Here is a 132298-nt window from a genome sequence, read left to right as displayed (position 1 = left end):
TGTGTCCATGTGCAAGTGTGTTTTAGAGAGTGTTTTGTGCGTGTTTATGCCTGCGTGTTTGTGGTGTGTGAGAGAGGCAATCTCCAGTTCACAGTCTATTATAATTCAGCTCACCCTTGTCTGCACACACCTATCTCCCATTCCAGATGGTTAGCTCTTTTGTTGGAAATGAAAGTGCATTTGTTGTGCAGTGGATATGGGATACATTCTCACACTACAGCCATGCGCCATTTTAATCATCAGTCATGAATGCAGACAACAGTGCCATCATTTGTTGAAGATGTAGTACATATTGATGAGTGAAGAGATTATGTGGTGAACGGTACATTTAGTTGCGCCTCATTTTAGTTTAATACTGTATTCATTTCCCTTCCCAGAGACAGTTATTTGAGACCTAGTTCCATCCATCTGCATTTTCTGAGCTCAAGGAAGGGAGGTAAGGGAGGGAAGAGGGGAGTAAGGGAGGGGGTGAGAGAGAGAGAGAGGAGAGGGGGGGGGGGCTATCTTTGTTCACACCCTGCAAAGCTACATAGTTGCCATGGTGATGGCATTCTATCTCCCGTGCAAAAAATCACCAGCTCTGCTGCATACACGAGGCGAATATATCAAATGAAACCGTCTTTCACCCCCCCCCCCCCCCCCCCCCCAAATAATTCCAATATTTGCATTAGAGACACTGATTCCTGAAAGACATTTGCATACTCGACATATTCAATATATTTAAAATATGATAATTATGGCTTTTTAATAGTGTCTCCATGGAATTTCTGTAGAGGAGTCTTCCACAGTCATTTTTAACAACATAGCAAGCCACCACCTCAGTGAACTGGTATTTCATATGATTTATTTAAAGTTTTTTTTTAAATTTTATCTCTCCATTTATCAAAATATGGTTGTGATGGTGTGATCTTCTCTGGCCTATAGCTAAACAGGCTTCCCGTTGAGGTCCATGCGGTTTAGATGCTGTGCCACACTGGTCTGAGGTGTCACTGACTCTGTCACACTCCAGATGGCTAAAGGAAAGAGCAGACGTGTGTGTGTGTGTGTGTGTCTTCACACTTCCAGTGACATTCAAATCCTCTCACAGTTAGCCATGGCTCAAGTCCAGATTAACCAATGACAATCTTTTAATTTCTTTGTCACTCATTCTCTCTCTCTCTCTCTTTCTTTCTCTCTCTCTCTCTTTCTCACTTGTACTGCTCTATTTTTCCTCACTACCTTTCTATTGATTGACTTATCTGCCAGTCTATCTGTCTGTCTCTATCTCCTGACACTGAGTGTGTGCGGACGTGTGGAGTAGGAGATGCAGTGTCATGCGTGTCGATGGCTGACTCGAGCTGCCGCAGCACTGCGTCAGGGCAGCCAATCAGCAGCTAGACGCCGTCTGAGCAGATGCAGCCGCCGCCAGATCCCCCCCACCCCACCCCACCCCCTTTCCCCCCAACCCTGCCTTAACTCACCCCACACACCTCGCCGCATCAGCCAATCAGGCTGCAGCGATGTGGGCCGGCCGAGACCCAGGAAAGCAGAGGCGGCCCTCGCCACCACTCCAGCGCTTCAGCAGCAGCAACAGCAGCAGCAGCAACAGCGGCAGCGGCGGCGGCAGTGAGAACAATCCCAGGGCTTGTCTTCATGGCAGAGCCATGACTAATGCTTCATAATGCCGGCATCTTGTTTATGGCAGGGCGAACACAACAACTACAGTCCTCTTCAAAATAACTCTGGGCCCCCTAGCCATTAAAGCCTGTTAACAATACAGTAATAGTTACGAGCTTGAACTCATTGACTACATGCATGACAACGCAACTTCATGTGACAGTGATCTATTCCAGGTCAAGGACCATTAAGCTTGGTTTCAACCACCCCACCCTCACCCACCCCCCCTCCAAACAGCTGAGGTGGTACTGTCCAGAAACACATGTTATGAAGCTATCCTCAGACAGCCTTTGGGCCGCATGATTCACATCCTGTCTGTTTCTCTCACCGAGAGCCCCAGCTCTTCATTTGTGTGTGTGTGCATGCATGGGAATAAATATGACAACGGCTCGTTCAGCGACGCCCATCCCCCGCTCCCTGTGCCAGTTAACGTGACCCCCTCTTCGTGGCTGATGGTAATTGTCAGTAATAGACTGTAAACATTTATGTTTCACTGGCTTCAGCCACCGTGTGTGTAAGATGTATGCTCTACACAGAGAGAATCAGAAGGGAAGAGGGAGAGAGAAAACTCATCTAGATTTAGTGTTTGTTTCTGCTTTGCTGACATGTTATTTAGTGGGGAGTTAAGCTGAGCTTTTGATGTTGTCGGACCTCTTTGACCTACTAAATTAAACTCACCTACCACCATTTGAGCAAGACATATGTGCCAGGCCTGCTTCCTCTCATACTCTCTTGCTTCTAAAGAGGGAGGAGGAACCCGGTGAATGCAAGTGGTGTGGCCACATGCCCCCCCACCCCCCCTCTTGCCCACTCATATAAAACACAAACTTTTCTCTATTTACGGTAGCTGTCTGACTGCATCATTGGATCCACCAACTTAAAAAGTGCCCTCTCTCTGAAAACTGCAATTTCTCCTCTCTGGCTGGCATCTCTCGTCCACAGACTTCATATCTTTTCAGCTGACTGGCTGCATGGTTGAATCCCACAGAGCCGGGCTGACAGAGCAGGTTGTCTGTTGGGGTGGGCTCACTGATTGACCTATATAACTTACTCCCTTTGTAGGTCAGTCCACTGTACTGCTGTGTAGTTCTACTGTAAAACAATATGCTGCATCAACAGCTATTGAAAGGTGACTCGAAGCTCTTCAAGGAGTATTTAGTAGATTTCTTTTCTCCTGTAAAGTTAATGATTGTCACCATATCATCCAGCTTTTTGTCAGAGACTCTTGGAATTGCAGTTTCTCTCAAAGGGGGCCTAGCTGGTAGGTGGCGGGAGAGACGCATCCTTGGCCCAAGACCAGCAACAGATTAGTTATATTCGAATAGGAACTCTCTCCATCGTTGGGAATTAGTACTTTGTTTTCTAAATCTCCTTACAGCGCTGCTTGGCCTGCACCACCAGCATGAAATGATTAAAAGAAAGAGGCTTGCAGACCAGATGTGTGGCTGTAGACAAATCCCAAACTCGCCACATCAACCTGGTTAACTCACAGAACTTACAGTTACATCATCTCTCTCTCTCCCTGTGCCTGGAAAACACACTCAGGCTCACGCATATGCATGGACGGCTGACCGACTTTCACCTCACAGTTTCCAGGGTGATTCAGATTTTACCTGCTGTTGACCAATAGGCTGTTGGCATTGGCTGTTTTTTATTGACCACAGGAGGCTGACAGGAAGAGCCTGTGGTGAGGCGAACCATCTTTAGAGGAGCAACATTGCTTCCATTTCCTTCAGTTTCCTGTTGTTAGGAAAACAATCATGAAAAACAGCATCTTCCTTATTTCCACTTGCCAGTGATCAAAGCTGCTTTTGAAATCTTGAAAGAGTTTTTCACATTAATGCCCTTTTTTCATGCGCCAAAGTATATAAATCAGATCAAAAGTTAGTAAAGATAGAAACATCTCATCTTGCTCCAGTACTCAGAGAATGAAAGACAAACCAATTTCATTTCTCTCTCAAAACAGAGTGGCATATAGTTCACAACCCCAACGGCAGAGTCTGTATAGTTCTTACAGTTTTTCTCAGTCGCTTTGGTACTTTTTTCAGATCAGAATGAAAATTCTCATAACTATTAGTTCAACCTCCACAACATTTAGTCATTTGTGCACATCATAGTAGCAATTTCTCCTTCCTCTGAACAAATTGCAAATGCTTTTGGACATGTATCAGTTGCTTTCATACAATTCTCTGCTGTTTTTTAACATTATCATTTGCTTATGTCATGTCAGTCAAAATGAAGTATACTTATGGATGCTGAATAGTCGTTCCCAATAAAACTAATAGTCTTCATTTCATTGCTTGAGTCATTACATACAAAATTGTTGCACTAGTTATCAAATTCTGTCACAATGCTGTAGAATTTCAAAGAGCATACAGTAAAAAATTACGTATTCAGTGTCTTGTACTCACTTACTCCCCTAACTACAGCAATGTGTAACTTTACTGTAGTTTTCAAATGGCTGTACAAGTACTGTATAGTGCTGTCTTGAGCATGTTCAGGTAGTGTCACCGAGTTCTGGCCTTTTTTTTGCATTGGAAAACACTGAGAGAACTGTCATAATGAAAACATGACAAAGCCATTTGACTATCTTGTTCATAAACGATGGTGTCAAGACTTCTCATTTTGATGACACTGACAGTTTCATTGACATAAATACCTGCTTTTGAGGAATGGACTATCCATTTTGAGCAAGTGACGTGCTTTTGCAGGTCATCCACTAGGTTTTGCAGTTTGCACTAATTGTTTTGAGAAATGCACTAACTGCTGTGCAAATGTTAATACAGTAGTGATGTGAGAAAAGCACCAAAGCGACTGAGAAAAACTGTAGTATGATTTCTGAAAGAACGGTGTTAACCTCCTTGTTAAGTTTGCTACGTGTGTTTTTTTTGTGATATTCAGTTAATGCTTTTGCCAGATGTTCAAAAGGTGTAGACTGACTGACGGACACTTTACAGAGGGGGAAAGGAGATGGGGAAAACCCACTAGCTCATTTTACTGCAGTGTTAAATATTTCATTGTAGCTCTATTTCCTGACCAATTCAAATCCACGCTTCGATCGTTAGCTAGGATTAGCTTCCATCAGAGCTGAGCAATGTTCGAGCTGGAAATAGTACAGCGTGTGCACTGAAGAGAGAAGAAGAAAGAAGAAAAAAAAAGAGAGAGAGAAAGTGAGTAGAGACTTCAGATGGAGGCCAGGCGTGTGGTGCTGGAGCTCCAGCGTGCTCCCTGCTCGGCTGTGGCCCTCTTCCAGGGCCTCTGGCGCTAAACAAAGAGCCAGGGACTGAAACCGCTGGGGAGACCTCGCCAGTGTTCCACTCCCCCGCCCCTCGCAGCAGAGGGGTGAGAGGTCAGGGTGTTGTTTTTTCTGGGGCCCTTGTCTGTTAGAGCGTTTGCTCCCCTCCCCTCCCAACCCCCTCCCCTCCCCTCGGCTCCTCACCCCTGCCATTGTCATGCCGACAGGAAAGCCTGCCTGGCCAGCCCTGGGCCAAAACCAGCAAGGCTCGGAGCCAAAGTGAGTCTCTCTCTCTCTCTCTTTCACTCTCTCTCTCTCTTGCTCTCCTTTTACACATCTCTTTCCCCTTCTCTCTCCCTTTCTCTTCTCCCCCTCTCTTTTTCTCTCCCTCATTCTTTCCCTAAGACTAGGAGAAGAGGGAGGGAGGAGTGTCCTGTTTAATCCATCATTACAAGGGTGTGCACATTCTAGCAGCTTTGCAGCCAGCCCATCCTATACTGCCCTACTGACTCTGCAACAGCCACTCAGCTCCGAAGCGCAGTGCTCCTCTGAAATATTTAAAGCGCTGCTCTGCTGAAAAAATGTGCTGAGGGGTAGGTGAACAGGGTCCCTAGAGACCAGCACTACAGAGCCTATACTTAGTCATGAATGTGACAGAGAGACAGACATACAGACATACAGATAGATAGATACATACATACATACATGCATACATACATACATACATACATACATACATACATACATACTGTATGATAGATATAGATAGATAGATAGATAGACAGACGGACGGATGGATGGACAGACATACATACTGTACATACATACTGTACATACAGATATACAGATAGATACTGTAGATATACAGACAAATAGATAGATAGATAGATAGATAGATAGATAGATAGATAGATAGATAGACGGACAGACGGACAGACAGACATACATACATACATACTGTACTACAGATAGATACAGATAGATACTGTAGATATACAGACAAATAGATAGATAGATAGATAGATAGATAGATAGATAGATAGCTCAGTTAGTCAGACATAGAGACAGATAGAGAAATGGATAAAGCTGTGATGTGGTGCTAAGACAGAAGTGGGGACAGACAGGCATGGAGGCTATCTGCCGGAGGAAGTGTGCTATGAATGCTGGGAACAAGAGATTACGCTCTTAGCAGACGGATATAGGTCAACTGCAGAGACAGAGACCACTGGGCCACGAGGCAAAGATGCCGACGGAGGAGGGTGGGGCAGGCAGGCTGTGTGTGTGTATGTGTGTGTGTGTGTGTGTGTGCATGTGCATGTGTATGTCTGTGTGCTGGGAGGGAGTAGGGAGGGGAGGGGTCTGCATACGGCTGACCGGGTAAGACGGGACTCGTCGCTCGCGTTGGCCATTCCTACGGGGATGCTCTGACTGCGTCCCACCGGACGCCAATTACAGACCTACTTCTGGCAGGCCAGGCCGGAGCATTTCATAAAACCCAGCGATCAGCTTACCGGCTGCACCCGTGTATTGTAATCTCTTTTTCTGAATGCCTCGCGCGAGTTCTGAAAATCAAATTCTGTCACATACAAAAGACAGATTGGATTACACAGGGATGCATCACCTGATCAAATAAAACAGTGAAAGGCTTTACAGATTAATTTTGTAAACGCTTTCTCGAATGCACACACTCATAAGCATTTAATGGCATGATCAACATTACATGTATTGCAAGCCAAAGGAATGGCATGTCAATGGACAGTTCAAATGTGAAATATACTCCTAAAACCTGATACATCAATTACCAATATAACCCAATTGAATGCATTGGGAAGAAAGTTAGAATGAATTGAGGGCTATAATCAGTCAGTTATTTCTTTGTACACAGTAGACAGTGAACAGTCAAACAGATGCTGATGCTTAAGTTCTATTATTTTAAGTTCTATTCATTTAGAGGATTATAAGAAGTCACTGTGTCCAGCATGACTTTTAAAGATTATTTATCATCCAAAACAGCCTTTGTCCTTTACTTCCATAGAGAACTGCATGTTTCTCAGGTCACACTATTCTATGCGAGGTAATTTGATGCTCAGTTGTCTTTGGCTGGTAGGCCAGGATGAGTTGGGTAGCCACCCTTGTGTTTCCTGTGTAATGGCAAGTGCTAATGCGCGAAAAGTCCCTGTCAAAAGGATGTGTCTAATCTCTTTGGACTGATACAGGAAGGGTTTCGCCATGCCATAAAAACATACCAGATAAAACATCCTTGACATGAATTAATTAGAGTTAATTAGAGTTCCTTTGTGATATGTGCAGAATAATACACAGGTAAAGAGTTCAGTAAAAACACACTGCTGCTAGTTTCTCTTGCACCTCTGGTTTGTGGTACGGAATGATTGGCCTGCTGTTATGTGTGTTCAGTTCACGGTGCGTGTGGGTTTAGTCCTCAATGTGTGAGGAGTGAGAATTTAGAGTGAGAGCGTTCTATTTTTGAATGTCACATAGCTCCCCTCTTTATTTAGGCCTAACGTTCGCATGCATCTACTGTTAGCAAGTAGAGTGTCTTTTTATGATTGATGTGGTTTTCCTGATGTGTGTTGTGTGAGAGATACATGTCTAAATTTTAAGTGTTGTATTCTATTTTTGAATTTCATGTAGCTTTTCTCTTTAGTTAATTGTTGGCATACATGTTCTGTTAGTGTGTAGACTCAGTGTTTCTTAATGATTGATGCACAGGGTAGTTTTCCTCATGTGTCTTGTGATCGTGTCTTGCTCGCTGTCTCATACTCATGTATATTAGCTTGTGCCAAGCCATATAGAAGAGTCTGTATGACTCCCATTGATTTTGACTCTCATTTTAGCTTTTAGATTCAGGCACTTCAAACAGTCAACAGGCCTTTCAAAACAGGTCGCCACGGAAAGGCAGGAAAGTCACATGGCCATAAATGTGGCTTGTAATATTTATGTTGTTGCCATTAAGCATATTTAGTGTACATTGAATATGAGTGAATGCAATGGCTCGCTCAGGTTTCAGCAGTATTGTGATTGAATTTGTATTTGTGTTCATGTGCAGGTTATTATGGATGAGGGCCTGCATTCAGAGTTGAGTGCAGAACACATTAGTCCTTTGTGTGTGGTGGAGTATATCCAGAATAGGGTCCAAATGTAGCTATGATTCCAAGTTGTGCTAAATGCTGTAGCTTCATTTCACAGGCCATCCAGACTTCATTTCACTTCACTATTGGGAAATGTTTCCAACTCTAGCATCATAATAGGCATAGACTTTGCGTTAACTTTACAATTACTGGTCCAGCCTAACCAATCATATTGATCAGGGATTCCTAACATTATAGTCCAGGCAAAGTAAGGTCTGGCCCAAAACTAATTGCAACAGAATTTATATTTAACAGAATTTAATTTTCACATTATATTTCAATTGGTGATCTAAACACCATAGTAAAAGTCCATGAAAATCCAGTTGGTGGAAATATGTTAAAATGAGGGTTGTAGGGGGTTGCAGAATAAGCATTCTAAAGAATATCTGACCCCATCTAACTTAACATGGAATTTTAGAATCTTGCATTGTTGAGAAAGATTCCTTTATTTTCAAAGAGTTGATGGATTTCTTGGGCTTATTTCAGACTGATTTGTTTTGTTGAGATTGGTGTCTATTTTTACATTTTGGCTCTTTGAATTATTAGCAGGTTGAGCCTGTAACATCCCCATATTCTAATGAATCAAATGGCAGGTTATCATCAGGGCCGGCTATAGGCAGGGACTGCAAACAGTCAACAGATGAACTTTGCTGACCTGCCTGTTACATCTCATCGCCTAAATACCGTATCAGAGATGCACTCAAAAAGTCACAACTGAACTTGTCAAGCGGTACAAAGTGGAGACAGGGCATGTTGCAGGGCAACCCAACCACATAACCGGTTCCATGTGATCCGATTGGATGACTAAAGTTCTCAAGAAACTTGAGGTTGGTATGAGAGAGAGTGTATTGTAGGTGTGTGAACAACCTACAAGTTCTTGCACTGAATCATCTTCCTGCATCTCAATATTATGATCACAACAAGTCTGGGCAAATTATTAAGTCAGGACCAGTCACATCACCAAAAGTATTGGTTTTACCCAAAATATTTGCCAATATTTTTAAACTATAAAAATACACTAATACGTATTTTGATACAACCCAATCTTTGATAAAATTTGAAGATATACATGTATCATAAATATACATGTAGCATAAATACTGCCCATCCCTGGGAGATACCATGTTTGGTTCAGAAGATATGATGCCAAATATAGACTTAATTCAGTTATAGGGGAACATTCAGGCTACTAATGCTGGGAAAGATAACTTGGATTACTTATTGACTGAATATTGACCAAATTTAATTGCTTTATTATATAGTTATTCAGTTCAGACAGGGTAATCATGAATATGGCTATTGTTTTTCATATTCTGGCAACATTTAAACATTATTCAAAAAAATGTATTTAATTATCCATTTATGTATTACAATATACAATATGATGTGTATGTATCATGGTTGAGCTCCCAGACAGCTACAAAAAAAGTTGTAAAAGTTTCTAGAAATGATCATTTTCTACATTTTCTCCTGAGGGAACTTATCTAGCCAGGTTTCACCTCCAATGGGGGAGTGTTTCAGTTGCTGCACCCTAATGGCCATAACCTTCATTTTGAAATCATTGGACCAGCCTAACTAATAACATTAATCAATATGTGATTCTGTTATAGATATAGATTCAATATGGATTCTGTTACTCCCTACTTCACAGCTAACCTTGCAAGCTCATAATAAACCACATTGGCAGAAAAGAAACAATGCATTGATGTTTGCTGGTGTTGCTACTACTGAGTTATTGCTTCATCTACCTCTACCACTGCCACCACTGATCTCAAAATTGAAACTGTTCACTGCAACGTGATCCCCACTGGTCCGCAAAAATGGTGGCTGAATGAACACTGATATAATCTGAACAGGCCATCCAGACTGCAATCTCAATGAGAAAATAAACAGAGAGTTACAGGCATGCTGAGTCGGAGTCATCTGCAGACTCCCTCATTTGAAGACCACTGGCTTTTTTTTACCACAAGACTCTCTGGACCTTGGTATTTCAAGCACTGTGGTGTACGCCCATGGTGGGTGTGATGGCTCTTGTTCAAAGGTTCTCTCACTGTTCTCTGAGGACTAGGTCCCTTGTGGTTGGATGAGTGGGGTTTACCAGAGACATACTCACTATCATCATCAGAGTTTCAAGAAGAGTAGTCTTCTGGATGATGGCCCCAGGGACTCTTGTGATGGACTATCAGTTGACTATCAGTCAACTAGACATATACTCAATGTTACCCAATGAGTAAAAGTAACAGTGAACTGATATGTTGCCACATTTTAATATGAGGAAAAAGTAGGTTTGCAATTTGGCAAAAATGAGTTCTTGTGTATACAAGTGAAAGAAAATGTCCAGCATAGTGATACTGACTAAAATTGCCTCACAGAAAAAAAGGAGAGCTGACTCTTAAGTCTAGTCTCAACAAAGACACCGACACCATCCACGTTGATAATGCTGCTCTACATGGAACACTAGGGCTGGCGTGGGTGGGTGTGGGTGGAGGGACGAAGTCTGGGTGGGCTTATCATCAGCTGGGATTGAGCTGCACCCTTCTGCTGTGGTTTGCCGGTGAAGGACTAAAGTGGATGCAGGTTTGCTCATGGGACAGTGGTGGTAAAGCGTTTGCTTTTGATCTCCCCTCGCTTCGGATGGGAGCATCACTCATCCCTCTCCATGACATCCATCTCCTCTAATACACACACACACACACACACACACACACACACATTAAAGACTTTTAAAATGGCTTCTGAAGATTAGGAAGGAGCCCATAGACTGGAATAAGGGGAGTAATTAGGCACAGAGAGAGAGAGACAGAGAGAGAGAGAGAGAATTGGAGGTTAATTACAAAAACACAGAATTAGTGTAATTATATGTTTTTTTTTTCCATTTGGTCATGGTGGGATATAGAGAGGGTATCAGATGTCTGGTGAGTGTAAATGCTTTCAGTTGTTCTTCTGTACTGATTATCTTGTCTGTCTGAAGTCCTGCATGGAGCATTTTAAAAGAACCCTTAATGTACTTACAAGAACATTCAAGTACATTCTCACAAAAATGTAATGTAATGACAGGCACTGTATGATTTATGACATTCTTATGGAATTCTTTTGCATTCTTCATAATAACCTAACCTTATAAATCCCTGTTCTTAAATCATTAGCTTTTACCTATATCTACCAACTTCAGTAAATTAATATGTGCAGTACACTATATATATTAATGTATTGACTTCCATTTTGAACATATTCCAGTACTGTTGATCAGCTTGTCCTATCCCATGAATGAGTTAGGCTACTTTATGGCATTTTAATGAAATTCTTAAAAAATAATTATAAGAAATTGAAACCGCAAGTAGCCTACTGACTGAATGTGGACTAGGAGAGTAAAACTGACTGAATATCTGTAGCAGGTCACATAATCATGGCACTCATTTCTCACAGATCAAATTCAGCACAGATGATCCAGATTTGCCGCAATTGGCAGGTCTGCCGGATAACAGAAAGAGGAGCTCACTGGATCAAAGCGAATTAAGCGTGGAACTGCACAAACCACGGCCCTGTTCCACTGACCCTGCTCTCATCTTACCCGCGTCTCACGGAGCCCATTGATCTGTGTTTAGAAAGTGCTTCTCACACACAGAGGCAGCTCTTCAGTGGGAAGAAGATAGGCCATCCTTGACGACGAGCTGCTGATGCGGCTGTGTGTTCTGTGTCCAAGACCAAGGTCGTGGCGTGCCAACATCACAGTTCAGTTTGTTTAAACCCCAGAGTGGTGAGAACTAAAGCGACTTGTTTGGCTTCCCACCGGGTTTCTGCAATCATGTAAATATTTTCCCACCTTGAGAGTTGTCGCAACCTTCATCAACTAGTGATTTGACCATTTCCTGGAACACAGACAATGTTTTTGCATTGTCAAAAAAACGTATCACATAAGCTTCAATCAGACTTCCGAGCTTTACCATTCTTTAACACATCAGTAAGTCCCCAGTGTGGCAGAAGTAGGGATGGGATAGACACACCATCCTTGTCAGTCTATCCAACAGACAATACTGTGAATTATGACAGCAGAAGTATTACAGTGTCAATATATTTTTTCGGTCAAATGAACTTGAGAAATAGGGGTGCGTATTTATTTACTCTGTGCTAAATGTGTACTTAATCTGGACTGCAACATCATGATTTTTCTTGCTTTTTTTCTCTTCTCTTCATTTTTGCAGTGGATGTGATCACAGAGAGCTCTACAGCTCCACCTACTGATGATCTGTTGAAACTGCACTGTCTGGAATGACCTCATGTCTGATGCCCAGTCTGTATGAAGCACAAGCACACATGTGCAGACATGGCAGCCATGTCTGATGCAGATATTTACCATATTTACTACACTGTTAGTAATGAAATGAATATATTGAACGGATTGAACATAAAATGCCCTTGTATTTCATGACTTTATACTGTGGCATTGGGTTGTGGATTTGTCTATGATTGTTCGCATATTTCCGTCCTTTCTGTATGCATACAAACCCATATGTGTGTGTTCTCCCCTTCTTCTCACCCACACCCCCAGATGCTTGTGATTAACACCAGGGGCCATCTTCACCCCCTCCCCCTCTTCTTCCACTTCCTCCCCCTCCTCCCGTAATTCTGTTGTATAGCACCCCCACCTTCCTCCTCCCTGCTTCTATTGCCCCACACAGCTCCTTGTGGTCAATAAGGTATTTTACATGCTAATGGTATGCTTCCCCCCAGACAAAGAGCCGCTGCCCCCTGACGAGGCCCCATCTTTTAACCCAGTTTCAATTCAGCTTTTAAAAAAGAGCCCTGTGTGTGAGCAACCAGCTGTTTGCCTGTGCTGTCAATACACATGTGAAGAACTTCACTAGGTTTAGAGTTGTATAATAGTTTTATGAAATAATAAATTGGCTGTTACAATGGAAAGCTTCCCCTTCACGAAAATAAGCTATGAGTGAAAATAGAATTTATATTTGTTATCCATCAAGTGTTTTTATTGACAGGCCAATAGCAAACTGATAATCAAATATCAAACCACATTTGATCAAGTTATTGTTTCTGTAAACAACCATCCATCTGAGGCTTTTATACTGGAGACATGCACCATCTGCCGAGGGTGATAGCTCATTAACATCTGGCACAGATGGTCAAGAGCTCTCTCTCTCACACACACACACACAGAGAGAGAGAGAGAGAGAGAGAGAGAGAGAGACACTTATACTATTACCCTCCCTAGTTGAAATTCTTCCAGCCTGTGTATACATTGAAGTACCTGCCACAGCCTGGTACAGTGTAACGTTCCCACAAACGTCTGCCATAGCACAGTTGTTCCATGCGAACGTGCTTCAAAAACAACAGCCTCTCTCTCTCTGAACATTTGGTGGAGCTCTGGCAACACTTGTCACACTCATACATTGGGGTATGACCGGAGAAGCCAGCTGCAGTTTTTAGGTGAGTGCCACTGGCCTGGGGGAGGACATGGTGGTACCAGAGCGTGTGTGTGTGTGGTGTGTGTGTGTGGCGTGTGTGTGTGGTGTTTCATGTGCGTGTGTATACGTGCGTGTGTGGTGTGGCATGTGTGTGTGTGTCTGTGTTTATGTGTATGTGGTGTGTGTGTGTGTGTCTGTGTGTGTGTGTGTGGTGTTTATGTGCGTGTATCGGTGTGTGTGTGTGTGGCGTATGTGTGTGTGTGTGTGTGTGTGTTGACTGGGGCATGAGGCACCACCCTCCCTTCATGCTGAGCCAGGCTTTTGTGACATGACACCAGGGGCTTCACCACTGCCCATCTGTCCCATGTGCTCCACTGACACAAACACGCTGGCATTCATTAGCGAGAGAGCAATCTGCCCCCTGCAGCGCAACCCAACGCACCCTGACCCTCGGGGCTCACACGTTTCATGCTACCTGCATCACGGCTGCTCCAATTTTCTTTCATGACATAAAAGCTTTACATAAAGTGATGTATGTATTAAACAACATTAATAAAACATCATCTGAATGAGCCTTTTTGGGACACTGCATGAGTACAGTGCTTGATGTTCAGTCAGCCTTGGACTGTTATGGTATCGGGGGGCGTTTTTATAAAATACCGGGTACCAGTTATGAATCAGATGTGTGGACTGTGTGAATATACAACTCTGCCACCTATCTCTGGTGGAGTGCAACTGCTGTTGGGTCTAAATCTACATTTGCTCATCCTCTCAGAGAAGTGAAGGCCGTGAACCATGTCATCTAAAGCCAATTTGGGAGACTTTTAGTGCTAATGATAAAAGCTCTTGGGGTACAAAATACACACAGGCATCTACCTCAAAAAAACACACAGCATTGTTCCCAGTCCGCTGCTCTCTGTCTCTCTCTGTGCTCTGCAAGATTAACACCAACAGGAAAATAAACTGTGATCCCCTTCCAGTCCATTCGAGCATTCGATGCTGGATAAAACTAGGCCAGCAGCTCTCCCTGCCTTCTCTAAAGCTCCCTATTCTCCAACATGAAAATAAGCTTTTGTGTGCCAGTAGTGATCTAACCGACAGTCACTCAGTGTTGCAGAGCAATGACTTCACCAAACTTCACCTTGGGGATATTAGCACGCAAACCAATCCTGACTTCCAGTGTTACCTCGCCTCCCTGCCTTGCCGAGGCTCTCGGACGTCGTATGAAGTGGTGAAACAGGGAGCGGACGGTGTAAAGTCCAGTGTAAAGCTGGTGGCCTCCCCTCATAAAGTTTATGTCTATGACAGACCTCCATGTTATTATGCAACAGCCAAAACAGTGTTTTCACTCAAGTTATCAGCTTACACCTTCGGGGAGAGGAGTGGCTGGTGGCTTGCATACAAGTGCACTCTTCTTATCGGCTTTGCGATCTCTGCTTTCTTCCTTGATGGTAGCCAAGGAGGGTGGGGGTGAAGGAGAGAGAGAGTAAGAGAGAGAGAGAGAGAGGGAGAGAGAGAAGGAGGGAGGGACAGAGAGAGAGCGAGGATGAAGGAGAGCGTAAGGCTCTCGCTTAGCATTGCTTTGGAGAGGTCACCAGGGCTATGTGACGACCTTCAACCTTTCCTTGCTTAGGCAACGTGAGCGGAACACTCCAGGAGGGGGTTTAGGTGAGGACAGTGCCTTAGCGCTTACCTGTAGTAAACATGGGCAGGGTTACTTAAGGGATTAACCAAGCCACAGAGGTTCCCCCACATTGAAACGGCCATAAACCTGGCACTGGGTGATTGGACAGGGATAGCCCTGCTCAGTCAAAAGGCCTACGATTACCTGGACTGACACCTGGTCTGCGCTCCAATGAAAGCTGGCCCTTCCTCCACTCACTCATACTGAGCGATGGGATTGCCTTTTAAGGGCATGGTTGTCAGAGACCTGCGGCAAATCCTCTCGTCTTCTTCCTGCTCTTTTCCCCCCTCTCCCTCTCTCGCTTTCCCTCTCCCTCTTACAGTCTTGTATGGCGGGAGGATTACTGTATCAAGTCAGTGCTCATTTCCGCATATGTTATGTTCCTTTGTCATCCACATTCATCTGCTTCACACACACACACTCACCCCCCCCCCCAAAGAAACACATACACACACACCCCACTGCACTGCACTGTGCAGTGCATTTACATGGAATATGTGATGAATTATTTGAAAATGTATTCAAAGACAACTACTCTTATTCCATCTTCACTGGTTCAGTGATCGATTGCATTAGCGTTTAATCAAAGAGGCACGAATGTAGAATATCGTACATTGCTCCATGTTTATCTTCTCTGTTGAGACATCTGCAACCATAAATAATCTCGGGAGCATTCAACCGCAGCTGTGCAAGTGATCAGCCGTGACCGTGGGCGAGCCTGTCCAAAGATTCACTTCCCACGAGGTCATGGTGCAGGAGCAGAGAGTAACCCGGGGGTCAGCATTCAGAGGGTTAGCTTCAGCCAGTTAGCATCGAAGTTGGCCAGCATCATCTTCATCTTCATCAGCTCAAAATGGCATCCAACAGGTGTTCGCTTCTGGCCAAACATCTGGCATGGAGAACCCTCGCCCCTGCCACAGAGGAGGGCATAGCTAGGGTAAAGGGAAAGGAAAAGAACAAGGGGGAAAAACACGGAACTGAGACGGTATGTTATTGACATACATTTTGGTAATCAGGTGTGCGATCCGTCCTAAGTGTCCCATTACATGAACTCAAATCCATCTCAAAGGCATCACACCCCATCACCCTCTTTCAGTGTCTCAGTTTGGGAGTTTCCTGGGAGGCTCAGGCTGCAGCTAACTAACAGTAACTCAGCTGTAGTCCCTCGTTACCCTTGAAGACCTCTCAATGACCTTGCATCAAGTGTGCACTTCATTTTGGCAGGAGGACATGAGGGAACGAAGTGAGGCAGAAAGTGAGTGGTGGCAGCAGAGAGAGAGAGAGAGAGAGAGAGAGAGAGAGAGAGAGAGAGAGAGATGAGGTTGGGGAGAGAAGGAGGGAGATGGTGCTGTGGAGCAGGCAAGAGGAGGAGTGTGTGGAAATTGGGGCCTTGGGAGAATGGTCTGGAATACTAAGCATCTCTGATTCAACACCATCTCCGTGGCTAGTTCTCCTCCATGAACCTGCACAGTGGAAGCACAGAAAGGGACACTGACATGGGAAGTACACTCATACAGAACGCACAAGGGCTCTCGGGTGCTTCCCAACAGGCAAAAAACAACCTGTGTTCCCTGGAATAGATGTGGGTTGCTGAAACATTTGGTAGCTTATATCCTCCAGACAGCTTCCATCTCTGGAGCAGAATTGGCTTCTATGAAATAAAGTTGCTTCTGAATAAAATATGAAGCACATTCTAAATGTGACCTCGAGTAGGTGTGGCACGATCGATACACTGCAGGCTTGTGCACATGAATCAGTGAATAAATGAATCAATTACAGTAAGACAATGCCATACAGTATTTCAGCTTTTGTTAATATTTGGACATTTTTTAAGAGTTCGGAAGCTAAACCAGGCAGTATTACGCAATCAATGATCTAAGTGTGAGTTCGGTGAATGTATGCTTTCTGACCTACATTTCTTACTGGGCTGGTTTAGGTGTGCCAGACTGCAATGTGATGTGTTTCTATTGTAATGGCACACACTAGAGGAAATGGTATCTGTTATGAGCAAAAGGAACAGACACTGAGAGACAGTTCCTCCAAAAACCTCTGAATTTAATCCTTTTTTTAACAGTTTTTCTAATGAACAATGCGCAAGGCAGCACTATTTTCAGTTTCAAAACCACAAAGTAACACATTATTGTGTGTGGAGGGAGTTGACAGTGAATATGTTGATATACATTGTGACCGTATAAAGAAAATAAAAAGGCTTGTACAGCATTGTGCAAATGAAAAATGACCAATATACAGTAAAACACACCTTGGTCAAAGCTGTGCACCACTGTACATCTTTCTATACATCCTGACATTCTGTCTGTCAGGTCACATATATTTATATATGCTAGACAGGCTATGTCTAGCATATATACTAGTTACTAGTTAGTTATGGTTAGTTCAATACATTTGCATGTAATGACACAAGCAATGAAATAAGGCCAATTTGTTTTATGGGTAGGACTATACAGCAGGGAACCAGTATAGTGCATTTTGACCAACATGAAATTAGCAGCTGAAAAAAAAAGCAGACATTTGTACAAAATCAGTTGCATGGATGTACTAAAGCATTGCTATTTGTTCAAGATGGGGAGAAACTGCTTTAATGATGTGCACAAGTGATAAGATGATATAGAGTTTGAACAGTTTTGAGAATTTTCAATTCTGGTCTGAGAAATTTCGCCAAAGCAACTACAAAAAACTGTAAATGCTACAGATAAAAAGAAAAGTTCACCACCTTCACAGCTTTGAAAAACACAAGAATCCGATGTTTGAACAGAGCGAGTGATAGAGAGAATGCAAATGACATCTGACATACATTTTCTGTCTTCATCATTTTTGGTCTGATGTGACAGAGCTGCAGATAGATGCTGTTTCAGCCTGGTGATAAATGTCCTTTTGTGGTAATACAATGTTCATCTTTTCAGAACAGCAGCACTACAGTACTATAGGCTACATTTGAAGGCAAAGGTCATATTAAAAGGAAGTGTGATAGCAGTACCATCTTAGAGTAGGCGTATTGTAAAAAGCCCCTATAGTGTAGAGAATGGGAACAACCTTGATAACAGTGATCGAACAAATCTAGAGGCTTAGCTCCATTTGATATTGCTCAGTCTACTGTGAGTCACCAAGACTGCACAGACTGTGTGCTTTTCATGGAGAGAGACAATTGCCATTCCTGAGAAACACAAACATGGTCAGACAAGAGCTTCATTCCTCAGTGTTCAAACAGAGCAGAAAAGAACGTTTGCAGGCCCTGAACACATCAGCTATTTGCCGGTATTTGTGGGTCTCTTTTTCATCTGCTGGCTACAGAGACTCTTCAAGACAGACAGCCGATCCCAAAATGTGCCTGGCGTGACTCCATACACGCATCTGCTGCAATCTGATCTGGGCTGATGGATTTCCATCAATTAATCTCTAAGGAATCCTAGGTCCCAACTCCCATTGAACCGATGCCATGGTGTTGAATATAGTGGAAATCTCAACCCATTTTGTGGAAATGTCACTTTGTCCCTTCTGCTATGTTAAAATTAACTTCCCTTCAGCATTCCCTTTTGCATTAAAGCCATTATACTACATGCGGATGTGTTCTGCAAAGAAGAGGAATCCCTTTTCCTTAAGTGTACGTGAATGACACAGTATTGTTCACATGGTGACAACAACAAGCTGGGCTACGCCGCTACACTGGACACACAAAACAGTGCGCTGCTGTATGCGTCTGTGTGTAACAATGACACTTCCTGTTGTAAAATCTCCACACATGAAGTTTAGCCTGAAACCCAAAAGCAAGCCCCGACAACATAAAGGCTGGAAAAAAAGGTCCTTACATCACAAGACATCATAAATGAGCTTTTGTGCGACTGACTGCACCCAAGCAGTTACGAGCCCAGTAAACACACACACACACACCGTGCAGAGGCACTGAGCATAGCCGGCAGGGCAGGCAGAACACGCCTCTGTGATAGTGGCAGGCAGCGCTACACAAGCTGACTGCGCAGTGAATGGACTGCGAGCTTTTGATGACTAAGTTTGGCAATCACTACCTGCTCATTCACTCCATATATGGAGCCTGAGAGACAAGAAGGGAAGAGGCGTTCCCAGCCTAAAGGCCTTGTGAGAGCGATTGTTTTGCCATCGAAACAGTGGAAGGAGGAGACCGGAGGAGGGGTGCCAGGCGAAGTTATGATGCAAGTATTATAAGTATGACTATACTGCGGACATGTAAATGTTATTGTGTGTGTGTGTGTCAGTGTCAGTGTGTGTGTGTGTGTGTGTGTGTGTGTGTGTGTGACGTGCAGAGGGGAGTGTCAGTCAGCTTGCTATGAGGGAGCCCAATGGAATCTCATAGTCTACTCTAGGTTATGGGAAAATGACTGTGAACATGACACAGAGGGTGAGGATAAAAATCACTGGAAGAGCTGGTGACATAGTGACAGGGGCAACACAGCGACATAACCATAGACAAACAGAGTCTCAGCCATCAGTCACTAACATGCAGAGTCGCTCGTGAGCTGAGCTTTCCCCTAGCTGTCAGGACTGACTATATAAGGCTAAGACTGTGTTGTCATCACAACCACTTCCCCTCTTGCTGACAGCATTCACGATTTAAAGGATCTCTTTGAAACTAAACTAGAGCTACAGCTACAGCTTAAAAACAGTGTACAACCTCCTGCCAAAGAAACAATAAGACCTCAGTCAGAGAGAATTCACAGGACTTTTACATTAGCCAAGTCATACAACTTCTTGGGGAAAAAACAACAACAAACCAAAAGTAGGAAAGTTCACAAAAAACAGACAAAGGAAGGGGGAAATATGCTCAAAAACAACAAAATTTTTCAGTTGAATCAACAGGCAGAAGTGAAAATCTTCTTTGCTACACACATTCTTCACAGTATCTCACCAATCACTACTTCATTCATTTGACCACAGCAGTTTCAATCTGATTTCCTTGAGAAAGTCCCATGTGACAGGGCCCTTGAATTCTTGACATTGTTACCATGTGACACACTTAAAGATTTCCTTTTATGGTGGTTGCTGTTACATCCACCAGGAGGGCGAGGCCTCTCATAGCCTAAGTGCACAAATGGTTTAAAGCTAAGCCCTTAAGGAAATAAATATGCAGAGACTAAAAAATAGCCAACATAAACAAACAAATATTTACTCAGGCAAGATTGCTGCATTCACCCCCCAAAAAAGTTTAGATTTTAAACGTTTTCATCGCAGCAATGAGCGGTTTTCACATATTGGCCAAAGCTGATCATTCGTCTTTGGTTAACCACATACCCACATACACCATCACAACGTACTTAAAAACAAAACTGCAGAAACATTTCCAGCATGTACTACTTGTACGTGTGACATACAACTTGGCTTCATGCTCTTACATTAGATCTCCTGAGGTGCAATCAAAGGTTACTCCATGATTCAAATATCCTGACACTCCCAAATAAAGTTCCAGGGAAAACTCTTAACACGCAGGGCACACATCTTGTCTCATTTCAAGGCCTTTCATATTTAGTGACTAAAGAGGCTATACCTAAATTTTTCATACACACAGTTTGCTACTCTGAAATAATCCAGCAACAAATGACCAATATGCCATGTCCTAAACAACACAGGAGGTCATCGTTTGGAGGGTGCGGGAGTTGAAGTTGGGATTAGCGTGTCCGCATGGCTTGCTGTCAGTGTTTTCCTTTCTCACTGCTGTGATAAGGGGCAGGTTTATTGAAGAGCATGTTGCAGAGCAGTCGGCACAAGCATGCCACTGAGCTGCACATTCCTGGGTTGGCTTAGCTTGCTCTGGGGGTAAAATGCCTGAGTGTGATTTCCTGTGTGGACTCGCTGAAGAAATAGGCATCCCTGAGATATTCAGTTCCTGTTCAAATGCGTGGGTCATTCCCTTATTTGGCAACCAAAGTTGGCCTGTAGCTTGCAACCACATATCTCAATGATGTGCTGAGAGATTGTGAATTTAAAAGGCAAACCAATTTTGGCTTCATACAGGGATTTGTCATAAAGTGTAACTCTATCACACAAGAACAAAAAAAGCAACAACAAAAAAAATGTAATGTTGTAATGTAAGTAAAACCAAAATGGCCAACATTTTAGACTTGTTGAAATAAATTGCTGTTCACACCTATAATATTATAGTGTCAAGTAACCAGCCCCATTCACGTTGACTACATGATCATGTTTTCAGCAAGAGATTTCCAAATATAGCCTGGAACCAAATATTGATACTGGAACTGTGCCTTCATGCTGAAGTGGTTCCCAACCCAGCTGACTCAAAAGGAGCTTGGGGTTTCGCGTAAGAGGTGACACACCTTAGAGCTACCCCTGTGCCTTTACTACAGAGATTAAGTATTCACATCCATAATTACTTCCAATAGAAACTAGTCAACAGTGGTAGTACAGGTTCACTTGGATTTATGAGTCTGATTCACCATCAGATGCCTCAGGAACCTTGGGTTGTGAATAACAATGGGATTATACTTTTTTCATTTTCTCTGATCTGGCTTTGAGGCTGAGCCAGGCATACATACAACTCATGTCTGAATTACAGGGAGCTTTGGCCTAAATACACCGGGGCCTTAGACACTAAATATCTTGTGAGGATTCCCTCGATCTCAGACAAAATGTGGAGAAATAATGATTAGAATTAGTCAAGTCCACACCAAAACTTTTTGTGTGCGATTGAGTTACTGGCCACTGTCTGGGTGGACTTCTGAAATAATGTGCTTTCTCCCTGTTGTCTGGTATTACTCAACTTCCTAGTGCATGCGCTAAGAAGGCTGCTTGGCCCAGTAATCTCTCCCTGTGCTGATTCGAAGGGCTGTGTGGTATGAGCAAGCGGCGAGGATGTGCTAGTCTGATTCACTCGCTCGAGTCAATCTGCAGGCACACACTCCTTGCACTAGCCCCCCCCCCTCCACTGGACTGCAAGGACAGATGGTGGCAGACAGATAAGTAAGCCCAGGTTTATGGGTTAAAAAAACAGAGATCCTCGCCTTGTAAACTGTGCCACTGGGGCTGGGCGTGTTCCATACACCAAGTCTGAGCTGTATACATACATGTATGTATGTATGTATATGGCATATTCCAGCAAATGTCATGGAAACATTCAGATGGTATTGTTCAGTTGTTCCTAAAGGCCCTAGCTAACTCTGGCTCTGTCTTGCATACTGATATTGTTGACGTGAAAAGCCTCTGGCTAAACACTCTAAATATGCATCTCACACCATAGATATAGCTGTTTCACAGTGACACTCATTCAGCTGCTGGCTTCCTGCCTGCCTCAACTATGTCTATGAATCTCATAATGTGCTACACCACTAAACAGAGGAGAGAGGGGGTTACTTGAGTTCCAGTTAGAGGCCTCTGTCAACCCAGCAGGACACTAATATGCCTCTGATCTCCATTGATCTCTATTCACGGAGAGGCTTGGGTGCCCACTCTCTCAGGGCCTATATGTCAGGCTGGCACCCTGGCTGTCATTTGAAGCAGAGAGGGAGATAGAGAGAGAGAGAGTCAGAGGTGAGAAAGTGTTGAGTGGCCACATGCTCCACTATATCACAGAGGTGATGAGTCTAAACTCGGCTAGTGTCTCCTTAGCAGGGTGCCAGCGTTAACGGACAGAACGGAGTCAAGTAGGTGACAGACGTGTGCTGACAACCTTCTCTCCACACCGTGTAAATCTCAAGCACCATAAATGGCACCTGCAAGCCTATCGGCGTGTGACAGGTCTGCAAGGAGGAAGTAAAGCTGCCATAGAGGCCCAACGAACACAGTTACTACTGTAGGAGGTCTAGTTACTTGAATGAGGAACTCATCTCTTTGTCAGGTTCATTTCCTGTTTTAGGGTTGTTCACATCTTGCACCGCTATGCTCACAAAAGCATTTATTGTTATTTTTGACACAAAAAATCTTGTTTGTGTTACATACTTCTCTGAGGACACCATGTAAACATACAAACCAGGCGTCATCAGCCATGCTGATATGCATTGCTATGTGCTGCGGGTGTAATTATCATTGCATGTTCAGGACTGGTGGGGTGTCCTAGGGAGGGGACTAGGCTAAAGGATATGGATCCTTTTAAACCCTCAATTGTGGGCTAATCCAATCTGTCCACTAAGAGGCCATTTGGAAGATTCTGCCGTTACTGCTGTCATCTGACTTGTGCAGACAACCTCGAACTACAGAGAGTGCATGGCCAATAATAAAAAAAAGTGCATGAATGCAGAGATCAATGTATTTTTTGGACTGTGGGCGATAGTTAATCAATGCTCCATTTGCTGTCGTGGGGTGGGGTGGAGGGGTTGAGGTGGGGTAGGGTGGGATATGGCCAGTGGCTCGGTGCTTTGCTGGACTTCAAGGGGGAGCGTCTGGAAAGCATTCCAAAGAGACTGGGGGAGGGCAGGGCGGGGTGTGTCTCCGGGTAATCCTCACAAAGGCCAGAGGGAAAGCAGGCTGCCGAGTTTCTGGCCAGCTCGAGACAAGAGAAACAGGGAGGGTGCCGAATGCTGGCTTTTTCACTGGGTTGCCTCTAACTTCTCCTAATCATAGGCCTATCAATGCTCATTTAGAAAAGACAATGATAAGGGCAGAGAAAGGATTTACAATTCATTGAAAAACATGTGCAATGCTTATCTGAAATGTTGAAATGTTAACATAAACAGGGAACTTGAAAGGAAGAAAATTCTTTGCAGTTTCATGATAGTCCAGTATAACAGGAAATACTGATGGCAGGTAAAAGTGGCACATCATTTACAAGGGAAATCGTGAAATCTCCATATTTGATAACGCATACAGAATGTTCAAGGACAATAACCAACACACACACACGATCCTATCCATAACAACTTTTGATATTTACCGAGAGTCAAATATTTAATGAGTTGAAAACATCTCCCAAATGGGTGGAGGGGGAATGATAATCAACAACCCCCCAACAACATCATTCAAAAAGGATGGGACCCCCGGGCGAACTATAGCCCCTAAAAAGACACATCTGTTGTAACACGACCCTAAACCAGCCTAACTAATCTCACCAAAGAATGAACAATCAAATTGGTATCCATCACAATGAATAGCACATGCCACAGACAACCATCTCAGCCAAACACGATAAATAACTTCCATGACTTGGCAGAGGCATTTTCTAATAATTATTCTGGTATCAGTTTGTGAGGGGCAGAGAAGTGTGTGTGTGTGTGTGTGTCTGTGTGGGGGGGTGTTTCTCTGAAAGGGATGGGGGAGGGTAATAGTTTAATTTTCACGGCTACAGCAGCACCACATCCTTTGGAGGAGGATAAGCTGCTCCGAAACTGTGTCATAGTGTTTGCTCACTCCGTGAAACATTCTCTGACACCACCACGTAGGCTTACTATTTTTGCTCATCTGCAAAGCACTGCTGCCTGCATGGACCTGTGGCCTCTGCTGATGCCCAGATGTCTACATGGTGACTTGCAGCATGCCTTGTATTCATTTTCATAGAACATCATCTTCACTTTCAACAGTGATCATTTTAAGCTGAATATAGTTTACATTTTTGTTCATCATTAACATGCTGCTAACATTTGATAAAAGAAAAAAAAGACACATTAAGAACATGCAGTAACAAAACAAGAAAGTAAACAATGTTCTTTGGTTTATCAGTCCTTTTTGCTCCACATTAGTCAACAAAGTTGAAGTAAGACTGTTGTTGAAGTAGTTTTACCTCATAGTCACAGCACAAGGAACAGAACAAGAAGTGCTTATTCACCTGTTGGACAAGCGGTGGTGATGTCCTTGATGAGAATAACTATTAAGGCTCACTGTAATTATGTGGTCATTAGAATCAAAGATAGCAGCCTGTCATAATCAGCTGTTTGTGTTTATAGTAGCCTATGGGCTGACACATGTTCTAACTCAGTCCAATGTGCTCTAAGTTCATAGCTTACATATTAACCAGGCTCACATGCACAGGGCACAGTCGTAAATTTGGTACCTATCACACAGCTTGTCAGAGCCTATAACACAACAACCCCTGTACCGCCCTCCTCACCCCTCCCAACTTGTGCTGCAATCAAACTATAAATTGTCAAGTTGCTGTTTTCAGTACTTCTTGTGTAATACAGAAACTCTGGCTGATGCAAAATACACATCATCACATAAAAAAAACATAATTGTCACTGTTGTCAGTGTTTGTGCTTGTGTACAGTACTTGTTTCTACTACTGTGGGGTAAACCATGAATTACAGGCATACTGTAGTAGAGTGTGATAGTGACAGTAGCCTAGGCTACTACTGGCACCCTGGCGAATTTCTTCAACACTTAGTTCCACTGACTGCATAGTGCACACAACATGAATAGGTTGAAACCACCTTACCAGTGTAACTGTCATTTTAAATCGTTGTCTCCGGTTGGTACTTCCCTCACTGGCAGACTACTTCCCCTCACTCTCTTGATGGTCTGAAGCCCTAACAGATTGGTAGAGAGTGTTAATGTGGTTTGTCTTTAGTGATGGTCATGATCAGTTGTCAGAATTCGGATGCTTTATTTCTATGTAGGCCTACATATTAATGGCAACCTGTTAATGGCAGGTCCAGAACACAAACCTGCGCTGTTGGCATGCTGGTCATTCAACTCTCACAGCAACAATAGTTTCCAGGCCCCACTGACAGGTCATAGTTTTGCTGCAAGAGATCTTAGGAAGCATACTGCATCTAGGAAGCTAAACATAGGCCTATAGGTTCATCATTTATTAATTGTTGGATTTGATATAACGAATTAGGCCTATGAAGTTATGTTGACGCTGGTTAGTTAATTCTATATGCAAGACAATATTTTACAAGTGTGGTGTGAGATAAAGCAAGATTCAATCCATACTTAGGCTACTAACGACTAAGGAAAATAACTCTGAATAGACAAATGGGTTAAAAGTGCATTGAAATAGCCAGTGTTTGCTTCCAATCATTCAGCAGTCCGTGTACAGCCTTTGTTTTGATCAGTTTCGTGAACCGATTAATTCAGAGATCATCCTTTGTTAGACAACTGATCGACATTGCTATATATTTGAAGAAAACAACGTCGCAAATGAATGTTAGCTAATACCATTAGCTTGGGCTAGGCCTCAAAATTTGTCTTATTTTGCTCACGCCTGCTTCCCTCTCTCAAGTTGCAAGCAAGTGTAGCAATGTGCACGCGACACGCCGGGTGTGTGACGCTGAACCAATCAGATCGCTTAGCTCCGAAAGTTTACCTTTTATGGCTAGAGCCGGGCAGCCGGCTGCGTATAAAACTCTGCCCTCAACAGACAACAGCTCACTTTGAGCTCCTCCACACGCAGCTCGTGCGGGATATCATCAGCCTGTAACATTTTCTCTTAAACCGGCAAAAGCCCCCCCAAACCTAAGGTAAGTTTTCTGTCTAATTAATAGTTTTCTCACGGTTTTGAATACATCATAAGCCTTGTGTAAATCTCTTGGCTTAAATTGAGCTATTAATTAATACGAATTGGCGAAAGTAATGGAACTTATGTTCTGTATTTAAATATAACAATGTTCTTGACGAGTACACTTGTTGTTCTGCAAAATTGCATGATGTTGATTTATGAATAACACCATTTGAAATAAAGTGTGGTAACACTAGCCATGAAATGTATGACGACGTGATTAAGGCGAACCTGGCAGTCAAATGAACGTTAATATCACTTGATGCCAAGACTGGCTTTATTTAGCTTAGGGATAGGGCATATTGTTGCTGTTTCACTCAATGCGGAAAAATAGTTATTTAGCACTGGTTTTGTCGTTTTATTGGTAACCACCACGCGGGGTCCTTTGTGCCTGTGCTGCAGCTGGGTGTGACCTACTTTGCGATATAGCTTAGCAATGGTCAACCAACTGTCCTTCAAGCTTATGCATATAGATATGAGGTCACTGGAATAACTGGGTCAATGGTTCTCTATTTCTTGTTTAGGGAAAATAAGCTTATTTTTGGTATGAACTTGGTTGGTGAATGCCGGCCGGTATCTGGTTTGAATTGCAGCCAGTTCACGTCAGATGCCCAGAATCGTGCAAGTTGATGGGGAGAATAACCTTATTTAAAACGATCAGAGTTAATGTTAAGGTGTGGCCTTTAAGTTGACAGTAGCTCGGTATTTTTGGGTAACTTTGTACATGGGTTGCAATTGACCCTCATGAGTTTATGCAATCACAAAGTCAACTGCTGAAGTCTCTTATTAGGTTTTACGTTTATTTAATCATTTTTGCGTCCTTGACTAGCATTACGCGTTTAGGTATCGACTTATTTGATAAAGATGGTCGGTGAGTTTGTTAACGAGAGTACAGCAAAATTCTTACTGAAAGATCAGTTGTGTGTGTGTGACGCACCAATAAAGTGTAGCTTTTTTGACGGAATTCAGGTTTAATGTCGGGTGAGGAGGGAGGGCGTTATGAAACTTACATTCGTGGGCTTTAGGGAGTGGCCGAGGGCATGATGAATGTCGAAATCTGTTCCTTTTACTGAACCCCTATGCTCTGGCTACATGCCACTCTCCCGGCAGCCGCAAAGCTGCTCAAACCGTTGCCTTTTATGGTAATAATGAGAGAATGCAGAGGGACTTCCTTTGTCTCGCCTATCTCTAAAGCATTGTTCGGTACTGTCGCCACCTAGCGGCAAAGTGAAAAATGTGCAGCACGGAACCGGAAATGAAGTGACGCCATGTGGTGTTGAATCAATGACTAATGATGCTTTTTTTCTTCTTCCTTTTCAGTTTAGCCATGGAAGATGAAATTGCCGCACTGGTTGTTGACAACGGATCCGGTATGTGCAAAGCCGGATTTGCTGGAGATGATGCTCCCCGCGCTGTCTTCCCATCCATCGTTGGTCGCCCCAGGCATCAGGTTGGTAGCCATTTTTATTGATTGCCATTTTGATTGTAGATTGTTATTTTTATTAAAAGTTTTCTTTCAAGGTGTTAATTCTTTTTTATTTGTTCTTCTACAGGGTGTGATGGTTGGTATGGGACAGAAGGACAGCTATGTTGGTGATGAGGCCCAGAGCAAGAGAGGTATCCTGACTCTGAAGTACCCCATCGAGCACGGTATTGTCACCAACTGGGATGACATGGAGAAGATCTGGCATCACACCTTCTACAACGAGCTGCGTGTTGCCCCCGAGGAGCACCCCGTCCTGCTTACCGAGGCCCCCCTGAACCCCAAAGCCAACAGAGAAAAGATGACACAGGTATGTTGTATTCTATTTCTCATCAACACAAACCTTTACAGTTTTCTGTTCTATTTATCATTCTCTTCATCCCCTTAAACCTCCTTTAGGTTCTTTCGCTTCCATCCTGAGTCTTCTTTTCCTGGGACCTGCAGGTCTTTACCTTGTGTGCCCCCCCCCTCCCTTCCCTTTCTTGTTTTTTCTCCTGCACTTTGTGTTCTCAGTTTTCTCTACACTGGTCTTGACTACTAATGTCAACTGCATGGTTTGGTACATATAATAACAGTGGTTCACAATTATGGAATGCAAATTAAATGTGACTATTTTTTTAAAATATTTTTTTTATTCTCTTTTGCAGATCATGTTCGAGACCTTCAACACCCCCGCCATGTACGTAGCCATCCAGGCTGTGCTGTCTCTGTATGCCTCTGGTCGTACCACTGGTATCGTGATGGACTCCGGTGATGGTGTGACCCACACTGTGCCCATCTATGAAGGCTACGCCCTGCCCCACGCCATCCTCCGTCTGGACTTGGCTGGCCGTGACCTGACTGACTACCTCATGAAGATCCTGACCGAGAGGGGCTACAGCTTCACCACCACAGCTGAGAGGGAAATCGTGCGTGACATCAAGGAGAAGCTGTGCTATGTCGCCCTTGACTTCGAGCAGGAGATGGGTACCGCTGCCTCCTCCTCCTCCCTGGAGAAGAGCTATGAGCTGCCTGACGGACAGGTCATCACCATTGGAAATGAGAGGTTCAGGTGCCCCGAGGCACTCTTCCAGCCTTCCTTCCTGGGTAAGTTGGTGTAACTGGCTTGACATGGCTTGTACAAAATCCTTTGGCCTCATCCTCAGCCATAATGGTCTGTAGAGACTATTTGATCTAATCAACCATCTCTTACTTGTCTTCACCAGGTATGGAATCCTGCGGAATCCACGAGACCACCTTCAACTCCATCATGAAGTGTGATGTCGACATCCGTAAGGACCTGTATGCCAACACTGTGCTGTCCGGTGGTACCACCATGTACCCTGGCATCGCTGACAGAATGCAGAAGGAAATCACAGCCCTGGCCCCCAGCACAATGAAAATCAAGGTGGGCATAAGTAGTGTTTGCTTAATCCCTTTTCAAAAAAGGCTATGTTGTGTCATTCACAGTAGTTTTACATGACTTGTTGACCTGAGCAACTCTCTTGTGTTCTTGCAGATCATTGCCCCACCTGAGCGTAAATACTCTGTCTGGATCGGAGGCTCCATCCTGGCCTCCCTGTCCACCTTCCAGCAGATGTGGATCAGCAAGCAGGAGTACGATGAGTCTGGGCCCTCCATCGTCCACCGTAAATGCTTCTAAACAGATTGTTACCACTTCACGCCGACTCGTACTGCGCAGAGAAAAACCTGAAACGACAACATTGGCATGGCTTTTGTTATTTTTGGCGCTTGACTCAGGATCTAAAAACTGGAACGGTGAAGGTGACGGCAATGTTTTTTGGCAAATAAGCATCCCCGAAGTTCTACAATGCATCCGAGGACTTAAAATGTACATTTTTTTTTTTCCATTTTTTTTTTTTTTCTTTTTAGTCATTCCAAATGTTTGTTAAATGCATTGTTCAGAAACTTATTTGCCTCTATGAAGGCTGCCCAGTGTTGGGAGCATACTTAACATTGTAGTATTGCTTGTATGTAAATTATGTAACGGATACAATGTCTGGGTTTTTGTACTTTCAGCCTTAAAAAATCTTGGTCCTTTTTTTTTTTCCTTTTTTTTTTTTCTTTTGTTATGCAAAAACAGAGCTTTACCTTTATTTCAAACGTAAAGGTTACCATTCCCCTGGGCATATGTACAAGTTGTTAGGGACCGTGGCGGTGCCAGACATTGGTGGGGCCAACCTGTACACTGACTAATTCCAATAAAGTGCACATGTGTAAGACCTGTTAAAACTGTTCTGTTTCTTCAGTTCAATTGTATACTGAGTTATGAATTGCCATTTCCTTCAGATGTCAAATCTTTTCCCTTCAAGTATTATTCCAGCCATCAGTACTGTTAACCTGGTGTTTGACGCTTAAAGCTGAATAGATGGATGGATGGGTACTTAATTGATTCCCCAAGGGGAATAGCACTCATGTTAGTGATTTACCCACTGAGCCAAGATTGAGTTGTATGTGACCAAGCAAACCTTCTGAAACCAGTGTCTTAATGGCACTTATTGTGTCTGCCAGGTGTGGAGCTGCTGACGTAGCGATAGAAATGATCGCCATTGTCTCATGCAAACTCATTTTAATCGGTGAAATTCACATTTCACTTGAAGCCTCTGAGGATTTGGGTGGGAAAATTGAGTATAAACAGACTTTCTAATGAGGAGACTGCACTCAAAAAATCCTCCCTAGAAATGTATGGGGTTAGGTTGTAACACGTATCCCACCCCTTCCTCGCTAAAATGTCAACATGTGTATACATTGAGCCAGTCATGTGGTGTGATGTGACTACATTGAGCCAATTATGTGCTGTGTTGTGCAGACATCGTGCCAGTCATGTGTTGTGAACATGCTGCTGGAGCATGGTTGGTGTCGTGAAGCCTTGCGCACGCGCATTTCTGCCACATAGAATGCCTGATGAGTACACAAAAAGCATTGCAATATGGCCACTGAAAGGGACTTGCCTAAAAGGACTTTGGTATAAATTAACCATTTTGAAAGGAAGCAGGTAGGAGTTTAAAACGGACCATCCTTCTATAAATGTGCCTTGACAAGGTGTAATGCATTGGTAGCACTCTTAAGTACTTTAGCTTTACCTTAAATACTTTTGTGAGATGTAGGAGATACTGTCTAGCAGCTGAATCAAATGGAGGAATTCAGCAACCACTGCCTTCTGTTAGATGGATGAAAATGCCAAGCTACATTCAATCAACAGTCCATCAATCAGCAAAGTGCACTCTGTTCATTATTCTTTTCATTATTGGTAATGGATTGACGGGTGCACTTTTTGACCTGAGCGCAGCATCAGGTAATAGGAATTATGTTAGATAATCATTTGACAATATTCTTGGTTTTGCCACAGCAATAGTCTACAATCAGAAGAGTCAACATATCATTCATCAACACAGGATGATGAATTGCATCATCTATCTATTTCCAGTTATTTGCCACCTAAAGTTTATTAACAGCTGCATAGTTTCAGGGGGAGACAAGACCCACATTCCACATTTCCACTTTCTGGTTCTGAGTGCACATAATTAAATTTATTGCAACGTTTTATGTACACGTGTAACTGTTATGGCCTGTTATGGTTAGGCCTATATGAAAATAATTTTGTCCATATAATATCAGAAATTATGTGTTTTTAATAATGCAAATAGCCATCCATGGATGATGGATATGCATTTACCTTGGTCAAGAATTTCACATACTTCCTTTTCATTTTTATTGCCACTGCCCCCCCCCCCCCCCAATTTTTTTTATTTTTTTATAGCAAAGTGAGAGTGTAGCCTAACATCAAATACTCTGTAATGTATTAAAAACCCGTAGAGGCGTAGCCCTCAGGAAGGGCTGTTGTGCGTGAACATATTTGTGACTCCGTCAGTGTGTTGGAAGTCAAATCAGGGGGAAGACTTGCCCAACTGATGTAATTTCTTCAAAGAGGCAGCTGTTGGCACCGCGGGGTGCATGTTCTCGATATCTCCCCTGAGAAACGATGAAATGCCACTGTTTGGTGGATCACTGGGACAGAACTGTAATGAAATCAGATGACTTCATCTATGTGAATACAGGATTACCACCATTCACTTTGTTTCCTATGGACCTTTCAGAGGCAAAATATATGTAAGAAGATGTGCATTCTTCCCACTTCTTCCCAGTGATTGATTGTAGAACTATATTTTGGGGTTTGTACACGCCACATAATGGAACATGTTTTTTTGTTACCAACAGTCTACTGTACCCTACCCTCCAGACCCCAAGGAATGTTTCAAACCCTCTTATGTTATTTGGAAGTTCTGGCCACAATACAGTAGATGGCGCCATGTTGCCATCTTTAGCCTATGATCATGCAACTGTGCTACACCCTAGACCTTGAAGTCTGTCATGCGAGGATCCCAAAATCTGCGGCAGCATCCTCCTCAGATTTATATTAGCTCTAAGCTCCCTAAGGAGCACATGAAACGGTTCTTTACCTCAGCGCAAGACGAATGGAACACAATGACAAAATGGAATGTGGTTCCTTTTCTTGCTTTCCCCACAGTATGCACTAATAAGTGGGTGTGTTGTCTTGTGTGTTGGTAAATCTTTGTAAGCTGGGCCCCTTGTTGCTTTTTTTTGTGTGCATATGTGGAGGAGAGATGGGTGCCCTAGTTGCATATGATTTACACCTCACTGCACTGTGGTGGCTGACAGGACTTGATGAAATATGATCAAGAGATTGTTCCTGCTGGGGCCTTCTGGGGAGGAGTTACTCATACACCTGTGTTTATCAGCCTCTCTACCCCTATCTCTCTCTCTCTCTCTCTCTCCATCTCTCTCTCTGTGCGTGTGCACGCCGGCATGTGGGTGTGTGTGTGTGTGTGTAAGACAGAGAGAGAATGAGAGAGCACAAGGGGGAATGACTGAGAGAATAAAATTGAATAATAACCCCTGAATTAACAATGTGCTCAACAAAGGAGCCAATTATTTTCGTTATAATTATCATGCTTGCATTTCTATTATCATCAGAGTCCACTCAGGCGGAAATTAGAACCTTATCTTCATTAAAAAGAAATTGATGTGTATGTGTTTTGTCAGAACCTGAAATACGCTCAAACTACAAATAGGTTGCATTATCCACTGGAAATCTAGTCTCTCTTTAAAATACCTGCCTTGAAAATAAATTATATTCATATGTTTAATTAAGTCAATTTGCCCATGCAGTGTAATTCATTTCCATATAATCCTGAAATATATGCAATTGCCTCACTACAAAGTAGCACTCACCACACTCACATGCACATGTGTCTGAGACAATTGTCCCTAAATCAGCAATACAGCCCTTTGATTGTGTTTAAGTAAAGCACACTTTCCAGGCAGAACAGAACGATCATGTACCCTTTACACACATAGACAAATCCATATGTATTCTGTGACTAATAAGATCTTGTCACGCAAGAGTAGAAATGGGTTATCGTGTATCGACCATAATGGATTCGAGCCTCTGCCGTTACCACTACAGAAACTGAAGCAATGTTTTGCTCGTGTCTAAGATTTTAATAGTGATATATACTACATGCGACGATTAGCATAGCTGGCTGTATGATTGCTTTTTGAGTCCCACTGAATCTCTCTGCATTAGATATATTTAGAATGGGAGAGGAAGTAGAGTGAGAAAAGAGGGGATGTGAGAGGAGGGGTGCCAGATAGAGACGGTGAGAAAGAGAGAGAGAGAGAGAGAGAGAGAGAGAGAGAGAGGGAGAGGGAGAGAGAGAGAGAGATGAGGATAGATGTGCTCTTATATTTTTAAAATGAGAGTGGCTACAGTGCCATGAAAGCTACTGTATTATGGCGAGGGCTTCTGGACCCTGGTGTAATGAGGACGGGAGGTCTCGGAGCAATTTTGTGGTGCGCAGCGATCTGAAAGAGCATGAGCTGGAGACCGTGTCCTACCCCTATCCCACCCCTAAGCCTCCAGCAGGTCCCCCTGGTCAAGCTAATGGCACTCTGGCAATCTGAACGGATAAGCTCACTTTGGACAAATGGGTACATTCTAGCAACAACCTCATGTATGTATGTATGTATGTATGCATGCATGTATGTATGTATGTATGTATGTATGCATGTATGCATGTATGTATGAATCTATCTATCTATCTATCTATCTATCTGTGTTCATGTCTTCCAATTATTTCTTTCTCTTTCTTGTTCTACAACCTCTTTCTCTTTCTTTCTCTCACTGTCAGCCTCCCTCCCTCATGACTCATGACAGCCCATCACATCAGGAGCCCACTCGCTCCCCCAAGCCCCCAGCAGCTCCTCTACTGTCACCAGGGAGGATCGCTTCATCACTTCGCATGGGCCTGCCTCTAAGGTCAAAGGTCACCGCTCCAGTGTTCCAGTAAGAGAAGTAAACATCACCCCGTGAAGACACTAATGTGCTGGATTATCACAGGGCGCTTCGTTCTCACATATTCCATAACTGCGAAGCCTTCGGTTTGTTTGAATCTCTGTGACTGTGCCGGGCCTGAAGACTGGAGATAGCAGCTCACGACTGGCCGCTGATAACACCGAGCAGAGTGGAGGCCCCCGCTTGTGTGAGCACCCATTGTTTTATGCGTCCCGCACTGTTTATGTTGGAATGGCGCTGGAGCGAGTTTTGGTAGCAATAAAAGATAAAAGATTTACAACACAGACGGTGGGCAGCACAATTTAAGATGTTTATTTTTATTAAATTCCTCAGCATAAAAGGCTCCACGGGCCCCAATTCCTCATTCCGCACAGCTTGACGTCAATGAAATCTCTCGTCTTTTCTCTAAATGTTGTTATAGACTTCCCATGCTAGCAAAGGCGATTGCCGTGTATTTTTCCTCCCTTGTGCAAATGTAAATCGCTTTATTTAAAAGGCTCATTAGAGAACTGGGATGGAGGAAATTGAAAAAGATTTTGTCTGCCGTTATGGATGAGCTTGTGAAGACAAGCCTCACAGTCTCACACACAATCATGCCTCAAATAATGGTGAGGAGAAGAAAGAAAAAAAAGGCGATCAGCTGAGAATAAATAAGAGATGTGTCGAAGTCAAAGCCAAGCTAGCGCTTCTTTTGTCACAGCGGTGGCACGTAACGCTGCGGCAAGGAAGATTAATAAATCCCACAAATGAAGCAATCCTTTTGATTCCCTGTTCAATATGCTTGCATATCATAGATTTTCCCCAGCCCATTATAGGAATCCCATACAACGTCTTTTTTCATCTGCTGTCACATTCATCATACCTGTCATTACCCAGAGTCTGTGTAACCCTCTTGTCCTTGGATGATGCATACTGCTGATATCTGTTTGCAGATGGCCCAGGGCAGGAGACTCTGGGAAGAAAGACAGGCTCTGCTACTCTCTGTCTGCACCAAGCAAGTTTTGTTGTTTTGGGCTTTTTGGACAGCTGTGAGCAAGGTGAATCAACAGAGACGTGATGCACTGACACACAGAGACAGGGTTTAGAGGACTGAGTAAACAGCAGGATTTGAAAGAGCGGGAGAGCAAACTGTAACTGTGTGTGAGCAGGGGATTATGTCCTCATTCTTTTTTTTTAAGGACAAGACATCTTTCGTCATCGTCTTTACAGATGGCTTGAGCAATACATCCTCTTTAATCACTCCTGCTCAAAAACAAGCTTATGTAAAGTTTTATGTTGAGTCTGTTGTGTTGTAAGGTTGTTTAGCCTTATCCTTTAAGACACATTTAGTAGTATGACAGTCAGAGATTTCCTGTATGTCGTTAAAATCAGCTAACATATGCATTCATTTAGATATCTGCTACACTCCAGGACATCCAAGACAAAAATCCCTGATGTCACCTCACAGGGCATGTGGATTGATAAGAACAGGCCTTTGAATTCTCTATTTAGACCCGAGAAGTCTGCAGATGGGTACACTTCAGTGAGTCTTGACAAACATTTTCAGCTGCAAGTTAGCTTGTGTAGCATGTGGTGTCAGGGATGGGCAGTATTTATGATACATGTATTTAAAATACATATTTCAAATACAAAAACCTATAAAAAATATTTGATAGGCGTGTATTTTTGTAGTTTAAAAATACCACCAAATATTTTTGGTAAAACCAATACTTTTGGTGATATGATAACATCATAAAAGTGCAAAATAATGAATGTAGGTTGCTCACACATACAATACACTTCACAACAACCTCAAGATCTTGAGAACTTTAATAATCAGTTTCTTGAAAACTTTAATCATCCAATCAGAACACATGGAACCGGTTATGTGGTTGCCCTGCAATATTGCTCAAAAAGTTGCCACATGTATAACCTAAAGCAAGTTGCAACACAATGATAAATTCATATTTATGCCCCTTGGCGTCAATATATAAACAATACCCAGTTTACAGTAACCAACTAAAAGGGTCATGATCCTTCCTGATCAAGTCAGAGACTTGTCTCCACTTTGTACTACTTGACAAGTTCAGTTGTGACTTTTTGAGTGCATCTCTGATCTCATCTCACAGTATTTAGGCTGTGAGATGTAACAGGCAGGTCAGCATAGTTGATCTGTTGACTGTTTGCAGGTTTGTGGCATGCCTCGTAGGCAGAGAAAAGCTGTTGCTCTCAAACACTATTCACTTAATCAACAGTCAACTGATGAAGGAATAGATTAAATAGACAGATATGGAAGGTTTGCAAGGTGATTTCATGCTTCACGCTGATTTCAAAATACAAAAATACAATATTTTATTTTCATGCGTGGCTATTGTATTTTGTAGTTTATTTTGATACACTTAAAATTAGGGTATTTGATATTTTATTTGATCAAATAAAAGTATCAGATAAGTGATATACTACACAGGGTGAGCTGTAATCATGTTGTGTTCTCTCTCTCCTTTAGGCTTGCCTAAATTGATTACAGTGCAAACAATATGACAACATTGGCAGCTACAACAATGCTAGATCCTGACACTGAGTTAAGATCGGGTGAATGTGCTCTTGCATTTCATTTCTTGTTATGACAAGGTGCAATTGGAATGAAAATCTAGCTGCATTGAATCTCCATTTCCCTCTTCTTCTGAGCTAAACCTGAAGCCAGCAGCACAGAGCAAACATCACTTGGGTGAGTCACAGTGTTTCCACGGAACCGTTTTCCTGTGTGTCCAGGGAGCTCCCGCATCCAAAGACATACACTTCCCCTCCTGACTTAACAGTCAATGATGGCTTAATATGCCTACCCTCTCCCCACTCCCAGCCTTTTCTTTCCTTTTACTGTAAAGTGTATTTGAGTGTTTGATATGGATAGGACAGATGAATGTGTGTGTGTGTGTGTAGAGACGGGGATGCTGGAGGAGTGAAGCATGCAGGGTTTAAGCACGGAGCTTGTCAGCGCTGGCGACCTCTCGGTGCCGCTCTGAGTGCCAGTCAGCCGTGCGCCGCGGTGCATCCGTCTCCTCCACTCTCCGCAGGCTGCACTCGGGCTTCTGGGTGATGGACTCTATTTGCACACAAACACGGATCAGGGAAGGGGGCGGCCGAGGCAGGCTTTTAAAAGCACCGTCAAGGACATTTTGCGGCACACTCACTGAATTAGACATTTGAAAAGGAGAAGAGAGAGAGAGAGAGAGAGAGAGAGAGAGAGAGAGAGAGAGAGAGAGAGAGAGAGAGAGAGAGAGAGAGAGAGAGAGAGAGAGAGAGAGAGAGAGAGAGAGAGAGAGAGAGAGAGAGAGAGAGAGCTCTTCTGAGAAAATAGTGGTGTTCTGCTGTCGGGAGTGAGAAAGGAATGTTTTACATTGGTGTCCTCTTTCAATGCCCAGGTCACTTGTTCTTTGTAGTCTTTGTCTTTCAGTTTACCTTCTTGCAAATAAAATGACAGGGCAGGAACAGTCTGGGCGAGGATTGGGGCTTTTGTTTCGGGTCGAGAAAGATAGTGCTAACAAACGCATCAGTGACTCAGACACACATCATCTCAGTCATCTGCTGCCTTGTGTGGTCATGGTGTGACTCTCTGTTATGGTTCCCCCGAAAGAAAATAAAGAGAATGCCGCACACTCTGCTCCATGTTTTAATGTTGAAGTGACGTTTCGGCCGTCTGGCCTTCTTCAAACTTACACAACACCAACATCCAAAATGTCTTTATATTCATCCCATTTAGTGAACACCTGGTCCCCTAGTGCATAGAGCTCATCCATTGGTTGATCACCCTAAATGTCTCTGAGCACAAGGCTCACTCATTGGCAAATCAGAGTATTTACATCTATTTACACATGTTTACAGATTGAAATTAAAACATCAGTTCAGTTAAAACATCATAAATAATACAATCTGAAAACATAAACAACACATTTTTGCAGGTAACCCTTCAGAGAAAACATTTAAGGTCATATTCAACATTTAAACCATAGGGTGTTAAGGTTTTTAAATGGTATATCCAGTAGTGTTCCCTTCTGGAACACTTCATGGTTCCCCCGAAAGACAGACGAGAGGAAAGATGGAGGACGGAGCAGACAGGGAGGAGGACAGAGAAGGGAAGAAAGAGGTAAGGGAGAAGGGGAGGAGGACAGAAGAGGAGGTGAGAGGAGATGAAAGGAGAAGAGGAGGAAAAGAAGGGAGCAAAAGGGACTGAGTGTAGAGTGGAAGGGAGAGCATGTGAGGAGGAGTGGAAATCCAATAATTGCGAGGGCTAACATCTTACAGTGCGTCTGTGCATAAAGAATTTCTTTGACCTCAACAACTGAAGGTCTAATTATGTCCGTCACTGAGACAGGACACTCATTGATTCCCCAGATGACCTGCTTATTTCCTGGTCTTCATTCACATCTATTAAGGGACGATTCATAGCTCATAGTTACACAATGATCAGCCACAAACACAGCCATCTGCTTTAAAAAAGCATATGCCAGATCCATCCTAATAAAACACTGGCGTCACCTTGTCGTGTCTCATTTCCATTACACAACACTGAAACAGTGGCTTGTTATTCACCACAAACAATGCGCCGCTATATACACATAGTATCTGCACTCCCAGACCTCCTGCTGCTCTCAAGATGCTTTGCTTTTCAGGCTTTAGTCAATCAGTCTTGTGGAGACAAACACAGAGATGGAAATGGCGGAGAGAAGACAACAGTTAATGAGCCCAGAGGGACCGCTCTACGTCTCCGTCACTCTCGCGTGCACCATCCGTGGAATCGCTGAACGTATTGATCTGGATGGGGACTCAGCCCACTCCTGCAAATTACAGAATGGGTTATGTGAGAGAGAAAAAAAAACAATAAAGAAAACATTTGGAAAAAATGCCTTGCCTGCTATACCTGTCACAGCTGAGGGTGGAAGATTTGGAAAAAGTGAATGCAAATCCATATAGAGGAGAAAAATGCTTGTGGTTGTGTGAGTTTTAGGTGTGTTAGGTGTGTTACTGTTGCACTGTGTGAGTGTGAGTCTAGCAGAAAGGCTAATTCAGGCTCAGCAGCCAAACGGATGGAGAAGGCAGGTGAAACAGCAGAGGAACAGGCTTCTGTGTTTCGCACCCCTCCTCACATCTGTCATTATATCATTAGACGCCGTACTTTACCACTTTCAACACCTTTTCTTTTGAAGACTCACCTTAGACACACACATACACACCACACACAGACCCCCCCCAACCAAACACACACACACAAACTCAGGCCTTAAAAAGCACCAGCCCCTCAGGTGTGTTTACAGTGTGCTAGCTCTGTTTTATTCTGTCAGATAAAGGAAGCTGGAGGCATCTGATGACAGCTCCCTCTTCACCACTGCTGTTCTTTCCAAAGCTCAGGGAACAGTGTGTGTGTGTGAGAGAGAGAGAGAGAGAGATGTGTGTGTGTGTGTGCACAAATACATATGTAGTATATGGCCATGCATAGAGTAGTGTGTGTGAAAAAGTGTAAATGTGTGTGTGTGTGTGTGTGTGTGTGTATGTATGTGTGAGAGAGAGAATATTTAAAAAATATAGATTACATGAGTTGCATACATGCATACTAACATGTATGTGTGTGCAAAATGCTTTGTTCATGTTTGTGGCTCATAAGTGTGTGTGTGTGTGTATTCATGCATGTGTGTGTTGAGATGTTGAAGGAAGGGGGAGCTTTGTGTGTGTGTGTGTGTGTGTGTGTGTGTATGTGTGTGTGTGTGTGTGTGTGTGTGTGTGTGTGTGGGGGGGGGCTGGGGTGTTTGATTGGAAGGCAGCTGGAGGCTTGGCTGCGCCCGGAGCTGAGGGTGTCCAGTGGGGCCGTCAGCAGCCTGTCTGTCAGCCCCTTCAGGCTGAGCACACCTGGCCCTCTGGGGCCTCACGCTCCTCCAGACCCCCCCCCCCCCCACACACACACACATCCCTCCATCACCCCATTTTCTCTCTTTTCTCTGTTTTTTTTTCTGTCAGTCTCTTTTTTTCTCTATCCTCTGTTTCTCACTCTGTCTGTCTGTCTGTCTGTCTGTCTCTTCCCCCATTTCTCTGTCAGATTTTGGCTAGAATCAATACCCCCTCAGGTTATCTTTACAATGGCGTAAAGGGACTGCATGTTGATGTATGAGGCATGCCGGATCCATTGGAGGTTAGGGTGTGTGTTTGTCGGTAAGCATAACTGTGTGATTGTCTGTGTGTGTGTGTGTGTGTGTGTGTTGGGAAGACTTTGAAGGATTTGGTACGAAGCTACTTGAGATGGGGTTTTTTAATATTGGCCCAACTTTCATTTGCATGTTTATTCAGTGCCTCAGTCAGGCTGAAATCTTTGCATTAATGACTTGCTGAAATGTTCTCTCAGCATTTCTTTATGCCACACACAGTTGGCAAGTTCTCCACTGGGTGAAGCGGTATTGGGGGAGTTTCTTTAAATTAAAATTCATGACCACTTACAGATTTTTCCAGTGAGAACCAACCGCATGTCTAAAATGTGTTATTGATGGCCTACGCTCCATCACCTGCAGGGGAAGAGGATGAGGATTTTTTCTGGCATGTTCCATAGAGGTGCCATCAATGAAAATAGAGACACTGAAACCAGATGGACATTAAAACTGTTTGCCAAAGCATATGGTGTGTTCCTTCAAGGGACACATGCTTTTGGTTGAATTTTCATTCGCTGTGCATTATTCAATTCAGGGGGTTACAGCAGAAGCTCCGCCCATACAACGCAGAGAGTGCATGCACAAAGAAATGATTCAGCCAAGAAAGGACACCATTCAGAGCACCAGACAGGAGTTATTGAAAGGTCAGTACGGAATGGCCTAGAAAACATCACAGGAATGGAAACCAAATGATTACGCACTCCAGAGAAACTATGTTTTCCATCAGCCTTTGCCAAGACTACTAAAATAGGAGCTCTCATAGCCTCCTCTCTCTCCTCCTTCTCACTCTCCTAATGTTTGCGGAACACTCCAGAAACCACAGTGCCTTCGCCCCTTTCCCATTGCGGGTCAGAAGCGCGTCCGGACCCATACTTGGTAGCAGCGCGAGGTTGTCAGCCTGAGTGGATTGGGCAAATGTGGTTTGGGGGCCCATATGGCCCACGACCCCTTCGGGCTGAGGATGGTAATAGGAGATCGGCACTGGAAATTGCTCATTGAAGACACATTACTTTTTTATTAGTTTTACCTCATCATGGAAGATTGTCAAGTGCAATTCAATTAACGATGATGTCAGCCTTTTATGCCCTACTTATTTTAATCCTATGACCATTTGGTCTAATCATCATCTTTTTTTCTAGCAAGGACTGCAGTGTCTGGTGAATGTCTAGAGGAACATCAATGTATTCCTGTCTTAACAGCACAGCTCATACGAATAAGTGTTGAATTTTTCTTGTCATGTTCGGTAAATGTGGCTGCCTGTAAATGGATGGTAATTGCACTTTTCTACTCAACCAAGATTACAGCACAGTACTCAACACAGTTCATTCAGAGCTCCATAGTTAATTCACCAATGTTACAGGCTGCCTGTTCTTGGGAACAGCGTGTACATGAGCATCTTGCTCAAGGACACTCGGACATCCAGTCAGAGTGATCACCAACCAACCTGGCCCTTTGTTTTGAGGTTCTGAACGACTGCTTCATCTGCAGGCCATTTGGACACAAGAATTACAAGCTAAGCAAACTGCCCCCCTCCCAGTCCCCTCCCTTGGCCCTCGCGTCCCCTGGTGAGATTGGCCATCAGGAGCTGGTCAGGCCCAGCTGACACCAGCGCTTGGACACAGGAGGGCGAGGGCCCTCTATTAGCACCTCTGTCTGTCACCTCCCCATGGCCACCGCGGCGAGGAGGTGACCCAATCGCTAATTTTCACACAGATCACTGGTCATTTGTTAGCCTTTCCCTGACAAGGCCAGATAAGAGAAAGTGAGGGAGAGGCGGAGAAAGAGAGAGAGAGAGGGAGAGAGAGAGAGAGGGAGAGAGAGAGGGAGAGAGAGAGGGAGAGAGAGAGAGAAAGTGGGGGTCCAGTCCTCCACTGCCTCCACCTCTACTCCACCTCCTCTTCCTCTTCCTCTTGTGTGATAGTTCTATTTTCTCCCACTCCAAGCTCAGCGCATTGCCAATCTCCAGGCCTGAGCGCTCGGCAGGGGTTTAAGGTGCTCATTTTGGAGAACATAATGGGGCTTGATCAAACTGCTGCAATCACCTGCCTCTCCTCCTAAGCGCTACCTTCACTTCTCTCAGATGTGCCCGCGTCGTGCACACACACACACACACACACACACACACACACACACACACACACACGTGCGCACACACGGGCACACGAACACACACACACGCGAAGACACACACACACACACACACGCCCACACACCTGGAAGAAAAGTGCTGAGCGGTACCTCTGGCTTTTCTCTTCCTCCTTTCTCCTCCATACGTCACCCCTGACTGGCACGCTGCCTTGTTTTTGTCATCTCGCTATTCAAATTCAACACAAGAGCTCGTCCAGATGCCTAATACATATTAATGCTGGGAAATTAGTTTAGTGTGCAGTGCATGACATTAATACGATTATATGCAGCTAAAACAGCAGTGACGGATGTGTGTATGTGTGTGTGTGTGGGAGGGGGGGGGGGGGTAGTGTGAGATGCGCTTATCACTTCGAGGCAGACCAGTGTCATCTTGCGCACAGCGCTGGGTGCTGAGATCTCACATAGCCCTGGTTAAATCACTGTGGAACAAATGTCCTTATGTGTCACAAAGAGATGAATACGGTGAGGTTATCACCATGGACAAATTGTCCGTATATCGATGGCACAGGCGAATGCAAAGCAAATATGAATTCCCTGGTCTGCTGTGAGAAAGAGAGAGAGAAGAAAACCGCTGCCGCTTCACTGCAGATTTCATTATGAAGTCCAGAGATAAGGTCAATTATTGAGAGTAAAATGTACTGATTCCGTGTCGACTGAAATCCACCGTGGCTGCCTCCCCTCAAACCGAGGCCACTCTTTTTGAAAGTCTGACAGTAAAAGCCATATTCATTTCATCACAGGATCCTCACATCATTTCTTAACCGCCTAAATGGCCCATAGAAGAGGTCCTTTATGGCTTTCAAGCGATGCCACAGCATTTTTCATTCTGACTGCCAATATACTTGAGATGACACACTGCAAGTGTTAGCGATGCAGCCAGGTGTCTGGTTTCTCCCGCAGTGAGTTCTTTGAGACGCTACGACAGCTGTGAGGGAGAGGAAAGGAGAGGAGGATGGTCATGCTGCTAATGTACCAAAGGATGTAGGATATTGGAACAACAAGGTAAATGGGTCTCCAGTGAGAAGTAAGGGGCCATTACACACGCATATACAGTATACTCTGTCTTTCTTTACACTCTCTATCTCTCCCTCTCTCTCTCTCTCTCTGTGTCTGTCTATTTCTATCATTCTCTGTCCTTTTCATGTCTTCTCCGTGCGGTTTCACACCCTCAGATTGCCTTAATGACAGGGTGCTGATTGAACTTTCCCTCGAGGTCGCCATGTAAATTGGGACCTCTCCCCGTTGGGCTCTCCAGGGCTCGGCAGTGCTGCACGAGAGACGTGATGAGAGGAGCGGTGGATGTGGTCAGTCACAACACAAGGCAGAGGCACTGTGCCTCGTGCCTGCTGTGGTCAGTGCCGAGGCCCCAGCCAATAAATCCTGGGGGTTCCTGACAGGCCGAGGAATATGGGCTGTGACAGAGTCCAGGCTTTGGGGGACCCCCTCGAAGTCGTGACAGGGAGGCCCCGTGGCGGCGCGGTGCAGCCCCGGCTGCCCTCATGGGGAAGCAATAAGGGACAGAAGGACGAAAAGTGGACCTGAAAGAATGCCAGAAAGCAAGCGAGGACCATGGGAGGGATGGAGGGAGGGAGGGAGAGAGAGAGAGAGAGAGAGAGAGAGAGAGAGAGAGAGAGAGAGAGAGAGAGAGAGAGAGAGAGAGAGTGGGTGGGCCACTCACTCCATCTTCCTGCGATTGCTTAAGCAAAACATCTCATGTTTTGGAGGAGCCCAGAGGGTCAAATAATGGTGTCGTCGGGAAAACAAGTCCCTCTCCGCCACACAGGCCATCATTTCAGCGTTAGAGCATTTTCAATCTCGCTTGATGAGATGCATTTGATGAGATGTATGCCTGCCAGAGAAGGCTTGTTTTGATCAGCAATCATTTTCATGGCCAATAAAAATCAGTGAAGTATGCACAGGTGTGAAATAGAAGGACACTGTGCAATGTAACAAGCCCAAAGAGAGCATTTCAAAATGGGGATGATGATGTCATGGTAAATTAGGACATAAAATGGGTTCCTGTTTTGGTCATGAGATACAATACAATAGAGCTGCAAGTTTAGTCATAACATTGGTGCAATACATTTGCCTCAAATATTCACAGGTCCTGATGTCCATCTGCAAGATCTGAATAGCTAAAGCAGCACTGTAGAGATACCCAAGGAGAAGACGAGCACATCCACATCTGTTACACAGAACTATATGAGTGTCTAAAAAGGCCTTCGGCTTAATAAGATCCAGAGAGAATGAGAGGGAGTCAGAGAAAGAATGAGACCCATTAGAGTCAAACTACCAAAGAGAGAGAAAAATACCCAGTCTAGTATGGGAAGTAGAAGAATTCCACCCCCTTCCTCTACATCCTATCAGAGCGCAGAATTTAATTGTTCTGCGCTCCATTTCGTTAAACGTGCATTTCCACCTGTATAACTCCCGCATCATTTGTCAAGATGGACGTCCATGAATATTACATGGCTCCCCTTCTATTTCTGTATCATTAGCATAATGATGCAGCGGGCCGTAGTGCGAGGGCAGCTACGCTAAGATAGCACAGGGGAGCGAAGGGGGAGAAGCGAAACAAAGTCATCTGAACATGGCTACAAGAGAGTGTTTACCGGAGGTATTAATTGCTTTCATGAACATTGACGGTACTATGCCACTCCCTTTTAGAGAAACAGCATCACTCTTCAAAACAGTCTTCAAAGTCTCACACACACACTCTTTCGCTCGCTCCATCTAATGTGAGTAGGTGCAGCATGTATAAATATGTGCTTCCCCTGAGCAAATACATCTTGTTGGCTGATGTCGTTTTGCTACTCAGTGGGTGCTTTTGATTAGCAGGGGCACATTACCCAGCTCAAGAGGCTTCTGCCGCACAGCACAGCTCCCACCTTATTTTGCATTCACATGTAATTCCAGGATCATTTAGAGATGACACATCCGGAATCATTTTCAAATTGTATGGCGACCATGAATATTTACTTTTTTATTGGGAATGCTTCCCGACCAAAGCACAAGCATGAAAAATTCAAAGGCATTTTCCAAGGATTAGCCTATATTTTAGTGTGCATCCACACAAGGAGTGAGTCGCTTAAGGGGAGATGTAATTGGGCAACTTTACTGGGTGTTTCTCCGGGGATGAGCATGTTATAGGTGACTGTGGGTCCCTGCATGAGAGAATGGGGTGTTCAAAACCAGCGGCTCCTTGTGCTGTGGCCCTTTGGTATTAATGATTGGCAGTGACATGAAAGCTCTTCATGCCCAGGAGTGTTGGTGCGTTTGAACCTCTTCTGAGTCAGTGAATAACATCAAAGCACGCAAGTCAAACATATCTGTGGTGGTGCAAAATGGATTGCAACATGTCTTCAAAATGTGCTGCACAACCTTTGCCAAGGAGAAGCTGTGCATTCCACCCAAATGAAATATTTTCAGCCTGTTTTAGTTCATTGCAAACAAAAGATGCCTTTGAGGACAAATGGTTCAATGTAGCCCTGCACAAACTGAATCTCAAAAATAGACACCCAATTCATCGCTGAGAGCCTCACAGTGAAACAGCTGTGTGAATCTATTTTAAAGGCATTATTATCTTATGACTGATCCTATATATTAATCGTAAATGTTCCTTAGTACTCATTTCTAATACGTGGATTTTATGATGGATGAAGTTGAGCTGAATAGGCAGGATACATTATGTCAGTAATAAATTTAAGAGGTGCTGCCATTAGATTAATTTATGCAAATGCTATTCCATCAAAAGAGAAAGAGAGAGACTTTATCAAATCTAATCTCATTGGGTATGCATTTAAAAAGTTGATTCAGCCGACAATGGAGAGAGAGCGCGAGAGAGACATTTGCTTGAGAACCTGAATCTGTAATCAAACGGTTACTAGTCTGAAGTGAGCGAACAAATATGCTCTTTCACATTCAGCAATTGGGCTCTTTTTGACAAGGACTGTTCTGTCAAGCTAGTCACACAAAGGCCTGGTCATTTTGTTAACACTTCTGCACTCTCTCTCTCTCTACTTGTGCCTGGGGTAAGTCTGGTGGGGTGTATTAAATTGTGTACATTGACACAAGAAGCTTGTTTGGCAACCATTTGGCAGGGGGATGATTGATTTTCACCTCAAGGTGCAATTAATGGGGAAGGAGGGGGAGGGGGGTCATGATGGCAAACATGATTCCTGTGGACAGCTGAATTGCAGAATGAATTTCCCCTTTATCCTTAATAAGCTGGCCAAGGTAGGTTTTTGAGGAAAGCTACACAAAATCCCAAAGAAACTCAGACCAATCACTCAACATTCTAATCAAGAAATAAGTACAGCTTCTGTGACCTAGAGAGGGTCCAAAAAATAATTGCACACAGTTCAGTATGAATAGCTTTGTTGTTTCTTTTTAAAACATCATAACAGATAAAATGTTGTCCCTGAAACTATTCATATTCGACGAAACCTAAAAGTCTGACCTCATCATTTCCCATGATTCACATCTGCAAGAATGTCCTTCCTAACCTCCACCCCTGGCTGCTTGGCAACCTACAGGCAAAAATATGACCATGATTTATGTGTGTGTGTGTGTGTGTGTGTATATCGCCATCCTTCTGAACGGTTGTATAACAGCTAATACAGAGCTTAGAGCAGACCAGAATTAATAATGCTTATGGAACAAATGGCCTTGGCCTGTCTGTTATTGTACTCTAAATTCTCTTTAGAACACAAAAAGTCATTTATATAGTCCATCCGCCTGATGTATAGACCCAAAACAATATAAAAGCAAATGGAACACCACTTTTCATTCATCTTAGACAGATTGCATTTGGAGAAATTATGGTCCTAACACCGACATAATGTTGTTCTATCATATTATGTGACTTCACTGGCATTCTGAAGTAATGATGGATGTGTTCAAAGATGCTTCCTCGGCCTACTGCTCAAACACGTGTACGTCTCTCCCTTCCATTTTGGTTCTGCCTCTCAGGCTGGCTGAATTGCACCACTACTTCAATACTCATTACCTGTGGAGCACTAGGACCCAGGGCATTCCTCTTCACTCTCTTTAATGTGTTGTGAGAGGGTAGTTACATGGCCAATGACAGGTGCTATAAAAACCTCATCAGTTGTAATAACACCCGTCCCTACAGGCTTGTAGAGTTTACCTGCAAGGGTACACCAGCTATCTACACACAGCTCTTTTTGTGCGTCATGGGTCATCACCAGAGAGAAACAGCCCCTTCTATTTCCCTGAATTGGGAGGTGGTGTGTTCTCTTGGAAATTACTAGTTAGTTTCACTAGATTGTGCCTAGAGCAGCATTAGAGCTTTGCATAGCCGCCTCGAAGGAAACCATGAACCCTTCAATAGTCCGGCAACACAACATGTGACTTACGTTGAGTCTTTGTGGAATGAATGAAGGGGTTGTTGTACAAACTGATGACAATGTTATTTGTAAGAAAAAACCTTAGATTAAACTGTGATTGGGGTGAACCATGCAAGACAGATTCATGATAACAGTAAAGAGAAAAAATGTGAAACCATCAGACAGATATAGTGTTTTATCTGTTTATTGTTGAACTAGAAAATATTGAAAAGAATCTAAAAGAAAACACAGATAAAACTGGATGCAGCTGTTAAAAAACAATTATGTGAACTACACACAGGTAAAACAGCCATAGTTTATGTATGTTTTCAGATTTTTAAAAAAATTATTCTTTCCTTTTTTTTACAAGATTAAATGTGTGTACAAAGTATATTCATAGTTGTCTCCCCCTCTCACATTAAGGACCATTTACAAAACCTTGATGCTTTTTAAAATGTCAAAATAATCTTTTTTTTTCTTTTAAATTTGTAACAGGACCTAACTGATGCAGAGGGACTAGCAAAGACCAGTGAAGGACCAGCCTCCAGACTGCATCCTCCTCGCTTACACTCGCTCTTCTCCTCCCACACACATTAACACTTTCTATCCATCACTAGCAGCTACCTCACAGAAACCAATTTCAGCAGTATTGCACATAAAGCATGTAGGACAATTGTTCTGAGAGGGGGGGGGGGGATATGATCACCAAAAAAAATAAAAAATTAACAGGACCTCAATAAAAAAAGGAAAAGAACATAAGGAAGTAAGAGAAACAGAGCGGACTTGAATCCCAATATAAATAAAACACCATTCAGAGAGTGACAAACGAGTTCTCCACTAGCAATACCGGTGAGTGTCTCTCATAAGCCAGTGCATAAACATTAACGCTGCCATCCATTGACTATAATATTAAACCTGCACTCTGCCTTTATATGGGAGTTTACGATATATATATATATATATATATATATATATATATATATATATATATATATACATACATACATATATACATATATATACACATACACACACACACACACAGGACCGGCATGAGAATGTTAAGATGATCGTGACATTTAGTGTATCGTCCACCAGCTAGACTCCGTTCATTCGATATGTGTTCTTGTTTCAGGGGGATTCAGTGTTATCATTCAAGGCCAGTCTGAGGGGGGCCATTATGCCATGCCCATAAGCCTAATGACCAGCAGAGGTCGCTGTTTCACACTCATGGTAAAGGTTATATTGGGTCTGGGTGAGGGTCTAGGGAAAATGAGTGGCCCAGATAAGTGTTTATACACCAAAGTGACTACAACTGTGAAAGGGCAAAACAGGCAAAATACATATTTGTGATTGCTTTGATTGTTCTGCTCATCATTGCTTTAGCTTACACATGTGCATACAAAAATGTGTCAAAAAGTGCTTTTCGTCAACTCATCTCAGTAAACTTTTTTTCCGGAGGGGCACACACTATACATCAAACAGTTCAATATACATAAATACCTTGTGAAAACCCAACTTGGACACAAAGTTTAAATGGTGTTAGATAATGGGAATTTGATTGCCGTGGCATTAGATTCTGAATTGATGGGTTATTTGGCACCATTCAAGGCGGCTTTGGGTCCATTTCACAAGACTTAAAAATGTACCAAGCCAGTTGTACAGAAAGAATGTGTATACTATATACTCTACATCAAAACAACATATAACGCTTAACATGTTCAAGAAACATGTTAAAAACCTATTGAATATCAACAAGGAATCATCTCTTTAAGAGAGACTGGGCAACCAGCATGTGAAACAAGTGTAAAAGATATTTCAGACTCCTTAACTCATATCTACCTACACACTCTACATACATATAGTGTCAACCTATTTCTACAATATAAAGTTTAGAAATACTGAGGATGATGACACCAGCTCCAGTTACTGGACTGCATGTAACTAGTGTCAGTTCCCTTTTTGCCTTCTCTCCAAACAAACTCTAAACAAATAATAATAATAAAAAAAAAAAAGGAAAAATGTGAAAAATCAATTGGATATGTATGGCAACAGTTTTAAGGGCAGGGTTGACATTCAAAGCACAACATTCAGTGATGATGAAAGAGAATGTGTGGCCTCCATGCTTACAAAAACAGTGAAAGCAGTATGGGGGAATTCAGACGGACCAGACGTGATCAATGGGAAGTGTGAAAATGCTCAATTTTACAGGGAGGTAGCAAAGAATGTGGCATTGGAGATGTTTGGCTACAGAAAGTCATGCTAAACTATGACTATGGCTGATGTTTACAAACAAAAGGTAAACAAACAGATATAAAAACAAAATGTAGCCTCTTAATTAAGCTAGAACCAGTTCTGCACATCATCTTTGAGAAAATGGCAGCCATCTTATTATTTTTGGAAAACCATCGTGCTATTGGGCTTTGTACATTTCAATCAGAAAACAAAAAAAAAACATTATTCACCATTCACCAGGCACATTTACATGAAACATACCCAGTTTAACTGGACGTATAGTATTACAAAAAAAAAAAAAATCAACATTCAACTTCCTCTTTTCCACTACTAGAACATTAGGCACAAATATGCAATGGATTACTTAGGAAATAAACCAGAACAATCAACATAGTTTAGAAAATAAAGAGCTCTCCATGCTGAGAAAAAGTATTTGACATCGGACCCCCCCCCCCCCCCCAACAAAAAAAAACATCAAAAATACATTTGATTGGTCTTGACTAGTTAAGCAGCAAATAAATAGCCTGGTCCTTACAGCATTCAAGGGCCTATGGTGATGAATGGCCAGTTCTTTGGAATACAATATTAAAATCGATGGGCACTATTCACAATGAGCAACATTCAACAACATATTTTAAAAAACACTGCACAGTCGCCAACAGGGACCAAGGTTAAGGCTAGTAAGAGCACCACACAAATGCACAGACCAGAATAAGCTTAGTTGCCGTGGTGAAAATGGATAGAAGTGCTGTTGAATGTGCACAGGTGAAAGAAAAAAAGAAAAACGCCAGAAGCTTCTAGACTTACACTCACAGCCACTATCGTGCCACTGATTTGTTTTTTTCTGTTCTTTGTTCATGTCATAAGAGCCATGTCAGTTATCGCAAAGTGCTTCTATGAATACAACGTAATTGCTTTCTTTTGTTTGCTTGAGAAGGAACAAAGAAGGGAACAAAGGGTAAAAAAACTCAACCAAACAAGCAAAGAGAAGCCAGAGGAAATGAGAAATTATGTACAACCCTTCAGCTGGGGCCAGGAGGCCTCGGTAACAAGAACATTACATACTGTACGTAGGTGCCTAATCTGGTGTCTCTCTGGGTGAAAAAGCCTCCCTGACTTGAGTCCACGATGGACATCAGCTGCGACATCCAATATCGATGGACATCAGCTGCGACATCCAATATCCTATCGCATCACACCTGCACGGGGGGGGGGGGGGGGGGGGGGGGGGATTGTCAAGGGAAGGCTGTCTTACACAAGGCCAAGGGAAGAGCTTAAGTGCTTTCTGTTGTAAAACTGCAGTACTGTCAACTAGAGTAGGTGCTGAATACTGACTCTACAAACCCATTGTGTTTCAGTTGTAGCCATAAAGTTACACGTATGCAATACTACAACATGTCCAAAGTCCTGTAGTGGGCAGCTGAGTTTAGCTACAGTAACATCTTACCCTAAAACTCGGAGTTCCTGATTTCTTTTATTTCACTCTCATTTTAGAATTTTGTTCACAGTTTATTAAAGCTTTTTTCATCTTTTACTTTTTTAAAAAATTTAATTTCACATAAATCTATGGTACATGAAAATAAAACGTGTTTTGTCTACATATATGCTATATATAGTACACACACTGCTATATATATATATATATATTTTTTTTTTTTTTTTTTTTACTATTTTTTATATTTTTTTTTTATACTATATATAGCAGTGTGTGTATGTGAGTATTTACAGACAAAATGTATACAAGCTTCGCTGAGATCCCTTCTGCTTCTGAACAGCACGATGCGGACTCGTCCAAGAGAAGCGTTCTGTCTTGCGAACTCCAGGAAACGCTTGTGTAAATGTTGTGTATAGATCTCTTGGGCAGCTCGTAGGAAAATTGACTCACACTTTCCAGTGAATAAACAGCGTGGCGAGGAGCACCAGCCAAATCTCGAGCAGACGGCTTGAACTTCAAGGTCCTGTGCGTGGGTCTTATGTTGGGAGGAAAGACATAGAGAGAGCGTGATGGAAGAGAGAGAGAGGGGTATCTATCTTAATTCCTCCTCCATTCCCCTCCTTTCTTTTTTCTCCTGTCTCCTTTCAAAATGGCGTTGCCATCTCATTGGACAATCTGGAGCATTAGCACAGATCCAAGTCGCGGAGGACTGTAGTCTCTCGTCTGACTGCGGACAGTGGTGTGTCTGTCCAGTCCCATTATGTCACACACGCACACACACACACACACACACACACCCTGCCTCCTCGGGAATTTCCGCCATGGCGTCACAGAGAGGTCACCGGACAACATGGAGGCCTGGGTAAAGATGTCATGTCTGTCTTCCGATGGCTGACCGGAGAAGCGCGCGTGATGAGGCTTGTCAGCTTGGATCACGCTCTCTACAGGCTGCTCCCCGAGCACCCGGATGTGTGTGGGCGGCCAAACACCCCTCCACCAGCATCACCGCCGCCGTCCACACGCATGTCTGTGCCACCCATGGCCCTGGAGAGCGTGTCCCATGGGAGTAGTGTCACCTCCATTTTGAGTCGTGCTGGTGATGTTTGGAGACATAGGAGGACTCAGCTGTGCAGATGCAGTTGACTCTTGAAGATGTCGTTCCCCACGCACGCTCTCTCGATGTCAACGACACGTCTGCGTGCACACACACTCTCTCTATCTCGATGACACGTCTGTGTGCACACACACTCACACTTTTCCTTCTTCCCTTCCCCAAAATGACAAACGGAAAAGACTCTCCCAAAGGCTGAACGGCTTTTCTTTCTTTCATTGTCCTTGTTAGATACTCCAAGTCTGAACAGAAACGGATTGTGCTCCATTAAACAGGGTTAAAAATATCCTCCCAATTAGTTCTCCCGAGCCCCTCCCTGGGCCTGGGTTCAATACAGACACATTGTGAGCTGCCACTGACTCCAAAACGAAGTGTAATGGAAGTCTTTTTGAAAACAAAAAATAAAGTCTGAAGGCATCCAATTTGGGGCGAAAGCCACCAGTCAAATCCAGTGAAATAATTTCCGGTGTCCTCGCTCAACGCTCCACAGAAGGCAGTACACGAACACCTTTCTATTGTCTCTCTCGTCAATGTCGTTCACACACTATTGCTCACCAAGCTCTACGCAGATCAGGGAGGGGGATTGAAAAGTAATGTCTCGGTTAAAGCACCTGCTCAGCCCTTGTAAAAGATCTGTGTACATTTCCCGCCCGTTCCTCGCTGCTGCTGTGAGCTGTACGGGGGTTTGAGCACTGAGAGAGAGAGCGAGAGAGAGAGAGAGAGAGAGAGAGAGAGAGTGTGTGAGTGAGTGGCCCGGGTCAGACAGAACGAAAGAGTCACGTCAGAGAGAGAGAGAGAGAGAGAGAGACGGATCAATAGCCAAGGCTCAGCAGATGACGGGCACGCCGTCCGTGTTGAAGATCATGCCGGTGGTAGGCTCGTAGGTGCCCGCCAGCGTAATACAGGTCCTCACTGTCCTGGTATTTCTTGGTCTTGATCATCTGCTCGTACTGCTCCAGGCTGACCACAAGACACTTGTGGGAGATGGTCTGCACGTCGTTTTCATCATGTGTGAGGACTGGTAGAGTGCTCGCTGTGAGGGAGAGAAAAAACAACAACGTAGGGTTAGAGATCTCTCTATAGTACAAAGAAACATGTTTGTGGGAGAGTGTGTGAGCCTAAGAGTGCATGCTTGTGAGAGCGAGTGTGTGTATATGTGCTATTGTGCAAGTGCGAGATGGACACTACAAGGGCAGAATCTCACCTCCATGAAGTCTTTCCTTTGGTTGGATACCTGCAGAGCTGGGGGAAGGCTCCTTCCAGACATCTGATCCCAGTTCTGTCAAGAGAAGTTAACAGGGGCCTGAGCAGGCAATGACAGATGCACAGTGCACACAGGCTACTGGGAAACAGTGACATCGGCATGCTCCGAGGACATGCACTGAATAACTCAGAGTCAGAACCCATACAGTGAGACCTCACTCCTTACTCGCACTGAATTCTAAACACACACACAGCAACACACACACACATAAAAGATATGGCAAAAATATGACAAAAATAATAAATTAAATCAAAAGCTAACCTCTTGTCGTTGAGCTTCTTGCCAGGGTTGGTCTCTTCGGGGTGGTAGAACCATTTGACGCGGACCACCATGTTGTTGCCCCAGGACTCCCACATCGCTTGGATGTGTCCGATGAAGGGCAGGTTGGGCCTGCCGGCCGAGAGGAACACGGCGCAGTCACCGATGCGGATCATTTCCTTGCCGCGCACTATCGCTTGTAGAACAGCTTCTTTGCTTTCCCCTTCATTCCACGCCTCTGCAGAGACAAAGACAACCATGAGCACTGAGGCCTATGACAAATCTACAGGAAGCATCACATCGGATTTTCTTTGCCAATATTCAATATGCCGATATTGTTCATATGAATATGTTCTTCTACACAAATATAGGTCCTATAGGTCCTTCTCATGGTGTTACATTAACAAATTATTATTAAATTAGCCCTAGGCACACTTAAAGGAACACGTCACCGTTTTATGAAATTGGGTTATTCACAGTCTCCCCTAGCGTAAGATAAGTGAGCAAAAACATTTTTGTCTCTTTTTGCGTGCATGCATTGTCTTAGTCCGGCAGCGCCCCCGCTAGCTTAGCTTAGCATAATGAGTGGAATCTCTCGTCGCCAGATAGCATGTCGTGAGTAAAAGTGAGCCAACAAAAACAAAAAATCCCTAATTACTTGCGTATTCGCAATGACTGCACTTTGCCCATCATTCCAATTAGTGGCCAAAGCCTCTCCTGTACTGGGATGAATCTGTTTGTCTCGTGATGTAGTGTAGGAGCGTATACTTCATGTAAATCACAATTAAAAATACCCTCAAAAGCCGAATTACATTTTTATTTTGACATCAAGTCACGGGCCGGAATTGGGGCGGACCCGGCCCGGAAGTTGCCCGCAGGCCGGGAGTTTGAGACCCTTAATGTAGATACAGACATAAAATATTTCCCATTTCCTTTTTACTCTAAACGTATTCTCTAATATATGCTAGCTGTGGGTGCAGGTATATGATAATGTTCCCCTTCACCTTTACCTAAAAGTTCTTTCCGCTCAGTCGATGGTGGGATAAAGATATGTGAATGGCCTCTCACCTGAGTAGGCTTCCCAAACCACTTCCAGAGCTGGCGGGCCGGCAGGAAGGCGGAGATCTTGGGCCGGTTCTCCACCGAGGGCAGCCTCTGGCGCTTGGCCAGCTCCTTGGTGGTGGGCAGGTGGATGCCTTCCCGCCTCTTGGGCCGGCCGCTCCCCTGCTGCTTGAGCTTCTGGGACTTTGGCTCCTTCTGTTTCTGCTGCTGCTGAGGCAACTGGGCCTGACCCCTCTGCTCCTGTTTCCGGACCTTGGTGGTCTGGGCCTGGGCCTCCTCGGCCGGCACCTCCTGCTTCTCCTCCTCCTCCTCTTCGTCGTCCTCCTCCTGGGGGGCCACTTCCATGGCCGTGGCCAGGGAGGCCTGAGGGATGGCCGCTGCTTCCTCGTCAGAGCTGCATGACTCCTCCTCTTCTTCCTCCTCCTCCTCCTCCTCTTCATCATCGGTGGTGGACGAGGTGGAGGACGAGGAGGAAGAGTTGGAGCCGGCGGAGGACGAGGAGCTGCTGCTGGACGAACTGGACGAGTTGGAGGTGTTGGACGAGATGGGGCTGGAGGCCCTTGAGCTGTTGGAGCTGGTGTCCTGCTTCGCAGCAGCGGGTGGCGGTCACCTTCGACACCACCTTATCCTTCTTGGTGGCAGCAGTGGCGACGGCGGCAGCGGCGGTGGCTGGGGACCGCTCGTCTTCGGGCTCAGACTCCGAGCTGCTGCTGCTGCTGCTGCTGCTACTGCTGGCAGACTCCTCTTCGTCCACGCCTGCTTTCGCCACCTCTCCAGAGCCCTTGACTTTAACCAGGCCATCGCTGCCACAGCTCACTTTTCGGACTCCGTAGCTGGACCCACCCTCTACCTTTGGCGCTTCTGCTTCAGGTGTGGTCTTGAGCTTGCTGTTGTTTTTCTCACCGGTGTTAACGGTAGTGGAGAGAGCTGGGGAGGAGGTGGTGGATGTGTTGTTTGGGATGTTGTTGTTGTTGTTATTGTTGTTGCTTGTGGCGCTGGTGACTGTGGTGTAGCCCACCCCGAGAACAGCCTTGTTCTCCCTTTTGGATAGATTCTGCTCCTCCATCAACATCAGCGCCTTGGTCTTCTTGGTCTTGGGTGACATGACCCCCTCGTGGTCCAGCTTGATGAGGATCTCGGCCTGCGGCTGCTTCCTCTGGGCCTTAGTGCCGAAAGGTGCCGGCTCTGCCAGCTCCTCACTCTTCCTCAGACGCTTCGCCGGCTTCGCCTTCCCGATGCTGCTGCCGCCACCCACGGCGCCAGCCTCTTTCCCGGACATGAACACGGCCAGGGAAGTGGACGGGTCGTTGTAGAGGTCAACGGAGAGGACTTTCCCGTAGATCGGCGTGTTGTAGACCGACTGTGGCGGACGCGCCTTGGCCAGGGGCTTGACTCCTGCCGGCTTCTTCTGGCTCTCGCCTGGCTGTGCCGAGATGGCGGACGCCATGCTGGCGACACTACCGCTTCCTGGCTGGCTCTTCCTACCGGGCCGGGGGCCGGGTCCAGGACGCGGGGCCGCCAGAACCTTCTCCTTGGCCGGCGGAGGGGCTGGTACGTCAGCAGGCTTTTCATGCTCCTTTGGAGCCACTTCAGGATCTGGAAACGGAACACACAGATAGCGTTTAAGCTTTTTTTTTCTTTCTTTAATACGACACTGGAAAAAAAGGGGCCTAAATGAAATGCACTAAAAGGCAACCATCACTCTTCCTCTGGCAGACAATGTTTCACTCCCCAAACGGAAAATTATTTAATATCTATTAAATCAAAACCTATTCACATTTGGCTTCCCAGGGCAACTACAAGAATGTCAGCATGTACAGCTGTTGGTTTTTCCAGCATCATGGAGAGCTCTGAACATCTTGATTCTAGTATCAATTTCAATTGAACTGCTCTAGTACTGCTCCAGTAAGGCGTTGCTGTTGAAACAGAATCTGAATTACCAGGCTTGGGCTTGGGCTTTCTCCCTCGGCCGCGGCTCTTCGGGACCGTTTCCTCCGAGGGCTTGAGGCCAGTTTCTTCACTTTCCGGAATGTCCTTGCTCATCTTCCGACCACGTCGCTTAGTGCAGGCCACTAGTAAAGCCGGGGATGGCTCCGCACCTGAAATGAGAGTAACGCCATCAGACACAGAGGGCCTAACCACACGGAGATGGAATACTGCACACTATAAAAGCATTTAAGCCAAAATATCACTTGGCAAAGCTAGAATCTATAGCCCTGACATAGTAGTAATGCTACCCACTCCAGTAAAAAAACACACACTCTTTCCCAAAGCCTAATACAAATCTGTTATATGTAGAAAAGTACTTAAATGCAACTTATTTTCGGATACAAATGTAAAAATAGAACAAGGTATTGAAGTGAACAAAATGATCTTCAATGTCAAACCTAAAAGACAGAAAACACACCATATTTGGTTGTGGAAAAACTAACCACACAAGTGCTGGCATCATAATATCTGTGGTTGAAGTCACAAATCACAGCAAATTCCCATAAATACAGGCACAGAGGAACAAGTATTCGTGTTTAAATTAGCAAGCCACAAATCTTAGAACTGTACTCCACTGTAGAAAAATTCCCTCCACTGAATCCATCCCTAAGCTTCAGTAATCAAAAAAGGAGGGCAAAAAGTACACTGAAGTACATCCAAATAAAGCACATGTGCAAAGTACAAACCTCTTTTACTTTGCCATCCTTGGTGAGGTTACAGCCATTAATCTTCAGTAATGTTTCATTTTTAACTATTCAGCATTCATATTTGTCCCCCCCGCCCATCCTTTGTAGGGTCATTAAGTTTGTCCTTGACAGCATGCCGCCCAGGATACTTACACTGGATCTTGTAATCGGGGGGAAGCAGCCGGATGTGTGACAGGGGAATTCGGCCTGTGTCTCCGTCATCAAACTCCACTGTTATCAGGTCGTCTGCTTCGTCCATGTCAGAAGTCCCTGGAGGCAGATAATGGGAGCGCGATTGATGTACAAGCAACGTCCAGAGCATGTATGTGCATCTCTGCTGAGGTGCTCCCACGCTAAACAGAAACCGCCTTCATGGGCAGGAAGGTAAATCTGCGAGACGCCGAAGGAAAGTAATGGCTTTTTCTGCGGCTGGGGATGGATGACTGAGGACCACGGAGTTTAGACATAGGGACTCTTTATCCACCCTGGCAAGACAAGAGTGGGGAAGCTGCTAGCGGTGGCCTTCCCCCCACTAAGAGAGCTTTTGACAGGGCTCCAACCGACTCCCCTGCGTCGGAGGGAGGGAAAATAAATAAAAATAAAAAAGCGAGTCCCGCATGAAACTAACCACATCATCATCATCATGATCATCATCATCATCATAGGCCACTGGGCTCACTCTTTACTTGGCAATACTTCTAGGTCTTTGCTAAAAGCTTTAGATTATGGGCAAATTAAAAGCCCTGCCCGGAGGAAAACAAATGTTCCTTCCACATTGAAAGTCAGCATTGAAGTTTAACGGCCTTAATTCCACACTGGCTTGCATTAAGAGAGGTTTCGCTTGGTCAAACGCGGACCAAGCCTCATACATAATTTGGAAGCGGTGCTTAGCTTGAAGCGGCGCATTGAGGGTCGGGAGGAAATGGGCCTTACCTTGAACAACGGTGCCAGGGTACAGGCAGCGGTACTGCTGGCTCCAGTGAGCGGCGATCCGGGTCCCCGGGGGCAGGTAGCGCACAGATGGGGGCTTCACGTCGATAATCTGGAGCCCGGAAAAGAAGACAACCCCCAACAGAGATTCCGTTAGTCAACAGGATATTGTTATAAACTAATGTCCTAGGCCCAAAAAAAGTCTAATTATCCGTTCGGCTGACTATAAAGGAATTAAAAAGCTAAATATAGAGGAAATTGGCATCTGTGTCCCTTCTGACTAGAGACTGACTTTCAAGGGACTTCTTTACTTGTAATCTACCCATAAGAGACCGGGGAAATTATAGTTGACTTTGGCAGACTGAGGCTTCCTACGGCACATTAACAGAGTGGCCGAACTACCGCTAACTGCCTAAATCAACAACTTTCAAAAGAAGGGAAAAAAACCTAGCAAAGCAAAAACATGCTTGACTCAACACAGCAGTCTAAAGTGCAATAGAGGCAGTATGTTCACGTGCACCCAGGGCCTGTTAGCAGAGAGGAGCAACAGTGCAGACTTCAGAGAGAGAGAGAGAGAGAGAGAGAGAGAGAGATGGAGAGAGGAAGGGAGAGAGGGGAAGGAAAGACGGAGGGGGGGGGGGGGGGGCTTGCCCTGTGGCAAGTCCGCATGGTCAGAGTCTGTGGCTGAACAAGCAAGATGGTGTTTAAGAGCAAATGAGCACAAGGATGCAACACTCACCGCCTCTTGTAGAAGCTGTTCCAGGCAGTAGATGTGAGGCCTGTTCCCCCTCTCTCCCTCCACCACCACACTGTATCTGGGACACACAAACACACACACACACATAAATAATACACAAAACTAAACCATACGTCTCTGCTACTGCAGACAAAAGATGTACTCCACTGCCACCAGCGTAAATTAGAGTAAAAAAAATAAGAACCAGGAACCCGGAGGTGGCAGGGGAGTTAGGAGCATAATTGCATGCCTTAGAGAGCACTCTCTCTCTCCTCCATGTTTGAAGGGTAGAGAGGGATAACCTGGGCCCTGTTAAGCCGGCCTGAGGAGTTGATGGAGGACAGAGCGATGGCTTTGAACAGCCCTTTAGGAGGGGGAATGCTCAAAGGAGACAGGCTCTCGCAGCAAGCTGCACTCTTACAATGCGCTCATCCCCCAAGAGAACCGGATTTGGAGCAGCACTCTCCTGTTTCCAAAAAACACACCAGCTGATAAGTTCATGTGCTCTGATGACAGCTTTATTGCTTTGATTGTCATGGGAGAGAGGCTGGAGGCTCGGTGACAAGAGATGCTCTCTACTCTGGTCATGACATGTCGTATCATAGAAACTGGTCCTGAGTCGGTGTTTTTTTGTCCCCGCTTTAGTATCTTCACTGAAATAAATATCGTTTCATCTGGAAGAGATGGTGGAAATAACCTGGAACTTTCTGGAATGGAGTTTTCTGCTTGACCTTTCCACTCTCATGTCCATGGAATATCTTTGCTGTTACCAAGCAGCAAAAGAGAGAGAGAGAGGTTGGTTCTATATTAAGGCGAGCCTCCATTTTTCTTCCCCAAAAGTAATGTGTCCAGGCTTATTAATAAGCTCCGTCTTTGAGAGTCATTATGCCGAGGCGGACGTCTATGCTAATGTGTTTTTAGGCGAAAGGAAAGGGAACTGGTGTCTCAGAGCTGGAGTGTGTGGGATGGGCCTGGAGCGGCAAACAAACAACCTGCTCTCTCAACCCCCATCCCCAATCACACACACACACACACACACACACACATTAATCCTGCAAATGGTATACAGTAGGGGGAGTATGAGTGTGTGAGTTAGAGGAGAGAGAGTGAGAGAAAGAGACAAGAGAGCGTCAGTGAGTGAGTGAGTGAGTGTGTGTGTGTGTGTGTGTGTGTGTGTGTGTGTGCGTGTGTGTGTGTGTGTGTGTGTGTGTGCCCTCTACCAGAGAAAGCCCCTGAGGGCAGCCGTGTGACCCATTTCATCTGGATTCATGAATGGGGTGCTGCAGCTAAAGCACAGACGCAAGCATAGCTGTCAAGCTTGTCTGTCACTCAGTGGCAGGCCCATTACTGTGATGCTGGTTGCTGAGGCTATAGCTTGTGTGTGTGTGTGTGTGTGTGATTTAAGCCCCCCCCCCCCCCCCGTCCATACACACACCTTAACACTTCCTCATCTAGCACCACCAGCAGCAGTAACCCCCTTCCCTCCTTTATTTGCCCGGGGGTGCAGATGCCTGCTGGGAGCAGGGCGCTTGGCAGAGCTGCAGCTTCTGGTTAAATTCAGGCCAGCTTTTCCCAGGAGGGTAAGCAGACACAACCGTGTGTTCTTAGGCAGCCACCACCACCACGCCCCAGCAAGAAGCCCAATCAGAGCTCAACACACTGGGCTAGTCCAGTCAGAGCTAATGCTACTTGAAAGGGATGAGTACATTAACCAAGTAACTTTAGAGCAAGACAAGCTAACACACTTTATGTAATGTGGTTGTTTCGCGTTCTTTATCCGCTGTGGTAAACATCTGCCACACTAAAACCCAGAGTGTAAATTGTGTCTAGCGCCCCCCCCCTCCTCCCAAAAAAGGCTGTAGCTACATTGTTATTCACTGTACTTAGCAATTCAAATGACCTTAGAAATAAGACTGCTGGTTTTAAAAAATGCAGCTGCATAAATTGGTGATAAAAATGCTGAGCCCTTTTGAGAGAGAGAGAGAGAGAGAGAGAGAGAGAGAGAGAGAGAGAGAGAGAGAGAGAGAGAGAAAGAAACATTAGAATGTGCTGCTTCTGCAATGCACAGCAGTTTCGCCAACACAAAAGAATCTTTGATTACACGCAAAATTGAGGTACATTTGTAAAAAGAGAAAGAGGGAGGGAGAAAAGAAAGAGAAAAGAGAGTTAGTGTGAGTGAGTGATTGAGTGAGAGAGAGAGTGAGAGAAAGTGAGAGGGGCACAAGAGAGAAAGAGGAGGAGAAATAAGGTGTTTTCACAAGAAGAAGGGAAGGGAAGGAAAAAAAAACCTGTGCTCCCAAACTCAATTAAGAAGGGACTACATAAATAAAAAATGGAAGTGCACTGAGGGGAGAAGAGAAAAAGCTTCAAATGATTTTCCCATTACCCATAAATAATAGGCCCCCTCCATTAGTATGCCCTTCACGTATCACACATGACAATGGGCCTTAGCCAGAGGTCCCTTTTCTTAGCCTTCCACACAAACACTGGGAGGGGGGGGGGGGGGCTCTTCAGTGGCCGGGAGAATGAGGACTTCCTCAACCGTTCCCAGGATTCCACTTGCTTTCATTTTGGCCCACTGGCTACTTTAAATCACTGGCCTTCAGAGATGGGGAAATTTGTAAAAGCTATGCTGACACACCATACTAGCCCACCATACCTGTGTTTGTGTGTGTACATGTTTTTGTGCGCAGGGCTGTATGTGTGCGACGTGTGTGTGTGTGTGTGTGTGTGTGTGTGTGTGTGTGTGTGTGTGTGTGTGTGTGTGTGTGTGTTTTGGAGGTAGAGAGATTCTGAAAGCCAGAGAGTGTGTGTGTGTGTATGCATTGCACATGTATGTCAAAGACAGCAAGAGAGGGCACGCGTGGTGCGTGTTTGAGGGGGAGTGCCCAAGCAGCTAACTCCCACGCAGACAGGATGGCAGTGTAATGAAGACAGGCACAGAGACATAAACAACAGCACAATATACACAACTGAGTGCCCCCGAATGGATTTTCAATCTCGGGATGTATTTAAAATGTCGTGTAGCACAAGCTGCCGCGGAATTAGATTTTCGGAGAGGGGCGCGGCGGACAACAAGCGCTGTTCCAGTCAACCTCTTCATGTTAACGCCGCTCTGTCTCTCCCACTCGTTCGCTCGCTCGCTCCCTCACTCCCTCTTTCTTTCCGCCCCACTCTTTCACCATCTACCTTTTCCCCTTTTCCCTTTTTTTCCTCCCTTCCCTCGTTCGCTCTCTTTGACTCCTCTCGTTCGCTCTCTCTCCTTTCCGTTCATACTCCCCCCCCCCCCCTCTCCTTCGCTCCCCATCCACGTCTCTCCTTCCTTCCCTCTCCTCTCTCTCTCTCTCTCTCTTTCCCTCTCTCTGCCGTCAGCAGGGATATTAAATCTCCTCACCAGCAGTTCTTGCTGTCATACTAAACCTCGTGCCTTGAAGCACGGGAGTAAAGGCCTGGGAATCAAACACTCCGCACAAAGGCACCTTCCTCAGCAGGCAAAGGGGGAGAATATTTTTAGTCCATTACAGACAGAGAGAGAGAGAGAGGAGGAGAATGAAATATGAGAGAACAAATAGCCGGCTAACTCATTTCACACAGCAAACCAGGGATGGACTGAGAGGGGAAGGAAGCAGGAATAGCTCATAAACAACACCCTATGCCACGAGTGTGTCACTTAAGAGTGAAGTACTTCACCGTGACCCTGCTCTGCACACAAAAAACTATTCCAGAAGAACAAGTGTGTGTGTGTGTGTGTATGTGTGAACATGTATTTCCTGATTTCCCAGCTTTGGCAGCTCAAGCCCTTGCAGGAGAGGAGTGGAGTGGAGGAGGATAATAATAATTGGAGGGTGGTGAGGGTGGTGAGGGGGGGTGTGGCATGTGAGGCTGGTGGGAGGATAAATGAATTGCAACGGAGAGCTTCAATCAAGGCTAATACTCGAGCGAAAATTGATCAGTGCAGCAGATAGGGTTTTCTGCACTGCATGCTAAACACAAGTCTGCCTGTGGTCGCTGAAGGTGCTGCTTTTCTAATAGAGTTAAAATGGAGGACACGTCGTCTTCTTGTGGGGGGGGGGGGGGGGGGGGGGGGCATCAGACACACTCCCATTAAAGCCTTCCTAGTGAGATGAGTCTGCAGTTTGATAGTTTGTCTCCCAGCTTTTAGCTCCTGAAATGAGATTAGGTTCTGTCGAAAGAACTGAGCAAGACATACAAGCCCCGTGCTCCTCAATAAACTGCAAACACGGCTAATCCATATGTATGAAGCACAGGCAAGCCTCAGCTCGAGGGAGAGAGAGGGAGCATTAAAATAAGTTTTACATCAATAAATCTGCCGTTTGCCGTTTCCAGTGATGAACTCCAAGTGTTTTGGACCAGGAGAGAAAGCAAGTCAGTGAGCATTCCTTTTTCCCCCCCATCCAATAGACAGCCAATGTAACCAGTTTGAGAGACTTTATCTGCTTGATCTCTTGATTGAACCCGCATTCATCACAACACAAAAAACCCCAGTAGTGTTGCACCGGCGGCAGCTAGGCAGCTGGGCCTCCGATCTCATCAGGAGAGAGAGAGAGAGAGAGAGAGAGAGAGAGAGAGAGAGAGAGAGAGAGAGAGGAGAGATAAGAGAGTGAGAGAGAGAAAGAAAGAAAGAGAGAGAGGAGGGGGGTGGATAAACGGAGACAACCATGAACACAGGAGGAGCTCAGAGAGAGAGAGAGAGAGAGAGAGAGAGAGAGAGAGAGAGAGAGAGAGAGAGAGAGAGAAAGAGAAAGAAGAGAAGGGAAGAGGAGGCTTACATGTCAGGGGAGTGGACGGTGTTGACGTGGCCGGCATAGAGCAGCTTATCGTCCATGGGGATGAGGACCCGGAGGCCATCCTGCAGCTCGTCCTTGTCAATGACGCAGTTGCGCGGAGCTGCAAGAACAATGTGATTTTGACCACAGATGTATAGAAACATGAACTCTACCTAGCCTCTCTGTGTTACATCTGTGTCTATGTCCGTGACAAGGTCCAGATGCTACGGATTCTACTGTTGCCATCACAAACTGTAAAAAGACAGAAGAAAACTGTAAAAAGCTGAGCAGAATGCATGGTTCTAGCGTCTCTGGAAGCTTTGCCAGGAGTAGAACCCAGCACACTGAGCTCTCTAATCATAGTGAACGAAGTTCAGTAAAATGGCCGATTGTGGAGGCAAGCTCTATAGAGCAACCCTGCCGTTCACCCCCGGCATATGGATGCAATCAGGCAGTGTCAAACAAATCTCCACATTTTTTAAAAAGTGCGAGATTAAGATAAGCTGCGGGGGTGAGAGCGCCCGCGCTTCCTGCGTCACTCAAGAAGAATGTGTTTTATTGGCATGAGTGAGGGGGAAAATGGCGACTAATTTAGCCATCAAAAGGCATTATGAGTCCAGACAAGGAGAGGAGAATTACAAAGCAGCTGCAATATCTGGCTGACAGCACTGGGTATGTGTGAGAGAGGGGAGCGTGGATTTTATGAGCCATGTGTACGCTTTATGAATGTCTGTGTGCAGGAGTTATGCATTTGTGTATCAATACAAGCTGAACTGTTTAGTTATGAGCTATGAGCTTGGCTATACATGAGCATTTTTATAAGTTGTATAGTTTTATTCAAGTGTCGAGTCATATTTGTGTACTGCAGCATGTGCTTGTATGTTTCTTTCCTTGTTACAGGCTGTGTATCTATATGAAGAGTTCAGATGCAAATCCCTCTGAATCCATCTGAGCAATCTTCTTTTAAATGAGCAATTTTTATCAGGCTCCTATAGGTTTTTTCCTACAAATCAATATTATTTGTTTAACGTATAATCAGCATTCGCTCACCATAGATATCTCATTTTTGATGGCGTTTAGAGGCTTTTGCATTTGAACTCTTCATATGTGCCTGTGTGTGTGATTTGTAAGGTGTACATTTGTGGGTGTTGATGAGATGAATTGGGCTTTGTGTGTGTGTGTGTGTGTGTGTGACCCTCACCAGGTGTGCAGGGCCTCTCGGGCTGTGACGTGTTGACAGATACGTTCTCGTCCTCGGAGAAGCTGCTGTCCTGGTTGGGCTCGAAGTCCTCGTCGGCCGCCATGCTTTCCATCAGCCTGCTGACGGCACCACCCTTTCCTGAGCGCACCTGCTGGGGGGATACGAGAGCACGTTACACCCCACCACCACCATCCTTCAAAGAGCACACACACACACACACACACACACACGATACCAAACACAGATGTGGCTTCCTTGTGTGATTCTCAGGATGAATCACGGGTGTGCTTACGCTGCAAGAATTGATTCAGGGCAAAACCCATTTAGATGAGTGACAAGCTGGGCCGCTGTGCAAAAGCAGGATCCATCTATGAAATGCCACAGGACCCAGGGGAGCATAATAAACCGAGCACACACTACCGTTACTATTTTTTCTGTGTGTGGATCATTAGAACATGTGATCCCTGCACTAAAATGAAAATGGGCTGGCTTCATTCTGCCATGAATAATAAATGCGGAGGCCAATAAAGAAACAAACAAACAAATAAATAAATAGATAAATAAATCAAAATAAATAAATAAAATAATGCACCCTGTGTGAGGATAGAGAAAGGCAGAAAATGGATGGCGTGAAATGTCCTTTAGTTAATTGAGCTCCCGCTCTGTGTCCTGCTGACTAATTAGGCAGCCACCCCTCGCTCACACCCCACTGCTGACGCCCCCCACCTCCCACCCCGACCTCCCCCGACCGTTGTTTCCTCAATAAGGGGCGTGTGGTATTCCGAGCGGACCTGCGATGCACAGGACGGGGCTGGGAGGGGAGGTGGGCGGGGGTTGGCTTGGGGGTGGGTGTACTTAACGGATGGCTGATTCTAATGCACGGCTATTCCCAACAGGGTGTGATGGGGAGGGGAGGCAAAGAGAGGGAGTCCTAGGACTGCCAGGTAACATTATTCTAATGCCTTCTCAGACGCTCCTTTCCTCTCACAAGTGCAACCCCCCACCCTACCCCATCCCCCCACCCACACACACACACACACACACACACACATTCTTTAGATCCCACATGCCCCTAAATGAATAGCCTCACAAAATGGCAGCTAGGTGCAGCCTTTAAAATATTTATCGCCTGGGCAAGGCAGTGGCTCTGTGGCGCCATAAAAACATGACTGGGAAACGCCACCCTCCCTTATGAAATTGTGATGCACTATTTATGCACTTCGGGCAGCCAGTGTTAGTGCAGGCAGAAGCTAAACAGAGACAAATAAGTGGTTAAATGCCGGCAACACTACAGCCACCGAGGTTAATGCGAGTTGCCGTGGTTACCTCTCTGGCTTTGGGCTTGACCTTGGCCTTGCGTCCGGGGCTGGCGGGCACAACAGGGGTGTTCTCTATGTGCGAACTGGACAGCTGAGGGGGTGCCACACATGTCGGGCTCTCCTTACCCTTCTTTTTCTATGACAGACAAAAACAACAACAACATCCACAACGTCAACAAAAACAAACTATAAACCAAACGTTCTCTACACTGGTACAAAACCATGATGTCACGGCTCTGTCCCACCCTCGACTGACAAGAGGAGAGGAACTGTGGCTACTGAAGCCACCCTGTGAACAGAGAGACGAGCGTTTTTCTTTTTCTCCCTCTCTCTCACACTCACCACAGCCGGATGTTTTCCACGGTGTGATATGAGGAAATGGACATTAATGGGTATTCATGTAGGGAGCACTATAAAAAAGGTGCTCGGTGTGGGGAGGTGGGAAGGGGAAGAGGAAAGGCAAACTCCAGTTAATTGAAGCCTGGCGAGCTCCAATCATCCTTTTGTGTCCAACAACATGACATACTCAGCGGGGGGCCTCCTTGTCCTACAAATGTACCGAGACACCTGCTGCTGGAAAAGCACTCAGCCTGGCTCCCCCGCACTTGGCAAACAGCGACTCACATAGATGCCGTCGATAAAAGGATCGGGCGTGGGGGGTCTTGTCTATCATGCCTTCACGGAGAAAGAATCAAGGGTGTGACATGGTGAACATGTCAACTCCTCCCAAGTCTTTATCAGGCGCCAAAAGTTTGGAAAAACTGTAGTGAAGAATAAACTAATTCTTAGCAGTGCACTGTAACAGTGTTTCATCAACCACCACCATCCTTTTAATTAGAAAACTCCAACTGCAACAAACCAACTGGCACCCCTTGTGTTCGTAACATCCAATCATTCACTAAATAGAGCTCTATATATAGTAGGCAGTAAAGGTTCACTATATAGCCGCCGACGTTAATGCGGCGTCATTACGTAATGAATTAGTGGATGTTCCAAACTCATAGATGGTCTTGTTCCCATATAAAATGAGATGTGTTTACATGCATACCTTGTTCATCTCCTTCATCTCCTTGGGCTTGTTGAGTTCCTTGGGGCTCTGAGGGTTGGATTTGGGGGGGCGGGGAGGTGGGGGCTTGTTGGTGGGCGAGACAGGATTGGCCACGGCGGCATCGTGGAGGAAGATGCGCTCGCTGCGCCGCCGCGTCCAGCGGTCATCGTCGCTGCCGTCGGCCCCAAAGTCCAAGCTGAACTCCCTGGGGGATTTGACCTTCTTGGGCTTCCGTCCGCGCTTGCTGGGGCTAGACTCCTCGCGCACCACGCTGGCCGGGGGCAGCAGAGGGAGCTCTGGAGCAGAGCGCTTGCCCTGGAGCAGGGAGGGGAACTTTTTCCGGATTTTTCCGTCACTCTCCGAGTCGGTGAAATCAAAGTCAGGGCCTGGGGAGGGAGCATTACAAACAAACACCAACAGCTCACCAACAGCTCGACCAAGAATATCTTCACACATCTTCAAACACAGTGAACACCAACCTCACACAGTACAACATCTGCCCCGAGACACACACACACACACAACCACACAGAAACACCCACCGACACATGTAACCACAACACAAACCCAGGAGATTTTACACATGCTCCTTTTGCATACCTGTTCATTCCCCCCAGCACAACAGACATGACAGCTCACCAGGGACCGACCCCCGGGACTCTCTGTGCCGGCCCGCCCCCCTGGCGAATCCGAAACGCCTGACGCCGTAATGTGCACTTAAAACCATAAGTGGAGCCAGATGGAAGAGTGGAATTCTCCACTGATGCTATTTGGATGCACTTTGAACCGCGGGGTCTGGAGTGCCTTTAATTGGGAGGGCTTGCTCGCTCTCCGCCTGCTTTGGCTCAGAGTCTGAGTCGTTCTGGCTCTGGCTGAGGCCCGTTCTGACTCTGGCTAAGACTCTCACTCTCTCTCTCTCTCTCTTTCTCTCACTCCCCTGGCGGGTCTGGCACTGCCACAGGACACGGGCTGGTCGCTGCAGGGTGCACAGGCCTGGATCACACGCTCACCACACTGTTCCATCACCACCCTAGAGGAGAGATGGGAGGGGTGTGTGTGTGTGTGTGTTAAGGGCTGCTGGTTGGAGCAGAGCAGAACAGCAGGCCCTTGGTCGCCTCGCGGAGGACACACACGCACACACACGCACACATAGGAAACAGATGTGCTGAGTGGGTAATGACACTCCAGTCTCCAGGTGGTGCGAAACTGATGTGTGCCTACATTCAATAACGCTCCCGCCGAGTGCCCATTCAGAGCACAATGTGTTTTCATCCGCCAAGCACCTTTTCAATTTCTCCCCTCCTCTCTCCCTCCCTAACCTCTGTCTCTCCAGATCCATCTTGGTGCGCTCTCTCGCTCGCTCTCGCTGCCTCTCAGTCACAGTCAGTCACACACGCACAAGCTCGGGGCGGCCCTGTGAAGGTGCGCCCACGACCCGGCCAATGACAGTGTCTCATCAGGGACTACTCCGCTCCCGCTAGATTCACTGACATTATGCAGCTTATGCACAACGGCCCATACTATCAAAGACCCAACATATTATTTTACTGTGTGTATAAGTGATGCCAACACATCATACCAACACAAGAGGATACAATCACAGCCAGATAAAACATGACATAGAATGACGTGGCAGTCACATAGCCACCACTTATGAACTCATGAACACACTCACTTACACACACACACACACACACACACACACACACTCTCAACCCAATTCAAGCGAATGAGTGTGTAATTTTCTTTTTACCCAGAATGCTTTGCCTCTCCTGTTTCTTCTTGGCCTTCTCCTTGGCCTCCAGCTGGATGAGGGACAAGGGGTTGCTGACAACTGGACTTGGGATGGCGCTGGCAGCGAAGCGGGCTAGCATCCCGAGCCCACTCTCCTCGAAGGAGGAAGAGCACAGCCCATCGCTCTCGTCCAGATCATACTCGTACTCGTCTTCCTTGTAGTCATCCTCGTCATACTCATCCCTATCTGTGAGATACTCTGTGTGGGACAAAGGAAAACGGAGGTGTGTTAATATTGCAAACATGACTTTTTAAAAGATTTGAAGAGATTGCAAATGCAACCATATGAATATGTTTTGTGCAAGACACAAGTGTTGTTGCCTTAAGCACTTTTGGGTATTAGTGTTCTACCAGTCTTTGGTTGTGGTTAGCAAACGAGGCATTGTATCTCCTCGTACTAAATGCATTCTCAAGCTGAACCAAATGCATGCTTTAAAAAAAAAAAAAAAAATGCATAATGAATGCAGCCCTTTGGCATTTCTTTTTAAGGATTTCCCTCACCCGAAAAAGGTACTGGACTGCTTAAGGGAAAACTAAAAACCAGCTCCGCAGCCATCGTGAATACCAAAACCGGTCTGTCATTCATCATCCTGACACCGCCAGGAGAGGTGGGCGTGCGGCTGCACCGTTTCCCTTCCGTCGGGCCACTCTAATCTAGCAGCACGGGGGCCAAGTCCGCCTGGATTAGGGAGGGTTCCAGTGCAAATACGTGGGCGCCCACCCACAGCTACACAAGATTACTGGAAGGGGGACAAAGCCTGGCTTCATGCAGCAGTGATACTGTAGGCAGGGTGGGCAGTAGCTCATCAATACAGCTTTTTAAACTTAAGGAGCTTTTTTTTTTCCCTTGCAGGGGAGAAGGGGAGACGGGCGGAGGTGGTGGTGGTGGTGGTGGTCGGGTGGCGGTTGGGCCTGATTTTATTCAGCATGTCCTCTTGCGTTTTCCCCCTTTTCCTCGCAAAATGAGAGGATGGGGGGTGGAGGAAGAGGGATTGGATGTACACGATTTCCCCTTTAAGCCAGACTAAACACAAGTGGCTCAGGAGGGAGCAGCCCCATTCCGATTCTGCTGAACGAGCGGGACGGTGGTGGTGCTGGTGAAAAGAGGTGGCTAAAAAAAGATGTGGAAAGACGAAAAAGCCCACAGCACCATGGAAAACGCCTGACTAGCATGCAAAGTGAGCGTATATCCCTGACTAAGACGGTCATCAATTATTAACGCATCATTCAGTGAAGAGCTTGTCCGACTGATACAATTGATAAAACAGAACAGCGGACTTTCAAGGACTAAATGTAAAACAGCAGGTACCCATATGAAAAGCAAATGTAATAATAATCATTAAAAAAAATAATAATAATAAAAATCACTCCTCTTTTCATTTGCTTTTATCAAAAAAGCTGAGGCACACAGTTAACAGACAAGGACAGAGGACAGAGACAGGATGTTAGCGGTGCAGTTAGGGTTTGAGGAAGCCGTGGTGAGCTGGTTAACACAAATGACATTAGGAGGCTTTGAAGCAGACACATAAGAGGAGCTCAGCTCGTGTCGGCATTGCGCACGCTCAAGTTAGAGATTCCCTTTTCAGATCTGACTCGACACTCCCAAGTCATTGTGACTAAGGAAAGAAAAACAACAAACAAAAATAAAAACCACATCAAATCAACCACAGGCAGGTGAAGGGGTGGAAGCAAGCAAAAGGGTAGCACACAAAGCGGGCTCAGCGGGACACCTCCAATGCCCCATGGTGCACTCTGTCAGGCACACTGACTCCGGGGCAGGGGCAGCCTCGGCATTCCTCAGCCATGGTTATATCATCGGCCTGCCTCAACCTCTATGTTCACCTGCCAACACATTACACAAGACTCTGGTATAATGCCACCACTACCATCAGTGCTGTTCTACTGTTAACCACTCCACAAGACTCTGGTATAATGCCACCAATGCTCTATTGTGCTGACAACCACTCCAAAACTAATGCTAGAATCACACAGCCAAGATGACAGCAATATCGGAGACAACCATATCTCTATTTCACTGAATTCAATTCTCATCATCAGAGGAAAGCCAGCAGCCACATGTGCTAGAGGGTTTTGCAGTCTTCTTATGCCACCTTTATAGGAACAGACTAGCCAATGCCAAATAACCATATGGGCCTAGCACAAGGGAAACATCTGCATCTGCTTCTAAAATCGATGTGATTAAACATTAAATGCCATCTTCCAGACATTAACTGACAGTTACACAAAATATGTTCCATCCTACAAAAACGATCTGCCAAAGACTGTAAGTGTCATGTGCATGTATATGGACTGCAAAGAATCTCAAGTGGAATTGTCGTGAACTGGGTTCTGTCAACAGACAACTATGCATTAAAATAATTGAAGAAAACGTTCAGTAAAATCATAAAAATAAAAACTAGCCTCATGAGTATACCAGAGCTCTACATAACAAGCGGTGACATAACCATGGCTTTTCAGGCACTACATTGCCTCAAAATGGCATTCAATTAGCAAGAACCAACCAAAACAGAATTAATAATAACAAAAAAATATTGCAAAAAAATCCATAACATTCCCAAATGTATTTGTTGTTATTGAAGTTTAGTTTATATAGGAGAGCATCAGAACAAATTGTTTTTTTAATCAAAATTGGTAGACAAACAAAATCAGTAGCAGATTAATTAAGAAGTGAGAACAAAATCAAATAGAAAAGGAGGGTGGTGTCCTACTTACAGAACAATGCCCATGGCTCAGGTGACATGGGAGACTGAGCTCACGTTGTGCGGATGGCTGGCTGGCTGCAATAGTCCCAGCCATGCCAAGCTTAGGCGTCTGTTTGAGAGGTTGCAGCAGGACAAGCAAATGCACAGACCAAGAGACATTCAAAAGCATCATGGGTAGGAGAAGGGCAGGGTCGGGGGTGGGGGGTCAAAGGGCAAGGGTGGAGGAATGGCCAAGCAGCTGCAGGGGCAGAGAGGGGAGAAAGCGAGCAGTCTAGAGAAACTAGGTTATTCATTATTGGTGTGGTTCGTTTAGTAAGCAGCCCTGTTTTCCAAATATCCCAGCAGGTTCCCTGATATGTGGCTCATGTTTCACACACCATATATTCCAAATCGTCTGGACTGTAACAATGGCTGAGTGAGGGAAAGTCAAAGACTAGCACCCTGCAGCTTTAAGGGAAGCCTCTCCCTTTTACAGATTTGTCATTAAACAGTGGATGCTGAATGAGATGTACATATCATTAAGTATATTGGAAGGCCTAATGCTAAGATGTATTCAGTTCTTTTCCATAAAGCCAAGAGTGAATAACTGGTTTGGAGATGTGTCTAGGCTTGCCTCGTCTCATAATGCTGTCATTGAATAACAGAAATGTGAAATCTCTGCGGTCATTCTGGAGCCTAATAAATCACACAAGCCATTTATTCCAAATCACAAATAGGCAGAGCAGTTTTTGCTATGGGGATATTTGAATAACAGAGCAGTGTTGTAGCAATGTGCTAAGTGCTGCAGTCTAAACATCTAGATAGAGATGTAAGCAAGAGAGACAAAGACCACAGTTTTTCTCTTTCAATAAAAAAGAAATCAGCATGTTTAATAAAGCTTGGGTACCAAACTGCAATACAATTGATCAAACAAATTTTCCACAAAGCCACACATTTTTTCCAGTCACAATGGCAATTATGTCTTAGAAAGCCAGACATAATTATAAAAAAGTGATTTAAAAAGAACGCAAGTTTTAAAAATAGCAAGGACTCCAGAAAGAGCCAATAATATTATATACAAGCATAAAACAGGGCTTTTGGAAGACTGCACTGCCTGAATCTAAAGAAGCCTCCTCTAGAAACATATCAGCAAAGCCAGCAGTGATGGATGTGGAAAACAAAAACATAAACAAAACAAAAATATAAAGCAATAAAATTTAGAGAGTTATGAGAATAGCTGCCACCTCTCTAATTCTTTGCATAGTGTAGGATTTTAAAAATTGTATTTGTTTGTTTTATTTTAGCGTTTTCGTTCAGTAACCTTGGTCGAACGAGTCCTCTGAGGAGCTGACGCCTGCCTCCTGCAGCAGCATTGCAAAGTGCTTGTGTTTCCGGTCTTTGGCCGCCTGCTTGGCTTTGAGGGTTGCCGGTGAGGCGCAGGCCCTTTTCGACGCCGAACGTTTCTTCTTGGACGGAGTTCTGGACATGCCCGGCATGGGGTGGCGCGAGCTACTGGGTCGGCTAAGCATGGAGCGTGGGAGCCACCCATCCTTCAGCGAGTCGTCGTCCTCAGAGTCAGTGTCTGCGCCGAAAAGCAACACGGAAAGAAACTTAGGAACTGCAGACCCAGAGGGCTCCATAGTCAATAGCAATGCTCAGAGACCAACAGTCAACTATCCATGAGTTTCTCCCCAAAAATAAAATAAAAAAAATGTTACAATGTGGAAAACTGTTAATAGAACCAGTGCTAATTACTAGAATTCTCAAGTCAACTCTCCACTGAAGGTTGTATTTGGCAGAATGAGTCTTCCGACCCCATCTCAATTAAAATTGACATCATGCCATGCCTAACCCATCCCACAACCTTCATTATCACACAACATCCAGGAGTCCAATTAGCACAGCCGCTATGGTAATCAATGGCACCTCCTAATAACCAGCCATTCTTATTACTGCACTACAGTGTCCACATAAAACTATAATGACTCACATGTCATTTGAATGCAGAGCACTCACTGAGAGAGTAAACCAGGGCCTGCACAAGATGGCTGATTTCAAGCTAGTCACTGCTGGCTAAGATCTGGACATGAGGACTCATCTCCAAGAACCGGCCCGGCAGGTTTTGTGTCCAGTGGTCGGCATACTTACTGTTGGAGTAGCTGCTGGCTTCGGATCTTGCCGGGGAGTAAGTCACCTTCCGCTGTGATCTTCCCTTGAGGCTCGCGTCAGGGTTTTTTGTTTTGCCGGCCATTTTGCTTTTACCTCCTTTGGACGAGGACTTGTGCACGAAGGTGCCAAGGTCTTTGGACAGGCCCGACTTGCTCGGCCGGCCTGCCCGGGAGTCAGCGTCCGAGAGAGTGGGCCGTTTGCTACCGCTGCCGCCACTTCCGCTGGCCCCGCTAGCCCTAGACTTCCCTGAGGGGGTGTCTGTAAACCTACAGGAGGACTTGTTGAATTTACCCAGTTTAGTGAGCGACAAGGCCTTGTCCAGCTTGGTGGCCAGCTGCTCCTGCTCACTCACTCGGCCCTTTTTATGGGCCTTTTTAGGCACCTGTTCACAAAAGAAGACATAGAATACAGACACAATGTTATTTATAGAAATCAAAATGGGAACATGTGCTGCATTTCATTCCTATAAGAGGAGAACGGAAGAGAAATGAAGTAGGGAACAATAGAGAGAGAGAGAGATGGAGGTGTCGGAGGTTGAGGAGAAGACCTTCTCTTGAACTCTTGCATGTCCATGGTTGGACATTATGACCATCTACAAATGTTAAAATCTTTTTAAAAGAGTTTTTCTTCCGCACACTGACCTCATGGGAGTAACTGGACGAGGCTTCCGGGTCATTCCACCGCTTCTGCTTCCTCTTCCCCCGCATGCCTCCGCTGTCCAGCTCCTCGTCTTCATCCCGACTGGACGCACGAAACCGCTTCCTCAGAACTTCCCCGCTTTCAGAGTCCTCAGAGTAGTGCAGCCCCCTGCCCGTCCTGTGATGGCAAAAAAAAAAAAAAAACTTAGCGGTTTGGCCTACACTCATGTTTCCACAACCCTCTTGTGGCCGACCCGGGTCATTTCCCGATCCCATCCCATCCATCTATCATTCCCTTCCTGTCACTCATCCTATCGCATTAAAGGCATAAAATCCCCACAAAATATTCAAAAAACACATATATACATATACAGGGAATGAGAAATACAACTAAGCAGAAATGCCTTTCCACTTCTCACAAATTCCAACATAGACCCAGCCAAGCACTATCAGGCGTGGTTTGATGTAAATGATAAAACCAGACACAGATAAGGTTGCTTAAATAGCACTTGTAGGCACTGCACTGAGAGGGTTTTTTCCCCGCCCAGATTTAGAGATTGACTTTTGCAGTTAGAAACCGCAAGGTATAAATGTGCTCTTTGATGTTCCATCTTGCACAGCTCAACAAGCGCAGCCTAATATTGCTAGCAGTGCAAAAGCTCATTGGATTCCATCTCCAAGAGCCTGGTGGTAGCAGGCGCACTGGAGAGTCAAGAGCTTATCTCTTTCCAATACTCGCTCTGCGGGAGATCTGTCTTTGTACATGTTGCCATTTGCCAAATGCCCAAAGTAGATAGTTTATTCATCTAGCAGACACTTTCATCCAAAGCAACTTATACCACAGGCATACATCAGTATGCTTAGTATGCTCGAGCTGAGGGGGTACAACAGACATGGACAGTGGTAATAAATGTCACAGGCAGTCCAGAGGTCAAGAGGACACACTCACTTTGTGCACTTGGCGTCCGGTTTGCTGGTAGTCCTCTGAGGCGAGAGCGCACAGAGGCCGTGTTTGCGCTTGCGTGGCCGCCCCGGCCCCCGTCTGCCCAGGCTCCTGTTGGCCTCCTCCTGCTGCTGCTGCTGGAGCAGCTGCTGCTGCTGCTGGTGCTTCTCCCTAAAAACCCCACAAAACACAACGCACAATCCAGATCAGTTTACACATACCACAAAACACAGTTGGCTTATGTGTGTTCAGCTGCACACATGCTTTAGTTCAGCTTTGGGGGGGGGGGTTCATAGAGAGATTGTTTGGAAACCCATCTATTAGTTATGTGATTAGTTATGGTCAAATTCTGCAATGTGGTCAAATAGGTAGTGTTTCCTTCAAATGCTCTTTGATGTCTGAACATGAGGGTAAATGTGAAATTCAAGTGGCCCAAAGACTGCTGGGCAATGCAGGAGAGGTCAGGGGTAACTCACTGGCTGTCCTTCCACCTCTGCAGCTTGCCCAGCTCCCGCTGCTTGTCCTTGTACCTCTTCTGCAGCTCAGCCAGCCGGATGCGGTACTCCACCTCCATGGCATCAATCGCCTCCAGCGAGGCCTTGGAGAACATCTACAGGAGAGAGAGAGAGAGAGAGAGAGTTAGGAACACTGTTAAGAGTGGCGTCTTGTTCATTACAGGCACTGTTTTCTCAGCATTTTCTCAACACACCAAGGCAGGGATGACAAGCCATTTTCTTACTAACAAGAGGTGAGGAATGCGACAGATTTCAAATCTGACTTAGATCGGCAAGGCACCATTCTAGCTTTATTTTCAAAAAAGAAAAAAGAAAATCATCCTTTCAGCAGCTGGTGAAGCAGTCAACAGGGGCACCCGAAAGAGCCTCAAATTGCCTGTTCCAGCCATTTTCACAAATGTGCGCAATGACTCCATTCGGCAGGGGGGTCACCCGTCTCCTCTGTGAGTGCCCTTTTTAAGACACACAGCCATACACACAGCCATACGCACAGCCATGTACTTAGACACGCTTGCAGAGATAACAGAACCCCTCTGTGCATTTTAAAGAGCTTTATAGTCTATCTTTGAAGGAAAAAACAACCTCAAAAGGACAGCATTTAAAACACATCAACAAACATTAGGATAACAATGACAGGGGATTTTCGACGAGGGTGGAGGGTGTGTGTGTGTGTGTGTGTGTGTATGTGTGTGTGTGTGTACGAAAGAGGGAGTCATTACTGGCTCATCCTTCTTTTGCCTCCAGCTGTACTGCTTGTTTGGGTCGAGTTCTCGGGGCAGTTGGATGTGAGACTGGCTCTCGATGGCCTCCAGAAGAATCTGCCTGCTGGCCTCGAGGAGACTGTCCAGGCCGCAGAAGTCCAGGCCTGCTGTAACACAAAGAACCAGACGATCAATACGCAACACTAATTGCAGCCAGGCAGCCAAAGACGCGGGGGCCATAGGCGTATCTAAAGGCTCTCCTGTGGAGTGACACTGCCATAAATACAGGCCTGTGCTGCGCCTCAGACACTTAAATAGATTAAGAATGTAGAGGAGGAAAGGGGAGAAAGGGAGGGAGAGAGAGAGAGATGTGTGGCAGCACAGTTGCCTTCTCTTTAAATCTCCTTATTTCTCTAAGAGCTACATGAAGGGTGCTGCACGCACAATGAGGGCGCGTCACCCGCATGCTGTTCATCACTGCGTGTGCTCTCTCTCTCTCTCTCTCTCTCTCTCTCAACCTGCACACTTCAAACACTACAGGAGCCGAAGTGATCTGTATTAGGAGTCCCTAATCTAGTTACCAATATATACCAACTACTACATGGACACTCCACACAAGGCTATGTATATAGAATGCTATGTAGTTTATTCATAAAAACTGACTATTTATTCTACATGTGGCTACAGTATCATATGAGTCTTACAATATTTATATACACAGAGTGCACTAGTGCTACTCTACTCATCCAGTACTCTTCATCCAACACTATTTATTCAAAACAATTTGTCCCCTAGAGAGTAAATGGTACATGACAATATAATGACAATATAATAATAATAATAATAATAATAAGAGAAGCAATTGAGGCCATGGTGCTGCTGGGGGTGCTGGCGGTGGGAAACTTACACTGCGCTGCGTCGTCCTGCCGCCGTTCCATCTCCAACTCGGCCAGCTGGCTGAGCAGGGTCATGCCCTCCAGGGCTGACGACTCCAGAGAGGAGATGCCAGCACTGCGGTCAGCTGCCAGAACGGACAGGGAGCCGGCCTGCGGCAACTCGCTGGCGGCCAGCAGGGCGATCATGCCCGCCATGGGGTCCTCGGGCAGGATGGTGAGGACAGGGGCACCGGCCGGGAGGGGGAGGGCTGAATGCAGGGGCACGGGAGAGGGGTGCGTGGGGAACAGATTGTCGGATTGCGGGGCCTCGTCGTCTGGACACGCTGACGCAGAGGAAGCGGACGCAGACACGGGCTCCTGTGGCTCACGGCCCGCGCTGAGCTGCTCTGGTGTGGGGGCGGCCTGTTCGGACGGACGGACCGGCTCGGTCTCCTGAGGACGGGCCTCAGGTGGGCCCACAGAGGGCTGGAAGGACGAGTCCGCCAGCCTGATGTACCTCTCCGGAACCTCCACCTTGGGCCTGCCATCTGGGAGCGGGGCCTCTGGGATGGAATACGGTGGGGTGCAACCATACGACGAGGACACCGCCACTTCCACTTTAATGCCTCCGCCAGATGCTTCCTTGCTGCCTTCCATGCGCTCGTCCAGTCTGGGTCGATCCTGGACCTCCAGGCCCGCTGGGCCGATGGCGTCCTCCATGCAGACGGCTGCTGAGGCCACTTCTGCGTCCCTGGAGTGGCGCAGGGCCCCCAGGCCCTCCTGGCTCAGGCCCTCCTTGCAGTCCTCCAGCTGGGGCTCCTGCTTGGGGGAGGGGGCGCCGCTCTTCCTCTCCGGCGTCTCCGGCTCTCGGGAGGCCTGCAGCGGCTCCACCACCACCGGAGAGCACAGGTGCCGGGGTTTGACGTCGGCCGAGGCCGCGGCGGCGGCGGAGGATGCCAGGCACTCCGAGGGCTCGGTTGGTAGAGGCACGTCCGGGGCCAGGCCATCGGCGTCCGCGGCTGCTGCCGGCTGGAGGAGGTAGGGGTAGTGGCTGGCGAACGGAGCGGCTAGGGGCTGGTACGGATAGCCGGGAGGAAGTTCTGGGAAGAGAGGAAGGAAGAAGAGAGGGTTAAATATGAGAGAGAGAGAGAGAGAGAGAGAGAGAGAGAGAGAGAGAGAGAGAGAGAGAGAAAGAAAGAAAGAGACTGAGGGGCTCGGAGTGCTTATGTAGAGCGGCAGACACCAGAGAGCTTAGGTCCCTGTGACAAAGTGACTTAGTGATTAATCGCCCATGTGCACTTCAGGACTGAGGCTTTATGAAAGTTTCATGAGCCAAGTGGCCTCAGTGATGGCATCCCAAATGCCCAAGAAAACACACACACACACTTTTCACTTTCATGCACATTCGCTCAAGAGTCCTTCCACACACACTAAGAGAAGCAACATAAACAAGATCACAGATATAAAGTTATTCATCTCTATTCTGACACAGTACCATTTATCCTTTTTTTTACCACTCACAAATCACAGAGAGAGAGAGAGAGAGAGAGAGAAAGAAAGAAAGAAAGAAAGAAAGAAAGAAAGAAAGAAAGAAAGAGAGAGAAAAAGAGAGAAAGAGCCAGAGAGTGCAAGAGAGCGAGAACTGTCAGGGGACTAGTGGCAAAAACTGCTGCTTTGGTAAGAAGTCTCTATCGCAAGCAAGCAAAGTGGCAGCTGGTAATCCCAGATGTGTGGGACTATTTGCAGCCTCCTCATTAAGGCAGCCCAGCCCAGCCCAGCATGCTTTGACATGAAGAATGGGCATCTAAGCCTCCGCGCCTGCTGTCCTGCACAGATCCCCAGGCCCCTGCCCAACATGCTCTTCAAATTTGTTACCGGAAGATCAATAGCCAGGGCTGCAACAATGACTGCTTCTGATGTGCTCTGTAGTTTTAATTACAAGCTATATGCAGATTCATACCACCGTTAATTAAAAAGCTACATGCATGCAAAACATATGCATCAATCATGGACTTTGATGGTAATAATTAATATAATAATAATTCAAGTACAATAACTCTGGCTTTCTGTTACACACACATTAGCAGCTGTTTTAGCTCCCAAAATCCACTTTCCACTCTTGTGGGCCTATGATGTTATGAGGATCCTGATGAACTGGTGCAAACTGCAAAGCATTAGCTACTCTTTCAGGGGTCCTGTAAAAAGACATTTACAGACTTAACAACCACCTATAGGGAAATTAACATATAGGCTCTTACCACCTTTAGTATTCATTATACATACCAAATGAAAGCCAAGCTCAGGCATATGAGAGAGAGATAAAGAGAGAGAGAGAAAGAGTGAGTGTGTGTGTGTGTGTGTGTGTGTGTGTGTGTGTGTGTGAGGCTGACCTTGATACATGGACTGAAAGGGGGCTGAAGCCTGCTTCTGTAGCTCCAGTCCTTCCTTCTCAGCCACCTCCACAGACTCCTCTTTGGGTCGGATGGGCGAGGGGGGCGAGGGGGGCGGTGGGGAGGCCGAGACCGGGCTGGGGGGGTGCGGGGCTGGGGTGGACGGGTGCGAGTAGGACTGCGGCGGGAACGGCTTCTCGGCCTTGAGGTGCTGCTGCTCCTCGGACTTGAGCGTCGTGACGGACGGGGACGGCAACGGGGCAATGGGCAGCGGCGTGAGGGCCTTGGTGTAGGACGAGGTGGACGGCGTCGGCGAGCGGTGCGGCGGCTTGCGAGGGTGCAGCGGCGGGGCGGAGACGGCCGAGAGGCCCGTCTTATGGGTCCCCTCACTGCCTCTCTTGTCCACTTTGTCCTCCATGTCGGCCCTTTGTTCGCTGGCCTTTAGCCTCTCCTGTGAGTGGAGAGAAAGCTGTGGTCAGGAGGTGCATGATGAGGCACCACAAGCACAGACACCCCCTGGAGATGGTCCCGAATACAACTAGCCGAGAAACTAGCAGGTGCCATTATTCACACAGATTTAGGCAACGACAACAAAAAGGCATATGACAACAAACGCACGGTTCGTCCCGACTGCTTCTCACAAGCTTCCGATATTCACTCCAAATGGCAAAAGCCCATCAAAGACACAGCTAGCAGCAGGGAGCCACCTTCAACATCTTTATGAACCCCCTACAGAGAGCATTTTAACAGACGTCTGGCACAGGTTATGGAAAGTAGTGCGAGTGTGTGTGTGTGTTTGTACACTGAATGGAAGGAGGACTGAGCCATCCAGACTCCGAATGAACGCAAGCTTTGCATTTTTCCTTCGTCTTCTCTGCATTTAGATGTACAGTAGTTGGCAAATGCTCATGTTTGCGGAGTTTCGTCCTGTCACTTTGCACAAACACGCATATTGCAAACACTGCAAACTCAGTAGAAATTGTGTGTTTGTCTGTCGCACAGTCTGTATGCACAGTGGTTTGAATGCACAGGGACTCGCCAAATATTTAATGACTGCACATACACCAAAAACCTCCGGTCTGATACCGTGTATTGTGGCAAATATTTGACTAGTAGTTACTGTACATAACCGTAATTAGAAGTCAGTCAAGTAGTAGTGAGTAAAATGAAATGAGTGCTAAATAAAAGATGTGCTGTGCGACTGCTCACCACGAACTGTGCGTTCCTCTGCATCTCCATGACCTGAGCGGCCTGCTGCTGGATCATGTAGAGCTCCTGCTGGCGCACGAGCTGCTGGTGGGAGAGCAGCTGGAGCTGGTGAGCGTGCTGCAGGGAGCTGCCCGCCGGAGGGTACAGCGCAGGCCACAGAGGGGGCGCGCGCTCCATCAACTCCGCCGCAGCTGGGGGGGGGGGGGGGGGGTAACAACAGGAGGAGGAGGTGAGGCTCAGGTATGTTCAGTATGGTGAGGAGTTTCTGCATGGGTGTAGTAGATCTTAAATAAATGTCCATTATTTACATGTTTCACAGTATGGAAAAGATCGCTTCTCTGGCTAGTATTGGCATTTTCACACATAATCCACAATGATAGAAACATACGTACAAGACATACAAATACAATTTATACATGGGCAGGACAACTACACAGCCCATATTTGCCTATATCAGAAAAGCCAATATGCAGAAAAAAACAGGGGTAGTGCAAGTTACGAGTAGCGTGCATATGGATATGAAGAATGCAAATACTAATCCATATATAGAGGTTAAAGAAAGTATACATATTTTGACAAGACATTCAACTGAGACTCAGATATACGAATGTATATAAACCACAAGATAACATAACATTCCATTTCCAGCCCTTACCCACACACTTGTAGAGAAAAACAGACATGTCTAAAATGTCTCTCTAAAGGCCTGTGGGGAACCTACCATAATGGGAGAGATGCTCCGCAGGAATGACAATCAGCTGGCCAGACTGGGGATCGCGGGCAAACTGGTACGGTGCTGGGATGGAGCCCGGCATGGCAGGAGGGTAGCCAGGGGACAGGCCCTGGTGCATGGAGGGGGGTGGCAGGCCTGCATGGATCAAACAAACAAAAACGAAAACTACTGTTAGATGACCAGCACAGGACTCCTACGCAAAGCCTGGAGTTGATGGTCCATTTGCATCGCAACTGAAGTGGTTTTGGCAACTGCTCATAGCTCCCTTTGTAACGCCATAATGCCAACTCTGCACTTAAGTTGAACAGCTTTTTCTTCATCTATGCCAGGAATGGAAGGCCTTTTGAACTTGTGCTAGGCTAGGGGCATTCTTGTTTTGGGAGTACTGTCTAGACTGCAATCTCAGTGTCAGGGAATCGCAAAGGGAGCACATTGGTTTGTGCTGTTATTTTTGGATGAGGAACATGTACAGACCATGACTTTTTTTTTTTTAGTTTTTTTTTTTCTGTCTGGGGCAGAGAGTTAGGACATTCTTAGAAGCCGAGTTGGAACAGAACTGGCAGAAACACACCAGACAGGCCCACAGAGACGAATCAGAGGAAATGAAGCAGCCGTGTGACACTGCAAACACGGCAGAACCACCGCAGCGCCGATCCCAATCTCAAGGAGAGGGGAATTACAGCACAGTGAAAACGGTGAGGCAAAAGCAAACCAAACCAAGCAAAAACAAACAAACAAACAAACAAACAAACAATCAGACTGCAAAACACCACAACATTCTTTGGAAATAAAATAACATTGAAGTGCCCCAGTACAGAAACACTAAACTTTTAATCACGACTTCGCCGGCACTGCGACACATTGAGAAGTGTCCGTGGTATTACCGTAAGGTGACCCCTGCAGCCAGACGGAGGGAGTGGCGGAGCGTGGCAGCCAGGGGTGCGAGGCCAGGTGGGAGCCCGGGTCGCCGGGCCAACGCCCCGTTCCAGCCAGGGCCGGCCCACCGGTCACCACCAGGTTAGGGTTGAGTCCACTGGCCGACACCATTGGGGGGTGCATCTGAGTGTACTCAGCCAGCTCCTTACTCTCCCTGCCGATGGAAAACCAAGAGAGAGAGGGAGAGAAAGGAGAAGGGAGGGAGAGGGAGAGAGAGAGACAGAGAGAGAGAAGGGGGTACAATTTAAAAAGCGGTTACACAGAATAATGAGGCTTTCTGTCATTTGTTCCCTTTTTTTCCAGGACAAATTAGACACAGACACCACAGCCCAGGATTCAAAGTCTGAAAAACTCAAAGTAAATAGATTTTTTTTTGCATAATGTAAGCATGCTTCGGCCTGGGAACAAGGCCAAAGTTCGCAGTACCGTGTAGCTGTCTGTGTAATTGCTACTCAAGCAATGTGAAAAAATCTCATGCTCCCTTTTGCCAGCTGACCACTGCTAATTACGCAGGTCCTTCATTAACAGTCACCCTGGTACTTTATTTCATATTTGAATTTTTTTAGAACAACTAGCATCTGGACCCTCGCTGTAGTAGCATTGCTTTTTAAGCGACTGTGGCATATAAAGGCATTACCAAGACATGGGGCACTAACTCTCGTTCACCCGGCCATTCATCCATCCAGGGTTATGCAGTGGGAGCAAAAACTGGAGGCTGATCCCCTGCTGGGAGAGCCAGTCTTTTTTATAAGCAGCAATTTCCACAGTGGGGAAGGCAAGGCTTTTTCTGCCACTCTAAATGAGTGCAACACTTTGAAAATAGACTCCCATGAGCATGGGGAAAGTACCCATAAATCCATCTGCTCCTTAAAGAAACCCACGCTGCGAGGGAGACCAATAAAAACATGCCCTGTTAAGCCAATGAGGAGCCATCAGAAGGAGTCGAGCGGCTTTTCTGAAGCAGAGCGGAAGTGCTCACAGCCTTCGGCAGTAAACTAAAAAACATTTTCATAACGAGGTGCAATTAATTACGTGCGCTCTCCGCCATTTTTACTCTTGGCTACCTCTGAAGGCAAGACGACATACTTAAATTAATTTCGGGGCAAAAATTATCTCCGTTTTTGGCAAGAACCACTACTGCTGCTGCTGCTGCTGCTGCTGCTGGGATACAGGCCTCACAAGGCACTGTATATATCTCGTTTGGATCCTCTTTCGGAGCGCCTTCACTGGTAGCTTATGAGAACTGGGAGTTACTTTAATGAGTAACCTTCAAAAGGACAAACATCCTATCCTTTAACGGCTCTTATCGCCAGTTTCCACATAACTGCGGGGGGTGAAAAATCAATCTTGGCCACCGAACTGTGTGGTGCTGCTCCTCCCCATGTCTCTGTGAGAAGATTGGGTATAGACTTTCGGTTCCATTTTACCCAAATTTCACCCAGTGCAAGACAAAAATCCAAAATGCAACAGCAGACACAAAAGACTTCAAAGGCTTCCAGTATGAGATTACACTAATGAATACAAGAACACAGAATAAATTATGCTGTATTACATTTTATGGCCTTCATCTAGCTACATGTTAATGGCCTTCATCTAGCTACATGTTAATGGCCTTCATCTAGCTACATGTTAATGGTTACAATGTCAAAAAGTAACATTCAGTAACCGAGTGGTAGAATTTCATAAAAATTAGATATAATGCATACTTGGTCTTACAGTGTTAGGTAGACAGACTTGAATTAGATATATACTGCCATTGTACAGACACCAATACAACAAAACTTGGTTTGCTACAACTGAGGGTGTACTTAGGATAAAAACAATAAAAAAACAGATAAATATAAGAATGTCTAAATAAGTACAGGTGATGTTAAGATAAATAAAATAAAAGAAGGATAAGACAGCATCTGTTGCCCATTTGAAATGTTATTGCACTTGTTATATATTATTGCGCTTGTTGATAACTGCGTTGTTGATGTTAATTGAGCATGTTAAACGTCTCACCTCAAAACCTTCTCCTGTTCTCGCTCGAGGCGGCCAGTTAGGAGCCGGTCGTCACGGTGACGTGTGCGTTCATCTCCTCGATCGTCCTCAGCGTGACCCGAGTCTGTGAGGGGGCACAGATAAAAGAGGTGAGGGGTCAGGTTTCAGATGGGGGCTGGTGGGGGTGGGGTAGGGTTTATGTTGGAAAGGCACAGGTGGTTTGCATGAAGCCTCAATTGTGAACTCTGGAATTCGCAGACCCATAAATCAAATTCATTTGGGAGAGCCATTCAAAGGAATGTCGTTTCGGCAGACTCAACCTGCATTTTAAGCTCAATAACCTCAGACAAGATAACTATGCGTATATTACAGCGAGCACCTCTGTCCCAGAATTATCTAACACATAGCAGGCCACTGTAGCGTGTTATTCCATCTCTGGTGCCTTCTGTGTTCACTCCACTCTCAACAGGACTTCAAAAGGGGTCTGGACTGTGCCTGGGTGTCAGAATGTGTTTGCATTTCTCCGTGGGCATGGACGAGTCTAAAGATAGCCACAGCTCTTAGTGACAGAGCTTATCAGTCAATGGGCTGATTCAGTTTGCACAAGTCAAGTGGGATGAGTTAACACAACATGGACATTACCACCCCTCAACAAAAGCCGATGACAGGCACATCAAATTGACTGTACGGTTTCGTTGCTGGAGGGCTATGGTCAGTACAAAGCAAAATACGACTCAAACAGCAGTCTGCAATAACACTATAGCTCACTCTAATCCACTTTAAAATCAAATGCACATCCAGCAGCTGTTGTCGATACGATACGTGAAAAAATAAAATAAAAATGATGCGACTTGTACAACAATGGTCAATATTCTGTTTTAAAGCCAGGAGGGTTCCATGCCAGCATTTCAAAATAGCCTGAAATAAATGTCACAGTGAGTGCAGGCTCCGGGTGGCTGGAGAGATGCACCCAGGTCCCCTCAGTCATTTTTACGAGTGTATTGAACCCTTCAGTATTGACAGCAGGCCGAGACTGGAGGAGGAATACGCTCTTGGCAAACCTCAGAGGGCCACACGAGAGGAGCACTCCGATCGCGGTCATGCTCCCGAGCCAGAGGTTTTTCCCACTCGTTTCCAAGGTTACTGAAATCTAGTCCCGCAAAACGCTATCCGTCAGCCATCGGCGGAGGAGGAAAGGGAGGGGCATAAAAGGAGAACACCCAAAACAAACATGATCAGAACCACCCACACAAAAAAAGGCACCATTCTCCATTTTTTTTTTCTCTTCGGACACATTTATGATTTCAGAACGTGCCCGCGGTTCAAAAGGGGAGCTGGTGTTATTACTACAAACCCTGCGCACACAGAAGGAAATAAATTAATGCCTCTCCCCCTCGCTCAGTCAAGGCTGATTCTATTGCTTAGCAACAAACCTAAAGTCCTATTAGAATTCAGCTCTTGTTTGGAGCTTTTAGTTCTGCTCTGTAAATTACATTTATAATGCAGGCAGGAAGGCAGGCAGGCAGGCAGCGTCTTAGTCAGAGAAAAGGCTTAGTATACTCACACACACACACACACACACACACACACACACACACCTCCCTACACTGGCAGGCCCTACTGTAGGAAAAGCACACTGACAAGACCTTAGCCATCTCTTTTACATAAGGTCCCTGAAATGGCTTGGTAGTAAACAGGAGGGGAGGCTCTTAGGCTTGGGGTTTCTCTCCGCAACACAATCAAAGGAAAAAAAAAGGTCAAAAAAAAAAAAAAGCATACTCAAACAGGTGAATTGTTAAGATATGAAGAGAACTTTTTTTTATTCCTAGTGAGAAGTGTACTGTTGAAATATTACGCAAAGCCATATACACGTGTTTCCCGTTTACCAACAAAACTAGATGCACGCGCAGCCATGGGGCAGAAGACGCTTGGTGGCCGTCCACAACGTTATAAACTTAACCTAAATAGTTGGCTGCTGTAATCGGATTTTTTTTTGTATACCCCTGTTGTCTCAATGATAACAACATCTCATTTCAGACTATATTTCAAAGTTTGCCGTTCATTTGCATTATTAATATAACATCATATTTTGTCATTTTTGGCGAAGACATGCATTCCGTTAGGGATATTGAACATATTTAACATTCTCTAACCATCGTGATTTCGCATTGGTGCAGTTTTCAGCACAAAAACTCATTTTATTCTTTTGCTCTATGCTGTTCTATGGTGTTTTCTGCCTCTTGGATGCGCACGCATGTTTTCATGACGTTGCATAGAAATCCATGTATTGACTTGAGCTGGAAATGTAAAACGACTAAATCAATCTTACTTTTGATGCCTCCTCCAGGGATGGTCCTCTCACGGTCCCCTGGTCCTGAGCTGGGTTTGCTGTTGTTGTCTCGCTGACGCGCCACAGCCACAGCGATGCCCACAGGCGGATGCCGGACCTCCACCTCCCCCTGAGTGCTGCCGCCGCCGCCCGCGTCTCTGCCAAAGGACTTGGCGCTGTCGGGTCTCTCCGGGTCCCTCTTCAGCTGCTTACCGGGCTGCTGCGGGGGAAGGTGCTGTACCTTGGACACGCCGCCGGGTCCAGGGCCGTGGCCAGGGCCGTGGCCATGGCCGTGCCCGTGGTTGTGGCTGTGGCCAGCCTCTAGCTTCATGCTCCCGAGCCCACCGAACGGGCTCCTTCCACCGCCAGAGGAGGCGGAGGAGGAGGAGGAGGAGGAAGAAGAGGGGTGCCTGGCGCCGGGCTCGCCAGGGAAGTTTCCGCTGTACTTGATGAGACTCTGCATGGCCGACACCTCGCCCGCGGGGTGAGGGTCCGGCTGGAGGCCCTCGGGGCTGTTCCTGCTGCCGGAGGGCCTGTGGTGGAGGCCGGAGGGGTCGAGGTACATTCGCTTGCCCCCGTCCTCGTCCCCTCCGCGGCCCACGTGTCCGTGGTGGGCAGCCAGAGCAGCCATGTGGCTGGTGGCGTAGTTGCCCATGTCAAAAGGTTTCCATTTGGGCTCGGCAGTCGCAAAGCCCTTCAGGGGATGTGGATCTGTGTGCATTGCAGCTGGGTCCATCCCCGCAAAGGGGTGCGCAGGCCGGGCAGTCCGCTCCCGCTCTCGTTCTCGCTCCTGGCTGCGGCTCTCTGCCTCCAGGTCCATTTTAATGGGGTGTCTGGACGGGACGCTGGAGTAGTCCCGGACGTCGGGGCTGTGCCTGGATTTGCTCGTGCACATGTCGGCGGGAGGGGGTCGTTTTATGGCTAAACCGTTTGACCTTATGACAGAGCCTTCCTCCCTCAAGAGGTCTCTTTTGTAGTCTGAGTGAGGGGGGGACTCATTTCTAACCAAGGGCCGCCCGTGGTCAACATGAGTCCTGTCAACCAGTGGCACTGATCTGTAGGCTTCCCGGTCCCTCTCTCGTTCTCTTTCCCGCTCTCTTTCCCTGTCTTTCTCTCTTTCTCTTTCTCGCTCCCTCTCCCTCTCTCTCTCCCTGCTTTTGTCGTTTTTATTGTCTCGAGCTTGCGAGGCAATCTGGATCGGTCCTTTCCTCTCGTCGTAAACCTCGACAGAAGGCACATACGTGGGAGCGATCACTCGGTGTTCCTTTCCTGGCTCCTTGGCGGCCGAGTAGAAGGGGTACAGGCCAGGCGGCATGTGGTGAGGGGGAGGGTAGGTGCCAGAAGACACCAGCCGGGGAGGCAGGTGGGACAGCGGGCTCTGCAGGGAGGGGGGGACGCCGTAAGACATGTGCAGGGGACCTCCGGGAGAGCCCGACACCGAGTCGCACCGCTTCTGTCGGTCCACGTGGCTCCCGAGGTGGTGGCTGGCGACGCTGGGTCGAGCGTTCTCGTCGTCACGGAGACCCCGGTCGCGGTCGGGTTCTCCGCTGGCACAGCGGGCCGAAGAACCGCCCTGCCCGCTGCCGCTTCCCCCGCTCCTGCAGTTGCTGAGCGACGACGTCTGCAGCGGATGCTTGGGTTTGGCGTCGGGCGTGCTCGGCCCAAATGGGTGCTGGTGGAAGGCCGGCCACGCGTGCTCCATGCCACCCTTTCCTAGCCGCTCTGACCCGGAGAGAGGGTGCCGCTCCCGCTCGTCCTCGGTCTTGACATCTTGCGTCAGGTCCACTACGCTGTGGGGGCGCTGCTCCTCCCTGGACCGGTCACGCTCCCGTTCTCTCTCCCGTTCCCGTTCCCTCTCCCGTTCCCGCTCACGTTCCCGTTCCCTCTCACGTTCCCGTTCCCTCTCACGTTCCCGTTCCCTCTCACGTTCCCGTTCCCTCTCACGTTCCCTCTCCCGTTCCCTCTCCCGTTCCCGCCTATGCAGTGGGGTTCCCAACTCAATCTTGAAGGCCTTTTCCTTCCCCATTTCCCGCTCCCTCACAGGGTCCCTCAGGCTTTTGTGGGCAGGCAGAGGCTCCTTCTCCCTGGACAGGGAGCTGGGCATGTGGGCACCAGGGCTGCGGGAGAGGCTGGACTGGGAGTGCAAAGACTGTTGCCCCACGGGACTGGGCAGGTAGAAGCCTTCTGCAAGAGAACAAGACAGCATGATCAAAGCTAAGTCATTGGGCAACAGCACAGTCATTTGCAGCATCTTGGAAAGGAAAACATACACTGCCGTTCAAAAGTTTGGGTCACCATTTCCATTCCACTCCATTATAGACAGAATACCGGCTGAAAGCAGTTGCATTGTTTTTTTGATCAGGGCAGCAGTTTTCAGATTACATTATGTCCTTACATAATTGCAAAAGGGTTCTCCAATGTTTTCTCAGTTAAGGAGTTGCCCAGTAACTAAGCAAAAAAAATACCCAGTCAATATTTGATTGAAAAGCTAGATGTCATTGCTGTTAGACTGTGCAGAAGGAACAACAGCAACAACCTGAAGTCAACTGTGTCTGTCTACTGTGTAGGAGGTAATGCTAGGACCTTTATAATCAGCTAACAGAGAAATAAAACCTACTAGAAATACTTCATTTATCAAACAAAAAAAGAAAGGAAAAAAACCAACTCCCACACACACACAAAACCAAGACAACTGCCTACACATGCTCTTCACATGGACTGTTAAACACAAAGTGGTGGTTTTGTCTCTAAGCACTCAGTATAAACAAAAGCTTAGCGTTACATATCAGTGTGGGTGCTACCTGCACAGACTGGCAGATCAAGCCTTCAGTTATAATCAATAGAGCACCTGACCCTTGATGGAAATCACGGTGCACATGAATGCTTCGGAGGAAAAAGATGGCAAACCTTTTTGTGAGTCGAAGAGTGCATGCTGGCCCAGCTGTGGGTGTTCCATATGGCCGACGGGAATGTAGGGGCTGGAGTACAAACTGCCAGGCAGATGTGAGTAACCTGAGGGGTAGAACGCAACATTTTGTCAGCCATTTTTTCTTTTTTTTTTAATTTTTAAAATCACCATATTGCACTCTTCAACTCCATGTTTAACTGTGATTTTTATACAGATTATTTCTGCTCTTGTCTTTGGTCAGCTTTTATTTTTTTTTAACAAAACACTCACACACATCAAAACAACAGACTTCAAAAAATGTAATCTGGTATCGGTTCGTGAATCGCCTTTGGGCCAGCAGACTGCGTGGTGTGCTGCTGGAATCATAAAACTGAATTACGTTGTAGCAACTCAGGAAGGGGGGGGGGGGGTGGGGGGGGGGGAAGAGATATATTTTTCTCTCACATGACAGCTGGTCACCAGGGAGTGTCCACCCTAACATACTCAGTCATGAATTTTATCAAAGATTTCACCAATGACAATGAAACACAGCCAGCTCAAGCACACACGCATGCTCATACTCGCTCAGTCAGAAACATTCCCTCTAAATATTCATTTTAACGAGTACCACAAATCATTGGAGGCACTTAAAGTTGCGGCCGTGATGGGGCAACGATAATGTCACCGCCTGACTGTTAGCCGGCCGGGTTGGATTCCCGAACACGCCATTGCGAATCTCTATGACTTTACATAAGAGCGTCTGCTTAATACCAGTCAACTTTAACATTTCTGAGTTTCTTATTCTCAGTCCCCCAAACATGGAAATAATTGACATCGTCTTCTTTAGTTCCTTCTTTCTTATGTGTGTATGTTTCAGTGGAATCTGTTGCCCTGCAGGTGACCTATGCCTTCCCTGACATAACCCCCAGGCTCTAATTGGGTAGAAGGTTCAGCAGCCATCCAGCTGAAGCCGAGTCTTTGCACCCAGAGGGTGGGGTAGGGTGGGGCTATGACTGTTCTTATAGTGGCACACTGGAGGGAAATTGATGAGGGAGAGCAAGCGATAAACAGAAACAGCACACAGAGGAAGACAGAGAACCAGACAGGAATAGAAAAGAAAGAAGGAAAAAAAGGAAAGAGAGATTGGGGCCGAAAGGGAAGAGAGCCGGCCTGACCTGTTGGCGTATGGATTGAGAAACATTAGTGAAGGGGAGGGGAGGGAAACAGGGGGAGCAGTCACTCAGGCCTGAGGCGATGGCTGAACCCCCGTGACTCTTCCCTCCGAGCGAGGCGACGACTGACAAATGAAATGTTTGTTTTCAAAGCCACCGCCATCCCAAGCATGCAATTATTCAGAACACTCGCAGGCGTGTCAGACGAGTTTACCGGTTTTAGCAAAAAGGTCACAAGATGATGGTCACGACTCAGCTAGTGAATCCTCCCCTTTAAAAGAGACACAAGAGTATTTCGGCGCCACAAACATCTCCCACAAAAACAACACAAACATACTGCAACAACACACCACCAATAGGACAGGTGTGCGTGGCTGCCTTTGTTTGTTCCGATGAAGGACCTTAGCAGGCTTACAAAACGCATTTAATGAGCCTGGAGTCCAAGAGCCAATTCAGCCCCAGGGCTGAGGGCATAATAAATGGGAAAGGCCAAACAGCCATCGCATCCCTCTGACTGCCATGATAATGGGCTCAAGTGCTGCGCCACTCCTTAAGGCTTCCATTCAACCCCTGCCATGGCCAGATCAGGCCAGGACAGAGGTTCATTTGAGTGGTTTGCAAAATAATTCCAACCCTTCAAATAATCACAGTTTTCTTGTTTAAAAAAAGATATCTAGACATAGCATTTTCTCAATCAGTGTTTGCATTATAAACCTTTTATCTTTTAGCGCATTTCTAGATGCTAAATAAGTTGCTTGTCTGTTGACATTAGAAATAAAAGCATTAAAAACTAAAATATCCTACTTAACAATGCAGGGTAATAGCTGGACTGTGTTGCATCTTGCATCTGAGTGTTGTGATGCAACTTTAACTTTGTTTGAGTTGGTCCAGTGCTGCTCAATTGGACATAAACATAAAAATCACTTGGAATGTTTTCCTGTAGTTTCAGGAATATATTCCTTTATTTTCCTCACAATAATCTGAATCACTTTGTCACCTCAGTCTGTAATTTCTTCTGCCTGCCAGATGACCCTTGGACAGAGTGATTATTATGTCCTGAGAGAGATTTTGTTCTTATAATATCAACTGGTAGCACCTTATTACGGTATAAACAGCTATGATCAAATAAGGGGTACATTTGTAGTATTTGTGAATTACTGAACTCAAAATCACTATGGGTTGAATATCCAAAATATTTTTGAAAATCATATCAAATATAAATGTTCACAACAATGCCGATTGTGCAAATATGTTTAAATATCTTTTCTAAATGTGAAAATGGTGATTAATTCCGAGCAACCCACTGCATTTGCAACCCACTGTATTTTACTGCTTGTAGCAAATAAATAATTCACATCGACAAACAGCATACAAGTGGGGGGGAAAAAACACCATAGTAAAATTCCATGGATAACATTTTAACATGAATATTTTAAGCTGCAATTGAACAGGCATCTTTAATCTTTTTCTTTATATGAAATAATACCGCGCTGAAGGCGATCGTCTTATTTGAGTGCATAGAGAGAGCGCCTCAAAACAACATGAGGGATTAGCTTCTGACAGCACAGGCAATTAAAATGTGAGTCGCATCAGCCAATATAGATTAGAGCTGGAGTCACGGGGCTGTCAATGAAAGGAAAGCACACCGGTGTTTAGAAAGATAATACAGCCAAGGTGCTGCGGGGTATCAAAGGTCAGGGGTCAAGGGTCACATGATCTTAATGACTGCCGCAGCATGAGCACTGAAAAAAGAATTGCCCTCAGGCACTTTTGGGGGCAGGGAGACTGGGCAGACAAAATAAAATAAAAAAGCCCATTCCATCTTTAAGGCAGCGTTCCTCATACGTACAGAGCCGGTACGAGAGAAAGAGAAGAGAGACCTTGGCCTTGACTAAAAGCAGACAAAGAGCAGCACAGTCACATTACTTTGCTATGCTATTCTCACAGTGCCATTCCGGAGGATTACTTATAAGAGGCTATGTCAGTGACCCCCCCCCCCCCCCCTGATGAAAAAGTAAACCTTGGCGGTGTGGCAATAACAGGAACATGGGCCATAGTGGCTTTGCCCACACATGGGCTTTGGCATGATCATTTATGCTAGCAGCCGGGAAATCTACAAGCCAAGGATCGAGCTGGGAAGGCAACAGCCGTTGTTGCCAGCACACGGTCTCGCAAAGTAGCCATTTTTGGCGCACAACCTTCCACCCAGATAGTTACATCAACTGCCACTGTGGGCTTTTTTTGAAATATAGTACTCTGCTGATAAAAGATACGGTTGGGGAAAGGTACACCAGTTGCTAAGCAAGTTCTGGTCGAGCCACTAATAGACGCCTGGAGCCAACTCCGGTGGTTCATTGGAGCGGCCTTAATATAGAACATCTAAGGCGATACGATCGCACTACGCGGTTGATGGCATTCTGACACCATTCCGACAGAGAACTGAGGACATCCTGCCCGTGTTTATGGAGAGGGTACAAAGGTGCCGTCCATTTCAGCTTCTTTTAGGGAGGACAAACATAGGCAAGAGTGTCAAAGATAATTGCAGTGGTCAAAACCAAAGAAAAGATAGACCAGGATTGTGCCTTCGCTTTAGGGTCATCTCCATATTTGTTTGTTCTGATGTAAATACCAGCCACATACTCACTTCCCTGAGGAATAACTGGCCTTAGTTTCTGACGCGCCTTTCCGCATCCACACAGCGAGAGAGTGTCAGAGTCCACCCAGACTGATAAGAAAACCTCTGGGCTGTATAGTGGAACGAGGGAAAAAGAACATAATCCAGAGAACAGATTAAGGGGCTTAAACCCGGTGTGATTGTGAAAAGAAGGGCAGACATACAGTGTCTTTTCAAGCATAAGAATGATTTAACTTGGCCGTTTCTCAAGGGATCTATTACCGAGGACGGAAGAAGGTTACGCTTAAGTGGGGCATGGTAGTGTAGAATTTTTGCTCAAAGTGGAACAATCCAGGGAGAAAAAAAAAGAGACGCCATTAGCATTCAATTGGGGAGGGCCCTGTATCTGGGAATTCAACACACCATCCCCTGCCTGGATATTACCAAGGACCTCGAAGGCTCCTCTAAAAACTCCACTTTGCGCAAAAAAAAAAGTGGAGGGAAAAGGAAAAAGGAAAAAAAGAAAACTGACAGAGGGATGGAATGAGCTCTGCAGCTGAGGGGTGAGCAGGGGGTGGGTGGCGGTAGGGATTCAGAGGTGCATGCTCACGACATGATAAAGGTCAAGGGGTCGTGTGGAGGGAGGATAGCTGAGGGGGTGGGTGCGGGGTGGGCAGGGGATGGGCCGGGATGAACTTTGACACGTCACACTTCATCAGTCAGACCTCACCTTCACTCTGCAGCAGCAGCACTGGGACTGGGACACACTGCACAGACACAGGGAGAAAGGCCACGTCCCATACAACACATGCCTCTCGTCTGCATTCAACCTGGAAACCAAAGCCTTTTGTCTCGCTCTTTCTCTCTCTCTCTCTCTCTCTCTCTCTCTCGCTTTCTCACACACACACACACACACACACATAGACACACTAAACTGAGGCTTTTTTTTCCACAAACACAAACTATCCAAGTCCATTTTTACACATACACACACAAAGTCTAAATCAACCAAATCTTACCACTAAAACACACACACACACACACACACACACACACACACACACACACACACACTCTTTCATTCACAGCCAGTGCTTGAAACCAGAGCCACGCATCCACTTCAGTATCAACAGGGTCTATCTGAACCAACACATCCATCAGGACAGTCCAGCCAGAGTGCTAGCCTTTCACTGGGGGCCAATGCGTGACAGGAGCGGGCAGCAGGCACCGACACCAGCCAATCAATCAATCACAGGCCGGGGACACAAGCCCACAGGGCCTACGCCATTGGCTGACAGCACAGTCCAAAGGTGAACACTTAGGGCCATTAGTAGATCTGCTTACAGTCATTTAATAGCCAACAACTGACTCTGACTAACTGAAGAGGGGAAAAACCAACACTGTGGTTGTGATATAAAATCATTGGAACCATAAAAAGAGTCACACACCCACGTGCAAAAATAATCTTTAAATGTTTGGCACTGGTGTGGAGTATAAAAGATCAAAAAGACTAATAACATATCCTGGAGCACAGAGTTAGACTGCAGTTAAAGACTCTAGCCTTGGTCTGCTTGATCTGTGACCAGGCTAGCATGTGCCTGTTTTGCAGAGCAAAGCATTATCAACACACTCATGGAGATTGCCTCTTTTTAAAGTCAAATGCATCTTCTGGGGTTATCATGCACACAGAGGCGCTCCACAAGAGAGGGACTGAAGCGCCAACAAACTCAATCATGCGCTGGGGGTAACAATTCATGTTTATTAATTAAACTTTCAAAAGATAAATCTTTTGAGGCTGCATCCTCTTTTATTTCCACCGTACTTTACAATCTCCTTATGCAGCAGAGACGGGGGTTGGAAAAAAAAACCCAGCAAAAAACCACACACACACACACACACACACACACACACACACACACACACACACACACGGGTACGCAACGAAGGACACACAAGAATAGTTTCTCCCTTCTCCTGCAAAAATAGCAGAATTCCACAGCTGCCACTTCTCGTTCTCTGTAGTTAATAGGGGGCAGGTGCACCCTTTAGAATAAACACGCATGTTCAAATATTTTCGCAGGCCGCAGAGAGACAGAGTACACTTCAATGTCAGCTATTCATCACATTTCTATGTAGGCAGAGCAACACAGACGCCGCGTGAGCCGTGCCAAGGCTTTAGACACAATTCATCGGCACTTTCCCTCTGGGGGGACGCAAAACAAAGCGCCGTGGGTACAAGGCCCTTCAGAAAGCCTAGTTAATAATCCACCCACAGTCCTGTCGTGGCTCCTCTGCTCCTTCTTCTCTTTTCTTGGGTTTTTTTTCTCCCCCACCCCCCCTCGCCGTTCTCTTGCTATCTTGCGCACAAACCCGTTTTGTTGCGCTCCGAATCAGAGGCGGCTCAAAATGGCAGTGCACTCCTTCATGACCTGGGGCATTATTCAGAGTTTGAACACATACAAAGATTACATTTGAAAAAAATAAATAAATACATTTTAAAAAAAAACAAAAAAAACTGGCTACTCGTTCAATACTAGAGAGACAAAAGCGCTTGATACTGAATGGAGAGGAAGTTTGGTTGACATGAGCACACACTACTACTTCATTTGTGGGGCTGTAAGTGGAGCTCAGAATAGATGCATATTATAAAATCAAATGATAACAGATCTGCTGGATCAGTGATCAGCTCTTATTCTACATTTTCCCTGTTATCAGAATGAGTTGTCTGACTGGAGGCTAGCCTTTTGGAAATTTGGCCCGATGCAACATCTAAGCTACAACAACACTGTAGGACTGGCAGAGAGATGAGAATGTAAATAGTCTATCAACACTGTAATTGCAAGACATGCAGCAAGCACCAACATATAAATTCCTTCCCTTGACATTATGGCCTACAGGCATTTGCTGTAAAACCCCACCTTAAAAGCAGTATTTCTAAGAGTCTGGTTGGAACGAACTGCACTTCACTGCTGGCTGCTCTGATGGGTGAATACTAAAAACATTTTAAAAATTTGCTTCACAAAATGACGTTTACAGCAGCTATCGCTAAAAGCATTTGAGTACTCCCCTAACTACCCTATTTGGTACACTACGGAAGTAAATGAGTTACAACCATTCAAAAATAATGGCTTTTAAGATACCACATCGTTACGAACAGCATCTTATAACAGAAAATCGCTTTTCAAAATCAAAAAGGAGCACTACACTAAGTGCAAACTATTAGAAAAACATACTGGCATTAAAAATGGACCAAAATGTTCCAGTCAAATGTACACTTAAGGGTAACATTGGGTCTGACTGAAAATATTGGTGTCAGATTTTACCTTACATTTTGTGCAAATGTAAGTCAACCCATATTAGCAATTATCTGTATCTTCTTTAAAAACACATACCTGCCAAACTTTATTTTTACCATCTCAACATTACTGCGACATGTAGTTACAACTTCAGCACTCTCTGTCTAATAATGAACAAAAGCCATTTTTAAGAGCGAAATTTATTACAAATGGCATGTATGACAGATGTGGTCTGTCTGGCAATGAAATTGCTGGGCTAAAATTGACCATTTTTATTGCTCTCTGTACAGCCCTGACAGAAGGCTCATACAAACTTAGCTTATTGACTTCAAAATGGCAGAGAGGGAGGTGTGTGTTTGTAGTGTGTATGTGTGAGAGATGGGAGAGTAGGAGAGAGTAAGAGTGAGAATGAGAGAGAGAGAGAGACAGAGAGAGACAGAGAATGATCAAGTGTTGGACACAAAGTGATATTACACATTGCTAGACCCTTAGAGTCAGTTCACTTATTGAGCACACAAACCCCAGCTTTTATCCGCCTGCACAATATTCCAACTGCCCCAATTCCCAAGTCGATTCCTATTAACTCCCCCATACAAAAAGAAGACAGAAATCCCTTGACTATTTTGACAGAGCGTGTCAGCTTGCACAGTTTTGTTTCCCTTTTCGCCTTCTTTCCCCAAATCAACTCCACCATCCCATCGCCTCTCCCCAGCTCCAGCATTCATGTATCTGGCCTTTGCTTCAGTCCACTGAAGCATCAACAAATCTGATGGTTAAATTCAATACATTCATTCCCTCTCCATCAAGCCGAAGCCCTGCTCCACACCAACAGATCGTGTGCCATGTCAACCTCCCCTTAAGGCCATTGCACAGTCCTATTTCTCTTCCAATCCGATCAGAGTTTCACCGATTCTGAAACTTGTGTCAAAGTTTTTGGAACTCCAATTTCTCTGATTTTTCGTACACGTATTATGTCAGTGAATGAGGCTTACTACTGCATTTCTTTCTGCATTTGACAGATTGAAAAGAAAAGACTATAATATAGATTTTACCTTTACTGGAGGCTGCCTTAGAAACAAGTGTAGACAATCCGAGAGGCACACGATGAACCAAGAAAGCACAAAAAAAAGAGAAATATGGTGAGGAGGGAGCTCTTACCTTCATGGGACGCCCACAGCTGGGCCATGGGAATGGCGGAGGGGTTGGGGGGCCTGAAAGAGGGCTCGGAGGAGAGGCCACTGGGGGTGGTGTGAGGGTTGGAACCGCTCACATAGCTGCTGAGGAAGCCACTGGAGGCACCTGGGAAGGCATCACCTGAGGGCGGAGAGGAGGGAAAAAAGTTAGTCAGTCACTGAATGGCAGATGGAATGCAACAAAGTGACAGGAGGCTCTTACAGTACAATGCGGTCTTCTCACAAAGACAATTACGCAAGAGGGCTTTTTGCCGTCTTCCCTATATCAACATTGCCCAATAGTAAAAAACAGGTTTGTGGTTGTGGAGCCATTTAACTTAACGATCAGTTTGTTGTTTATCTGACTGAATCAGCCACACAACAAATGCCAAATTGCTTTTGGTTATAAACAAATGTCATGAATAATTATGAGTAAAGCCAAATTGTTATGGTAGCCATCATTACAATAGCCACCACATGTACCACAACAGAATGTGGAATGTCTCATTTAAAAAAAATAACAAATAAAAAAAACTTGCGCGCCCCCCCCCCCCCCCCCCCCCCCCTGCTGTCCATGACTGGAAAGAAAGGACGACGCTGGTACATTATACAGTATTAAGCTCTCACACCACAATTATGTCCCCCGTCCACCCCTCTGATAAAAATTGCCGTTTTTGTGGTAGCCGGAGTACTCCACAGAGATCTGCTGAACCGTTTAAAACAGCCAGTGCCAAAAAAGGAAGGGTACAACGCCTTAGGCTTGGAAAGAGCTTTCATGGGGAGAAAGTGCGCCCTCTCCCTCTGTTGTATTTGAAAACATATCAGCAACAAGACAAGTCGTGGCAATGCTATGAAGAGTGTTTTTTAGCATTTAAATCAGTGAATTAAAAACCCTGCGGTGTGGGCAAAGCACACCAGTCAGTCATGCATGACACATGGACACAGGCGTGAGTCCATCAGTGATGAGGCCCCGCCTCCTCCAGGCTGGGCCCAAAGAGACTCTGTCCTTTCCCACATATTCCCTCGAGCCGGCCAATGTGGGTGGAACCCCTCACACCCATTATACAAACCAAAGATGGATTTCGATACACTCGTTGACTTTCTCTCTCTCTTTCCCTCCAACTCACCCTTGCTCTCTCTCACTCCTTCTCTACTTTGTCTCTCTCCTGTTGCCTCTTGCTCTTCTCACACAAATACACACACTCACACACTCACACTTCCTCAACAGTGGCACAATGGCCTTTCTTTGCATGTGTAAACAGTGAATTAGCATGACAACCAGAGGAGGAACAACAAGGCATAAACGGCAACATGGGGCCTTTGTGGCAGAGGTCAGCATACAATTAACCTGGGGGAGGGAGGAGCCATGGAGCGGCAGAGTACAGGCCAGGGGGTCCTGCACGGCACGGCTGCCCAAGATCATTTATTTGTCACCAGACGCGAACCTTTGCGTTGCATCTAAACATTAACCAGAAGGTAGTACAAGGGAGAGGTGGGGGATGGGCCAGCCATGGTGTAGAGGCTGAGAAGCCACAGATAAAAACAACAAAATAACCACTTCAAGGGGCAACTGTTGAATGTTGTTTAAAATCAATTTCCTAAATGTATTTTTACTGGATTGAAAAACAACAGGTAACCTAATCTAAGAGAGGGTGGAGTGTCTTTTATAAGCTCTGATAACCAACTGCCCAGTGAAAATGCACAATCATTGTATACAGGCCCATATCTAAAGTTATCAGAGTAACACTAGTAAGGTATTAACCAAAAGGTACAACCCTGGTACAAGCAATGACACAGATCAGTACAGATCAGCAGTAGTGGCAGCAGCAGAAGCAGAAGTCTCTAATTCTGGATCATCAGCTGTGTTTTGGCAGCGGAATGGGGATAACGCTAGTGTTACACTCGTGCCGTAAGAGAACAAAGATGATTCAAGCTGAACCTGGTTCAGTTTTCCTCTGCGATGTAACATTAACCCTGGTAACGTTTCAGGTATCTTTAACCACTTTGGACATCAGAGGAGTTGTCGAAGTTTGGCCGAAATGTATGAATTAGCAATTAGCAGACAGATATAAACGTTGCGGTTCTGCTTTATCATTGCGACCGTTGTTACCGCTGCCAAATAGCTCATGTTTTTGTGTGGTTTTGTTTGTTTGTCTGTTTGACCGCAGGACTATGGGGGGAAAAAAAACTACAAATCCGTCATGAAACTTGAAAGCGTGCAGTACAGGCCGATGAGGAACCAGGTACATTTTACAAGTGAATCTGATCTCACAGGCCAGATTCACAAAGTTAGTTTCCTTTTCAAGAACATTGTGAGAAGGGGGCATTTGCCACTGGCAGAGGTCTGAATGCCCTTCCCGTTTCCGCTCACATCAACTCTGTACAGACATCACACCCTAGAGCCCCAGCCCAGAACCCCCCCCCCCCCCCCCCAGCCTCCCCATCCACAGTCCTGCAATATTAAATAAGTAGGTGAAGCTCCCCCAGTTCCAGACCATAAGAAACACTCGCGGAGGACTTCCAAATCAACCCCCTCCACTGCTCTCTCTCCACCTCTCTCCCACAGTGATGCCCTACTTGTTTTTGATGGGCTCCTCCAGCGAGCACCGTGCTGAATTCAATACCTGTGTGCCAGTGCTCCTGGCGGAGCTGTTTTGACGGCGGGATCCTTTAGTGCAGTGCTTCAGGGCGAGTTGTACGCTCAAAGGCACACGCCACGCTGTCCGCTCCACCAGCTACAATGTAAATGGTAGCACCTGTCTAATAAATAAAACAAAGCTTCCAAGCAGACACTTCGCTGCTGTTGGCGGTGCCTTGTGCTCAGCGAGAAAATAGATTGAAAGGGAAAAAAGCAAGAGAGAGAGAGAGAGAGAGAGAGAGAGAGAGAGAGAGAGAGAGAGAGTACAGGCAACACGAGTCAACTAACTACCAACAGAAACACTAAGCTGCTCCTTTGATTCAATTAGACAAGATGCATACCCAAAAGAGGTATGGCCTAGAGGGGACTGTGCAAGAAATTTGAGAAAAGTCATTTGTTCAACATTATCTTTTTAAATATTCATGTGGTCCATCCACGATAGTCTCTCACTGCTGAGAACAGTGCCGATCCAGCGCCCGAGTTCTGGTCCGTGTCACTCGGAAACGCTCGTCTTTTTAAACAGACGCGGACACACAGTGAGCAGCAAGCCTGCCTGCCTGCGAGCATGAGAAAGCCAGGAGGAGAGTTCAGCAGGTCAGGAGCAGTTCAACTTCCTCAAACGCCAGAGTGCTTTTCTTCAAGGGGCCTGACAAGGTTTTCTTCCCATCCCCACTCCCCACCCGTCTCAGTCTCCCCCTTACGGAGGGCCACAGCCACAGACGGCCTGAATGGGATGGAGGAATTTCCTAATTGCTCGCGCTGCTGCTGCTCACCCCGCCAGCAACCCACAGGCAGTGCATAGCACTTTCACAAAACCCCGTACCAATACCCCCCACAATTAACACCGGCCCTTAAAGACAATCCGGCATGAAAAAGTTGTAAATTAGAGAAAAAGAGGGACACTAATTAGGATTCAAGGCCTTAAACCAAAGCAAAGAAAGAGAATGGTGTGTGTGTGTGGGGGGGGGGGGGGGGGGGGCATTAAAATTCACAGAGTTTTAAGTGGTTGCACTACCTCCACCAAACAGCCGATTAGAGGGCTGCTCACAGTACAGAGAAGAGCGCAAAAGATGCAAGGGAATTACAATGCAGATCAGGTACAACAGGGTCGCAAAAAAAGCACGGTTCATAAATACATCACAAGTAACCTATTAAAATCTGTAATGGCAACGGAAATAAAAAAAGTTAAGAGTCTAGCAAACAGAGTTAAGATCAAAACAGCCTCACATGGTTTGATTTGAAGCCACCGACAGAGCTTCCCATATATACACAGTGGAATATCAGGGATATTAGTGTGGGCTTTGCTACACCACCATACTTATTAAGTGCATGCGGGTGCCAAAACTGAATTTGGACAACACCCATTTAATTAAAATCTTGCCAAACAGCAAATCTACTAAAGCTCTTTGATCATGCCCATCCAGACAGGCATGGAGACATGCATGAGGTCATCTGCGTCGTCATCAGCATCAGAAGAGCACTGAAGCAAAACCCGTCAAGAGTGGATGAATCAGAAGTTAACAGGGAGCACGGTCCAGAACATTCTTTTCGGTTTCTCCTCCATCTCTCTAAAAACAAACAGCAGGACAGGAGCCTTTAAAATGACTGTTGCCCTCTGTCCTAGTCTGCCTGAAACAGGGAAGTGCTTTCGCTGTGACTCAGGCCTGACGCACGGCTGGGGTTTGATACCCCTATGATTTTCAGCTCAGCCCTGACTGACCACATGACAATAGCAGGAAATGACTGAGGTCCACACAGCACTGTAATTGAGGTTATGCCACAAAACACCCTGATCACCTTCCCCTTCATAGCTGCACTCTAACCAAATAAATAGCATACTCTCTCACACTCACACACACAATCACTAAATCAGAGGGAATAGCTTTGTCTGAAAGTCGACAGAAAAGTTCAATGACCTCCCAACAAAACAAGTCATCTGGGATTCTTTCCATGGACCAAACATGGCACCTATGATCGGCCAAATCCCGTCAGGAGGATCTGCCCGTCCAGACACGTCCATCTTGCCGTTATATAATCAGCTGAATTCCTGCACTCTTTTGGGCCTTCAGTTCAAACATCCACCCTCTCTCTCCCCCTCTCACCCAGTGGCCCTGTCAGAAGAGTGACAAAATGATTGCAGGCTACATTGGTTGGTCTAGTGTCTACTGAGGTAATCTCTGTCTGATAGATGTGCACCTATGCTTCAAGTGTGGGAGTTCTCATTTAGAATGAGCCCGAAACCACATTCAATAAAGAGTCTTCATTTGTTTTTGTTTGTGGCAACTAGAATCACTCCCCAAAGCTTGAACGGCACTTTGTGAAGCTGGAGTTTGCCCATCAGGCCAAGTACACATCAATATTAAGAGAAACAACTCGCAACCAATTATGAAGCACTGAGCAAAAAGATTTAATACAACTCCGCATTTGTTTGTTTTTTAACAATCGAATGTAAATGGTAAAATGTTTCAGCTTGCTGACAGAGCTTATTGAAGATTATGAGGAGGAGCTGCATGTGTGGGAGAAAAAAAGCGTGTGTATGTTTGTGTGTGTATATGTGTGTGTGTCTGTGATGCTGAGACTCTTAAAGAGAGCACAAGAGTGCAGGAGGGAGCTTTAGAAAAGGTCAAACACATCTGCAGTCATCAGCATACAGCTTCCCTTTGAGGGTCCAGAATGCTGCCGTGGACATTAAACACGTAACATTTGTTAGCTGCCTGTTCAAAGCCAGGGCCTCTGGATTTGTGCTGGTCGTACTGTTTTATAAGCCACAAGGCAGTGCTTAAATAATACCAGTGATCCGCGGTATGTTGAGGGAGCAAAAGCACTGAATTTTTCTGCACTGGATTGCAATTACGTGAACGAGCTTAATGGTGTACAGGGGGAGAAACACACTAACATGGACACTGACACACGAGAGAGAGAGAGAGAGAGAGAGAGAGAGAGAGAGAGAGAGAGAGAGAGAGAGAGAGAGAGAGAGAGAGAGAGATGCACAGGCAGTGCAGTGTATATTTACACTACAGCCTGAATGTTTGGTCACACAAATATTTCATGAGGCAGCTGTGCTTCCTATACCCTCCTCCCACTCCCTTGCCCCACTCACCCCGAAAGTCATTTGTACAAGTGCAGATAAGCCGGTGATTTAATTAGAAAAAAACATAGGCATTTGTAGAGCAGTGCATAGTCCAAAATGGAGAGAGTATGTATATGTGTGTGTTGGGGGGAGGGGGGGGACTTTCCCACGCTTAGTGCTTAGTGTTACTTAAGAGAGCTGGCCTCACTCGGTTTCTCTCCACCTCTCCACACACACACACACTTTTCCCTCACATGACCACACACACTAGAATGTTCTCTGGGCATGTGCAACATCATGTGCCCACATACATACCCTCACCAGTGTGAAGCCCTGCTAACATGGACCAACGACAACAGCGCGCCCACAGTGGAGGGCACTGGCCTGGAAGTGATGGTCTTGGCTCAATCAGATGTATTGAAACAGACTCCACAGCCAGATGGCGGGGAAGGGGGAAAATATAACGTAATGCCTAGCGCATGTGACTGCGAACTCCATATAAACGGTTCTGCTTTGTCTTTTGCATGAGCGGGGAAATGCACCTGGGAAAAGGGCTGAAAGTGAGAGAGGGTAACTACACCACTTTTTAAGCCTTGTGTGGACTTTAAAAAAACACACATCTCACACATTCTGCAATAAGGAAACTTTCACGTTCTATGTCAATCTTTTTTTTCCCCTTTTCTTTTTTTTTTTTACCAAGGGGAAACCAAAATTAACCACAAATCTAAAATAGCATTGCTTATTTGGTCAATGTGAAAGGACTTTTACAAAAATGATTGCAATAAAGATAATATGGTTTTGGTTCCACATTCAAGGGCAAGCCCAAGCATGTACAAAGCAGAAGAGAGAGGTGGGTGGTTGGAGACGAAGAAACTAAAATGAAAATGCTCACACCAACACTGCTTGGAAATGGCGCTTTCATCTGCCAAAAAACAGAGCTGGACATCACCCAAAATGATCACCCAAATCATAACACCATTCTGCTTCTTTTCCAGAGCAACCTGCTACTGCAACGATAAGACTCCACTCCACAGAAAGACATCTCGCTAGTTTCATCATCTTTTTGTCTAAAACATTTCCATTCCAACAGCATAAAACAAACATGAGAAATAAAGCCCTGTATTCCTGTGAGATAGCATTGTTTAGAAAACTAATGTCACAAATGTAATACTGCCTTAATTAGAAAAGGTTTTTAAAATACTGTAATAGTTCTATAATGGTTTCATATGATTGTTATTATAAGAGTTACAAAAATAACACTCAATTTAGGTTTCATCACATGGATAATTTATAAACATATAGTTGTTGTACAACGTGACTAATAGCTCCTTGAAACAGCATAAGAAAATCCATTAAAAACTGATTAGCACTTGGGGGCATTCTTCCTTCCCTCTTCCCTATTCTCTTTAAGCACTCTTCAGAAACTTATCAGGCCCATATATATAGAGCATAGCTTACGTTGTTAAAAAATCAATCATTAATAAGAGTGGTAGCATTATCGTCCAGGACCAGACTAAACTATCTGATTGCCAAAGCCCTGCATATTCGTCTAGCAATGAGCGAGTGCTTACTCACTGAACCAACAGTGACATGCAAGATTTCGCTCCCTGGTAAACCAAACCAAACGGAGCACAAAGAATGTCTTACCGCGAGGGCGGGATGGCGGCACTTTCGCCACAACTGAGGGTGTAAAAATAGTTCGGGCCTCTTCAGCACTCCGACTGAAACAGGAGGCCGTGGCCGACATGAGAGCTGGGTTTCATTTCTCATCCTTTGTTGGCTTTTCAGAGGCTCGGCTTAATCCAGGCCAGCACGCCGTACCCGGTCGCTCACGCTGTTGTGTGTGTGTGCTTGTGTGTGTGTGTGTGTGTGTGTGTGCTTGTGTGTGTGCGCTCCACTACACACCTGACCACAGGGCCCTGCCTTTTATTCTATTTACAAAAAATAACACAGCGATGCAAAGGACTGCAAGGACGAGTAGGAAGATCCGGTCGGTCTTATCTAAAAGATCAGCCCTGTATACATGAGGGGAGATCGTCATCACTAGAAATAAATAAACAGGCCCAAGAGGACAGAAAGACAGCCAAATATACACTAACAGAAATACATTAATCCACAAATGTAATCAAACTCAAGTACATAGGTTTTTATCTATTTGAATAATTGGGGGGAAAGCACAGTTGAACTAAGGAATTGAAGTACTACAATGTGGATAGAGGATGATGTTGGCATTTCTGGAGAATATGACAGAATAATGTAGGCTGGGTGAACCCAGCCTGATCTGCCGGCGATTTCTTTTTCAAAAAGGTTAAGCTTGGTCTGGTGAAAGTCAGACTAAGAATAATCCTCACAAGAAAATAAAATTATTTGTCCCAAAAATCATGACATGGAGCCCCTGAGCAAAAAAGCTAACATCGAGACTTCAGTGGTGTGCCCATGACCATGTGTAGCTACACACACACACACACACACACGACTAGACCACGGACTTGAAATTAAACTGCATTGACATGGGTGTAGGCTTTCTATGCCACAGGGCTACGCTGCACAGAAACCTGATCTCATCAGCCTTCAAATCACTAACCGTCAAATTACAATTTAATAAGCCTTTTTTTCCTGCCATCTCTGGCAGATGTTAAATGAGGGATGTATCAAAGCAAAGCGCCTCATTTACCATTTGCTTCTCTTGTAACTAGAAACGTTCTAGAACACATTGAGCAGTATTCTTATGGCATCACTTGGATTCCAGCGGACGTTACACAAAGAGGAAAACAGAGATGAAATACATTTTGAGATTAGCAAAATGAGCCCCACCATTACACGAAACACATTCAACATCAAGTGGCATTCTCTCACGTATCTTCTGCAATAGCTGGAAAACCCCAGTCATGCAGTTGAAAAAAGGAAAAGGAAAAAATAACATGGCATTGCACATGCCTTGCAGAGATAGCATCAGAGAAGCTATGAAGCGCGTTGACATGAGCATGCCAAACAGCCAAAGCGTTTTATTCCAGGCCCACGGTGCCTATCCCGCAGAGAGAGGGGGGTCGGCTGTACACCAGGACACTAAACACTTTATGTTTAATTCAGAGGGAAGTCAAGGCTGGAGGGAGAGTGTAAATTCTCAACCAACGCCCTCCCCTTTTTTGCCCACCCCCTCCTCCACTCCTCCACCCTGACTACTTATACTTGTCCTCTATCCGCGTGTATGCTCCTTCTCTCACTCTCTCTTCTTCTAAGACTCCCTCTGTTTCCGTCAGTCGCACCACAGCTGAGATCACTGCTCAACCCCCCTCCCCCGACCTTTCAGCTGAAGGGCTTCAGCCACCGTGTGTGTGTGTGTGTGTGGAAAGAGAGGGGGGGTTACACAATGAGAGACATGCTTCATATGGCCGCTGCTTGGCACCGGACCAAGACGAAAGAGTCACAGGACGAGGAGCTCCGGAGTAGAGGCACCGCCGACAATTAATTCAGCTCTCACCACTTTCCCCACGCCGCTAAATAAACACCAACAAATCATTGCCGAGCCGTGCCGAGCCGAGCGGGCCGACCAGCTAAATCCCCGCCAGCCTCTCCAGCCCCAGCGTTCCCCTTCACCTTGAAAGTGCAGCACAACATAGAAGAGCGCAGTACAGAGCAAAGGGGGAGAATGATAACACCTGGACTATCAAGGCCGTGTCTGCCTTCACAAGTGACCCCCCCCCCCCCCCCCCCCCCCCCACCCTCCACCCCCACTCTCTAAATCCCTTTTGGGCCTTCTGATTCAAGAGATGTTGTTCCTTTGCTCTATAGTGAAGCAGGTTCGGGCAACACTTCCCTGCTTGTAGCTGCCTTCAAACAGCAGAATGAATAAATCATAAATTAAAAAGGACTGTGTGTGTGTGTGTGTGTGTGTGTGAAAAAGAGGGGGGGGGGGGGGGCTTCAAATGACAGGGCTGTGCCTCAAACAGAGGTCTGCTTTTATATGTGTGCCCCCAGCTACACTTCCAGCCACTTGATGGTCTGGATCTTTGGATAATAACACGCTGAGGACAAGTTGCAAACCCATGATCTATGCAAGCACATCTGTGGCGATAGAGGTACGCTCTAGTACAGAATCTGGATGGCAGTAGGAAATAAAAAAAGGCCAATGCCAATCTGTTCCAAGTGCCCTTGGGTGAGTGCGCCCCTTATGCCAGTGGAGGTTATACAACCCATGTCAAAGACATCACAGCAACAATAGATAGAACATTCGATAATTAAAAACAAAACACACACCTCCTGCCTTACATTGTCCATAAATAAATAGGCTAAATATATCTTACATTGTAGCTAGTATGTGCAACTCTATCAGAGTAGGCGATAAATCTCTCTCTCGCTCTCTCTCTCTCCAATCGTGCAAGACGACTGGCTAAATTGCTATTAAATCGGGTTAGCATCATTAGCACGCTGCACGAATTTGTTCAAAACTGTTGCATTCAAATTGACTGCTAAGTTCTAATCATCTCAATCAAGATGCAAATGGAAAAGTATTTTCCAAGACTCAAACGGGCCTGTCCCAAGGAGAAAAAGTATTCATTTGAAACTTAAACACACGTGGTTAAACTGAACAGTCTAACCAGTAGACTATGATAAGCTACTTTGTTTACAATATTTCCAGGCTTCAACCAGTGCTGCATTTCATTCAGACTTATTTATTTGAGTGTTTCATGATTGTGTTGCTATTTCTTTTCCCTGTTTGCTTTGATTGATAACTGAGGTGATTCAAATCAGAGGAAGGTTAAGTTCAAAATAAAAGTGTTTAAATTGAACTTTTTTTCTTCTGGTCCTTATCTGAAATATTTTTTTTTTTAAATAAATTATTTATCGATATCGACTGATATGAAATACTTATATCGTGATACAGTTTTCAGCCATATCGCCCAGCCCTAGAGCGCACATAGATTTTGAGGGGGCTGGGAGTTGCAAATGGATTCTGGGGCATTTACAAGAGCAAAAGAGGGAGAGAGAGAGCCTCAACAAATCAATATGGGAAAGGTTTTGGGGCAAAACATATACATATAAAAAAATGGAAGGAAAAAATAATGAGAGCGAAATGTGTCAGCAATCTCCTCCGGTCTCCAGGCCAACCGGCGGGGCCTGTGCGTTCCAATACACCCATAAACCAAAGGCAGGCCTGGAACGCCTGATGCTCCATGCGAGCGCTGATCAATCACACACTCCCAGGGACACCTCACTTCAAACATGCTTTGCATCAAACCACCATTCACATTTTCCCATGATCCCTTGCATGCTCCATATTTCATTTGTACTCCAGTTACACCAACACATAGGACCTGGTGGTGGGGGCTGCAAGACACATTTCATGCCTTAGAAGTGGTGCACTCTTAACTACCATTCCTTTCCATGTTTAACTGGTGTTTATTCAATTACAGCATAGCAACCCACTCAAGCTTGGCAAGGCTGAACAGTGGTCTGAAAAGTTCATTAACTGGTGGTTTGCATAAGATTTAGGCAATTCTTTTCTAGGGATCAAAGAGCTATATACTCTTACAGTAGCTTACAGGACAGATTTTGAGCACAAGCCATTGGTGAGGCACACAATATCACACAACTCAAAATCATTGCTTACCTTCTGATCACATTTACCACTCTCCATTATGAATCAACCACCTGACAGCCAATTCATCAATACTGAACCGGCCCTTAAAAAAGCCATGTAAAAGGTGGGTCATACACATTACCAAAATACTCACCACTTTGATAGACCTCCTGTTTTCCAGTTTTGAAAGCATGCAACTACACAATACAGGCACACAGAGGCTCAAGTCTGCTGAAAAGGCCAGGCTACTGACCCAGCTAGCATAACAGCAGTCTACGGTGACATCGCCTGTGTTTGACTGCTTCTTCTAACAAACACAACAATCAATCAGAGGTCTGTTGTACTTGCCAAAGCATTTTAAAATGCCCATACTTTCCCAGAAGGGGTATGTTGCGTAAATGCACTGCAGACATTCAAAGGCTAAATCCCTTCTGCAGGAAACACAGGCTGGCTTGAGTGAGAGAGGGTACCAAGCAGCCATTAACGAGTAGGAGAGCAGGAAAAGAATGTTTGCGTTTCCAAATCCAAGAATAACATCCATCTGTCCATTTTGCTCCATTTGCTAAGAGCTTTTCCTCAAAAATTCAGGTTTGAGTCTTTGGTTCCATGCACACACACACACACACACACACACACACACACACACTTTACATGTTTAACTGACTCAAACTTCAAAACAATTATAAAGCTTTCGGTTAATAGAAAGAATAGACCATACTGAGGTGTGCTTTTAAGTAGAGAGAGAGAGTGAGAGAGCGAGAGAGAGCGAGAGAGAAAGAAAGAGAGAGATACCGAGACCATTAAATAAGATTCTGCATCGCTAGCTCCAGTGTATATCCAATTATAAGGGTTGCCAAATTAAATAACTGCAGCATATTTCATGTTTTGGGTGCCCAGTGTGACTCATTCCGATCATGCCCTAGTCCCCACAACAAACTGTAAATCTAGTTTTCATGACTAAAAACAGTGCAAAAACTGTTGTGGAGTAAAGTCATGGATATTGGGTTGTTCCATTATACATGTTTGAGAGCACAAACAAAATATTAGAGAGTAAAAAGCAGTGTGAATTTGTCTAACGTTTCTCATCATTACAGACAGTTACAGACATTACAGTTATTCTCTCATAATCCAGCGTACAACAATGTCTTATTTTGTCCATTATTCTATTACAGAGATAAATACTGTATTAATCCCAATGGTAATTCAGGCATTGAGTAACTTAATAGCAAAAATGTGTCTGTATAAACTAGCTGCACTATACATATGACATAAGATAAACAAAATATAAGCATAAGATACCAAACACTTTGAACTACAAGTATGTAGTATGTAACCTATAGATAATTCTACAGGACAAAAAGGAATGCGGGCTGTGGGATGCAGGAGAGACGTGCAATTACATGACAGTAAATAATAAAGTGACTGGAAAATAAGCATAGTATGTAAGACTAATAAAGCCAGCAAAATAAAGCAAAATACAAACAAAAAAAGGCATTTTCAACCTGACAAAAATATAGGGAGAGCTGTAAAAATTACAGACCAAAGTTTCTTCTGACAGCAATCCAAATGTTTTAAACTTATGTTTCCTCAATTTCTTTGGTCCACTTTGGAAAACAGGGAAACACAGTGCATGAAGCTAGATTTAAAACCACTTTCCCTACAGATGACCTGAGATACTAGGATAAGGAATAGCTAAACATCCATTTTTTTTTAATTAAGCCGCCCTTCAAAAGATAGTCATAAAGGATAAGAGACCATTTGCTTCTGCCAAACTCAGTGATTACACCATACATTTTATAAAATCAACACCACATGTTTTACAGAAAGGAGAACGGCAAAACGATAAACGAAGCCTGCTCTCTTGTTCAGTTGGTTTTTAGGGGGTGGAGGGTTTGGCTATTCAACAGTTATTATTGGAGCAACCACTGTAGTGTTTGTGCAGTCAGGAAACTGACTCATTCCATAAACACATGATGCGTTTTCAGCTGACTGACTGCTTGCATGGAGACCAATTTAGTTGAATTTAAGTTCATTTGCTACAGACTGGAGCGTGAAGGACAAGCTGCATGTCTCTTCTAATGGAGATTGTGATCAGTTTACTCACTTATTGGGGTGCAACTGTGGAGCGAAGTAGCCATTTCATGGAGAATGAATATGGCACACACAAAATGTATCCAAGGGGGAAAAAGGGGTGGCATCCAACTACATGATGTAATTTCAGAATAGAACAATGCGTAAAAAAAGAGAAGTTATAATTGGACAGATATTTGTCTTTGCGGCTGAGGGATAAAGCTGTGGACATTTCAAAACCTACAGCTATAGCTGTCAAACAAAGCAGGATCTTAAATGTGTCTCCACGAGAGTGCATGTCATGGCATGTTAAAATATTCCAAGCCTATTTATTCCTGTAACCAAATGCCACGGACATCCAACTTCCAGTCTTGCACAAACAGTAACTTTCCATCTACATCTGTGAAGAGCTATGTGAAGGTCAGATAATTTGGCACTGTATTTGTTTTCAGTAATTCTCACACCTGCTGCTCCCAGACTAACTGGACAATCACAGGCTTGAGAGATTATGGCAATTACTGCAACCCTGAATGAAATACAAAATATGAATGAAAATTCATCACAGATTCAAACACAGATAGATATCTTGCCTTTGCCAAGTAAAGCTGGCATTGGTGAAACCACCAGTTTGCACTATGTACACGAGGTGGTTATGTCATCTGGCATGTACATGCATACAGTGTAACCAAAACTGAAAACCCACACTTAGCGACAAGAACGACAGGGAGATAGCAATCCACTGCAAATTTAGTAACTAGCCCAACACATTACTCTGCTGGAGTCCCTGATAACCATTTGATTGATCCCCCTCCTTTCACCTCAATGCACCATTCAGAAACACTGTACTTTTCTCCCACATCATCTGATCAGAGCGAGTAACATATCCAAGGCCTTTTCCAAACCTCCTGGATATAATAAGGGCCCTTTTTCATCACTCTACATAGAAATCACAGGGATACATCAAAGCGGCATTGCATCATTCTCCGGCTAAGTTAATCATCTAGCTAGTAATGGGTGTGGGGGGGCAGATATACTGCATTAAGGCACATGCCATTTGTCCACCTGCTAAGTGACTAATCATTAAAAACATCAATCAATAACGTCCGTCTAAATCCTCAAGGTAGTCGAGGTCTCGTTTTTGCAAGACCCTTCAACACACAAAAGGAAACTGACTAATGTGCACTGCATGCCTAACATTGTTTGTGGCGGGAGTTTTTCATATGTTTATGTTCCTGCTGCCTGTTTTCAGTGAGGATTTTAGGAGACACTTGACAAGCCAAGCTCTGAAAAAAAGATGTTCCAATCCCAGCTTTCCACTGCTGTAGTAGGCTAGACTATATGTGGAAGCCTTTTTTAAAGTGAGCACTGAGATGATTTGGGGTTTGCTGTGATTTCCACCTCTTTGGATGGATAAAATTGCAGTTTTCTAGCCATACATGTTTTTTTGCTTTTTTCCACAATGGGTTAGTGTACCTCTCAGTTCTGAGTGCATCAGCACAAACCAGTCAGAAAATGTCTGGCAAAGGATAAGGAATGAAAATTGTACACAAACAAAAACTGAAGTTCCTCTCCAAAATGCACCTTTGACCAAACAAATTATATGCTTCTTGCATGCAGCAAGTGGAATTCAGAAAGTGATTTCAGCTTTCTGAAATAATTGAACAATCTTGGACACTTCGGCCAACCAGAAACATGGGGGGGGTCCTTCATTTTACTCTTTTTACTCTTATACGTACAGTAGGGCAGCATATCTCAAACTTTTTCAGACGAAGAACCACTTAACCAATAAAAAAGAAACACACGGACCACCTAGCTAAAAAAAAAAAAGACCTACTTCAACAGTATATTATACTACACAATAGGCCTACTCACTGAACCTTGCTTATTGTCTTTGCACTTTGCTTATTGTGTCAGAGGATTCATATGATTTAAACTGGCATATCGTACATAGACAGTGTTGCAGAACTGTTTGGATTTACATACAAGTTGGTTCAATATTGCAAACAACTCATCTATATTATATTTTACCACGTCTGCTTGCGGACCACTTGGGATAGCTTGCGGACCACCAGTGGTCACCGGACCACACTTTGAGAAACACTGGTTTAGGGAATACTCGAAACAACGATCTTATATTTCACCGTTGAACTTATCTACAGCAATGTAAACCAAACACCGTGAACATACACTGCAGCGTAATTGCCAGTGACACAGCAATTAAAGTAAGTGGTCTTTATTGAGACGTTAGGAAATATGTACATATCATAAGACCCATTATATGAATGTACCTCGTTTTCCACGGCTTAATTAAATTAAAAGTCAAACGTCAGCTCTAGCTACGCTTTCAAGGGCACAAGAAATCCACAGAGAAGAAAAGACTGCATGTGCCTCTTTGCTTTGAATTAAGACAACAATACATCTTTGCAATGTCGAACGGATTGGCCTAGAAAGCCCTGAGCACCAATTCAGGCATATTTATGCTACAGAGGCAAGAACGCTCTGGGATCTCTGGTCTCTGGTTGTTGTCGTTGTCAGGACCATTGTAACTGAGCTAGCTCACCTGCACTGAGGCCAATCTGTCACTGATGGTGCAGTCCAGCACACCACAGGGGACATATGGTGATGGAAACAGAGCATAAAGGCCAAACACTGCATCCCAGATTAACACGGCTTCAACACAAAAAATATTTTTCTTCTCTATTAACTGTGGTTAAACAGAGTAGATGCATTCCTTCATAAAAACAGACTCTCGGCTTGGTGTTGTTGTTATTACATACCATGTCCAATCAAAATTGGCAGGTTTTATATTCTAATATTATGTTTTTCATTACAGATGGTTGAAAAGGGACATCAGGTGTTGTTAGGATCCACATGCCACTATTGATTATTCTCACCACACAGTCGGGGTGCAAGGGTGAATGAAAATGTTTTGTGACCACAATTTAATTAGTGGAGGCATCAGCATTATAGAGTTGCAATCAATCACAAATAATATTTATTTATATATATATATATATATATATATATATATATATATATATATATATATATATATATATATATATATATATATATATATATATATATATCCTATGCTTACAATCCTCCCCTCTGTTCATACTTAATGTAAAGCTCATTGTAAGCCCATCCAGGTAACTATACATATGAAAACTTATTTTACAAATCAGATTATTGTAGACCATTCACCAAAAATATGACCAGTGTTCTCAGAAGCACCAACACAGCTCATCTCAACACACCCATTTGACATAGTAACAGACTGTCCAACATGATGTTGCACAAGAATCTATTTTGAGTTTGTGGTCCCCCCCCCCCCCCCCCCCCCCCTTTCAACAAGCTTATCCTCTTTACCCCTCTGTGAATATTTTAATCTGCTTTTAAATGTATTTCCCAGAGTAATTCCTCACCGGTCACAACTAAACAATGTAATGGCAGCAGGCAGCTGTGCATTCATTTCCTTAATAACAACCCGGTCAGCAAATACAGCCATTCTAAGCAAAGAGTAAACCTCCGTGATTATTACAGGATACATTTTATACCGTTCATGTTCGAATACACTTGTACTTGCAGTTGCAAGGTAGCCCAGACCTACTCAAGTACTTAACTATAAAGACTGCCATTTTACTACATGGGATTTGCATTTTGGGGTAGACCATCACAAAAATATTTCCCAAATTAACCTTAGGGAAACCGACCCAACGACTGTTCTCACAGTTTGTTAGGGTGCATTGATTTCAAAAAGGAAGAACTTACCTTTACTTAGTAGGTCTTTTGTAAAAATTTCAATTCGAAGATGGAGCAGTAGCATTTCAACAGAATTACATTAGGCTACAGTGTAACTGACAGGTTGGAAACACTCTGGATACAAAGCTGCTACACCCACAATCAGGCACATTTTATCAACTAAAGCACACTTCGGTCGCTAAATAACATCGCTCCCCCTTTTTCATCGATATCACCTCCTCCTCTTTAATAGCTATGTGAATTAGTAATGTAGACTGTGATCTTAGCAAAAATGCAAATAGGGAAGGGGAAACAGGGAAAATATTTTATCACCCTGAAGTTATAATAGGGTCTAACATACATTATAAGCTAAATGTTGATGTTCACAGTAATAAAGAAAAGGAGTTTTTTAGCTTGTTATACTGACGTTTTTGTTGTTTTTCTAAGGAGAAAACTAACCAGCAAATTACACATCACGTCAAATGTGAAAGAGGGCCAAACATTACTTTCTATGCTCCATACAGAGCCAGTAGGCTAGCCTCCTGTTGGGTAGCCTTCTCTTAACTAAAGCAAAATAGTGTAGTTGTAAACCATAGAAACAGGGCGAATAAACTGTAAGCATGAATAGCACTAACTTGGCATTGTGTGCCACGGCCCTATAGATATAATTTATATTTCCAAACTACAAGAGTGTTTTATGCGTAAATTTAGTTTAGAAAAATACACTGTCAGCAGCGCGTCCGGGGAGAAAACTGCTTACAACATTACAATTCCTGGTTTATCTGCGATACGGAGTTTACACATTGCAAATCTAGTTATAGGCTAAGTCATGTATTAAAAAATATAAACTATACATTTTCCCAATTAATGTAATACAGATAGGCTACTCACTGTGATGAGAATGTAGGTTAATGGCAGACGATAAGAATTTTCCAGAGTGAATTGACGCCGGGTGCCCCGCGCCCAAGTGACCGGGGGAAGAGGGTATTCTCCCGGCTGCAGCGGCTGCTCCAAGTCGGTGTTGCTCCATTGACAATCCCGACAGCAAAGGAGGGGGGACGTGAACAGATCTGGGGTGTCCAAAATCACGGCCATCCATCATCCACAATAGGTAAACTTGATAAAAGAAATTGTTCGATCGGAAATTCCGAATAAGCCAGTCCTGGCTATACTGTCCTTAGGGTTCCAGGCATATCCGTGTCCTTATCCGGCATTCTGCCGACCTAAAAACACAAGGGGAAATTCAGCTCGAAACATCCCAATTAACAACGTTTTATTGGATTTAAAGGAAAATCTGTGTTCGACGTTAAGATGCGGCCCGTGGTAGTAGAATGACGCAGTTTTATATTAAAATATATCCTAACTATCAAAAATAGCTCAAGTGTTTGTTACCCACGCAAACACAGTATTTTAAGTACGTTTTAACAGATCAGATGCAAGTTATACCAACAGTCTAGGCTACAAACACCAGCCGTTTTACTGGAGATTCGCTTGCGAGTGGAAGTCGTAAGTTGCCGTTCTTGTGCTATATGCTCTGCCCACAATATAAATAGTATCCTCCGTTTGCAGCTATGTTAGAACTTCGACTGGTTTATCCAAATGATACACACCCAAGTGGGAGGCTTTACTGACAAATATATCCGTCCTAAACGGGTAAATGTGTTTTCAATTTGCACGCGTAATGCACTTAAAAATACGATTACTTCGCAGTTAACGTCGTAATCCAAAGATGCGTCCGATCAAAGTGCGTAAGCGACGTCTACTAGGCTTCGTGGTTTTAAAGGAAAATTATCGCAGCCTGTATTGAAAAAGCTTTTTGATGTTTTGAAACCATCTGCGTTCAGTTTAAACATTTTGTTGACACGTTCAAATGACTGACTTTGGTTGCACTGCAATGGAAAATAAAGTGATCAATAGCCTCCTTTTGATTGATACAGTGAAATGGGTTAATGCGACCTAAACGCAAACGCATTTTTGGAACCGGTGTGTGGAAAACATGTTATAACCTTAACACAAAGCAATACGTGGAAGTGCAAATGAGGGCACCACAAAGCGCACGAAACATAAGTTTACGAGTGTGGCTGTTTAGTTTAGATCCCTTGGTCTCGTCGAAAGGGTTGTCGGTTCTACAATTTGGGTGAGCAGAAAGCCTACAGCAGTCACGTACGTAGATGTACAACTTACTTTGTTTTGTTTCATTCCCCATCAACAGTAAACTAGTCACTACAATAATGCATCAAAGCTAATTCCGGCCTGTGGAAACCAAGTATTTTAACAACTGTATGCTGTCCTAAATCGGTCATGAGTAGCTCTTGGTAAACGTAGCCTAGCCTATAACACGACGATGTTGTTGTCGGGGAATGGATTCCGCTCTCCTTATGCCATCTTTGTGTAATTTGTTGGGGGGAAAACAGCTAAAATTATTCAAGCTTGATGGGGGAAAATATGTTGCTCAAATGCTCTTGTGTTTTCACCCTGATTCCACAAAGCCTGTTTGCCCTCCATTCCATGTTCAGCCATAGGCTGTGTTTTCATGGCCCTATTTGTTTAATTGTGTAAGGAAAGGCGAATTTAACTTTAGCAAGATTAAAGTTTGAAAAATTAGTGGTCATGAGTTAGGCTGCTTTTGGTATGTAATGTTAACTGGAGTCCTCGGCCACGTTTCGACATTACACTACCCAAATTGTTCCGAACAAGAGTTGCTAAACTTTTTCCGAGTCTATGTGAAAGTGAATTTATGCGTAACGCTACTCGAAAAAAGACTGCAGCGTAAATATTCCGAATAAAATGTAGTCTACACGAAATGTTACGCGCCTTTTCACAGTTAGTAAATGACATGTAGGCTAACGATACTGTTTGTTCTAATGAAACACTTTTAGCATCCCTAACCGCATTTAAAATCGCAAATATTCTGCAACGATTCTTACTTGAAATGGCGAATCTTAAAGTTAAAAATCCAAATCTTCCACAAGATCCGGCCGATTAAAGGAAAATTGCGCTAACTCCATTCAGAAACTATCCAAAGGTGCTCTACGGGACAACATTTGGGGAGGAAGGCCCCTTACAACAACCTGGCTAAGTCTCGATAAACTCTTCAGCAATGAAACAATCATTGTTTACAAGACCCGCCTACAGTAGACCAAAACCTGACAAATTCTACAGAGACGTCTGCTATTGGCGGATGGAGGTGTCCATTATGCCGATGTAAACAGCTGGCTGCTCGCCAGCTCTATAAAACCAATTATGGACCAAGGAGGTTGGACTGTTTCAAGTCCCCCCTTACTTCAAGGCTGAATGATCAAAACAAGCAGTGAGAATTTTTTGAGGGCAGTTTCAAGGCTGCTCAAGCTTCGTTGATTTAAAATGGGCGAAAACGGTCTTCGTTACGCACACAGCATCGTCCTGCCAATTTTATAGCTAAATGGAGAGGCTTTCTTAAGGTTATTCGAGCAGAAGAGTTCAGATATAACAGGGCTTGGTTTTTCCTCCGTAAATGTTGATCCATCCAAACTGCACAAAACGGTTTATTGTATAGCCATCCGTGCGCTCTCGTCCCCGTATTTGGCGTTAGTTCTACAAAATAGTGCGCAGCTTTCGATTTAACCAACTGTGAAATTCTAAGGGAATCGCCTGTAATTTACTAACTTCCTAGCGGATGATTGAGACAGTGTAACTCAGTGAAACATTTGGTTACCATGCATTGTCTACTTTTGAACATCGGACTTTTGGTTATCGAGCCGCAGTGAGTGATTTGGCAATAGATGACTTCCTGGCAAATCATAGATTAATCGCAGACCTACTTTTAATTGTAGCCTACATAGGCTAGTGGCTGAGACACGATGGACTAATTTGGAAAGGAGGCATTTCACATAGGCAAATTTATAGTTTGGTCGTAGCTGTCTATTCAAATTATGTCTGTCTGTCTATAGCCAGTCTATTCCGTAACTTCTGATCACCATAGGCTACCTTTCTTACTGGTAAATTGTTTGATGTCGCATAAAAATGTCATGTGTCGGCTTCAGAATGCTATAGCATAACTGAGTAGCTTTATAACTGGCGATATCTGATTGAAATACTGCTGTGAACTATTGGAGCTTCGATGGATAACTTTAAACGATTTAAAATGAAAATTGGACGTCTAGGTCATAGGTAAGTTACTTTTACAACTTATTAGGTTGGATTTCAAACCAAGGGCCTGATGCGTCTCTTATGTTGCACAATTTCTTCAGAAAAAAATTCGAGCGGTTTCAAAACACCCTCGTAGCACACCGAAGAGGCTGTTTCAAGGCATCCTTTAAAGGAACCGGAGGGTAGAGACTGAAATAGTCTTTCCCTTCGCACCATTGCTATCTTTGAATAGTCTTGTTCAAGGTAACCTTTCTAGAATTTACAGATGCTCTGGGTAACGTTAGGTTTCAGAGAGCATCGTCTCTGATGGGAAAACATCGACTCTGGAATATCCCCTTTTTGAGGATCAGCTGGGACGATAACAAATATTTGCATCGGGAATTTGGTGTTTAAGCAAGAATGTAGGCTAAAAGAAAGGTTCATGGCGACATGAGCAGAGGTGTAGCGAGGCATTCCGTGTCCGGGGGATCAGCAGTGAATGACTGCCTCCTCATACTACTTTGTTTACTTGCCTTTGTTTCGTCGAAACCTTCGGACAGATTTATGCATGTGCTATCTGAGACGTTTCGCCGTCTGTTTTCAACCGTCCAATGAACAGGAATTGCGTAGCGTTTCCTAATACTGGATTTTATATATTTTTGTCTCCAGCACTATGTCGACAGCCATGCACTTTCTGACGATTGTCTTTAGAGGTGGGTTTGTGTAACATGCTTATGAATAAATTAACAAATGAACACATTATTACAGGCCTGCTTGTTCTTTGTTTCATGTTTCAACAAACTGCCTATATCATAGGCTATGCGTTTTGCGTGCTGTGATTTCATATTTGTATGAGTTTAAGTGGGTTTGCCTAATGGCCTATAGCCACCAGTCTTTAGCGTTTGTAATTTACTGTTCATCTAAATGTAGATGTTTAGGATCACTTAACTCGGTATGGTATAGCCTATTATTTATTAGCCTGCATTAAACCACGGATAATTCCGTGGTATACTAATAGACTAGGCCTATAGCCTATGCCTTAATTTACCCTACCTTTACATTGCTTAAATTGATTACACATTGATTAAATAAACATTGTAGTTTTCCCCTTTAAATTAATAAAAATAAATGGACTACTGTGATCATTTGGGCACCGTTTTGGGGGGCCAGTAAAGTCAGTATGATTTCCCTAGCAATTATGATACAGGATTGTTTTTTAAGGACAGATTTAGAATGTTTGGTGAAGACCATTCCTTAAGGGACATCAAAGCACTTAACCTTGAAAATTATCTCTCTGATGCATATGACTATTAACTATGTCATTGTGATTTAACCAACTGAACTATGACACTAGCAATATTTTATGGTCGACCACTTTGGTCGTTAAGGCCTGTCCTAAAATACGGCGTATACTTAATGTATAGGCCTTGGGCAGTCGGTGTATGTCATTTCACAATTATTCCAGCGGTGAACAGAACATGTACAGAACATTGTACATTTAGACCAAATACCGAGACGTTCAGTAACTGAGGCCTACGCCTACCAATGCAACATCCCTCTATCATAACCACAAGGCTGGGGTGTGCGCTCAGCATGCACGTTGAAGTTGCCTATGTAGCGTCGGGTTTATTCAAAAGAAAGATCGCGCTTGCACCATATATTCTCCACAATATTATTCATGAATCAGTCCCTTAACAGTTAAAGTGTACGACTGTTGATTAATATCATTAAAGATATCTGAGGGAGGTGTTCAGATGGTGCTATTGCATTTGATTTTAGTCATGTGGCATCTCTTAAACATGCAGTAGATGCCTGATGCACAGTAAGTGTAATTCGGCGTTACCCATTCACTTCACTCACTTACGCAGTTTGAGACTTGTGGAAGTTTACTCTCAGATACAAGCTAACATTTATTTTCATTCGTTTGATTTTTTTATTCCTTTTTCACTGAAGATGAAATATTTGTGAGATGAAATTAAGATAATTAAATCCATAACCCACATTTACTGTAGCTTGTCCATTTTATAGATTAACCTATGTATATGATTGTCATTTTATTGTATTCTGATAGCTGTAAAACGGAATATAAAATAAGTCTACCTGAAATGGATGGATATTAGACAAGCAAAGAACAACATGGGTGCCAGTAGCATGTTCTCAAATCCAGCATCTGTTAGTAATTCAAAGTATTGAGACAGGACATTCTAGAATCTGAATAATACGAGTGAAACGATCCTTAACTGTTTGTCTCTCAGTTGTGTCAAAGTCATAGATATTTAAGCAGAATTGCGGGGCAAATTCAAACCTTTAAGTTTTGCGCACGATTTTGATGGCACAATTGGTGCGTTTGGAGTGGCACACAAGCAAGCTATAGGCTAGGCTTCACAAGGCCTAACCATTGATTATCAATTGCGTGCTTTCCATCTAGATTATAGTAGGCCTATATTAACTGCATACATGTTCTAATTAAGGCTGCAGGAAAAGAAATATTAATTGCGATTTTTCTGACAGATATTGTGATCTGAGCCAAGCTCCAGTTCAATATTCCAAAATGTCCAAAGTTGGGCCACTTCTGATCATGCCTAGTATGAGAAGCACACATTGCGCACTCCTGTTAAGTGAGCTTGACTGTATGTCACACAAGGATGATGACATTAATATAAAAATCACAGATGTGAGAAGATTGAGACAGAGTTGCAAGGTCCACATTTAAATTATAATCGATTAATTGTGCAGTCCTAGTACCAATAGTCTTATTTGGAAGCTGGGACAAAAGTAATGCAAGGCTTAATTGCAACAAGCACAGCTACCCAATGGCACAGGCTAGCCACTTTTGCATAAATAATATTCATGGTTTGTGAGCATTTATCTCACTGGCATTTTGAAAACAAATGTATTGACCACAACTTATACCTTATCCATCACCATTTGGGGTGAATAATGCATTGGTGTTGTAGATTTTACTTTAGGCCCTACCATTACAAACTCTGTACAATTGCCCTCTATATGTTACAACTGTCCCTGACAGGTTATAACTGTCCTCAATGACTGTATGATCTACATGAAAATTAAGACAATAAGCAATAAGTATTAGGTCTAAAGGTGAGAGGTTTATGTTGCATGTATATTCAAATGAAATTCGATCACTGTATCTTTTCCCCCCAACAACATCCAACTATCACAGTTTCCTCTGTGAGGGTGCAAGAAGAGGGGGATCTATAGCAAAATCGGCTAAAACATAACAGCAGATCATTGTAAATTGTATTATTCAATATTCCACTTAAACACAATTGACTGCATGATCACTTCACAGCCTGTTTTTTTTCTAGCTATCACACACCCTTCAATTGTGGCACATGTTGACTATAAGCTTAAGCATGTATGGGTTATATCACACTGCACATGGCAAAGATCTGTCTACTAATGTTTATACTGACCTAGTTGAATGGGCCAAAAAGAAAACAAAACTTGAGAAAAAAAATGAGATAAATCACAAATTAACTAAAGCCAAATGTGGACAAACAATATTTTCATTCAATATTAAATAATGGTGATTAATGTGTGGCGTTGCCAACCATTCAATGAAATGGAGTTGCTTTGTCAAGCCATACCAGACAGTGGTGGACCCAGGCTGTTGGAAGTGCAGGGGCATTCAGGGGACCTCCCCATGAAAATGTTTGAGATTCTGGCAGCTAAATGAATAATTTTTGCGTAGTTTGAAACAAACTGCAAGGCTAAAGACAGCCCATGACTTGCAAGAGAAACTGAAATGAAGGCTAAATGGGTCTAATCGTTTTTATTCCCTTTTACCTTGATCTTGCCAAATGGTTAGCAACAGGGTAACTCCATTATTTGCACTCTTGCCCATAACATGAAGGGAAGGGTATTGTAATGTGTTCTGTCCATCTCTCTCTCTCTCTCTCTCTCTCTCTCTCTCTCTCTGTGTGTGTGTGTGTGTGTGTCCGTGTCCGCTTACATAACATACACTACTGGTTCGGTTCACTTCAGACTTTTAGACAAGGTACAGGGCCACCATATCTCAATCTCAGACATTAACATTTGGATATGGCAGCTAGATATTAGCCTAACTTATCTGACCCTTCCATTAACGTACTAAAAAAGTATTTGGTAGCACGCTAGACCATGATCATGGCACTGACTTTGGGAAAACCTTCCCTAGAGGGCATGTGGTAAGGAAAACATATTAACATAAAGGCACTACATCTTATTTTCACTTTTTTTTTCATTGCAATGGCATGTTCCAGTGTTGACTAAATCATGACACTGATTTTTATTTTCATCAGAAAAGCACCGTATAGGGAACCAGTTTATCCTCTTGTAAGGGCACCAATCACATTTTTTCTACCACAGCGGAATCCAGTATGAAACTTCCCTAAATTGATGCAAGTAGGGACACTTTACTTCACGGCATCACATTTTATCCACTAGAGGAGCACCTGCTTTGGCACTTCTGTATGCTTTCTAACCTGTAGTACACTATACAACACTGCATTCTGTATCGGAACACGGGAGCATAGAGGGCAAAACATAATGGCACCCATTTCCAATGGAAGGGTGCACATAGAGAATGCCAAGTGTAGACAATTTTAAGGGGCACACATGATTAAGACACATTGTTGAACTTTCTGACTTCAGAGGCAAATCCTCACAACGTATGGGGCACTCCAGAGGACAGGACACTGAAGCATTTTTCTCATGTGAAGGCCATCCAGTAGGACACTTAGTTTTGAGGGCACTTTAGCAATGCATTTTGAACCATGAGGGCACTACCAGTCGCCCCCTCTCTGCCCCATCCTCCAAGTTTGATCCTTTTATTCTTTCAGTCTAATGTATTTAATGCATAAGCAATACAATATATGATATATGGCACCCCTTTCACATCTAGATATACATGAAGTTAAATCAAAAACCTGGTTTGAAGTTTTACACATAAGCATTGTGTGATTCAGGATGTGTTAAACTGAAAGTTGTTGTCATGCCAACAACATTTCCCGTTCTTCTCCCTTGTGGCAAGGAAGTGCATAGAGAGATCAAGGTGCCTGCCTCCCACATACAGCTGAATAGTTGAATGCACTGTGGGCCTACGCTTCAGCAACCAAATTCTAACATGCCTCAGTGTGCTGCTTACCAGTCAGGTTCGCAGAAAGAGACATTTATTTGCAAGGACAGTACTGCTGTAACAACTCCACAGACCTCATCATCCATCAGACGATGCAGGTAAAACCTTGATCTCTCCATTTCACTCCTGAATGCCCAGCAAGGACATAGGACAACATGTGGAGAGCCAAGCAGGGCTTCAGATCCTGGGGACGCTCTCCAGTTTGAGCCATAGCAGACACAAAATTCAACAGAAAGGGTGAATCACGAGTCCTCTGGAGCGCAGACCTCAATCACCAGGACTCACCATAGTCTCTTGTATATTCACATGCATTTCGAATCAGGTACAGTCAGTGCAGAGGACAAGGGTGTGGATCTTGTCTGCACTATCTAGTCCTACTCTTTGACCAGATATGAAACATGTACATAACGCGGGAAGGAAAAGTCAAACTCATACCACATGATGCAGTTTACCGTCCAAGAAAATTCAGACTGTAAACTGATTTGTTGTAATCCCCTTCAATTACAATGATGAATGGCACAAGCATACATAACCCTTAATGAGATGAAATGGCTCGTTCTCCTCCACCAAACCTAACAGACCACTCAGAGTTTAGAGTGAGTCAGAGAGGAGTTGGTGTTCAAAAGAGCAAGCCACAGCTGACGCACAGATAAGCCCACCATGTCGAAATAAGACAGAGGACACTTGGCTCTCGGTTCTCATTACACCAGCGATCAGTCCGTGAAATGGCAACCTACTACGGCATTCCTGAACAGATCTCTTTGGCAGGAGAACATTTAACTGATCTAAGGGTCTGGCTTTAGACCCCTAATATGGGTAAAGAAAAATGGTTGGAGACGTTCCAGTTGAAATAGCAGAGTGTGTAGGATCATACATGAGAGGCATTGTGCATTGGAGCCACTGTCAGATGTCCCAAGGAAGTGAAATTTGATAGGCCTGTGTGGTAGTAGGACAGTGTCTCAAACCGATAACAAGTGAATTACCACACTGTTTGGACTACAACAAACAACAAACTTTAACTGAGTAGTAAAGCCAACAACAATGATGGCATGATTATTTGAGAGGTTATTACATCGTAATATGTGATAATAATGAAAGTCCACAAGTTCAAACATTGCAGAATTAAACAATCAGCCCTCAAAACCATCACCCTTGCAAGGACGTAATGTTTGATTAGAGATGTATCTGTACCAAGCTGCTGCTTTGCAGGATCGAGGCACTTTGCTGCGGTTTTACATGTAAAAGGCAGGAAGGAAGAGCTGTGATGTAATGGATTTCTGAGAAAATTTAGAACTGCTTGTGGCGTAGCGTAAAGGATGTCAGAATCGGGGGTGGGGGTGATACTCTCGGGTCTGACAAACCACACACAGGCAGGTAGGGGGAACTAGGTCTTTCACAATTCAGTCTGTCAGTCAAGTTTAGACAGCATCAGATAGCATTTGATAGCATTTCTCAAGCAGTTTTTGGCTCAGATCTGCCGGATCAACACCAGATCAGATGAGGGTCAAACCCCTATCAGAGTCAGCTGGGGTCTATCTTTGCAGCTGACCCAGGAGTGAGCTAGTGAGCTGTACTAGTAAGCTTGTCAAAATTAGGATCTCCATAATGCAGACCTTTTGGCAATGTATCTAAAAGGCATACCATGTTTAAAATGTAATACACCTGCTGTTGCCCATTACATACTCTTTCCCATTACATGTCTACAGCAATGTACTTGTATGACTGCATGACATACAAAATGGTATATGGCAACAAGCTAGATGGCGACAAGGGGCAGTGAACGCTACTGTTGTTCTTTTTTTCCCTCAGTGATGCAGACCTACGATTCACAAGGGCAGAATGTTAGCAATGGAGAAAATACTTTTTAAAAATGTATTATTATTATTGTTGTTAGCACGTATCCCTGTATTGAATTGAGATCTATATTAAGATGGAAAATGGAGAATTGTGAACATGGAGAAAACAGCATACCCTGCTGGAGGGTGGCTCAATCCATATTTGATTTTTAAAAATAATGTCATCAGATTAAATATTTTCATGGATTAAAAACGACCAATCATTAGGTTTTGTTACACCAAGTCTCGTTACATTTCTCTAATGTACCTTAATCTAATGGTTTTCAGGCCCAGTGCTTCACGTTTAAGTTCTCATACCTCACTTGTGCACATGTTCTGCAAGGTGACTTGTGAAAACTAGCAAAAAAGGAAACAGAGAGACGAGGATTGCAAAACCACAATTGATCTAACATAACTTTACAGACAACCTGCAGGTGTGAATGGTAACTATGAGGATGTGTCCCTATTGCTGAACGTGCCTCAGGAAGATAAGTGATATTTATCTCTAGCCCACCTTCCTGTTACCCTGGAAATCCAGAGTTCTCGCGAGAGCATAATGGAATTGTCTCTGCGAGACGCTCTGGCAATGAGCAATGATGCACGTTACTTTTACCCCTTCATCCCGGGGAACCAATCAAATCGGCGTATCTGACACAGGTGGGCCAGAGGCGAGTTAAACTGATGATGACAGCGCTGCAACGTTGGAGGTCAGTAAACATTAGTCGTAGTGTTATCCAATTGCGTCGAAGTCCAGAATCATTCAGAGTAAACATTGGTCTAGTGTTATCTAATTGCGTGCAGTGAGATTTTCAAATGCATGCTTGGTGCCGCCCCTCGAGTTGGGCCATTACATTGTTCGTGGCCAGACCCTTAATCTTTCTAGATTACCAGGGTCTGGATATTCCAGGCTACCTTCCTGTGGCTATATATACTGAGTTAGATATCCACATTCAAAGCCATCCCACCTACTAGGTTTGAAAGTCTAAATGAATTGTAAAATAAACCTATCAGGAACGAACAAAAGGTTGTTTTCTATGTTCTCTGAGAGATGAGAATAGAAGTACAAATGCAAGATATCCAATCCAAGAAACAGATTTTTAACTAGCCTACACAAGACTGACCTTAAAGTACAGCTCCAGGCTAAGAACATTTTTGGATGATAACAAGTGTAAACTTTCATTGGGGACCAAAACATTAACCAGAGTAGTTTTGAGTTACCAGAATATGCATTTACAATGAAATAGCATATAACGAAAGCCTTGGGGGCAAACTCGCTACCACTATGTCAAAGTGAATCACTAATTTAAAGCGTAACTCTGGAGTAAAAACAACCTAGGGTCTATTTAAGGTTAGTTAATAAGTTCAAACTTTAGTTTAAGAGCAACATTACGTGAATTGGTGGAATTTTGAGCAAAGACCATTTTTTGCATTATCACTGAATGGACTTATAGTGAAAGCTAAAGGGGCAACTAGCACGTCAATAAACAAACCACTAACAATATAAATGAATATAATATAGTTACACTTCTGTGTTGTGAGGGTTTATACAGACAAACCAAAGTATTGTAAACTTTGAAAGTGTACAGAGAGGTTATAACAAGACCTGTATCATAGAAAATTTGGCTGACTTCCAGATCCTAGTGTCAAATCAGCGGGCGCGTTCAATCTTGCAGCGCTGCGCAGATATGGCTGAACGTAAGGCATGTTTGTATTGTAAGATGCAGTCAGATCCCATTAAGTGATAATGCAAAGAACGGTCTTGCTCAAAACTCCAACAATTCACATAATTTCGCTCTCAATCAAAAGTGTGAACTTGTTAACTACCATAAATAGACCCTAGGTTGTTTTAACCCCAGAGTGACACTTTAAGGCACTGACAAGGCTGAAAATATCATTGCAATTCTGTGATACTGTGGAGAGGGTCCCTATTGACACAGTGTACAGAAAAGGGTATTAAAAAGACTATTCGGCCAGTCAGGGAATTATCTTACTATTATTCCGGTCGTCGCCATCTTGTGAGTATAAAGACAGTACAAGTCAATTACCAAACTCTTCTCCTTTTGCGTCCATTAACACTAGTCTTTGCAGCATTCAGCAATCGACTTGGACTTCTCCTAGGTTTTTAGACCGCAGTTGTCCTTTAAGGTTCTCAATGTAGATGTATGCAGATAATGGGAAAGTATAAAATGTAGTGACTGTCACATGGGTCACATAGGTTGGATGCCTCTTTAAGATTTGTGATGGGATCTGGGAAAACCCATCACATGGTGAAATCAAAAATCCTTGATTACTGCTCTGTTTCAACCCTCTCTGGTGAGATGTCGTCAACTTAAGATTCTGATACCATCCTAGAAACATCCTAGATACCGTTCCCTAGCAACATTCTGGATACCATCCTAGCCACATCCTGGATCAGAATCAATGTTATCACTCAACAAGAGGATGTGATTAAACCAGTTTTTTCTGGTTTAGCCTTCTAACATTTAGCATGAACCTCGTTCATTCTATCCCATGCCTGCTAATGTAATCACAGCAGTGCATTACACCATTCCCATAGGTAGAATAGAATCAAGATAACCATGTCTCTCCCTGACAGCAATACCTGTCAAAAAAATCCCTTTGTATATTTATGCCAAGATTACATACCTGGAGAGCCCCTTTTGTAGAGGCAGGTCCCTTTTCTCCGTTTTCCAAATGGTGATACAAATCATCCAGGGCCTGCCTCATGCCAAATTCAGTCCACCTTTTTTTTATTTGAGCCACTTAAGTGAAGTAGCAGCAGTGAGATGCAAAATTTATGGAACTCTGCACCCCCCTCCCCTCCAACATTCACATTCCACCCCCACCCCTTGTCCCTTTTGGAGGGGTCCTTGGTAGAGATCTCTTGGGAGTGTGATCTGGTGCCCCCACCAACCCCAACCCCTCCTCCACCACCACCACCATATGAATTCAGTTATGTGGCAGCAGCTGACAGCCTCCCCACACTTGACAGGCGGGCCAGGACGAGTTGCCATGAGCCTCTTGCTGGCACCAAGGCCCCACCCAGGAAGACGTTGCCTGCTGAGGGTTTAATCTCCGAGAGAGGAGGATGGGGGGATAGGAGGAGGCCAGGTCTCATGACAGACTTTATTTCTCTCAGGGCGCAATTCATCATGGGCTGTCCGTCACGGGCCTTTAATAAAATGTGCTGTGGGACATATCCAGCATCGTGGCCAAAACGTTCCGGGCCGCGTACTTCAACGCCATCGCATATATTCATGGCTTTCTCATTCATGAGTTTGTTTGCCTTTTGTTGTGCTCTGGTTGTTTCATCACCCCTCCATAACTAAGCCCCTCAGCTAATAATTTGAGGCTTTAATGCAGGGGGGAGATATGGATAGATGGATAGATCTCTACACTACATCAGACACTACATGAGTAACCAAATCTAAATATAGCTCAAAACATGCTTCTGAATATACTACTCACGCTGATTTTTATTATTCACGACTCTACAAGGACACGTCTGTCAAAAGCATTTGATACAATTCCTGACAGCATGCTATAAAATATTCATTAAGCACATTCACAATATACTCTAGGATGTAATAAAACCAGTTTCTTTTCCCCATTTCTTTCAGTTAATCCAGTTTTTAATAGAAGGACAATGCTAAATCCGTCAGTAAAATCCCTAAGCCGTCTCTGGTCTGGAATCGAATGAATAAGAATGTTGTTTTGGCTTCAACGTTTTCCAGTGGAACTCAATCACAGGGACAGAACACAAAGCGAGCTAAGCTAAAAAAAAAAAAAAAAAGCAACGAGAAAGAGAGCGCTGACAGGAAATGAAACTGATTTCAATGAAAAAAAATAAACATACGCTAAACTGAGAGGGCTATTGAAAGTGCTGCCAATGAGTGGAGCTGGTAAGGTGGCTGGTGTGTGTGTGTGTGTGTGTGTGTGTGGGGGGGGGGGGGGGTGTTGGTAGGTTTAACATTTTTTTTTAATTAACTCCGGCTTTGTGGCAACCTTCTCTCAGAGGTGAGGAGCCAGAGCTCTTGACTATAAAGGGCAGTGCTTCAGCCAGCATGTGAGTTTGAATCCATAGCTACACGTCTTCCTCTTCTTCTGCAGAAAAATCTTGCTGGCGAACAACACTTCTGCTTTCTGTATTCGCGGGCCTCAGTCTGGGCTCCTTCACATGAATGCGCAGGGAGCTGTTTAGGTTGGACAGATTTACCCAGGCACAGATTACTACCTATGGCACTATTTAGTAAAATGTGATTGATTGTGTGCATGAAATTTATGGCACAGCGATGAAATTCACTGTGCTCTGAACTGAAGAGGTAGTTTGTTTTAGAGCAGTACATCACTGTACAAAGGCTCGATGATTAAAACCACAGTTGTTCGATCAATCTCCCCTGTTTCCATCGTTCAGAGGTAAGGAACACGAATTCTCTCATAAGACGTGTAATGGAAAGCCTAACTGGCTTTTTGATGCACCCTTTTTTATTTAACTTTCCGCATTCCCAAATTTCTTACTGAAATACTTACGAAGGGGGAAAAAAAGACACTTTTCATAAGCATCCATTAATAAGGACTCTTCATCCTTCCTGAACCCTTAAATCCACCATGTCAGCCCTTTTAAAGAGAAAGACATGATGTTGAGCTGCCTCAGTCATCAAAGTATTTTGGTCGTAGCCACACCACAGCACCGCAGCACATAAACAGGCCTCGGGGCTTGGCTTCCTCCTCCACAGCGCGGCCATTTAAGCTGCCCTCCCATGTTGAAGGTCCGCCTGGCTGACCTCCAGCGGCGTGCCTGTGTGCTCCGTGGATGCTCGGTGGCAGGAATATATTTCAGGGAGAGAGAGACAGAGAGAGAAAGGGGAGAGAGAGAAAAAGAGAGGGAGCACAA

General features: G+C 44.8%; 2 protein-coding genes and 2 long non-coding RNA genes across 4 annotated transcripts; 2 read left to right on the top strand and 2 right to left on the bottom strand.

Moving 5' to 3' along the window:
- Window positions 1–15687: 15687 nt before the first annotated feature.
- On the bottom strand, window positions 15688–26304 carry LOC121704626. The gene is made up of 3 exons (XR_006030598.1): window positions 25740–26304; window positions 25511–25601; window positions 15688–16079 (listed from the first exon to the last, which is right to left on the bottom strand). It is a non-coding gene; the product is annotated as an uncharacterized LOC121704626 (long non-coding RNA).
- An 85-nt stretch (window positions 26305–26389) lies between these two features.
- Window positions 26390–30290, top strand: actb2 (actin, beta 2). The gene is made up of 6 exons (XM_042085004.1): window positions 26390–26537; window positions 27896–28025; window positions 28129–28368; window positions 28706–29144; window positions 29264–29445; window positions 29557–30290. The coding sequence occupies exons 2-6, from the start codon at window positions 27903–27905 to the stop codon at window positions 29698–29700; spliced, it is 1128 nt and encodes a 375-aa protein (XP_041940938.1). The 5' UTR covers window positions 26390–26537; window positions 27896–27902; the 3' UTR covers window positions 29701–30290.
- A 3985-nt stretch (window positions 30291–34275) lies between these two features.
- Window positions 34276–38058, top strand: LOC121704628. The gene is made up of 5 exons (XR_006030600.1): window positions 34276–34621; window positions 35367–35471; window positions 35827–35956; window positions 36920–37141; window positions 37354–38058. It is a non-coding gene; the product is annotated as an uncharacterized LOC121704628 (long non-coding RNA).
- Window positions 38059–52516: 14458 nt separating this feature from the next.
- Window positions 52517–119539, bottom strand: tnrc18 (trinucleotide repeat containing 18). The gene is given in 34 exon segments (XM_042085015.1): window positions 52517–53776; window positions 53778–53890; window positions 53893–53914; window positions 54086–54162; window positions 54408–54599; window positions 54602–54641; window positions 55472–56050; window positions 56085–57061; window positions 57406–57564; window positions 58294–58410; window positions 59074–59182; window positions 59810–59885; window positions 64597–64714; window positions 65795–65945; window positions 67121–67249; window positions 68162–68547; window positions 69915–70154; window positions 73979–74239; window positions 74806–75208; window positions 75468–75642; window positions 76414–76587; window positions 76884–77017; window positions 77642–77790; window positions 78531–79598; window positions 80889–81339; window positions 82098–82288; window positions 82819–82965; window positions 83715–83920; window positions 85771–85873; window positions 88079–90262; window positions 90986–91090; window positions 99206–99361; window positions 117214–117545; window positions 119250–119539. Coding segments are annotated over 33 exon segments (9672 nt in total). The 5' UTR covers window positions 117425–117545; window positions 119250–119539; the 3' UTR covers window positions 52517–53707.
- Window positions 119540–132298: the final 12759 nt, after the last annotated feature.

This window comes from Alosa sapidissima, chromosome 3, assembly GCF_018492685.1.
Source record: "Alosa sapidissima isolate fAloSap1 chromosome 3, fAloSap1.pri, whole genome shotgun sequence".
Classification (NCBI taxonomy): domain Eukaryota; kingdom Metazoa; phylum Chordata; class Actinopteri; order Clupeiformes; family Clupeidae; genus Alosa; species Alosa sapidissima.
Note: the sequence above shows the minus strand (reverse complement) of the source record. Positions and strands in the feature narration are given on the sequence as shown.

Bases quoted from the DNA above. Each gene is read 5' to 3' on its own strand.
- actb2 (XM_042085004.1), top strand. From the start codon at position 27,903: ATGGAAGATGAAATTGCCGCACTGGTTGTTGACAACGGATCCGGTATG. The intron at 29,145-29,263 runs GTAAGTTGGTGT...TGTCTTCACCAG, and splicing joins CTTCCAGCCTTCCTTCCTGG to GTATGGAATCCTGCGGAATC. The intron at 29,446-29,556 runs GTGGGCATAAGT...GTGTTCTTGCAG, and splicing joins CCAGCACAATGAAAATCAAG to ATCATTGCCCCACCTGAGCG.